The following is a 116,444-nucleotide window of genomic DNA, read 5'->3' on the forward strand; positions in this document are numbered from 1 at the left end:
AATCAATGCTATTTCTAACTGTGAAAAAAAATGATAAAATAATAATTTTTTAAAAACCGTACACTCTTGTGCCGAGTGTAGGAAAAATATTTCCTCATTTATAACCTTTGATGTAAAAGTGTGGAGAAAATTCACTTACGTGTGGAGAAAACTCACTTACCATGTGAACCAACCCTATGGGTTTGGTTTTCTTAATTATTCTTGCATGGAACATATGGCTATTGAATGAGCTGAGAGGCACGTTGGAGTCGAAACTAGGCATGGCCACCGGTTTGGTTCAAACCGAAACTGAACAGTACTAGAGACGAACCAAAATCGGATCGAAACCGGCAGTTCAAAATTTTAAACTGGAACCGGCACTTCAAGGACCAGTTAAGATTCATGTAAATGTTAAAACATAAATCGGAATCGGCGGTTTCGGTCCAGTTCGAACCAGAAATTTTCTATTTTTATTTTAAAAATGATAATTACTTAGCCTATTTTATACATCTCTAAAAGTCCCAATAATATTATACTACATGATATAACTTTACTTAAGAATTTTTTTTTTTTAAATACTCTTTACTTTAAAAGTTAAAAATTTAAAAAGTAAAATGGTAAAAAAAGAGAGAAATATTTAGTCTAAACTTTTTTTTTTTAAACTTTTTTTTACCCCTTTAAATTGTTTGCTAAGTTTAAAATTACATTCTTTTGAAGCATTTTTCAAAATTTTCTTATAATTTATTTAATTAATAACATTTAAACAAAATAAAGTGATAATTTATTTGATTATTTTGTAAAATTAATTAATTTTATTCCTATACGAGTATAAACATTCTAAAATTTATTTAAAATAAAATTTACCAATATTTTTTAAACTCATATTAATATGTACGAAAGAAAAATGTAACATTAAAACTATTTTTTAAAAAAAATATATATCATCGGAAACCGTGAACGGAACCGTCGATTCATTGAAATCGCGCAGGAATCGGCCGGAACCAAAACCGGACCGGAACCTGCAGTTCAAGAGCCGGTTCAGGTTCAACATTTTAAAAAATTTGAACCATCGGTTCTGTGAACTAGATTTGAAACATTTTATCTGTAAATTTTACGATTATTTTCTTAAATATCCGCAAAATTCATAAATGAATGATTGAAATAAAATATTAAGAGTTTAAAATAATAAAATATATAATTATTTATAACATAACATAACAACGTAATACCATAACAAAATTTTATATATTATTTATAATAGTATGATTCTTTAGCTAGAATTGTTTTAACTTTCAGAGTCAAAATCAAATAGTAAATACATATATAACCTAGCAAATATAGAACTAAGTTTTTATGAATATTTTGTATTTTGACATCTTAATTGATTATAAATTTTTTAAAATTTTATTATTCTTCTGTTTTTTTTCCTTTGAAAATTTATATGTGAGCAAATTAAAAAATAATAAGTAATTAAAATTATATATAATTATTATGTATTTTAATTATTTAAGTATCTTTATCCAAAGAGCAATAACTTTCAAACCAATTATTTTGCAACCACAAACTGTTTTAGCGAGAACAAGTTTGGCACTAAAATAGTGCTCTCAATTTCATTGTCGCAAAAAGCTGTCTAAGCGAGATAGAATAAACAGCGATGATTATAGCCTGTCGCTAAAGTTATTTGGCAATAAGAGAAGGAGCTTTAGCGACAAAGAGTAATCCCAAACTGTTTATTGTCTCTTGGTTCTTTTTGTTTTTTTCTTAATGGCAGAAGTTGATTATTTCAGAAGAAAAAGATACATGGCGAATATCCATCCTTATATACCGCATCAATACTTAATTCCATTTAAGAAATTAACATTTTTAAGAAGAAACAGGAGTGATCTGTTTCTGTAAATTTTTAATTTGACACCTAAAATTTTAAATTTCTTTTTTTTTTTTTCAACTTAACATTGAATTATGGCTCCACTATGGATATGGGTAATGTCTATTTCTAGAATCATAGTTATAGATATTGACAATCTCTTCTGTGCATATATATATATATATATATATTGGGGAAAGGATCTGTGCATATTTGTTACTTGCTGTGGGAACCAACATGAAGCCAAGCTGTTTGCATAAAAAAAATGATCAGTTTTATTCTTTGAATATTAGCCAAATATATTTCCTTACAATCAAAAAATATTTGAAGAAGACTTCATGTATTAAAATGCAAAGGATATCTAAACTTTTAATGCATCCCTGTTGAAAAAATTTTCCCATTTGGATTAATGTTGGTACGAATTTGGGTTGATGTTATTAATTTGCAGTTTAGGCTCCTTTGCTTTCGGAAAATAATTTGTTTGAAAAATATTTTTCAGATTTTTTGGAATGCTCTGCAAAATTAGTCAATGAAAAAAATATTTTTTTTAGAAGAAATCAAATTAGAAATTTTATTAAGAGAAAACTTTATATAGATATGGGATACAGATCAATATCTTTCTATATTTTTGTATATAAATTCTAATGCTAAACCACTTACAAAGAATAAAAAAATATAATCTTCAGTTGAAGTATTTGATCAAGTTGATAGAGTATAATATTTGTGCCATAGGCGATCGCTTACTCCACTTGATGGTTGTTCATAACCACTGTTCGACTCCATGGTCTTTCTATAAGTCCGATCTGATTACCTTCAAATTTCTTTCATATTAGAGAGGAGATCTACACTTTTTTCTGTTTAAATATCCAAATAGCAAAAGACGCTAGACAAAATTACCATAACGGTGACAACAATTACTCAGAACTAGATCCAATAATAAAATTTCAAGATATAAGCAATAATAAATCACAATATTTAGGAGACAATAACTCATATCTTTATATAAATATGAGGATTATTTATAAAAAATACAAAAAGGAAAAAGGGTGACCATCGGTGAGCTCCCGTAAAAAATATTTTCTAGTTAAAGGAAAACTAAGTCATGTTTTAGGAAAATGATTTTCACTTCCAAGAAAAAAAATATTTTCCTTATTAATACACTTACCATTTTTTTTAGAAACACTTGGTATAACTTTTAAAAACACAATTTTTTAAATTTATTAATTACAGTTAGTCACCGTCAACGATCATTGACCACCACTAACTGTTAGCCATAGTCAACACCACCATAAGTCATCAGCAAGTATCACAAATTATCACTTTTTATGTATTTTTCTCATATTTAATAATAAATTTTTGAAATACAAAATTTCTATAATTATAAATTAAAATTTTTAATATCTTTTAACTAATTTTTAATATTGCAATTAAATAATGCAAAATAAATTATTTTAAAAATATTTTATTTGAAAAATGTAATTTGGGAAACAAATGGAAGGTAAATATTTATAAATGCATTACTTCTAATAGCTTTATATTGCATGACATGTTCGGGTGCCATACCCATTTTGGCCTTTGTTTTAGATTCACTTTCATGTATCATATTAAATTCATCGAGCAAATCATCTATTACCGTTAATAAAAGATGATTCAATTAAGAAAAAAATTATTATTTATGATTTTGTTTTTATTTATTGAGAGAGCCTAATGGGTCGAGACCTCTCACTTCTCTTATAAGTGAGAATATCAATCAAACACACTTGATTGATGTCATTTATAGGAAAAGACTTACCTACACATGGTCACCTATACACTAAATCAATCATAAATAATATTTTAGCTCAAATAATATCATTTCTGACCGTATAGTAAAAAAAAAATGATCAAATAGTAATTTTTAAAAAAAATCTTTTTTTGATTTACTTGATATATGAGATTACTCGAATGCCGGGTGTAAGAAAAAAATTTCCTCATTTATAACCTTTGATTTAAACGTGCGGAGAAAATTCACTTAGCATGTGAACCAACCCTTAGGGTTTGGTTTTCTTAATTATTCTTTCATGGAACATGTGGCATTTGCTTATTTTTTTAATTATATGGGAAGGGATAGCGATGACACAGTGCCTTGCTCGCGTCTATATAAGGCCTTTTCGAGGAAGAACAACACACCAACCAAAACATTGGCTTGTTTTAGGTTATAGGATCAGTCTTCTCACTTAACTTCTAAGACATAGTCTTAATTTTCTCTCCAAAATCTTCAGCAAATCGAATGGCTTTAGCAGGGCCACCCCAAAAGATGTGGGCAATTCGAATTTCAGTGGTGGTTTTTGGGCTGTTAGCTATGGGACAACAGTCCACGCCACAGAGTTTGAGAAATCCTGTGTATGAAATGACCCATAAATTCAATAAACATAACCAGTGGGCGTTGTTTCTCTCACTAGTGATGCTGAGAATGCACTCATTGACTCTGGATTCTTCACTGTTACCTCCACTCAGAAAATTGCTGGTAACCCATCCTCTCTTCGTTACCACCTTCTTTTTAACTGTTTAGTATAACTATTGTATTCATAGACCATTGCCGTTTCTTGGATTCTTAATTGCAGGAAAATTATTTATATTGGGAATGTTAACGGTACTGATGTTGTACATGCAAGGGCCGGCGAACTAATGGTAGGATTTTTCCTTCTTAATTTTATTTGTATAAGGTTGTTTATAAACTTGTTCCTTTTAACCTTCTATCTTCACGAATTAGGTTAATGTGGGCTCAACGGTGCAAGTCATGGTGGATATATTTAATGTCAGGGGGATTGTTAATTATGGAGATGCTGCTTCCATAGATGGAAGTGTGTTCATTCGTGATGTTTCCGTGCCTAACCAAGTTGCTTACACTGCAGCTTGGAATTATTATTAGTTGCGTTTTCTATTCTCTTTAAACAAGTTAAAAATTTTTTAGTTTTCGTCGTACTTAACATTTTCTTTTAATGGTTTTATATAGAATTCATCAACTGACCAAGTTGAGGAGTTCCTTAGAGATATGTTTGCTGGAAATATGACAGTTGAAGATTTCAATGTTCCCAAGGAGGGAAAAAACTCACTAGGATGTATTTTTTACTGGAAATCGACATGGTTCACCGGCCGTCAACAAAAAAATACAGGTTTTTGGCTTCCAGCAGACGAAGAATGGCTAACAATTGCATCTCAGATCGAGGGACTGGAGTTAGAACAATGTGTAATAGGCCCTAACCAACCAAAAGTTAAGTTCGGCTTAAAGGCTGGTAGTGGTGGTTTGTCAATCGTAAATAAAGCATATGGTGACTTCCTTTACGACACTTTCAATATTTCAGCGTTCGACACTTCTGATTCTGCTATTGCAATGGTTAGTGAAATGTTTAACCCTCCTTTTTGCTACCTCTAACTAATTTTAATGTATTACAAAAAAAAAAAAAAAAAAAAAAAAAACATCTTAATAATATTATATGTGTCGATTGTGGATGCAGACATGTTTCTCGAATGAAATTCCATTTATTGTGTTCCGAGGAGCTTCATACATTGTAGAAAATAATCCAAGACCGCCGTGTTTTCTGTTGGGAAATAGCAATGCTGTAGAAGCCACGGCTGCTTTCCTTGGATTGCTTAGTGCTAAGGAGGACAGTGTGGCCAAAGTGTAGTTAAGTTAAGCGTCTCAGTTTAAATAAGATTAGCTGAATGTAATCCTACTTTTGGCTAATTATCAACACTCAAATTATCTACGTAGCTTTGTTGTCTTGTTGATGAAAAAAAAATTGTACTTGCATATCAATGATATCAAAAAATGTCTGAATTTAAATTATTTTGATTGCAATAGTTTTTATTAATTTGGTGACTCAAAAAGAGGGTCACTCCTGTCGCATAATGTTCATGTTATTTCGGCTGATTAGACTTTTTAAGAAAAAAAAAAAAAGATAAACAACATAATAGTTCACTTTTTAGTGTTAAACTACAAAATATTTCTAACATCTCGAACTCTTATTTAAAAGATTTAAGTCATTTCTACTCAAACCAATCTCATTAATTAATAATAATTCACTTAATTATAAAGTGTAATGCTTGTCTTTTAATAATTTCATTAAATTAATAAAATTACCAAAACCTTTACAATTCTATACTTTTTTTTAAGTGGCGAGTAAAATTCAGTTAAACCGACTGAACCGGATATTTCATTGAATGTAATTTTGCTTTTTAAATTTAGAACAACACGTGCGAATTGGGTTATACATAAGGTTCTGAAATAATTGAACATGTAACCCCACAGAAAAGGGAAGCGATGAGTTGTGTGCATGTGGGATTTTTGCACTTCTCTCATAAAGTGTCAAAACCTAATTGCCTTACACACATGCTAAGGGAAAGTTTGTCCTTGAACTATTATATATGGATGGTCCACAGGTATATATATATATATATATATATATATATATATATATATATATATATATATATATATATATATAAATCAAGAATGAAATGATCATATTTTTAAAAAATATTTCAGTTCTTATTTTGATTAAGTAGTAATTAATAACTTCGGTTAATTTTTATTTCGATTAAAGTCGGTTAATTATAAATTTCAGTTAAGTTTGGTCGGTTAATTAAGTTTTTATTTTCTTTAACTTTGGTTCGATTAGAAATTAAAATTATTTTGGCCAAAACGGTTCGGTTAAAAAATTAATTCGGTTAATTTCGGTTAAGTAAAAAAAATTTGAATAATTTATTTCGGTTAAAAATTTTATTTAAATTGATCGAACTGGCCAAATGATCATCCCTAAATTACATTTTCTTTGGCTTACCTCTTAATTTTTTAGTTCAAATAAATTTATAAATCTAAATGATCTTTAATAGCTTAATATAATGAATAGTTTTTAATTCAGATATTTCTTTTGTATTAATAATAGTGTGATGCTAGTGGTAGAGTGGTGGTGGTGGTGCTGTGATTAGTGGTGGTAGTGTTTTAATTACGTTATATTACATATTTACAAACAAACATAAAAATGGAATGATGATTATGTTTCATAAATTTTATCAATTATATTACCAAACATAGTAATGGAATTTTAATTACATTCTATTCCATTACATTTTTTATTGCATTACATATTTGATTACATTACATTCTATTACATCCAACAGGTGAAACACATCTCATCTCCATATCACATGTCCCATGTGTGTGCCCATCTCACTCTTTTTTTTTTTTCCTAAAGATTATTATGAATCAATTTTTGCATCTCAATATTAAATAAAATCGAATTTTACCCGTAAAAAGTGATCTAAGTAATAAAGTATGTTTGAGTTCGGCTTTTTAATCTTTAATAGGTGTAAAAGAAAAAAATCATATTTTTAATAATTAAAACAAATTATTTGCATATAAATTAAGTAATTCAATAGAATAATCTTTTATGCTCTAAAAATCTTAACAATGGTAATTTTGGGATCTTGCTTGAAAATTGCTATATATAGCCACCCTATCTCATCTCAACATAAACAATTAAACATTAGCCCTACACAAAAGTTAAAGCAATTGCCATTCCGGCCACCACCACGAGCTAAACCCTAGCTAGTCTCTCTCACTGCTCTTTATCTCTTAAAATGTGGAGCTCGTTGAATGCTTCTTTGAAAGAAGTACTGTTTGACGCCATAGTAGGCCTAAAGGGATCGAACAAAAGCACAAGTTTCATACATGTAGATGATCTGAGCAAGAACCCATCAAGAAAGAAAGTAAAGAAAGGTGATCTCTTGGCAAGTAATTATAAAGAGCCACTGCTTTGCAAAGAAGAAGATAATGTTTATAAGAAGAAGAATCTGGAGAAGAGAAGCTATGGAGGAGAAGAATTATTGGAAAACGGCGTGATTAGAGTGAAAGTGAAGATGACAAAACAAGAAGCAGCTCGTCTAATGTCAAAGTGTAAAGATGGTGGAATTCTTTCGTTCAGAGATGTAGCTCATGAACTGTTAGAAATTCCTGTAAATCTTTTAAATTATTTAAATAGATTAAATTTTTTACCTTTCAAAAACATATTAAATTTCCTTATATCACATAAAAATTAAATGACTAATTGAGGGATTTATGCTATCTTTTACCTAAAAATTTGCAAATCTTTTTGCATTTATTTTATTCATAACATATTTTTATTTTCAAATATTTGATAGTATTTATTTTGTTTCCTTCTATAGAATCGTGTTCAATTGAAATTGCAATTAATAGGTTGATCATGTTTTGATTTTATACATCCACGTGTAGCAAAATAATTCCACATCAAAGCACATATGTGTCTTAGTGTCTTTGTGCTACCTATGATTTGATTTTATTGTTTGTGTATATTGCTCCTTCCGTTTAAAATTATATTCTCAATTTTCTTGTTGGTGTCCCAGAATAATAGTAGTTTCATTTGTATTTTTAGAAATATATATATTTTTATTTTCTCACAAAATCTTTATATAATTATGGGTGTGAATAATTTATATTAGTTAAATTTGCTAGACAGTGAAATAAAAGTTTGAAGATAGTTAATTCTGAAATAATGATATATTAACCACTCATCTTTTTTTGAAAGTCTCAAGAATCATTAATATACAATTTTTAGTATATTATGGAAAAACTAAGAAAAAAAGAAATTTAAACCATTTAATTTACTAGTTTTAAAATTAGGTTAAAAGAACCGAGACTATAATTTTGAGATGGATGGAATATTATATTTATCATATCTTGCAGCAAATAAATTCATTGGTATTAATAGAATAAAGATAGCCAAGAAAGACCTTAACAAATTTAGGAAACTAATTTAAGTTAACAGGATTATCCTAAATAAGTTAAAAGAAAACTGAGCCAAAACATCAATCAACACATCATTCATTCTTGAAAAAAGAATAAAGAACTAAGACTCATTAAGTAAGAAAATATTTTTTGGTCTTAACTAGTATACCAGCCCACTGTACTAGAATTAAATCTTGCACGCACCGGGTCGACTCACTAACAAGTAAAGTCGGCTAGCAAATATTTACTCCATCATGAGGATCGAGCCCTCGACCTTACTTAAATGATAAGAGTGTCGAACTATTTATCTCAATGCTCATTAGTCAAACAAGAAAATATTTTGTCGCGTGCACTCTTTTTTTGACGAATGAATCTTAGAACTAATTCCTAAATCGTTTGACATGAACAAAACTGATATAGGAGCAGGATAACAAAAGCTTATCAAGTTTGTTGAATTTTTTTCCACCAATGCCAAGACTTTTGTCCTTATGTAAGACCTAACCTTAAGCAATTTTTGAATATGATTCAATTAACAAGGCTTGACTTTAAAGAAGATGAAGCAAAAATGTGAAGAGCTTCATACAAGGCCAAAAACTCAGCTTCATTCGAGTCCAAAACCCCATCAATAAAAAAAAAAAAAAAAAAAAAAAAAAAACAATTCACAACACCCAATGAGTTTCTAAAAACTCATCTAATGTCCGTTGGATCAAGCTTACCAATTAGAACAAGTAACTGAATGAATTAGAACTCAATACATCATCAAACTAATTAAAATGTTAAATGTCATATAAAAGTTGATGAACAGAGCCTAAGGCCATACTTCTACTAAGTAGGGTCTTTTTCTACTCATTTCCCTCATCTCAGCCTCCTATCTCCTTTCTAATATATTAACCGCTAATTGTTACATCTGGATATACAAATTGACGGGCTTAGATCCATCGTCCAAATTTATTAATCTCCTATTAGATCGAATCAGTAACGAAGTTTGAGTAATTACAAGTGATTAAGATTAGTCTAAAGCATTTCTTTGCTGGTTACTACATGGTAGCTCCATATGCATGCGAGTTTAGGAAATTAAAAATTTCATTTTCCAAGAAATGATAGAGATAATATTAAACGTTATTTATTTATTTTAGATCACTGATCAGAGAGTATATTACTACATTTTCAACAACAATTAACAGCAACATGGCTAATCTTATTTAGATAATTAGCCAAAAGTAGAAGTACATTTAGCTAATCTTATTTAAACTGAGATGCTTAACCTAATTACTACTCATTGGTCACATAATAGTCGGGATCAAGCAATCCGAGGAAAGCAGCTGTGGCTTTTATAGCATTGATATTTCCCAACGGAGCCCACTCCGGCTTTGGATCATTAGCTCTTACTTCGTTAGAAACTCCGCGGAACACAATGTACGGAATGTTATTTGAGAAACATGTCTGCATCCACAAATATATAATTAGATTATTAATACTGATAGAGTTTTAATTAATTACTAGTTTATGAACGAAGCATAGACACGTACCAAAGCAATAGCAGAATCAAAAGTGTCGATTGTTGAAATGTTAAAAGTTTTGTGAAGGAAATCACCATATGCTTCGTTTACAATGAACATATCACCAGTGCCAGCTTTTAATCCGAAGTGAACTAATGGTTTGTCAGGTACGAACACAGTTTCATTCACATGGGTTTCTAACTTCAAACCCTGGATCTGAGATGCAATCCTTAGCCAATTTGGGTCTACGGAAAGCCAAAAACGTGTGTTCGATGTTTGTTGACCAGTGAACCATGACGATGCCCAATAAAAGATGCGTCCTAGTAAATTATCTCCCTTTTGGGGAACATTAAAATCTCCAAAACTCAAATTCCCATAAACCATATCACTAAGGGGAGGCTCAACTTCATCTGTCGAAGAATTCTATATAAAAACCATTGAAAATAATTATTAATTGTACTACAAAAACGAAGTTGATAACTTATTCACTGAGATTAAAAAAAAAAATACTCCAGCTCCAATAATTAATTACCCTCCAGCTCCAAGCTGCTGTGTAAGCAACTTTATCAGGCACTGAAACATCACCAATGAGCACAGATTCATTTATCGATGCTGCACCTCCGAAATGGACAATTCCTCTAACATTAAATTTATCCACAAGAATTTGCACAGTCGTGCCCACGTTCACCTAATTCATATATTGTAATAATAATGGAGAATGTTAAATACACAAATTTATGAAAAGATTTTTACTATGTATATATACAAGGAAAATCCTACCATTAGTTCCCCGGCCCTTGCATATACAACGTCTGTTCCGTTAATTTTCCCAATGCGAAATATTTTTCCTGTACAAATACAAGAAGCGGTAAGCGGTAATGGCACTATTTCATGGCTATCCCATTCCATGTAATTGAAAAATAATAATAAAATCAACAGCCACATGTTTCATGAAAAAATAATGGAGAAAACCAAAGATCAAGGATTGGTTCACATGGCACGTAACGGAAGTGGAGTTTCAAACATGGACTTGGTGCCTCGATTATAAATTATGATTTTTCTTGTTTTCTCTTTTATAAATTCTTTGTTTTCAATATTGATTTTTCTAAATTGTATCTTAAGATGAACTTTACTTACCAAGTAAAGTATTTTAAATTTAAAATAGCTAGTGTTAGAAAAATTTTATTTGATGCAATTCTAGTTCTAAAATGGAAATAAGTGTGCAAATTAAAAAAATAGAAAAAAAGTAGTTATGTGAAAACACTACAAAAAAAACGCCATTTTGCGACCGACAAATCGGTCACAAAATGGCAAAAATCGGTCGCTATTTATACTTTGCGACCGATTTGCGACCGACAAACGTCGGTCGCAAAATCACTGGTCGCAAATGTTAATTGCGACCGATGAGAAAATCGGTCGCAAATTAGAGACCGATAAGTCGGTCGCAAAATTGAAAAAGCGGTCGCAAATTTTGGTCGTGGTTTAATTGGAAATTCAGTCGCAACTTTGGTCGCAGAATATCGGTCGCAATTTTTTAAAATCGGTCGCAAATCGGTCGCAAATTATAAATTCAAAAAATTTTTTTTTGGTATCAAATCGGTCGCAAAAATGAAAAAGGGAATAAAAAAAATTAAATATTATTTTGAAACCAAAATTTTTCTACACCTGTGAAAGTTGACATAAATGCATATATACACACACGCAATTCAAGAACAGTATAAAAATGTAATTTGTATTGTTCTGAACAAATTAAAAAATGAAAATACAAATGAAAAAAAATAAAAGGTCGGAAATCAAATCTATATATGCTGCTGCTCATCTGCAGGATCCGATGTCGGACCGCTGGGAGGAGTACCTGCTGGATGTGATGTAGCGCCAGGAGGGGTGAGCAAGGTATCGCCTGCAGCATCGGGATCAGGAGCCGATAGTGGCTGCTGCTGAGACGTCGAAACATGTCGGTCTGTAGCAGGCGCAGGATCAGAGGAAGAAGTACCAGCACGGTCCTCACCGGACAGCCGCAGCACATGCGCTCTAAGCTTTGCAATCTGTCTCTGCTGATCAGCAAGCTGAGCCCGTATATCATCATCATAGTGCGAGCCAGTGTGCTCCGGCTGCGGTGCTGCGCTGGCTGTAGAAGCGTGAGCTGCTGAGCCAGTGTAAAACTGTGATGCCTGAGACCCGATGCCGTATACCTTCCTCTTCTTCTCGCCCCCTACAGCCTCGAGATAAAGCGCTACCTCGTCAATTCTTGACTCAGCTTCGGATTCATCGGTCTGAGAAGTAACAATACGCTCCCGAGCTGTAGTATAGTTCTCCTGAAAATAAAAAATTAATTAATCAATGCAATTGCAAGCTTTATTATATTGAACTTTGTACATCTTCGCAATGATTAGAGGGTAAATGTAAATATTATTCATTGTTACTTACATTGACGCTCAGCGCACGTCTGTCGACAAAGGTATTACGATCGTGGTCCTTCGTGTGAGTGTATGTAAACACCTCCATCGGTGTGGGCTCACGACCTAATTCTTTAGCCTGTAATAAATTTTTATTCATGATATATTAATATATATAATGTACTTTCATTAAACATCAGTGTATTGTAAATGGACTAGGTCACTTACTAATAATCGAGCTGTCTCTATAGCAGATATAGATCCGCCTGTGTGTCGCGAAGGTCCTGCTCCATCACCGCCAGTCTCACTGCGCCTGTTTTGTGCAAATATCTCCCGCTTTCTCTTGAATGCAGGATCCTCCCAAGCCTTTTGCCAGCTCTCCCATATCTCCTGAGACACGCACTGCTGCTTCTTACCGCTTTTTCTCATCCTATACGTGAAGTCAGCGTATCGATCGGCGCATATCTTCTCCCAGGCTACTTTCAACATAGCTGTAATGGCCTCGTCCCATATGAAATGTTTCTGCAAAAAAATGAAATATAGCGTTTAAACACTAAGGATTTATCTTGAATTGTAAACATTGAATGATGATATAACTTAAACCAAAGAGTACCTGGAACTCCTCCCAATAAAAGTCTCTCGCCTCTTGTGGTACGGCATCCCATGTGTATCCTTCTTTATGCAGCTGTAGCTTGATTATCTTCAAAATTTGCCTCGCTGCTCGAGAAGATGGATATATGCTGAAAAAAAAAAAAACAGAAGTGAAATATAATTACACGAAAGCATCACAGAGATGAACAAGTACAAAATATAATTACAAAATATGCCTACAGAAAATCTGAATAAGTACTTACTGTCCCGCTACCAAACTGAGGGTGATACGTGGATCTGATGAAGCTGCAAAATAAATGACAAATGTTATACATTTCTAGATAATTAATATATAATTAAAATGACAGTTATGACATTTATGATTACCTTGCACAGTGGGTGACTGTGCAGCTGCTGAAGTCTGTAATGGTCCAGAAACGGGGGTAGAAGAGGAAGGAGCAGAAGAGGAAGGAGCAGAAGGCTGTGATGGCGGCAGTACTGGACGCTGAGCAGAGGATGAAGCCCCAAACGTACCTGAAGAAGGATGTGATGGCGGCAGTACCGGTCGCTGAGCAGATGACGAAGCCCCAGACGTACCTGACGAAGGACGAGGGATCGACCCTACTCGTCCACGGGCACTGCGTCCAGGTACACGACCTCCACGCGAACCACTGCCGGACGCGTCAGAATCAAACGCTCTGCCTCTAGCCATCTGTACTGCAGATATCAGAACCTAGATAAAATGAATTTATACAATTATATGAATTGTAGAACATGTGGTAAATACGAGTAAACAAAGTGAATACCATTGATTCACAACAATTATCACAACAAAGTTGCATGTTAGGATAAAAAACTGCAGCACTCATTACAATTATCACAACCCTGATTCAAATTCAATTTCAATTAACCTAAAACGCAAAATTCAATTCTAGTGAGGGTTTCTTTTTAATTTTAACTTAGGCAGTAGTGGAGCAAGTACATGTTGATAATTACTATAACTAAACAACGCGTATTTATAAAAGCCCATAATTCTTTGGGCCCTTTAAACCATCGCCTTATTAAATTAGGCCCCAATGAGCCCACCTCTATCTTTTCTTGTTAACTAGCCGTTTAACTTTTTCTTTTTTTATTTAACTTATAATGTTAAAATTATTTTATAAAATATTTTAATTGAAATATAATGAAAGCATTTTCAAACAAGTTGTCGTTATCCATTAGAAACGGTGGAAATTATTAAAAAATAAATTAACAAAACACCACTTTTGTCGATGCAACTGTAACAACAATGACAAGTAAGTTTATTATTGAGAATGACAAATAAATTATATATATATTTGTTGTGTTCAACGTATTTTTATCTTATATTTGATGTAAGATGGTTAGACTTGCGAAATAATTTCTGAAAGTGACATAATTATTAAATAAGAGTTGGTGCCACATTATTTCATAATTTAAGAATTATTAAAAATTAATAATAAAAAATATTTATCATATTGATGTAAATATGCTAATAGAATCCCCCAAAAATCAATACTTTCCTCATCCAGGTAACCAATTACGTTTGGGAATCTTTTATTGTTTGTTTATTACTATAATTTTATATTTCTATAATTAATTAATTTTATTTAAATATTTTAAAGAATTCTTTTTTAATGTTATTTGGAATCTTTGTACGTATGATTTTTTACCAACTCCATCCCTCTATTATTGATGGTTTATTCTAATTTCATAGATAAATTATTCATGTATAATTATTGATATAATTATATATATATTTTTAATAAATTTAAATGAATGCCGATTTAAATTTGTATTTTTTAATTTAAATAATTTACTTATATGTTTTCATTAAATAACAAAAGATGATATTATATGATCATTACTTAAATATGATCATTTTTCTGCCAAATAAATTGAAATATTTATTATTGTAATTAAATTATTTTAATTCAACTGACATAATTATTTATTTTTTTTCATTTTGAAATTCTCATATATTCAATTCAAATCCTTATTAATTTTTTTTATAATTACAGGACATATATAAAGATTTAATGATAATGCAATTAATCTTAATGAAATGAAATTATATTTTATTTTATTAGTTAATCTTATTATTATAAATCCATTATTTGATTAATGTTATTAATTATAATAAACAGTCACAGTAACAATAATAATAAATCGAAATAATAATATTAACAATAATAATAAATTGAAAAATAATAACAGTAACAACATTAACAATATTAACAATATTAATAATATTAACAATAATAACAGTAACAATAATAATAAATTGAAAAAAAAACACAAAAATCGAAAAAAAAAAATTTCGAAAAAAATAATAACAGTAACAACATTAACAATATTAACAATATTAATAATATTAACAGTAATAACAGTAACAATAATAATAAATTGAAAAAAACACAAAAATCGCAAAAAAAAAAAAAATTGGAAAAAAATAAAATGGTCACCGGCTTACCTCAAATGCTGTCCAAACGGTGGCGAACGCCGTAGAGGAGTGACTGGAGCGTCGGTGGCGGCGTCACAGTGGCTGGAGCGTTCTCAGGAGGGCTGGAGGCGCGCTGCGGACGGAGGAGAAGAGAGGAGAGGAGAAGGAGAAGAGAGAAAGAAGAAAAAAGGAAAAGAAGAGGGCGCGTTTAAAGCCCTAATATTTGCGACCGACGAATCGGTCGCAAATGTCATTTAAATCGGTTGCAAATTTTAATTGTCCGACGTCGTTTTAATATGCGCCAAAATTGCGACCGATCTGCGACTGAAATATGCGGTCGCAAAAAATCGGTCGCAATTTTATCTCATTTCGGTCTCAGATTGTGTCCCTTTTTTTGACGCGCCCATTTTTGCGACAGAAACAAAGTTGGTCGCAAAGCGGTCGCAAAATCGGTCGCAAATGCGCAGTAATTCAGTCGCAAACTGAAAGGCAATCCCGCGCGAGTTTTCCGCGCTAAAATCTGCGACTGTTTACCAATCAGTCGCAAATTGGTATCCATATTGCGACCGACTTTTGTCGGTTGCAAAAATCGGTCGCAATTTGAAGTTTTTTTTGTAGTGAAATCAGTTAAATATAAAAAAAAAGGAGGAAAAAGTATAAATTAGGTTTGAAAATGAGTTTTGATTATAAAAGCCAACAGTTAGGTATACATATATACATGTTAAAGCTATATCAAAATAAATTATGGAATAATTTGAGTAAAAAAATCATTTTCTCTTGAATTCCAAAAAAAGTTGGTCTTTTGTCTCATTTTAATTTATAAACATAAGTTGCTAATAATTTTTTATTTTATTTTACCTCCCATCACCCGTTTAACGGTTAGATGAGAGACTAACCCGAAAAGAAATAGCAATTACATTTTAAATGCCATATCTAAGATGCCGAATTCACAACTCGATTATGCGATCACCAAAGTGAGATATAACACAATTCAACTATTAAACCAAGCTATGTCGGATAAGTTGTTAATAAATTTAATAAAAAGAAAAGAAGAGGCTGGAATAAAGTTAGTATCTATCCTAGCATACAAAAAAAATTGTTTTTTTTATAAAAATATTAATATTTTTAGTCACGTGCTAAATTGAATTTTTTTTTTTTAATTATATCGAAAGAATTACAGAGATAGGCATTACCTATACCATGTGCTCAACCACGACAGTGAGGAAAGGGGTAACTAAAAAACAAATGAGACGAAACAACGCACTCTAAAATTAACAATTATTTCTAAGGGCTTTCTTTTTGTCGCTAAAGATCTAACCTTGTCGCCAAATCATTTTGTGACAGGAGAATAAATAGTTACAATAAAATCAAACATAAACTCTTCATAACCAAGATTAAAAATTAACTTTTTATTGAGAAAACAAAATAAAATAGTATCAGTTAATAATTAATTAGTTTTAACCAATGTAGCTAAATATTTTCCATCACAGTCGATATTGACACGTGATACCATAGCATCCAAGTTTGGTCTTGCTATTTTAATTATTAATTTCATACAATAGCTAGATTGTAGGATTCGGTAAACCTTTTAATTATCATTTCATGAAGTGATAAAAGTCTTAATTAACCATTGATTCAATCAACGTTTTAAAGTTTTTTTTTATGAGCAAGTAGCTTATATTATATTTTGACGTAATTAAACTCATAAAAATAATTAATAATAAAACTTATTTATTTTGCCTTTCAAAAAAAATTACAGTATTTTTAAAATTAGTAATTTTTATCATTTTGTTCATAATTATTTAAAAATAATGATTGTCTAATTAGATATGATTTTAAAAATTAATTAATACTCTTATTTATATAATACATTAAAATATAATATAATATATTTACCATCAAATTTTAAATATATATATAAAATATACTTTTAATGGTTATTTTATATTTTAACAGTAATCACCGCAAAAATTTTATTAAACATAAATATTCATCGGTTAGCCCATATTGGTCACTAGCTATCTACTATTAACATTCACTACAATTATCCGTTAATATAAACATCTAAATCAAACGAGCTAAAAAAAAGTTCAACTTTTAAAGAGACGAGCCAGAGACAAAGTTGAACTCAGAAAACAATAAATTTTTATTTTTTAATTATTTAATAGTGGTTTAATCAATTTAATTTTATAATTAAAATATTCAATAGAAAAATTTTATAAATTAAGATATTAATTGATAAAGAAATTAGTGGCCATTTCAATTTTGTTATTTTAAAAAATAACAATAATAATAATAATAATGCCTTTTTCATATTTTTTGCACATAGAAAAGTTAATATAATATTTTTCTAGATGAAACTAATATTAATTTGTTTCCAAGAAAAATGACTTCATAATTTATATTTTTAAAAGAAAAAAAAATCTTCTATTTGATTTTGATAAATTTCACTAGTCTCTAATATTCATGTAAATTTGAAAAAAAATAACGTACCTTCTCATCAAATATTTTTAAATTATAAATATACAAAAATTAACAGAGCATACCAATTAAGAAACAAGGACTATCTTATAACATATGATGGGAGATGATTTTAATTGCAAGATTATTTATATACTTTAAGTTTCGAGCAAATATCTTAAATTTTGAATACTTTATTTGACTGAGTATCACAAATTCTTTATAAATTTGTAACTCTTGGTATAATTATCTGTATTAAATTTCTTAGCATATTCAGTATACATACATATGCTTGGTATATTTATTAGTGTATCAACATTAATTACTGATATGATCTCCGGATAATTAGATTTCATTTTAAAAGAATGTAAATTAATTAAAAAATATCCTATAATTATAAATAAAGAAATAGTACTATTTTTTATGTGGCGGAAGGCCGCGGGAAATGATTTTGCTTTTTTTTTTTTTTTTTTTTGAGAAGATAATGATTGTGCAATTGCGAGATATAGAGTTCCAATTTGCATGAAACTGATCGGATAGGTTAAATTTCTGACAAGTTAGACAAAAACGACACCGCAAGGACAATAATTGTGTAACCCACTGACTAGCCTGACATGTGGATAAGAGTTGTTAAATTCTAACACCACATCAGAATACGTTGGTCCCACCTCCGCACTAATGTATTAAAAGCCAACCACGAAAAAAGACAAAATTTAGTGCATGTGGCCAATAAAGCTATTACAACGTTAGAAAGGCAGCCATAAGAGATTTTTCTGTGGAGCTTCAAACAGGTAATGACTTCTCTCTTGGACCAATGGTTGTTCTTTGTGCATTTATTGCGACTAGTCCATCGCGTGAAAATTCAAAAATATGTCCATTTCAAGACACGTGTATGCATGCGGCAACACGAGGTGCCCCCCAACCCTAATGTTATTGGATTCAGTTTAGTTTGGGTTTGATTTTTTTTTTTTTCGTTGGTTCAAATTTTATTTATTTTTAAAAGACAATTTATCTTTTTTCGTTGGTTCAAATTGAATTGAAGGAGATAAACGACGATGTTGGTACTATAAACGTGCCAGATTGGACATGTGAACATGTAACGTGGACAATAAGGTTGTCAATTGCCCATGTCAACATAATACGATGCACCGACTTCTGGCCAAATATATAATTTAAGAATTCTTTTAAAAGAAAATTATAAAGCTTCCTGAATTTTGTAAATAATTTTGTGATTTCTGAACTTTACTTTTTAATTTTATGGTCTTTTGAATTTAATTTTTTTACTTATTACCATGATATTAATACTTTTCAATCTACAAGTTTAATATTGTTATAAAAAATAAAAATTAAAGAAATTATAGGGTTAAAAAAGTTAAATTTAAAAATTATAAGATAAAAATTGGACAATTTGCATGAGAGGAGTCATATATAATAATCGGACAATTTAACTTTTTTTTCCACTTTATTTATATATTCACTATATAACCATAAATTATTTTGAGAATTGATAATAAGGTATTTAGTTAGTTACAATTTTTTTTTTCTATAGATTTCAAGTTGTTTAATCACTATAAAATTTTCAGCAAATAGCGAAAAAAATAAATTATCAATCATTTAGCGACATTTAACAGAAAAAAAAATGTTAATATTAAAAGAGTTCATGTAATTAGTGACAGAGTAGCGATGGATTAACAATAAAATGTATTTTATTGCTATTTAGTCACTATTTAATAACAAACTTTGAAAAAAATTTTAAAATTTTGCATATGGCATAAACAGACCGTAAATAGCTGAATTTATTAACAATTTTTCAATAGCAAAATTATAATGTTAAATGCTAAAATTTCATGTGACAAAAATGAGCAGCAATAACCAAATTTAGTGGTTGAAATATTTGTCACTATTTCTGAAGAGTGAAGAGTGCATTTTAACTCATCCTTGTGTTGATTATTGTTGCTTTAGGTTGATTTAAATTTTTTAATACTTACATTATCTAATCCCTAACATCATTTGAAAGATAAGTAATAATATCATTCGACATAATCAATAATTAGGTAATCAGGTTAATTACGATTAATATTTTCTTTTGTATAGATTAATATTCTTTTCGTTTAATAGAAAAAATTTATTTAGAAAGATTATAGAAGAAAAATTTACATTGAAAATTTATTTTATTAATTATGTCTTTAAAATTTATTGGTACGGGCTCAGTCGTAATTAAAAAACTATTCTGTTTCAAAATAACGTTCAAAATAATTAATATAGAATTAAAATTTGGGACAATTTTCAAGAACGGACACTAAATTTCCGTGGTCCCATGCACGCCTTTAGAGGCATCTTAATTTTTTAAACTCAGAACTTGTTTTTCTTTTTGGTATATATGCTAAAGAAATAAAAAAAAATTGAACCATCCAACCATTTCAGACTTTTAAATTTAGCGTTGTTTGGATTTGCACAAGAGTCACGGTGCCGGAGATATATATATATATATATATATATATATATATAGAGAGGTTATATTGAATTTGTATTTTAATCATTTTTAATTAATTATATTTGCATTAGTTTCTGTTCAAACTTAAATAATTTTGTAAATTAATTATAGAAAGCTATAATTAATTTTTGTTTACACATGTACAATGTATTTACAGTTTGAGCTGGAAATAATATTCAAATAAAATTTGCATTCCTAACCGTGATGATTGTAGATTTCAAACCTCCTATATAAATTTTTCCTAAATGTGCAATTATATTCTGCTGACCTTACTGCCTATTAATGAAAATAACTAATGGTTTCACATTTTTTTTTTATTTATATCACATTTTGAGTTAAATTTAATCATGTTCGCACCGTGTCAGATTTATAGGGGAAAACGTTACCAACTGGGATTTCTCTATTTATAATGTTTGGACATTCAACCTCTTATTTAAGGGATCTTAGTTCTTTTCACTTAGATTAATTCTCGTTGGTCTAATATTTTTACATTAATATCCAAATTTATATAGTTTTTAAATATAATTTTATTGAATAAAAAATTAGAAATAAGAAGAAATTAAATACCTAATATAATTATTTCTTTATAATGTAAGAGATACCTAATATAAGATAGTTTTAACATGGCCTGATACTTTCAAATTTTAAATTTGGCCTCGACACAAACACATAATTAAATAAGGTGTTTTGGCCTTTGAAAGAGCCAAGAGGCATGCTGGAGTCGAAGCATTTCCCCACATGTTTAGTTCCTAAATTGGCACGTAAGTCTCACAAAGCAAACTTAACGAAGATAATAATAGTAATATAATTAAACTAATAATAGTAGCATTGCATTCTTCCCAGGACATGTTTGAACAAGATTTGAGACATTTTATCTGTAAATTTTATGATTATTTTCTTAAATATTCGTGAAATTCATAAATGAATTATTGAAATAAAATATTAAGACTTTAAAATAATAAAATATATAATTATTTATAACATAACATAACAACGTAATACGATAACAAAATTTTATATATTATTTATAATAATATGGTGCTTTAGCTAGAATCGTTTTAACTTTCAGAGTCATAATCAAATAGTAAATACATATATAACCTAGCAAATATAAAACTAAGTTTTTATGAATATTTTGTATTTTGACATCTTAATTGATTATAAATTTTTTAAAAATTTTATTATTCTTCTGTTTTTTTCCTTCCAAATTTTATATGTAAGCAAATTAAAAAATAATAAGTAATTAAAATTATATATAATTATTATGTATTTTAATTATTTAAGTATCTTTTTCCAAAGAGCAATAACTTTCAAACCAATTATTTTGCAACCACAACTGTTTTAGCGAGAACAAGTTTGGCGCTAAAATAGTGCCCTCAATTTCATTGTCGCAGAAAGTTGTCTAAGCGAGATAGAATAAACAGCGATGATTATAGCCTGTCTCTAAAGTTATTTGGCAATAAAAGAAAGAGCTTTAGCGACAAAGAGTAATCCTTGCTGAATATCCAAACTGTTTATTGTCTCTTGGTTTTTTTTTTTTTTTCCTTAATGGAAGAAGTTGATTTCAAAAGAAAAAAAATACATGGTGAATATCCATCCTTATATACCGCATCAATACTTAATTCCATTTAAAAAATTAACATTTTTAAGAAGAAATAGGAGTGACTTAGTTTTGTAAATTTTTAAATTTTTTTTTTCAACTTAACATTGAATTATGGCTCCACTACTGGATATAGGTAATGTGTATTTCTAGAATCATAGTTATAGATATTGACAATCTCTTCTGTGCATAGATTTTTTTGTTTTTTTTTTTTTTTTTTTTGGAAAGGATCTATGCAGATACTGTTACTTGTTGTGGAACCAACATTAAGCCAAGCTGTTTTTCCTCTTTTTTTTTTTTAAAAAAAATCAAATTGCATAAAAAAATGATCAGTTTTATTCTTTGAATATTAGCCAAATATATTTCCTTGCAATCAAAAAATATTTGAAGAAGACTTCATGTGTTAAAATGCAAAGGATATCTAAATTTTTAATACATCCCAATTGAAAAAATTTTCCCATTTGGATTAATGTTGGTACGAATTTGGGGTGACGTTATTAATTTGCAGTTTAGGCTCCTTTGCTTTCGGAAAATAATTTGTTTGAAAAATATTTTTCAGATTTTTTGGAATGCTCATGAAAATTAGTCAATGAAAAATATATTTTTTTTTCAGAAGAAATCAAATTAGAAATTTTATTAAGAGGAAACTTTATATAGATATGAGAAACAGATTAACATATTTCTATATTTTTGTATATAAAGTCTAATGCTAAATCACTTACAAAGAATAAAAAAACACAATCTTGAGTTGAAGTATCTAATCGAGTTGACAAAGCATAATATTTGTGTCATAAGCGATCGCTTGCTCCATTTGATAGCTGTTCATAACCACTGTTCGACTTCATGGTCTTTCTATAAGTCCGATCTGATTATCTTCAAATTTGTTTCTTCTATTAAAGAGGAGATCTACACTTCTTTCTGTATAAATATCTAAATAACAAAAGACGCTAGATAAAATCACCATAATGGTGACAACAATAACTCAGAACTAGATCTGAGAATAAAATTTCAAGATATAAACGATAATAAGTCTTAATATTTTGGAGACAATAACTTAGATCTTTATATAGATCTGAGGATTATTTATAAAAAAAAAAAAAAAAAAAAGGAAAAGGGCTGACCATCAGTGAGCTCCTGTGAAAAATATTTTCCGGTTAAACTAAAACTAAGTCATGTTTAAGGAACATGATTTTCACTTCCAAGAAAAAAATATTTTCCTTATTAATACACTTACCATTTTTTTAGAAACACTTAGTATAACTTTTAAAAACACAATTTTTTTTTAATTTATTAATCACAGTTAGCCACCATCAACGATTACTAACCACCACTAACTGCTAGCCATAGTCAACACCACCGTAAGTCATCGGCAAACACCACCATAAGTCATCGACAAGTATCACAAATTATCACTTTTTATGTATTTTTCTCATATTTAATAATAAGTTTTTGAAATACAAAATTTCTATAATTATAAATTAAAAATTTTAATATCTTTTAACTAACTTTTAATATTACAATCAAATAATGCAAAATAAATTATTTTAAAAATATTTTATTTAAAAATATAATTTGGTAAACAAGTGGAAGCTAAATGTTTATATATGCATTACTTCTAATAGCTTTATTGCATGACATGTTCGGGTTCCATACCCATTTTGGCCTTTGTTTTAGGTTCACTTTCATATATCATATTAAATTCATCAACTATTACCGTTAATAAAAGATGATTCAATTAAGAAAATAAATTATCATTTATGATTTTGTTTTCATTTATTGGGAGAGCCTAATGGGTCGAGACTTCTCACTTCTCTTATAAGTGAGAATATCAATCAGAACATACTTTATTGATGTCATTTACAGGGAAAGACTTACCTACACATGGTCACATATACACCAAACTAATTATAATTAATATTTTAGTTCAACCAATATTATTTCTGACCGTACACTGAAAAAAATGATAAAATAAAAATGTTTTTAAAATGTATTTTTTTAATTGGCTTGATATATGAGACTACTCATGTACCATGTGTAGGAAAAAAATTCCCTCATTTATAACCTTTGATTTAAACGTGTGGAGAAAATTCACTTACCATGTGAACCAACCCTTAGGGTTTGGTTTTCTTAATTATTCTTTCATGGAACATGTGGCTATTGCTTATTTTTTTAATTATATGGGAAGGGATAACGATGACACAGTGCCTTGCTGGCGTCTATATAAGGCCTTTTTGAGGAAGAGCAACACACCAACCAAAACATTGGCTTGTTTTAGGTTATAGGATCAGCCTTCTAACTTAACTTGTAAGACATAGTCTTAATTTTCTCTACAAAATCTTCAGCAAATCGAATGGCTTTAGCAGGGCCACCCCCAAAGATGTGGGCAATTCGAATTTCAGTGGTGGTTTTTGGGCTGTTAGCTATGGCACAACAGTCCACGCCACTGAGTTTGAGAAATCCTGTGTATGAAATGACCCATAAATTCAATGGCCTTGAAACATATCCAGTGGGCGTTGTTTCTCTTACTAGTGATGCTGAGAATGCACTCATTGACTCTGGAGTCTTCACTGTTACCTCCAGTCAGAAAATTGCTGGTAACCCATCCTTTCTTTTTAACTGTTTAGTATTACAACTGTATGTATAGACCATTACCGTTTCTTGGATTCTTAATTGCAGGAAAATTATTTTATATTGGGAAAATTAACGGTACTGATGTTGTATATGCAAGGGCCGGCGAACTAATGGTAAGATTTTTCCTTCTTAATTTTATTTGTATATGGTTTTTATAAATTTGTTCCTTTAACCTTTTATCTTCACGAATTAGGTTAATGTGGGCTCAACGGTGCAAGTCATGGTGGATATATTTAATGTCAGGGGGATTGTTAATTAAGGAGATGCTGCTTCCATAAATGGAAGTGTGTTCATTGGTGATGTTTCCGTGCCTAACCAAGTTGCATATAATGTTACTTGCTGTAGAACCAACATGAAGCCAAGCTGTTTTTCCTTTTTTTTTTAATTAAAAAAAAATCAAATTGCATAAAAAAAATGATCAGTTTTATTCGTTAAATATTAGCCAAATATATTTACTTACAATCAAAAAATATTTGAAGAAGACTTCATGTATTAAAATGCAAAGGATATCTAAATTTTTAATGCATCCCTATTGAAAAAACTTTCCCATTTGGATTAATGTTGGTACGAATTTGGGGTGATGTTATTAGTTTGCAGTTTAGGCTCCTTTGCTTTCGGAAAATAATTTGTTTGAAAAATATTTTTCTTTTTTTTAAAGGAAATCAAATTAGAAATTTTATTAAGAGGAAACTTTATATAGATATGGGATACAGATCAATATGTTTCTATATTTTTGTATATAAAGTCTAATGCTAAACTACTTACAAAGAATAAAAAAACACAATCTTGAGTTGAAGTATCCGATCGAGTTGACAGAATATATAATTTGTGCCATAGGCGATCACTTGCTCCACTTGATGGCTGTTCATAACCACTATGCGACTCCATGGTTTTTCTATAAGTCCGATCTGATTACCTTCAAATTTCTTTTTTTTTTTATTAGAGAGGAGATCTACACTTTTTTCTATATAAATATCTAAATAACAAAAGACGCTGGACGAAATCACCATAATGGTGACAACAATAACTCAGAACTAGATCTGAAAATAAAATTTCAAGATATAAGCAATAATAAATCCCGATATTTAAGAGACAATAACTCAGATCTTTATACAGATCTGAAGATTATTTATAAAAAAATAAAAAAGGGAAAAAGCTAACCATCGGTGAGCTCTCGTGAAAAATATTTTCTGGTTAAAGAAAAACTAAGACATGTTTAAGGAAAATGATTTTCACTTCCAAGAAAAAAATATTTTCCTTATTACTACACTTACCATTTTTTTAAAGAAACACTTAGTATAACTTTTAAAAACACAATTTTTTTAATTTATTAATCACAATTTTTTTAATTTATTAACCTAGCAAATATACAACTAAGTTTTTATGAATATTTTGTATTTTGACATCTTAATCGATTATAAATTTTATTATTCTATTTTTCTTAAATGTTCGTCGTCTTGTTGATGAAAAAAAAAAATGTACTTGCATATCAGTGATATCAAATAAATGGGAGTGTATATTGCTCCTTCCATTTAAAATTATATTCTCAATTTTCTTTTTGGTGTCCCAGAATAATAGTAGTTTCATTTATATTTCTAGAATTTTTTTTTAATTTTCTCACAAAATCTTTATATAATTATGGGTGTGAATAATTAATATTAGTTAAATTTGCTATACAGTGGAAAAAAAAGTTTGAAGATAGTTAATTTTGAAATTGTGATATAAACCACTCATCTTATTTTGAAAGTCTCAAGAATCATTAATATAAAATTTTTAGTATATTATCGAAAAACTAAGAAAAAAATAAAATTAAACTATTTAATTTACTATTTTTTAAACTAGGTGAAAAGTACTGAAACTGTAATTTTGAGATGGATAGAATATTATATTTATCATATCTCGCAGCAAATAAATTCATTGGTATTAATAGAATAAAGATAGCCGAGAAAGACCTTAACAATTTAGGAAACTAATCTAAGTTAAGACGCTTATCCGACACACTCACACCTAATTCTAAATAAGTTGAAGAAAACTGAGCCAAAACATCAAACAACACATCATTCATTCTTGAAATAAGAATAAAGAACTAAGACTCATAACATTACACCCAAGTAAGAAAATATTTTTTGGTCTTAACTAGTATCCCAACCCACCGTACTAGAACTAAATCCTGCACGCACCGGGTCGACCCACTAAGAAGTAAAGCGGGCCAGCGAGTATTTACTTCATCATGAAAATCGTGCCCTCGACCTCACTTAAGGGATAAGAGTGTCGAACCATTCATCTCAACACTCATTAGTCAAACAAGAAAATATTTTGTCGCGTGCACTCCTTTTTTTGCTAATGAATCTTAGAACTAATTCCTAAATCGTTTGACATGAACAGAACTGATATAGGAGCAGGATAACAAAAGCTTATCAAGTTTGTTGAATTTTTTTCCACAAATGCCAAGACTTTAATTTGTCCTGATGTAAGACCCAACCTTAAGCAATTTTTGAATCTGATTCGATCAACAAGGGGCTTGGCTTTAAAGAAGATGAAGCAAAAATGTGAAGAGCTTCGTACAAGGCCAAAAAATCAGCTTCATTCGAGTCCAAAACCCCACCGATAAAAAAAAAAAAAATACAATTCGCAACACCCAATGAGTTTCTAAAAACTCATCTAATGTCCGTTGGACCTACCTTACCAATTAGAACAAATACTTGAATGAATTAGAACTCAATACATCATCGAACTAGTTAAAATGTTAAATGTTATATAAAAGTTGATGAACAGAGCCTGCGAACATACCTCTCCCAAGTAGTGTCTTTTTCTACTCATTTCCCTTATCTCGGCCTCCTCTCTCCTTTCTAATATATTAACCGCTAATTGTTACATCTGGATATACAAATTTGATACGGGCTTGTTGTAAGCTTAGATCCATCGTCTAAATTTATTAATCTCCTATTAGATCAGATCAGTAACGAAGTTTGAGTAATTACAAGTGATTAAGATGAGTCTAAGCATTTCTTTGCTGGTTACTACGTGGTAGCTCCATATGCATGCGAGTTTAGGAAATTAAATATTTCATTTTGCAAGAAATGATAGAGATAATATTAAACATCATTTATTTATTTTAGATCACTGATCAGAGAGTATATTACTACATTTTCATCAAGAATTAACAGCAACATGGCTAATCTTATTTAGATAATTAGCCAAAAGTAGGAGTACATTTAGCTAATCTTATTTAAACTGAGATGCTTAACCTAATTACTACTCATTGGTCACATAATAGTCGGGATCAAGCAATCCGAGGAAAGCAGCTGTGGCTTTTATAGCATTGATATTTCCCAACGGAGCCCACTCCGGCTTTGGATCATTAGCTCTTACTTCGTTAGAAACTCCGCGGAACACAATGTACGGAATGTTATTTGAGAAACATGTCTGCATCCACAAATATATAATTAGATTATTAATACTGATAGAGTTTTAATTAATTACTAGTTTATGAACGAAGCATAGACACGTACCAAAGCAATAGCAGAATCAAAAGTGTCGATTGTTGAAATGTTAAAAGTTTTGTGAAGGAAATCACCATATGCTTCGTTTACAATGAACATATCACCAGTGCCAGCTTTTAATCCGAAGTGAACTAATGGTTTGTCAGGTACGAACACAGTTTCATTCACATGGGTTTCTAACTTCAAACCCTGGATCTGAGATGCAATCCTTAGCCAATTTGGGTCTACGGAAAGCCAAAAACGTGTGTTCGATGTTTGTTGACCAGTGAACCATGACGATGCCCAATAAAAGATGCGTCCTAGTAAATTATCTCCCTTTTGGGGAACATTAAAATCTCCAAAACTCAAATTCCCATAAACCATATCACTAAGGGGAGGCTCAACTTCATCTGTCGAAGAATTCTATATAAAAACCATTGAAAATAATTATTAATTGTACTACAAAAACGAAGTTGATAACTTATTCACTGAGATTAAAAAAAAAAATACTCCAGCTCCAATAATTAATTACCCTCCAGCTCCAAGCTGCTGTGTAAGCAACTTTATCAGGCACTGAAACATCACCAATGAGCACAGATTCATTTATCGATGCTGCACCTCCGAAATGGACAATTCCTCTAACATTAAATTTATCCACAAGAATTTGCACAGTCGTGCCCACGTTCACCTAATTCATATATTGTAATAATAATGGAGAATGTTAAATACACAAATTTATGAAAAGATTTTTACTATGTATATATACAAGGAAAATCCTACCATTAGTTCCCCGGCCCTTGCATATACAACGTCTGTTCCGTTAATTTTCCCAATGCGAAATATTTTTCCTGTACAAATACAAGAAGCGGTAAGCGGTAATGGCACTATTTCATGGCTATCCCATTCCATGTAATTGAAAAATAATAATAAAATCAACAGCCACATGTTTCATGAAAAAATAATGGAGAAAACCAAAGATCAAGGATTGGTTCACATGGCACGTAACGGAAGTGGAGTTTCAAACATGGACTTGGTGCCTCGATTATAAATTATGATTTTTCTTGTTTTCTCTTTTATAAATTCTTTGTTTTCAATATTGATTTTTCTAAATTGTATCTTAAGATGAACTTTACTTACCAAGTAAAGTATTTTAAATTTAAAATAGCTAGTGTTAGAAAAATTTTATTTGATGCAATTCTAGTTCTAAAATGGAAATAAGTGTGCAAATTAAAAAAATAGAAAAAAGTAGTTATGTGAAAATCAGTTAAATATAAAAAAAAAGAGGAGGAAAAAGTATAAATTAGGTTTGAAAATGAGTTTTGATTATAAAAGCCAACAGTTAGGTATACATATATACATGTTAAAGCTATATCAAAATAAATTATGGAATAATTTGAGTAAAAAAATCATTTTCTCTTGAATTCCAAAAAAAGTTGGTCTTTTGTCTCATTTTAATTTATAAACATAAGTTGCTAATAATTTTTTATTTTATTTTACCTCCCATCACCCGTTTAACGGTTAGATGAGAGACTAACCCGAAAAGAAATAGCAATTACATTTTAAATGTCATATCTAAGATGCCGAATTCACAACTCGATTATGCGATCACCAAAGTGAGATATAACACAATTCAACTATTAAACCAAGCTATGTCGAATAAGTTGTTAATAAATTTAATAAAAAGAAAAGAAGAGGCTGGAATAAAGTTAGTATCTATCCTAGCATACAAAAAAAATTGTTTTTTTTATAAAAATATTAATATTTTTAGTCACGTGCTAAATTGAATTTTTTTTTTTTAATTATATCGAAAGAATTACAGAGATAGGCATTACCTATACCATGTGCTCAACCACGACAGTGAGGAAAGGGGTAACTAAAAAACAAATGAGACGAAACAACGCACTCTAAAATTAACAATTATTTCTAAGGGCTTTCTTTTTGTCGCTAAAGATCTAACCTTGTCGCCAAATCATTTTGTGACAGGAGAATAAATAGTTACAATAAAATCAAACATAAACTCTTCATAACCAAGATTAAAAATTAACTTTTTATTGAGAAAACAAAATAAAATAGTATCAGTTAATAATTAATTAGTTTTAACCAATGTAGCTAAATATTTTCCATCACAGTCGATATTGACACGTGATACCATAGCATCCAAGTTTGGTCTTGCTATTTTAATTATTAATTTCATACAATAGCTAGATTGTAGGATTCGGTAAACCTTTTAATTATCATTTCATGAAGTGATAAAAGTCTTAATTAACCATTGATTCAATCAACGTTTTAAAGTTTTTTTTTATGAGCAAGTAGCTTATATTATATTTTGACGTAATTAAACTCATAAAAATAATTAATAATAAAACTTATTTATTTTGCCTTTCAAAAAAAATTACAGTATTTTTAAAATTAGTAATTTTTATCATTTTGTTCATAATTATTTAAAAATAATGATTGTCTAATTAGATATGATTTTAAAAATTAATTAATACTCTTATTTATATAATACATTAAAATATAATATAATATATTTACCATCAAATTTTAAATATATATATAAAATATACTTTTAATGGTTATTTTATATTTTAACAGTAATCACCGCAAAAATTTTATTAAACATAAATATTCATCGGTTAGCCCATATTGGTCACTAGCTATCTACTATTAACATTCACTACAATTATCCGTTAATATAAACATCTAAATCAAACGAGCTAAAAAAAAGTTCAACTTTTAAAGAGACGAGCCAGAGACAAAGTTGAACTCAGAAAACAATAAATTTTTATTTTTTAATTATTTAATAGTGGTTTAATCAATTTAATTTTATAATTAAAATATTCAATAGAAAAATTTTATAAATTAAGATATTAATTGATAAAGAAATTAGTGGCCATTTCAATTTTGTTATTTTAAAAAATAACAATAATAATAATAATAATGCCTTTTTCATATTTTTTGCACATAGAAAAGTTAATATAATATTTTTCTAGATGAAACTAATATTAATTTGTTTCCAAGAAAAATGACTTCATAATTTATATTTTTAAAAGAAAAAAAAATCTTCTATTTGATTTTGATAAATTTCACTAGTCTCTAATATTCATGTAAATTTGAAAAAAAATAACGTACCTTCTCATCAAATATTTTTAAATTATAAATATACAAAAATTAACAGAGCATACCAATTAAGAAACAAGGACTATCTTATAACATATGATGGGAGATGATTTTAATTGCAAGATTATTTATATACTTTAAGTTTCGAGCAAATATCTTAAATTTTGAATACTTTATTTGACTGAGTATCACAAATTCTTTATAAATTTGTAACTCTTGGTATAATTATCTGTATTAAATTTCTTAGCATATTCAGTATACATACATATGCTTGGTATATTTATTAGTGTATCAACATTAATTACTGATATGATCACTGGATAATTAGATTTCATTTTAAAAGAATGTAAATTAATTAAAAAACATCCTATAATTATAAATCAAACATAAACTCTTCATAACCAAGCAAAAAAAATCACTCTGCGCATAAACCCCTTTCTTAGCCAATACATCTGTAAAATTATTCTTGCTTCTTTTAACATGACAAAAAGCAATGTATACTAGAGATGAGATCAAACAATTCAACTTGTTAAATTTTTTCCACCAACGCCAAGGTCTATTATTTGTATTCAACATCCAACCAATCGCATTTTTTTATTAAGGCCAAATTGAAGCACAACTCTTTCTGGGATTAATTTGATTAAGATCTATGATTTCATCTATAGACTAAATCAATAAAAATAAAAAATTTTATTAAAACGAGACTATTTTCAACCATATATTAAAACAAGATAAAGTAATAATTTTTTGAAAAATTCATATTTTTATCTATTTAATCAATTGGTGGGACCATAGAACCATATTCTCAACTTTTATAGAGACAAGCCAGAGATAAAAACAAAAAAAAGTTAGGTTAGGTTTATGTTCACACATTGTTATTAACTTTATTGTCTTTATGTTCACATACTATATTACCTTATCTACATGCTTTCTTTTAATCGTATAGTTCTATCGCTGGATCAAATAATTGACTTGATATCATCGTGTTTATGAGTATATATATATATATTAATGTGCCTACTGAATATAAAAATATATGTTTATATGAGATATTATTATGCAAATAAATGAGCCACGTTTATAATCTATTCAAAGTTGAACTTAGAAAAAAATTCATTTAAGTTCGAGCTTCTAAAGAAGCAAAAATAAAAAATTTTTTAACTATAAATTATAAATAAATTTGACTCCAACTCGGATATAAATTATAAACAAGTTAATCTGAGTTTAATAAAGCTTGACTTCTAACCTTTAACTTTAATATGATATAGAGTTTATTAATTTGGTTTAACTATTCGTGCTACATTGCTGATATCTATTAGCGAATAATCTTTGTATTAATTTCAGGATAAGTCATATAGTATATCATATGTTTATAATTATGCCACGTTACTTCTTAATATGAATCATCTAACATGGATACCTGGGAATGATCTAATTGATTCTCTTATTGTCATATCCTGACTTCAACCATTAAAAGAATTGTTCGCTTTGGATCCAAATTGATTCTCTTATTGTCACGCTTTAACTTCAACCGCCAGAATTGTCTGCTTTGGATCAAGTCAATCCCCAGGAGATCCATCCTATAATTTTTCTTAACTAAACACACTTAACCCTTAAGTTTTTCCAATTCTCCAGGCTATTTCACCAAAAGGCACCTCTGATGACTAGTTCCCCTATCTCGATATATGATTCGATTCATTTTCGTGTCTTGCATTTTACTACTCTAGTTAGTCTTGTTATCCTAGAAGCTTATCAATAGCTTTGCTCTACCTGCCCTTTCCAACCAATTTATCGGGTTGGGATGTCAACACTTCAATGATTGATTAATTATACTTCACTCTTTTTTTAATGCGACAAATAAATTATTAATACAATCACATTATTCATGAAAACTATACCAAAAAAAAAGCGTTGTTTAGGCAAATAATTTTTAAAACACCATTGTTTTTGTCACAAATTATCACGGATTTTAAAACTGATTAAATCAGACTCGGTGGTCATGTGCTTATTGTACATGCTTTAAGGATTCGATTCTAATCTCATTTGCAACCACTTGAATTTCACAAAATTTTCAATATTTTCTTTTTATTGATTGAGTTGATATGTTCAAATAAATAAAAATAAATATTTATAATGATAAATTATATTCCAAGTTCGTTTTTAAAATAAAGCAAATTAAAACATAATTGAGTAATAAATGCATATACGATCTGAAAATACATTCATTTTCAAATTTTAAATTCATAAATTCATAAATTCATCCATGAACTTTGTTGTTTTAATCTATTCGCACTTTTAACTTTTACTTTAATTTATTAAACACTTCAACTTATAAAATTACACTTATTAAATATTTCAACTTGCAAAATTAGATCAATTAAACACTTATTATATAGTTGAAAAATGTGAAAATTATTGTTCCAAAAGTTATGCTAACTACACATTAAATTAATATTTTATATATAAAAGCCAAAATTCTAAAAACTATTATTATTAGCATGGAAAGGTGTGCAATGTTACCAAATTTTGCAAGTTCAAATGTATAATAGGTCATTCACAAAGTTCAAAGTGCCATAAGACTAAAATTGCAAAGTTAAATAAAAATGAACAATTCAATTGATACTGTCCTTTCAGTTTAACAGACGGTTTCCTGTAATAAAAACCAATTTCTGACAACCTACGAAAGATCACAACCATTTGTTTTTTTTTTTTTTTATTTAAGTGAGTGAACAGCAGTGACAGCTTGCTCAGTTGTTAAATGGTGATGAACCATTAAAATAGAGACTGACTGGATTGAATGACTTCGATCAATTTTTGCAGTTCTTTTTTGAATTAATTTGGATTTAAGCCAAATTTTTAAAATGTTATATAGCTCAGAATAAATCAAAAAGTATTTGAACCATTGTTCAAAATAAACGCTAAAAGTTTTAAAATCAAACTGAATTGATTCGATTTGATTAATTTAATTAGTTCTAACTTAAAGTATGCTTAACCTTGCATGTGAACACACACACTCCTTAATTATTGGCTTACTGTATAAAATTTTCCCCTAAGTTTTAAGTGTTTATCTTCATGACATTTAAAACTTTACAGAAAATGACGTTCAGCACCCTAAAAATTTATGATTTTATAACATCACTCCCTCTCCGCATTAACAATAATAGATTTTTATTAGTTTGATACATGATTATTATAATTTTTCAAATAATAAACTTTTATTTTTTAATTATTCAATAATGGTTTAATCAATTTAATTTTTTAATTAAAATATTCAATAGAAAAATTTTATAAATTAAGATATTTAATTGATAAAGAAATTAGTGGCCATTTCAAAATTGTTATTTTAAAAAATAACAATAATAATAATAATAATGCCTTTTTCATATTTTTTGCACATAGAAAAGTTAATATAATATTTTTCTGGATGAAACTAATATTAATTTGTTTTCAAGAAAAATGACTTCATAATTTATATTTTTAAAAGAAAAAAAAAATCTTCTATTTGATTTTGATAAATTTCACTAGTCTCTAATATTCATGTAAATTTGAAAAAAAAAAAAAAAAACGTACCTTCTCATCAAATATTTTTAAATTATAAATATACAAAAATTAACAGAGCATACCAATTAAGAAACAAGGACTATCTTATAACATATGATGGGAGATGATTTTAATTGCAAGATTATATATATACTTTAAGTTTCGAGCAAATATCTTAAATTTTGAATACTTTATTTGACTGAATATCACAAATTCTTTATAAATTTGTAACTCTTGATATAATTATCTGTATTAAATTTCTTAGCATATTCGGTATACATACATATGCTTGATATATTTATTAGTGTATCAACATTAATTACTGATATGATTACCGGATAATTAGATTTCATTTTAAAAGAATGTAAATTAATTAAAAAATATCCTATAATTATAAATAAAGAAATAGTACTATTTTTTATGTGGCGGAAGGCCGCGGGAAATGATTTTGCTTTTTTTTTTTTTTTTTTTGAGAAGATAATGATTGTGCAATTGCGAGATATAGAGTTCCAATTTGCATGAAACTGATCGGATAGGTTAAATTTCTGACAAGTTAGACAAAAACGACACCGCAAGGACAATAATTGTGTAACCCACTGACTAGCCTGACATGTGGATAAGAGTTGTTAAATTCTAACACCACATCAGAATACGTTGGTCCCACCTCCGCACTAATGTATTAAAAGCCAACCACGAAAAAAGACAAAATTTAGTGCATGTGGCCAATAAAGCTATTACAACGTTAGAAAGGCAGCCATAAGAGATTTTTCTGTGGAGCTTCAAACAGGTAATGACTTCTCTCTTGGACCAATGGTTGTTCTTTGTGCATTTATTGCGACTAGTCCATCGCGTGAAAATTCAAAAATATGTCCATTTCAAGACACGTGTATGCATGCGGCAACACGAGGTGCCCCCCAACCCTAATGTTATTGGATTCAGTTTAGTTTGGGTTTGATTTTTTTTTTTTTCGTTGGTTCAAATTTTATTTATTTTTAAAAGACAATTTATCTTTTTTCGTTGGTTCAAATTGAATTGAAGGAGATAAACGACGATGTTGGTACTATAAACGTGCCAGATTGGACATGTGAACATGTAACGTGGACAATAAGGTTGTCAATTGCCCATGTCAACATAATACGATGCACCGACTTCTGGCCAAATATATAATTTAAGAATTCTTTTAAAAGAAAATTATAAAGCTTCCTGAATTTTGTAAATAATTTTGTGATTTCTGAACTTTACTTTTTAATTTTATGGTCTTTTGAATTTAATTTTTTTACTTATTACCATGATATTAATACTTTTCAATCTACAAGTTTAATATTGTTATAAAAAATAAAAATTAAAGAAATTATAGGGTTAAAAAAGTTAAATTTAAAAATTATAAGATAAAAATTGGACAATTTGCATGAGAGGAGTCATATATAATAATCGGACAATTTAACTTTTTTTTCCACTTTATTTATATATTCACTATATAACCATAAATTATTTTGAGAATTGATAATAAGGTATTTAGTTAGTTACAATTTTTTTTTTCTATAGATTTCAAGTTGTTTAATCACTATAAAATTTTCAGCAAATAGCGAAAAAAATAAATTATCAATCATTTAGCGACATTTAACAGAAAAAAAAATGTTAATATTAAAAGAGTTCATGTAATTAGTGACAGAGTAGCGATGGATTAACAATAAAATGTATTTTATTGCTATTTAGTCACTATTTAATAACAAACTTTGAAAAAAATTTTAAAATTTTGCATATGGCATAAACAGACCGTAAATAGCTGAATTTATTAACAATTTTTCAATAGCAAAATTATAATGTTAAATGCTAAAATTTCATGTGACAAAAATGAGCAGCAATAACCAAATTTAGTGGTTGAAATATTTGTCACTATTTCTGAAGAGTGAAGAGTGCATTTTAACTCATCCTTGTGTTGATTATTGTTGCTTTAGGTTGATTTAAATTTTTTAATACTTACATTATCTAATCCCTAACATCATTTGAAAGATAAGTAATAATATCATTCGACATAATCAATAATTAGGTAATCAGGTTAATTACGATTAATATTTTCTTTTGTATAGATTAATATTCTTTTCGTTTAATAGAAAAAATTTATTTAGAAAGATTATAGAAGAAAAATTTACATTGAAAATTTATTTTATTAATTATGTCTTTAAAATTTATTGGTACGGGCTCAGTCGTAATTAAAAAACTATTCTGTTTCAAAATAACGTTCAAAATAATTAATATAGAATTAAAATTTGGGACAATTTTCAAGAACGGACACTAAATTTCCGTGGTCCCATGCACGCCTTTAGAGGCATCTTAATTTTTTAAACTCAGAACTTGTTTTTCTTTTTGGTGTATATGCTAAAGAAATAAAAAAAAATTGAACCATCCAACCATTTCAGACTTTTAAATTTAGCGTTGTTTGGATTTGCACAAGAGTCACGGTGCCGGAGATATATATATATATATATATATATATATATAGAGAGGTTATATTGAATTTGTATTTTAATCATTTTTAATTAATTATATTTGCATTAGTTTCTGTTCAAACTTAAATAATTTTGTAAATTAATTATAGAAAGCTATAATTAATTTTTGTTTACACACGTACAATGTATTTACAGTTTGAGCTGGAAATAATATTCAAATAAAATTTGCATTCCTAACCGTGATGATTGTAGATTTCAAACCTCCTATATAAATTTTTCCTAAATGTGCAATTATATTCTGCTGACCTTACTGCCTATTAATGAAAATAACTAATGGTTTCACATTTTTTTTTTATTTATATCACATTTTGAGTTAAATTTAATCATGTTCGCACCGTGTCAGATTTATAGGGGAAAACGTTACCAACTGGGATTTCTCTATTTATAATGTTTGGACATTCAACCTCTTATTTAAGGGATCTTAGTTCTTTTCACTTAGATTAATTCTCGTTGGTCTAATATTTTTACATTAATATCCAAATTTATATAGTTTTTAAATATAATTTTATTGAATAAAAAATTAGAAATAAGAAGAAATTAAATACCTAATATAATTATTTCTTTATAATGTAAGAGATACCTAATATAAGATAGTTTTAACATGGCCTGATACTTTCAAATTTTAAATTTGGCCTCGACACAAACACATAATTAAATAAGGTGTTTTGGCCTTTGAAAGAGCCAAGAGGCATGCTGGAGTCGAAGCATTTCCCCACATGTTTAGTTCCTAAATTGGCACGTAAGTCTCACAAAGCAAACTTAACGAAGATAATAATAGTAATATAATTAAACTAATAATAGTAGCATTGCATTCTTCCCAGGACATGTTTGAACAAGATTTGAGACATTTTATCTGTAAATTTTATGATTATTTTCTTAAATATTCGTGAAATTCATAAATGAATTATTGAAATAAAATATTAAGACTTTAAAATAATAAAATATATAATTATTTATAACATAACATAACAACGTAATACGATAACAAAATTTTATATATTATTTATAATAATATGGTGCTTTAGCTAGAATCGTTTTAACTTTCAGAGTCATAATCAAATAGTAAATACATATATAACCTAGCAAATATAAAACTAAGTTTTTATGAATATTTTGTATTTTGACATCTTAATTGATTATAAATTTTTTAAAAATTTTATTATTCTTCTGTTTTTTTCCTTCCAAATTTTATATGTAAGCAAATTAAAAAATAATAAGTAATTAAAATTATATATAATTATTATGTATTTTAATTATTTAAGTATCTTTTTCCAAAGAGCAATAACTTTCAAACCAATTATTTTGCAACCACAACTGTTTTAGCGAGAACAAGTTTGGCGCTAAAATAGTGCCCTCAATTTCATTGTCGCAGAAAGTTGTCTAAGCGAGATAGAATAAACAGCGATGATTATAGCCTGTCTCTAAAGTTATTTGGCAATAAAAGAAAGAGCTTTAGCGACAAAGAGGAATCCCAAACTGTTTATTGTCTCTTGGTTCTTTTTGTTTTTTTCTTAACGGCGGAAGTTGATTATTTCAAAAGAAAAAGATACATGGTGAATATCTATCCTTATATACCGCATCAATAATTAATTCCATTTAAAAAATTAACATTTCTAAGAAGAAAGAGGAGTGACCTGTTTCTTTAAATTTTTAATTTGACACCTAAATTTTTAAATTTCTTTTTTTTTTTTCAACTTAACATTGAATTATGAGGTGATGTTTAAATTTTTAATGCATCACTATTGAAAAAATTTTCCCATTTGAATTAATGTTGGTACGAATTTGGGGTGATGTTATTAATTTGCAGTTTAGGCTCCTTTGCTTTCAGAAAATAATTTGTTTGAAAAAATATTTTTCAGATTTTTTTGAATGCTCGGGAAGATTAGTCAATGAAAAATATTTTTCTTTTTTTTTTTTAAAGAAATCAAATTAGAAATTTTATTAAGATGAAACTTTATATAGATATGGGTTACATATCAATATATTTCTACATTTTTGTATATAAAGTCTAATGCCAAACCACTTGCAAAGAATAAAAAAACGCAATCTTGAGTTGAAGTATCTGATCGAGTTGACAAAGCATAATATTTGTGCTATAGGCGATCGCTTGCTCCACTTGATGGCTATTCATATCCACCGTTTGACTCCATGGTCTTTCTATAAGTCCGATATGATGGCTTTCAAATTTCTTTTTCTATTAAAGATTAGATCTACACTTCTTTCTATATAAATATCCAAATAATAAAAGACATTAAACAAAATCACCATAATGGCATAATAATAACTCAGAAATAGATCTGAGGATTATTTATAAAACAATAAAAAAAGGAAAAGGGCTGACCATCGGTGAGCTCCCATGAATATTTTCTGGTTAAAGGAAAACTAAGTCATGTTTAAAGAAAATGATTTTCACTTCCAAGAGAAAAAATATTTTCCTTATTAATACACTTACCATTTTTTTTTAGAAACACTTATTATAACCTTTAAAAACACAATTTTTTAATTTATTAATCACAGTTTGCCACCATGAACGATCACTGACCACCTCTAACTGCTAGCCATAGTCAACACCACCGTAAGTCATCGGCAAAAACCATCACAAATTATCACTTTTTATGTATTTTTCTCATATTTAATTATAAGTTTTTGAAATACAGAATTTCTATAATTATAAATTAAAAATTTTAATATTTTTAATTAATTTTTAATATTGCAATCAAATAATGCAAAATAATTTATTTTAAAATTATTTTATTTGAAAAATATAATTTCGGAAACAAATGGAAGCTAAATGTTTATAAATGCATTACTTCTAATAGCTTTATATTGCATGACATGCCCATTTTGGCCTTTGTTTTAGGTTCACTTTCATATATCATATTAAATTCATAGGGGAAATCGATCATCTATTCATCTATTACCGTTAATAAAAGATGATTCAATTAAGAAAAAAATTATCATTTATAATTTTATTTTTATTTATTGAGAGAGTCTAACGGGTCGAGACCTCTCACTTCTCTTATAACTGAGAATATCAATCAAAACATACTTGATTAATATTATTTATAGGGAAAGATTTATCTACACATGGTCACCTATACACTAAACCAATTATAAATAATATTTTAGTTCAAACAATATTATTTCTGACCGTACACTAAAAAATTGATAAAGTAATAATTTTTTAAAAAAATCTTTTTTTGATTGACTTGATATATAAGACTACTCATATGCCGGGTGTAAGAAAAAAATTTCCTCATTTATAACCTTTGATTTAAACGTGTGGAGAAAATTCACTTACCATGTGAACCAACCCTTAGGGTTTGGTTTTCGTAATTATTCTTTCATGGAACATGTGGCTATTGCTTATTTTTTTTAATTATATGGGAAGGGATAACGATGACACAGTGCCTTGCTTGCGTCTATATAAGGCCTTTTCGAGGAAGAGCAACACACAACCAAAACATTGGCTTGTTTTAGGTTATAGGATCAGCCTTGTCACTTAACTTCTAAGACATTGTCTTAATTTTCTCTCCAAACTCTTCAGCAAATCGAATGGCTTTAGCAGGGCCACCCCATAAGATGTGGGCAATTTCGAATTTCAGTGGTGGTTTTTGGGCTGTTAGCTATGGCACAACAGTCCACGCCACTGAGTTTGAGAAATCCTGTGTATGAAATGACCCATAAATTCAATGGCCTTGAAACATATCCAGTGGGCGTTGTTTCTCTTACTACTGATGCTGAGAATGCACTCATTGACTCTGGAGTCTTCACTGTTTCCTCCACTCAGAAAATTGCTGGTAACCCATCCTTTCTTCGTTACCACCTTCTTTTTAACTGTTTAGTATTACTATTGTATGTATAGACCATTACCGTTTCTTGGATTCTTAATTGCAGGAAAATTATTTTATATTGGGAAAATTAACGGTACTGATGTTGTATATGCAAGGGCCGGCGAACTAATGGTAGGATTTTTCCTTCTTAATTTTATTTGTATAAGGTTGTCTATAAATTTGTTCCTTTTAACCTTTTATCTTCACGAATTAGGTTAATGTGGGCTCAACGGTGCAAGTCATGGTGGATATATTTAATGTCAGGGGGATTGTTAATTATGGAGATGCTGCTTCCATAAATGGAAGTGTGTTCATTGGTGATGTTTCCGTGCCTAACCAAGTTGCTTACACTGCAGCTTGGAGCTGGAGGGTAAGTAATTATTATAATTATTATTAGTTGCGTTTTCTATTCTCTTTAAACAAGTTAAAATTTTTTAGTTTTCGTGGTACTTAACATTTTCTTTTAATGGTTTTATATAGAATTCATCAACAGACCAAGTTGAGGAGTTCCTTAGAGATATGGTTGCTGGAAATATGACATTTGAAGATTTCAATGTTCCCAAGGAGGGAAAAAACTCACTAGGACGTATTTTTTACTGGAAATCGACATGGTTCACCGGTCGTCAAGAAAAAAATACAGGTTTTTGGCTTCCAGTAGACGAAGAATGGCTAAGAATTGCATCTCAGATCGAGGGACTGGAGTTAGAACAATGTGTAATAGGCCCTAACCAACCAAAAGTTAAGTTCGGCTTAAAGGCTGGTAGTGGTGATTTGTTCATCGTAAATAAAGCATATGGTGACTTCCTTTACAACACTTTCAATATTTCAACGCTCGACACTTCTGATTCTGCTATTGCAATGGTTAGTGAAATGTTTAAACCTCCTTTCTGCTACCTCTAATTAATTTTAATGTCTTAAAAAAAACATCTTAATCATATTATCTATGTGTTTATTGTGGATGCAGACATGTTTCTCGAATGAAATTCCATTTATTGTGTTCCGTGGAGTTTCGTACATTGTAAAAGAAAATAATCCAAGGCCGCCGTGTTTTCCGTTGGGAAATCGCAACGCTGTAAAAGCCACGGCTGCTTTCCTTGGATTGCTTAGTGCTAAGGAGGACAGTGTGGCCCAAGTGTAGTTACGTTAAGCGTCTCAGTTTAAATAAGATTAGCTGAATGTAATCATACTTCTGGCTAATTATCAGCACTCAAATTATCTATGTAGCTTTGTTGTCGTGGTCGTTTTCGTCGTCTTGTTGATGAAAAAAAAAATGTACTTGCATATCAGTGATATCAAATAAATGGGAGTGTATATTGCTACTTCCGTTTAAAATTATATTCTCAATTTTCTTTTTGTTGTCCCAGAATAATAGTAGTTTCATTTATATTTTTAGAAAATTTTTTTTATTTTCTCACAAAATCTTTATATAATTATGGGTGTGAATAATTAAATATTAGTTAAATTTGCTAGACAGTGAAAAAAAAGTTTGAAGATAGTTAATTTTGAAATTGTGATATCAACCACTCGTCTTATTTTGAAAGTCTCAAGAATCATTAATATACAATTTTTAGTATATTATGGAAAAACTAAGAAAAAAATAAAAGAAAACTGAGCCAAAACATCAAACAACACATCATTCATTCTTGAAATAAGAATAAAAAACTAAGACTCATAACATTAAACCCGAATAAGAAAATATTTTTTGGACTCAACAGCCACATGTTTCATGAAAAAATAATGAAATGAATTAGTTCAAACATGGATTTGGTGCCTGATTATAAATGATGATTTTTCTTGTTTTATCTTTTATAAATTCTTTGTTTTCAATATTGATTTTTCTAAATTGTATCTTTAGATGAACTTTACTTACCAAGTAACATATTTAAAATTTAAAATAGCTGGTGTTAGAAATATTTTATTTGATGCAATTCTAGTTCTAAAATGGAAATAAGTGTGCAAATTAAAAAAATAGAAAAAAGTAGTTATGTGAAAATTAGTTAAATATAAAAAAAAGGGAGGAAAAAGTATAAATTAGGTTTAAAAATGAGTTTTGATTCTAAAAGCCAACAGTTAGGTATACATATATACATGTTAAAGCTATACAAAATAAATTATGGAATAATTTGTGTAAAAAAATCATTTTCTCTTGAATTCCAAAAAAAGTTGGTCTTTTGTCTCATTTTAATTTATAAACATAAGTTGCTAATAATTTTTTTTTTTTTTTTTATTTTACCAAGAGTGTCCTCCCATCACCCGTTTAACGGTTAGATGAGAGACTAATCTGGAAAGAAAGAGCGATTACATTTTAAAAGCTGTTAATAAATTTGATAAAAAGAAAAGAAGAGGCTGGGATAAAGTTAGTATCTATCTTAGCATACAAAAAATATTAATTTTTTTTGTATAAAAATATTAATATTTTTAGTCACATGCTAAATTGAATATATTTTTAATTATATCGAAAGAATTACAAAGATAGGCATTACCTATACCAGTGCTCAACCAGAACAGTGAGGGAAAGGGGTAACTGAAAAACAAATGAGACGAGACAACGCACTCTAAAAATAACAATTATTTCTAAGGGCTTTCTTTTTTGTCGCTAAAGCTCTAACCTTGTCGCTAAATCGTTTGTGACTGGATAAAATCAACACTTTTCTTTTGCTGAATTTTTAAAATTTAGAAAACTTTCTTAGTAATTAAAATTTAAAAAAAAAATTAGTTTTTGATGTTTCCAAAACAGGTAACTGAATTAAACCTTAACAGTTTATATATATATATATATATATATATATATATATATATATATATATATATATAAATATAATTTTGTAATTATCCAACCAACGATTTCACTAGTATTTATATTATAAAAATATATTATAAATATATTTAAATAATTCATTTATGAATGCCTCAAAAAATATTTAAGAAAAAAGTCGTAAATTTACAGATAAACGGTCTCAAATCTTGTTCAAACTTGCATGGAAGGATGCAATGTATAATACACATGTTATTAGTTTAATTATATTAATAATTATTTTATTGATCTAGAATGAAGATTTGCTTTGTGAGAGTACGTATCAATTGAGAAAGTAAGAACGACAAGGATGTGGGGAAATGCTCCAACTCCAACGTACCTCTTAACTCTTTCAAAGGCCAAAATCCGACCTAATTTGATTAAGGCTAATTTTTTTTATAGGGAGTTTAATTATTTTTATTTTTTTAAGTGCACAAAAATTTTAACATTTTCAGGTATTTAAATCCGGGTCAATAAATTCATCCCAAACAACTCAATTTAACTCGAAAATATTCGATAAAAAAATCTGGAATTAAAACAATACTAAGTTCATATATGACAACTATTACTTCTCTTGAGATGAGTGAATAATTAGTTAAAATAAAATCAAACATAAACTCTTCATAACCAAGCAAAAAAAAAAAAAAAAAAAAAAACTTTGCGCATAAACCCTTTCTTAGCCAATACATCTTTAAAATTATTCTTGTTTCTTTTAACATGACAAAAAGCAATGTATATAAGAGATGAGATCAAACAATCCAACCTGTTAAATTTTTTTCACCAACGCCAAGGTCTATTATTTGTATTCAACATCCAATCAATCGCATTCTTTGATTAAGGCCAAATTAAAGCACAACTCTTTCTGGGATTAATTTATTTACACCATATCCATAATTTCATCTATAGACTAAATCAATAAAAATAAAAAATTTTATTAAAACGAGAGTATTTTCAACCATATATTAAAACAAGATAAAGTAGAAATAATTTTTTGAAAAATTCATATTTTTATCTATTTAATCAATTGGTGGGACCATAGAACCATATTTTCAACTTTTATAGAGACAAGCCAGAGATAAAAACAAAAAAAAGTTAGGTTAGGTTTATGTTAACACACATTGTAGTTGATCTGAGTTTGATATAAATTATAAACGAGTTGATCTGAGTTTAACAAAGCTTGAATTGTAACCTTTAACTTTAGTATGATATAGAGTTTATTAATTTGGTTTAACTATTCGTGCTACATTGCTGATATCTATTAGCGGCTAACCTTGGTATCAATTTCAGGATAAGTCATAGAGTATATCATATGTTTATAATTATGCCACTTTACTTCCTAATATGAATCATCTAACATGCATACCTCGCAGTGAACTAATTGATTCCCTTATTGTCATGTCCTGACTTCAACCACTAGAAGAATTGTTCACCTTGGATCCAAATTGATTCCTTTATTGTCACACCCTAACTTCAACCACTAGAATTATCTGTTTTGGATTAAGTCAATTCCCAGGAAATCCATCTTAAAATTTTTCTTAATTAAACACACTTTAACCCTGAAGTTCTTCCAACTCTCTAGGCTATTCCATTAAAAGGCGCATATGATGATTAGTTCCCTGTCTCGATATATGATTCAGTTCATTTTCGTGTCCTGCATTTCACTACCCTAGTTAGTCTTGTCATCCTAGAAGCTTGTTAAAATCTTTGCTCTATCCGCCCTTTTGAACCAATTTACCGGGTTGGGATGTCAATACTTCCATGATTGATTAATTATACTTCAATCTTTTTTTAATGTGACAAATAAATTATTAATACAATCACATTATTCATGAAAACTGTAAAAAAAAAAAAAAAAAAAAAAAACCGTTGTTTAGGCAAATAATTTTTGAAACACCATTATTTTTGTCACAAATTATGCACTGATTTTAAAACTGATTAAATCAGGCTCGGTGGTCATGTGCTTATTGTAAATGCTATAAGGATTAGATTCTAATCTCATTTGCAACCACTTGAATTTCACAAAATTTTCAATATTTTTTGCTTTATTGATTGAGTTGATATGTTCAAATAAATAAAAATAAATATTTATAATGATAAATTATATTCCAAGTTTGCCTTTAAAATAAAGCATATCAAAATATAGTTGAGTAGTAAATGCATGTACGATCTGAAAATACATTCAGGTTCAAATTTCCTCCTTCAATATTCAAAAAAAAAAAAAAAATTATTACATAAAATGGTACTCATAAACATAAACAATTACTAGTGGTAATTTAAGTTGATTAAGTGGAGGTTGTCCGAGATTAGGCATGCAAGATTAATTAAATTGGCATTAACAAGGTTGATAAAGTTGTCTATGGAAGAGAGAAGGCCAAAATGAATTTGTGGGAAGTTCATCAATGATCAAAGGATCTGTCAAAAAATACTAGTCAAACATTATTGGCTTCCTGTAATAAAAATCAATTTTCTGACAACATACGAAAGATCAAAACCATTTGTTTTTTTGTTTTTTGTTTTTATTTATTTAAGTGAATGAGTGAGTAGTGACAGTCTGCTCAATTGTTATGGTACAAACGGTCTATCCAGTTCAAAACTAAACCATTAAAATAAAGGCCGATTGGAATTGAATGACTTCGATCGATTTTTGTAGTTATTTTTTGAATTAATTTGGATTTAAATCAAAAAGTATTTGAACCATTGCTCAAAATAAACACTAAAAATTTTAAGATCAAACTGAATTGATTCAACTTGATTAATTTAATTAGTTCTAACTTAAAGTATGCTTAACCTTGCATGCGAACACATGCACTCCTTAATTATTGGCTTAGTGTATAAATTTACCCCTAAGCTTTAAGTGTTTATCTTTACAACATTTAAAACTTTACAAAAACTGATCGATGTATTGCACCCTAAAAAGTTATGATTTTATAACATCACTCCTCTCCACATTAGCAATGATAGAATTTTATTAATTTGATATGTGATTATTATAATTTTTGAAATAATAAATTTTTTATTTTTTAATTATTCAAAAATTATTTAATCAATTTAATTTTATAATTAAAATATTCAACATAAAAATTTTATAAATTAAGGTATTTAATTGATATAATTTTATAAATTAAAATACTTAATAAAAATACTTAATAAATAAACTAACGTTGATGGTGTAATAAAATTTTTTTACATAAATTAAAGAGTGAATTTATTTATATTTATCATCCTCTTTCCTTCCTTACATTTTCCATCCTCCCAAACATACCCTTAAACACGTGCAATAGGCACATGATCACTACGCCTTCTTTACAGTAAAATGCTGAAACAGTGCACCGTCTCGCACCTCCTTTAACGAGTGACTGTAATAATTTATTATATATATTGTTAATCGTTTTAATCAATTATTTCAAATAGATATGATCTCCTAAGTCATGACCATGCATGTGAAACCAATTGATTTTGGACAATTTGCATGAGAGGAGTCATATATAATAATCTGACAATTTAAGTTTTTTTCCACTTTATTTATATATTCACTATATAACCATAAATTATTTTGAGAATTGATAATAAGGTATTTAGTTAATTACAATTTTTTTTTTTACTTTATTTATTCTTCTTTTCATTTTTCCTTGATCTTTTATTTTCTTCATACATGTTCTTCATCCTTTTCCTTATTCTATTATTTATACTTTTTTTAATTAGTATAATTGTTAAAATGTAAATAATTAAATTAATTTAACTTTTGAAATGAAAATTGTTGAAATAATAGAAACAAAAATATTTTTAAAAGTTGATTTTATCAATGCTTATTTCATAGGTTCTGTCAACTTTTTTTAATTTATTAGAAACTTTTATGGACCTAAATAATACTGGTTTTGTCATTTTTTTTTTTAAGATAGGTTTTGTCAATTTTATATGATAGACAAAATAATTTTTTAAAGTTTCTTAACAAAATACCAATAGATTAGAGATGGATTAGTTACACAATATAAAAAAAAGAAACAAAATAGCCATAAAAAAAATGCAACAATAGAGTAGTATTTTTTTTTTTTTTTTGATAAGACAGAGGGCTTTAGATCCCGTTACAAATGCGTCTATTTTAATATTTTATTTATACAAAACAAACGTGGTGAAATAAAATTATTTTTTTATTTAAAAGAAAGGACAAGTAAATAAATAATAGTAATATTTATTGAAAAGCCTAAATAATATTCTGAATCTCGTTAACTTAAAAATAATTGGTTTCTATTTTGCTTAGGTAATTTCAATCATATCCTCCGTATCTAATCTCGGACAAGCTCCCACTTAATTAAATTAATTTTATGTTTATGGAATTTTAATATAAAAGTATATGAAAACTCGCGATTTCGATCATGTCTGCATAAATTAATTACAAGTTTCATAGTACATAAATTAATTACGAAGTGCATGTATTCAGATGGACCACTAATGACGGAGCAGGTTGTCATTACTCACTTAAATCCTATTTAATTGTCATTACTCACTTAAACTAAGAAAAGAATTGGTTTCCGTCTTGCATGGTTTGTCAGAATATTGATTGTTATTACAGCAAGTTATTAGACGACTCTGTTGACTAGTTTTTCTTAAACAGATTCTTCGATCATGTCTGCATCTGCATGCATTAGCATTTGAGACAAAATTATTTTTGGCTTTTTTGCATGCCTAATCTCTGACAAGCTCCACTAAATTAATAAATTAAGTTTATATTTATGCATTTTCTGATTTCAAATAATTGAAATTAATAATCGATCCAATGAAATTAGTTGAATCGATTAAGGTCCCTTCGTTCGTTATGATTATTATTTTTAACTTTTAAATTATGGACAAAATTTGTAGTGATAAACAACGTTTGATCGGTATGATTAATTAATTAGCAATATTCATATTTTTATGTGCCACGAACTCCAACTATCATTACAATTTTTTTGTTTTTATTTTTGTCTTGAGTAAAAAGATATTAATATTTTTATGTGTTTCGTATATCAACCATACTGGTTATTTTCTTCATATACATCTAACATAGTTGAGTACATAAGAACTAGAAATAGATCCCAGAATAGTCATACACGTTGACGGAGCTAGGAGAGTCAGGTTTTTTTTTTTTTTTTTTTTTTTTTTTTTTTTTTTTTTGTTAAATTACCTCACAAAATAATAAAATTTTTTTATTTTTATCCTTTAAAACAATAAAATTTTTCAATCTTGTCCCTTAATTCTTGAAATTTTTTTAAATATCTCTAACTTTAATTCCTATCATTGTAACTGGTCATATATGTATATATAAACAAAAATTTTTTTTTTCTCTTTCTCTTAAAATTTAAAAATTATTTTTTCTTCTTCCACAGTTGGCCACAGTAAGCTCTCATTGGTCACTCTTTTCCCTTTTTTTGTTTTTTCTTTTCTAAATAATCCTCAAATTTGTATTTTTTTGGTACATATATGAGTTATTGTTGCCCAAATATTCAGATTATTATTGCTCATATCTTGAAATTTGATTATGAGATTTAATTCTTTGTTATACTTATTACCATTATGATAATTACGTCTATAGTATTTTCATTATTTGGATAGTTATACAAAGAGAAATGCAGATCTCCTCTCTAAGAAGAGAAAAAAAAATTTGAAGGTGATCAAATCGGACTTGTAAAAAGATCATAGAGTCGAACAACAGCCATGAATAGCCATCAAGTGAAGCCCATGATCGTATATAACACATATATAATGTTCTATCAACTGAATCAGATACTTAAGATCAAGATTGTATTTTTTTTATCCTTTATATAAGTAGTTTATTATTAGACTTCCTATTAAAAAGTATCATAAAATATTGATCTATATCTCATTTCTCATATCTGTACTTTCGGTTCAAGTTAAATAATCTTACAAATTAATTAATAAAATTAATACACTATATAAAAATAATTAATTTTTTTTTAGTCATGTGTATATGTTGAGCTCGAAATAATATTTTGATAAAACCTGTAAATCCAATAGTTGTGACTCTGGACTTAACTTTATAATTTAGGCAAAGTACATCTAAAAATACAATTAAATTTGATTAATTTAACCGCCTATTAGTATAAATAACTAATTAAAATTTTCACATTAATATTCAAATCATCAATAATTTTATTTTATAGAAAATTTTTTTTTAAAAACTAATTATTGCAATTCAAGATGAAAAATATATAAATAATGGGAACAGACTTACATAAATCTGATATATGGATTCACCTGTACAAAAAAAAATCAATAATAATATTTTATTTAAATAATAGTATTTATAACCATATATGGAAATTTTTTTTTTAATTAATTTGGTGTATGAGACCTTCCATACAGCAGGTGGAGGCATGTCTTATCCTAAATCATGAGATAAACTAAGCAATATGACAGGCTGTATATCTTCAAGAACGTGAAACACGAAATGATTAGAAGAGTCAAATTATTGATAATCTTTAATATAATTTATTAAGTAAAAATTAAAAATAGTAAGAAAAGAAATATTTTAGTAATTTTTTATTATTTCGAGCCATAAGGGTGTGCATAGATTCAGTCAGAACAGAAATTATATAATTTTCAATCCAAATTAAAATATCGACATAAAAAATAAGTCTTATCACATTTTTTTAAATGGGATAAGAAGGAGATTCAGATAAAAAAAATTAAATGGATTAGGTTGGAAATCAATTAGGATTTTCCTTAATCTTATTAATTTCATTTCACATAAATAAAATAAAATTACTATATTCATTAATTACAACCAAACAAAATTCATGAATAGAAATTTAAGTAAAAAAAAAAAGCCAAATAATTCAATTATGGATCCACTATAAAGTCATAATTGAATGTAGAAAAATTACTAGTTGTTACTCTTCAGTTAATAAGAGCACCATGTATAATAAAATAAAATGATTTCAAAAATTAGTAAAATTATATATATATTTTGTGGATTTTAACTCATCATTGTGTTGATTATTGTTGCTTTAGGTTGATTTAAATTTTTTAATACTTACTTTGTCTAATCCCTAACATCATTTGAAAGATAAGTAATAATGTCATTCGACATAACCAATAATTGGGTAATCAGGTTAATTACGATTAATAATTTTTTTTATTGATTTTAATATTTTTTTGTTTAATAGAAAAATTTTATTTAGAAAGATTATAGAAGAAAAATTTACATTGAAAATTTATTTTATTAATTATGCCTTTAAAATTTATTGGTACGGACTCAGTCGTAGTTAAAAAACTGTTCTGTTCCAAAATAACGTTCAAAATAATTAATATAGAATTAAAATTTGGGACAATTTTCAAGAACGGACACCAAATTTCCGTGGTCCCATGCACACCTTTAGAGGCATCTTAATTTTTTTAAACTCAGAACTTGTTTTTCTTTTTGGTATATATGCTAAAGAAATAAAAAAAAAATTGAACCGTCCAACCATTTCAGACTTTTAAATTTAGCGTTGTTCGGATTTGCACAGGAGTCACGGTGCCGAAGATATATGAAATAAAAAAAAAAAATATATATATATATATATATATATATATATATATATATATATATATATATATATATATATATATAGGTTATGTTGAATTTGTATTTTAATCATTTTTAATTAGTTATATTTGCATTAGTTTCTGTTCAAACTTAAATAATTTTGTAAATTAATTGTACAAAGCTATAATTAATTTTTGTTTACAAATGTACAATGTATTTACAGTTTGAGCTGGAAATAATATTCAAATAAAATTTGCATTCCTAACTGTGATGATTGTGGATTTCAAACCTCCTACATAAATAATTTTTCCTAAACGTGCAATTATATTCTGCTGACCTTACTGCCTATTAATGAAAATAACAAATGGTTTCACATTTTTTTGATTTATATCACATTTTGATTTATAGGGGAAAACGTTATCAACTGAGATTTCTCTATTTACAATGTTTGGACATTCAACCTCTTATTTAAGGGATCTTAGTTCTTTTCACTTAGATCAATTCTCGTTGGTCTAATATTTTTACATTAATATCCAAATTTATATAGTTTTTAAATATAATTTTATTGAATAAAAAATTAGAAATAAAAAGAAAATAAATACCTAATATAATTATTTCTTTATAATGTAAGAGATACCTAATATAAGATAGTTTTAACATGGCCTGATACTTTCAAATTTTAAATTTGGCCTCGACACAAACACATAATTAAATAAGGTGTTTTGGCCTTTGAAAGAGCCAAGAGGCACGCTGGAGTCGAAGCATTTCCCCACATGTTTGGTTCCTAAATTGGCACGTAAGTCTCACAAAGCAAACTTAACGAAGATAATAATAGTAATATAATTAAACTAATAATAGTAGCATTGCATTCTTCCCAGGACATGTTTGAACAAGATTTGAGACATTTTATCTGTAAATTTTATGATTATTTTCTTAAATATTCGTGAAATTCATAAATGAATTATTGAAATAAAATATTAAGACTTTAAAATAATAAAATATATAATTATTTATAACATAACATAACAACGTAATACGATAACAAAATTTTATATATTATTTATAATAATATGGTGCTTTAGCTAGAATCGTTTTAACTTTCAGAGTCATAATCAAATAGTAAATACATATATAACCTAGCAAATATAAAACTAAGTTTTTATGAATATTTTGTATTTTGACATCTTAATTGATTATAAATTTTTTAAAAATTTTATTATTCTTCTGTTTTTTTCCTTCCAAATTTTATATGTAAGCAAATTAAAAAATAATAAGTAATTAAAATTATATATAATTATTATGTATTTTAATTATTTAAGTATCTTTATCCAAAGAGCAATAACTTTCAAACCAATTATTTTGCAACCACAACTGTTTTAGCGAGAACAAGTTTGGCGCTAAAATAGTGCCCTCAATTTCATTGTCGCAGAAAGTTGTCTAAGCGAGATAGAATAAACAGCGATGATTATAGCTTGTCTCTAAAGTTATTTGGCAATAAAAGAAAGAGCTTTAGCGACAAAGAGGAATCCCAAACTGTTTATTGTCTCTTGGTTCTTTTTGTTTTTTTCTTAATGGCAGAAGTTGATTATTTCAAAAGAAAAAGATACATGGCGAATATCCATCCTTATATACCGCATCAATACTTAATTTCATTTAAAAAATTAAAATTTTTAAGAAGAAACAGGAGTGACCTGTTTCTGTAAATTTTTAAATTTCTTTTTTTTTTTTCAACTTAACATTGAATTATGGCTCCACTACTGGATATAGGTAATGTGTATTTCTAGAATCATAGTTATAGATATTGACAATCTCTTCTGTGCATATATATATATATATATATATATATATATTTTTTTTTTGGGAAAGGATCTATGCATATAATGTTACTTGCTGTCTCATTTTCAACCATAGCTTTCCAAATTTTGAAAGCATAAAATACTTCTGACTTATATTTTAGAAAGTAAACCCATACCTTCCGAGAGTGATCATCAATAAAAGTCACAAAGTAGTGTTTCCCACCAATGGATGAGACAGTAGTTGGTCCCCACACATCGAAGTGAACAAGCTCAAGTTTCTCCTTCTTTGGGGTTCTTCTATTTGTCTGAAAGCTGACTCTTTTCTGCTTTCCAAATATGCAGTCTTCACACATGTCAATTTCAATTGATTGAAGACCTGGTAGTTTTCCCTGTGAATGTAGAACCTTCATTCCCTTCACACTCATATGGCCAAGCCTCTGATGCCATAGATTGGAAATTTCACTGTCTACTGCAACAGCAATGGAATAGCTTGCTCCTCCTGTGCTATAAAGAGTACCACTCTTATTGCCACGAGCAACCATCATTGCACCCTTTGTAATCTTCCAATTATCGCCGTGGAAGGTTATTGTGTAGCCGTCACTGGCCAACTGACCTACTGAGATTAAGTTCTTTCTCAGGTCAGGAATATGTCTGACATCCTTCAACTCCCATGTAGACCCATTCAACTTAATCTTTACTACTCCTTTACCAACAATATTACATGGTTGGTCATTACCAAGATATACTTTTCCAAAGTTTCTGGGGACATACCTTTCAAGGAGTTCCTTTTGTGAAGTTGCATGAAATGACGCACCGGAGTCTAAAACCTAAGATTCCTGCTTGCTCTCCAAAGAGCATATAAGTGCATCATCTTCTCCTGAGGTGGAAGCAACATTTGCCTCTAACTTCCCCTCCTGGTGCTTAGGTGCATTCTTGCACTGATTTTTGTAGTGACTAGTTTTTCCACAATTCCAACATTCAATGATCTTTGTGATATTGAAATTGCTGGGATTCCTGGATTTGGACCTCCTGTCCTTTGATTTGCCTCGGTAGTTCGATCTACCGCGTCCATTCCCTCTGGTTGAATGTCTTCCTCTCGAATCTGTATGCAAGACTGAAGAAGTTGAAGGTTCACCTGACTCTCTCCGTCGGATCTCTTCACTAAGAACTAGGTCACGAACATCATCAAATTTTAACTTCTTGCTTCCAGACGAGCTACTCACAGCTGTGACAGTAGCGTTCCAACTTTCTGGTAGGGAAGACAAAAGTATCAATGCTCGTACCTCTTCATCAAATTCAATTCCAACTGAACTCAATTGGGTTGTCACTGTATTGAGTTCATTGAGATGTTGGGCCACAAATGCGCTTTCCGTCATTCGTAGATTGAATAACTGTCTCATCAAGTGAACTTTGTTTGCGGCCGATGGCTTTTCGTACATATTGGAAAGAGCCGCCATAAGACCCGCCGTGGTCTTTTCTTTTGCTATGTTGAAGGCAACATTACGGGAGAGGGTTAAATGAATAACCCTGAGTGCTTGTCTGTCTAGAAGATTCCAATCTTCTTCCTTCATAGCCTCTGGCTTCGTTCCGGAGAGAGGTTGGAAAAGACCTTTCTGATACAGATAATCCTCTATCTGCATTTTCCAAAAGCCAAAATCTGCACCGTCGAATTTTTCAATTTTCGACTTTCCTTCATCTGCAGCCATTTTTCCCACTCAAGTCTGACTCCGCCTTGATTGTTAGTATATGTGAATAGTAGCTGTGAATAGTAACAATACACGTAAATAGTAACCGTATACGTAAATAGTACTATACGTGAATAGTATCAGTACACGTAAATAGTACTGTTTTACTATTCACCACTAAGTCGATACTACAATATCTTTTCGAGCGGACAGCACCGATGGACTCGTCGTAATTTTCTGATCGTCGTGGTATATTTGTTTTCAGAGTATTCCACGGATCCGGTACCGCTATCTGACCGGCTGGACCTGCCGAAACCTTCGGCTCTGATACCAGTTGTTGGGAAAAATTACGCAAAAATCCCTAATAAGTCAGAAAATAACACACAATTTGATAACGGAGTTCAACCAATCTTGCCTACGTCTCCGGACTGCCACAGATCTTTTATAGGAGAAAAATAAATACAGTGTTTACATACACTCACAACTCTCTATTCAAGAATACCCGAAAAATTAAGTTTAATTTTTCTTCTTGAATAATCACTCTATTTTTCACAATTGCTCTCTCACAATTGCTCTCACTCTCACGATTGCTCTCTCACAATTGCTCTCACTCTCTCTGTCTTGTTGGTGTGTTTGAATGAACTGCGTCTGCCTCCTTTTATAGGCAGTTCAGTGAATGAGTCGTGTATAACTCATTCACGTCTTCACACTTTGTCAAAAAGAAATTGCCAACTTCTGCCAACTTTGTTTTTCTTTTCATCACGTGTGTAGGTACACCTAACTTTGACACATACAAGGCCAAAAACTCAGCTTCATTCGAGTCCAAAACCCCACCGATAAAAAAAAAAAATAAAAAAAATACAATTTGCAACTCCCAATGAGTTTCTAAAAACTCATCTAATGTCCTTGAATGAATTAGAACTCAATACATCATTGAACTAGTTAAAATGTTAAATGTTATATAAAAGTTGATGAACAGAGCCTGAGGCCATACTTCTCCTAAGTAGTGTCTTTTTCTACTCATTTCTAATATATTAACCGCTAATTGTTACATCTGGATATACAAATTTGATACGGGCTTGTTGTAAGCTTAGATCCATCGTCTAAATTTATTAATCTCCTATTAGATCAGATCAGTAACGAAGTTTGAGTAATTACAAGTGATTAAGATGAGTCAAAGCATTTCTTTGCTGGTTACTACGTGGTAGCTCCATATGCATGCGAGTTTAGGAAATTAAATATTTCATTTTGCAAGAAATGATAGAGATAATATTAAACATCATTTATTTATTTTAGATCACTGATCAGAGAGTATATTACTACATTTTCATCAATAATTAACAGCAACATGGCTAATCTTATTTAGATAATTAGCCAAAAGTAGGAGTACATTTAGCTAATCTTATTTAAACTGAGATGCTTAACCTAATTACTACTCATTGGTCACATAATAGTCGGGATCAAGCAATCCGAGGAAAGCAGCTGTGGCTTTTATAGCATTGATATTTCCCAACGGAGCCCACTCCGGCTTTGGATCATTAGCTCTTACTTCGTTAGAAACTCCGCGGAACACAATGTACGGAATGTTATTTGAGAAACATGTCTGCATCCACAAATATATAATTAGATTATTAATACTGATAGAGTTTTAATTAATTACTAGTTTATGAACGAAGCATAGACACGTACCAAAGCAATAGCAGAATCAGAAGTGTCGATTGTTGAAATGTTAAAAGTTTTGTGAAGGAAATCACCATATGCTTCGTTTACAATGAACATATCACCAGTGCCAGCTTTTAATCCGAAGTGAACTAATGGTTTGTAAGGTACGAACACAGTTTCATTCACATGGGTTTCTAACTTCAAACCCTGGATCTGAGATGCAATCCTTAGCCAATTTGGGTCTACGGGAAGCCAAAAACGTGTGTTCGATGTTTGTTGACCAGTGAACCATGACGATGCCCAATAAAAGATGCGTCCTAGTAAATTATCTCCCTTTTGGGGAACATTAAAATCTCCAAAACTCAAATTCCCATAAACCATATCACTAAGGGGAGGCTCAACTTCATCTGTCGAAGAATTCTATATAAAAACCATTGAAAATAATTATTAATTGTACTACAAAAACGAAGTTGATAACTTATTCACTGAGATTAAAAAAAAAAATACTCCAGCTCCAATAATTAATTACCCTCCAGCTCCAAGCTGCTGTGTAAGCAACTTTATCAGGCACTGAAACATCACCAATGAGCACAGATTCATTTATCGATGCTGCACCTCCGAAATGGACAATTCCTCTAACATTAAATTTATCCACAAGAATTTGCACAGTCGTGCCCACGTTCACCTAATTCATATATTGTAATAATAATGGAGAATGTTAAATACACAAATTTATGAAAAGATTTTTACTATGTATATATACAAGGAAAATCCTACCATTAGTTCCCCGGCCCTTGCATATACAACGTCTGTTCCGTTAATTTTCCCAATGCGAAATATTTTTCCTGTACAAATACAAGAAGCGGTAAGCGGTAATGGCACTATTTCATGGCTATCCCATTCCATGTAATTGAAAAATAATAATAAAATCAACAGCCACATGTTTCATGAAAAAATAATGGAGAAAACCAAAGATCAAGGATTGGTTCACATGGCACGTAACGGAAGTGGAGTTTCAAACATGGACTTGGTGCCTCGATTATAAATTATGATTTTTCTTGTTTTCTCTTTTATAAATTCTTTGTTTTCAATATTGATTTTTCTAAATTGTATCTTAAGATGAACTTTACTTACCAAGTAAAGTATTTTAAATTTAAAATAGCTAGTGTTAGAAAAATTTTATTTGATGCAATTCTAGTTCTAAAATGGAAATAAGTGTGCAAATTAAAAAAATAGAAAAAAGTAGTTATGTGAAAATCAGTTAAATATAAAAAAAAAAGAGGAGGAAAAAGTATAAATTAGGTTTGAAAATGAGTTTTGATTATAAAAGCCAACAGTTAGGTATACATATATACATGTTAAAGCTATATCAAAATAAATTATGGAATAATTTGAGTAAAAAAATCATTTTCTCTTGAATTCCAAAAAAAGTTGGTCTTTTGTCTCATTTTAATTTATAAACATAAGTTGCTAATAATTTTTTATTTTATTTTACCTCCCATCACCCGTTTAACGGTTAGATGAGAGACTAACCCGAAAAGAAATAGCAATTACATTTTAAATGCCATATCTAAGATGCCGAATTCACAACTCGATTATGCGATCACCAAAGTGAGATATAACACAATTCAACTATTAAACCAAGCTATGTCGGATAAGTTGTTAATAAATTTAATAAAAAGAAAAGAAGAGGCTGGAATAAAGTTAGTATCTATCCTAGCATACAAAAAAAATTGTTTTTTTTATAAAAATATTAATATTTTTAGTCACGTGCTAAATTGAATTTTTTTTTTTTAATTATATCGAAAGAATTACAGAGATAGGCATTACCTATACCATGTGCTCAACCACGACAGTGAGGAAAGGGGTAACTAAAAAACAAATGAGACGAAACAACGCACTCTAAAATTAACAATTATTTCTAAGGGCTTTCTTTTTGTCGCTAAAGATCTAACCTTGTCGCCAAATCATTTTGTGACAGGAGAATAAATAGTTACAATAAAATCAAACATAAAGTCTTCATAACCAAGATTAAAAATTAACTTTTTATTGAGAAAACAAAATAAAATAGTATCAGTTAATAATTAATTAGTTTTAACCAATGTAGCTAAATATTTTCCATCACAGTCGATATTGACACGTGATACCATAGCATCCAAGTTTGGTCTTGCTATTTTAATTATTAATTTCATACAATAGCTAGATTGTAGGATTCGGTAAACCTTTTAATTATCATTTCATGAAGTGATAAAAGTCTTAATTAACCATTGATTCAATCAACGTTTTAAAGTTTTTTTTTATGAGCAAGTAGCTTATATTATATTTTGACGTAATTAAACTCATAAAAATAATTAATAATAAAACTTATTTATTTTGCCTTTCAAAAAAAATTACAGTATTTTTAAAATTAGTAATTTTTATCATTTTGTTCATAATTATTTAAAAATAATGATTGTCTAATTAGATATGATTTTAAAAATTAATTAATACTCTTATTTATATAATACATTAAAATATAATATAATATATTTACCATCAAATTTTAAATATATATATAAAATATACTTTTAATGGTTATTTTATATTTTAACAGTAATCACCGCAAAAATTTTATTAAACATAAATATTCATCGGTTAGCCCATATTGGTCACTAGCTATCTACTATTAACATTCACTACAATTATCCGTTAATATAAACATCTAAATCAAACGAGCTAAAAAAAAGTTCAACTTTTAAAGAGACGAGCCAGAGACAAAGTTGAACTCAGAAAACAATAAATTTTTATTTTTTAATTATTTAATAGTGGTTTAATCAATTTAATTTTATAATTAAAATATTCAATAGAAAAATTTTATAAATTAAGATATTAATTGATAAAGAAATTAGTGGCCATTTCAATTTTGTTATTTTAAAAAATAACAATAATAATAATAATAATGCCTTTTTCATATTTTTTGCACATAGAAAAGTTAATATAATATTTTTCTAGATGAAACTAATATTAATTTGTTTCCAAGAAAAATGACTTCATAATTTATATTTTTAAAAGAAAAAAAAATCTTCTATTTGATTTTGATAAATTTCACTAGTCTCTAATATTCATGTAAATTTGAAAAAAAATAACGTACCTTCTCATCAAATATTTTTAAATTATAAATATACAAAAATTAACAGAGCATACCAATTAAGAAACAAGGACTATCTTATAACATATGATGGGAGATGATTTTAATTGCAAGATTATTTATATACTTTAAGTTTCGAGCAAATATCTTAAATTTTGAATACTTTATTTGACTGAGTATCACAAATTCTTTATAAATTTGTAACTCTTGGTATAATTATCTGTATTAAATTTCTTAGCATATTCAGTATACATACATATGCTTGGTATATTTATTAGTGTATCAACATTAATTACTGATATGATCACTGGATAATTAGATTTCATTTTAAAAGAATGTAAATTAATTAAAAAACATCCTATAATTATAAATCAAACATAAACTCTTCATAACCAAGCAAAAAAAATCACTCTGCGCATAAACCCCTTTCTTAGCCAATACATCTGTAAAATTATTCTTGCTTCTTTTAACATGACAAAAAGCAATGTATACTAGAGATGAGATCAAACAATTCAACTTGTTAAATTTTTTCCACCAACGCCAAGGTCTATTATTTGTATTCAACATCCAACCAATCGCATTTTTTTATTAAGGCCAAATTGAAGCACAACTCTTTCTGGGATTAATTTGATTAAGATCTATGATTTCATCTATAGACTAAATCAATAAAAATAAAAAATTTTATTAAAACGAGACTATTTTCAACCATATATTAAAACAAGATAAAGTAATAATTTTTTGAAAAATTCATATTTTTATCTATTTAATCAATTGGTGGGACCATAGAACCATATTCTCAACTTTTATAGAGACAAGCCAGAGATAAAAACAAAAAAAAGTTAGGTTAGGTTTATGTTCACACATTGTTATTAACTTTATTGTCTTTATGTTCACATACTATATTACCTTATCTACATGCTTTCTTTTAATCGTATAGTTCTATCGCTGGATCAAATAATTGACTTGATATCATCGTGTTTATGAGTATATATATATATATTAATGTGCCTACTGAATATAAAAATATATGTTTATATGAGATATTATTATGCAAATAAATGAGCCACGTTTATAATCTATTCAAAGTTGAACTTAGAAAAAAATTCATTTAAGTTCGAGCTTCTAAAGAAGCAAAAACAAAAAATTTTTTAACTATAAATTATAAATAAATTTGACTCCAACTCGGATATAAATTATAAACAAGTTAATCTGAGTTTAATAAAGCTTGACTTCTAACCTTTAACTTTAATATGATATAGAGTTTATTAATTTGGTTTAACTATTCGTGCTACATTGCTGATATCTATTAGCGAATAATCTTTGTATTAATTTCAGGATAAGTCATATAGTATATCATATGTTTATAATTATGCCACGTTACTTCTTAATATGAATCATCTAACATGGATACCTGGGAATGATCTAATTGATTCTCTTATTGTCATATCCTGACTTCAACCATTACAAGAATTGTTCGCTTTGGATTCAAATTGATTCTCTTATTGTCACGCTTTAACTTCAACCGCCAGAATTGTCTGCTTTGGATCAAGTCAATCCCCAGGAGATCCATCCTATAATTTTTTTTAACTAAACACACTTAACCCCTAAGTTTTTCCAATTCTCCAGGCTATTCCACCAAAAGGCGCCTCTGATGATTAGTTCCCCTATCTCGATATATGATTCGATTCATTTTCGTGTCTTGCATTTTACTACTCTAGTTAGTCTTGTTATCCTAGAAGCTTATCAATAGCTTTGCTCTACCTGCCCTTTCCAACCAATTTATCGGGTTGGGATGTCAACACTTCAATGATTGATTAATTATACTTCACTCTTTTTTTAATGCGACAAATAAATTATTAATACAATCACATTATTCATGAAAACTATACCAAAAAAAAAGCGTTGTTTAGGCAAATAATTTTTAAAACACCATTGTTTTTGTCACAAATTATCACGGATTTTAAAACTGATTAAATCAGACTCGGTGGTCATGTGCTTATTGTACATGCTTTAAGGATTCGATTCTAATCTCATTTGCAACCACTTGAATTTCACAAAATTTTCAATATTTTCTTTTTATTGATTGAGTTGATATGTTCAAATAAATAAAAATAAATATTTATAATGATAAATTATATTCCAAGTTCGTTTTTAAAATAAAGCAAATTAAAACATAATTGAGTAATAAATGCATATACGATCTGAAAATACATTCATTTTCAAATTTTAAATTCATAAATTCATAAATTCATCCATGAACTTTGTTGTTTTAATCTATTCGCACTTTTAACTTTTACTTTAATTTATTAAACACTTCAACTTATAAAATTACACTTATTAAACATTTCAACTTGCAAAATTAGATCAATTAAACGCTTATTACATAGTTGAAAAATGTGAAAATTATTGTTCCAAAAGTTATGCTAACTACACATTAAATTAATATTTATATATAAAAGCCAAAATTCTAAAAACTATTATTATTAGCATGGAAAGGTGTGGATATATAAAAGCCAAAATTCTAAAAAAATTTTAAAATATCTAAAATTTTTGCACAAATATCCCAATTTTGTGGATATAAATTAATATCTTCAATATTATTAGTAACAAAAAAGCATAATAATTCTTTATAAGAAAAAGACTCGTTTAGTAATTCATATGTTGAATTCCAACGAGTTAGGACATCCCTTGGAAAACGTTTTGGTCTTTTATTATTTTCCTTACAAAATTTAGCCCAACTTTTCATCACTTGGGGATGTCCCCATAAATATGAATTAGCTTTTTTAATTGGAGAACTAAAAGATTCAAGAATTTTTAAACCATCTTGTACACATAAATTTAAAACATGGCATGCACATCTTATATGAAAAAATTTTCCACCAATATTTGATTCACAAATATTTTTAAGTTCAATAATTGATTTAGTATTAGCAGAAGCATTATCAAATGAAATTGAAAAAAATTTTTTTGTCAACTTATATTCATCTAAAATTGAAACAATTATTCTATAAATATTATTTGCAGTATGTTTATCATCAAAAACACGAAATGCAATAATTCTTTTTTGAATTTTCCAATCATCATCAATCCAATGACATGTAATGCCCATATAAGAATGCATTTGCCAATGATCACTCTAAATATCACAACAAATTGAAACATGAATTTTCATTTGAGAAAATAAAAGCTCTAACTCTTTTTTTCCTTTATTATATAAACAAATAATAGTTCGTTTTACATTATTTCTTGGTACTCTTTTAGCAGAAGGATTTAAAACTTTTTGACAATAATTATTAAAACCTACTTTTTCACCAAAACTAAAAGATAAATGTTCCATAGAAATCATTTTTGCTAATTCTTCTTTTTGTATTTTTTCAGAATATTGAAATAAAGAAAGGTTAGAAGATGCGTACCCGGAAATTTGTGTTTGAGACCGATCAACTCCTATTTTTGTTGGATGTTTTGTCTCCCAATGCTTCCAAAATGATCCATAGCCGCCCGCTTGTTTAAATTTATAAGATTTTCTACAATAATTGCAAATTACATCGTACATTTTCTCACCTTTGAATTTTTTCGTGAAATGAATGGCGAATATGTCGGAACTTTGTCTTGCTCTTCCAACAATTTGTGCTCGTTGCTCTTGCTCTTGCTCTTCCTCTTTTTGTAATTGCTCATTATTAAATTCAGATTCTTGAGTTGGAATTTCCAAATTTTCATTTGGATATCCCTCAAAATTAAATTGGTTGGGAGTGAAATCAAAGATGTCGTTTGTAGGGATAGATGAATATTGTGTTTCTCCAATCTTTTCCTTGCCCTTACCCGAATTTGAGTTTCCTCCACTTGCCATTATATGATAATAAGATATAATTTGGAAAATTGAATAAAAAAAATTAGAGAGAATAATAACTTAATAAGAGAGATTGTAGAGTAGAGAAGAATAATATAGAGTAGAGTGTAGTAGAGTGTAGTATATTGTAGAGAGAGTAGAGATTTTTTTATGATGAATTTGTAAATGAAATGAGGTATTTATAATAAATCCAAAAAATTATTTTTCCAAAATACCCTTGAAACTAGCCGTTATATAGCCGTTTATGGCTGTTGGGAGGGGTAATTAAGAGATTTCACAACAAAATTAAAAAAAAAAAAAAACAAAAAACTGACAGTTTTAACGGCTAGAACCGCGGGTTCTAACCGGTCGGAGAACCTGCGGTTCCATCCGGTTCCGACCGGTTTGTTGGAACCGCCGGTTGCGGTTCCATCAAAACTGGAACCGAAATCGAACCGAAAATCTCCGGTTCGGATTCCGGTTCGGACCGGTTACGGTTCCCACCGGTTCCGGTTACGGTTCGGGACCGGTTTGAACCGACGGTTCCGGTTCCCGAAACCGTAATATGGCCACCCTTATATATGAGATATTATTATGCAAATAAATGAGCCACGTTTATAATCTATTCAAAGTTGAACTTAGAAAAAAATTCATTTAAGTTCGAGCTTCTAAAGAAGCAAAAATAAAAAATTTTTTTAACTATAAATTATAAATAAATTTGACTCCAACTCAGATATAAATTATAAACGAGTTAATCTGAGTTTAATAAAGCTTGACTTCTAGCCTTCAACTTTAATATGATATAGAGTTTATTAATTTGGTTTAACTATTCGTGCTACATTGCTGATATCTATTAGTGGATAATCTTGGTATTAATTTCAGGATAAGTCATATAGTATATCATATGTTTATAATTATGTCACGTTACTTCTTAATATGAATCATCTAACATGGATACTTGGGAATGATCTAATTGATTCTCTTATTGTCATATCCTGATTTCAATCATTAGAAGAATTGTTCGCTTTGGATCCAAATTGATTCTTTTATTGTCACGCTCTAACTTTAACCGTCAGAATTATCTGGTTTGGATCGAGTCAACCGTACAGGACAATCACTCTGTCCTCTATAGTAATAATTTGAGCCTAACATGTGGATAAGACTTGCCCGTTAAATTATAACACCACATCGATCAGAATACGTTGGTCCCACCTCTGCACTTGTACACTTGTATGCTTGCGAGCTAATCCATGACTTCCCGTTTTTGGTTCGAAGTCCTCCCCAAGCCGAATGTTATTAGCTTCAGTTTAATTTTGGTTTTTACTTTATTTTTTGTTGGTTCAAATTTTATTTATTTTTGAAAAATAATTTATCTTTTTTGAAAATATATTTCAAACAACTTACTGCTTTTGGCCGCAAATATTTTTATTCAACAACGTGAGTCGTTTTGAGAATATCCAAAATCATTACTAAGATTTTTTTTTTTCAATTTCATTCTTGTTTATGTTAAATGTAATATTTATTTTTTATTATTTTTTAAAGGCTACACTTTAATTTAAGAGAATTAAATTATTTTCTTAATCATCGTCATATTATGACGTTAAATAATTTGTAGACGGAGGGAATATTTGGTTGCAATATAAATTCATAGAAATGATAATCTTGAAATTCAAAAAATTATTGTTGAGAAAAAATGTATGATATGATAAACTGTGATAATGACAAAAATCGGTGGTTGTCGAATATTAAGCGCTAAAGGCGGTTGCCGATAACTAATGATGATTAAAATTAATCAACAATGGTCACTATTGATCAATGTCAAAAAAAAAAACAATGGTCACTATTGATCATCAATATATTACTAAATCTATGTTGATAAGATTATAGTAATTGTGTCAATTTTTTATAAAATATTTTTTTTAAATGAAAATTTATTTTCTTTTAAAATAACTTAATTTTCAATTTGATACAAAATATTTTTTATTGATTGATTTTTTTATTATTTTAAATATTAAAATTAGAAAATAAAAATAAGTAAAGCTAGGAACATGCACTTTTTATTTTATTTTTTTTCTTTAGTTGAAAAGAGAGAAAAAAAAATAATAGAGTAAAGAAAATATTAAAATTTATATCACATTAAATAATAAATTTATCTTTCCAGAATTGGACTTAGCAGTGTGAATTTAATATTACTTCATGCTTATTGTTAAAAATAATAATTAATTATGTGCAAATTTTTAAAGATTATGTGATAGTGTTGCCAAATATTAATAATTAATACTTTTATGAACTGATAAAAAGAAATTAATACTTTATGATGCTGTGAAATGTTTGTGATAGCCGCTAATACTAACTTTTAGTGTCGGAATTTTTACGCATCCTGGATATCGTCGCTGTTTCATATCAGCAATAAATTTTCATCTTTGAATAACATTTAGACCTTAATGTTAGAAGTAGTAATTTGTTATGCTGAAAAACTGGTATTACTAGTTAAAAATTATTAATAAAATCAAATATTTTTCAATTATTAATTAAAAGATCAAGGAGAAATGAAATTAATAATTAATTGTTGACAATTTTTATAAAAAATAAATATATTTGGCGTATGAGACTATTTCATAATATATAAATGGGCCGAGTCATAATAACCTAACATAATATATATAGAAAATACATACGTATATTTGGTGTATGAGATACATTAAATTAATTTTTGACAATTTTTATTATTTTATTTTTTTTAGTAAAAAGACTAAAACCATTATTTATATACCAAATAATTTTATCGAATTCGTTTAGTCTATAGATAAACCAAACACCAATTATACAAAAGTTACTTTCAGTTAAAGCATCTATTTTTTAAAAAAATTATTAATATTATTATTATTATTATTATTATTATGGTGAGGAAGGATCCGATGACACAATAAGGGTCGTAAGTATTCCTTTGAGAAGATTTTTTAGCCAAAACTAAGTGGGAAAAAATCAGTTTTGAATATAATAATATTCGGTTCAAAAATTTATTCAAGCTTTATCAATTATATATATATATATATATATATATATATATATATATATATATATATATATATATATATAAAAGAGATTTACTGATCTTTATTAAGCTTTATTGACTTGAAAAAAGTAATTTCGAGTTAAATTAAACTCAAGTCTCAAGTTAGCATCCATGAGTTAAGTTCAAGTAGTTTATTAAATTTTTCAAATTCATCAAATTTCGAGCTGAGCAAAAGTTTACCGATGGAGCTTCAAACCTATAAGGCACGGTAATCGTTGCCTTAATGTCTTTTTTATTATTATTATTATTCACCATGCCAATTATATAAATTAATTAATTTTGGACATGATATTTGCAATATTCCAATATTCAATCTTAATCTTACTGGCAAGAAATCTTTCTAGCGACAAGGTCCTAAGAGATTAGGAAGGTTTTTAATTTTGAGATATGCCAAACTGAAACATCCAAAGCCATAAATCAAAATAAATAAATAACATTATCTCATCCAACATATATACCTTTTTTTTTTTAATTTTCTATAGGATAATATGTTCTATTTTTCCTTTAAAACTACACAAAAAGACAAGAGCAGGAACCTTTGGCAAATCATCTACACAGGCAGGTTAGCAACAACAGCATCAACAACTCCTCTTTCAAGGTCCTATACCATATTTTTATGTTCCAAAATATTGAGTCTCGAAAATGTCTTTTTATTTACTTAATATTTAATTTAATTTAATATTTGTTTTAGGTAAGTTTTTAGAAAATTCCATTAAGTCACGATCATGCACGTAGCCATTTTCTAGATCCAAAAATTCAGCCCAAGAACGAGTTCAAAGGATCAAGAACGTTGAATCCCAAGAACCAAAGACAAAAGAGAGGGGGAAAAAAATTAGACGCAAACATATTCGAGGAAAGAAAAAAAAAAAAGATTCACATATAATACAGAAAATGATGTGTTTTATATTTTTTGAAGTCTTTATTGGAACTTGGAAAGTTTTACAGGAAATGATCTGACGAAAAGAAAAAAGAATTAGTTTTCATTATACAGAAAGTAATTTCTTACAATCTGGGATTTGAAGGTTTTTATAGAAAGCGATTTCCTTTTGTAACTACAAATTAAGTTTATCCAAGATAAGGATTCAAATCTTGATTCTATGATCTGGTCTGATTAATCTTTCTCGGAGAAGTTCAAAGAATGGAAGAAAATAGTAGGTAAAGGTGAGATTCAAGCTTTATATATATATATATATATATATGCATGTACATATAAGAAATCAAGATTCCGGGAATTAAGAAAAAGCGATATGAGTGGGAAAGATCCGGTCAAGCTTGACGACGAGCAATTGGCTGAGCTACGAGAAATATTCCGGTCATTTGATCGGAATAAAGACGGTAGCTTGACGCAACTGGAGCTGGGATCCTTACTCCGATCACTTGGTCTAAAACCAAGCGAAGATCAGTTAGAGGCGTTGATACAAAAGGCAGACAAGAACAGCAATGGTTTAATTGAGTTTTCAGAATTTGTAGCTCTTGTGGAGCCTGACCTCATTCCGTCTAAGTGTCCATACACAGAAGATCAGTTGAAGAAGATATTCAGGATGTTTGACAGAGATGGAAATGGGTATATAACTCCGGCCGAGTTGGCTCATTCCATGGCTAAGTTAGGGCATGCTTTGACAGCAGAAGAGTTGACAGGGATGATCAAGGAGGCAGATACTGATGGTGATGGGTGTATCAATTTTCAAGAATTTGCTCAAGCTATTACCTCTGCTGCTTTTGACAATTCTTGGAGCTGAAGGTATTGAAATCAATTTTATTTTCTTTTTTTTTTTCATTGTTAATTTCCAAAAGACATTGGTAAATCATCTATTTTTATCCTTTTTTAGAACAAAAAAAAAAAAAAATTAATGTCAAGCTATTGATTGTATTTATTTTCTTTCCTTTAGGCACCAAGCAGGATGAATTGAGTGCTTTAAAAAAGATATTGCAGGATCTATAGAATACATGTTTTTCTGTTCTTGTTTAAACTGTAGTGTGTCAGTTTTGCATTTACAAATCATCTGTTGCCTTGAATTACTAGAAATTTTACTGTGGAAAGGACAATTGAGGGGAAAATGGATTGGATTGGTGCTTGTTATGTAAGAAATCAAGCGTTCAAACCCGTCTTCCCTCTTCTTTGAATATTTTCCTTAGGTCCTATAAAGAATATCTCTAACTGCAGTTTTTACTCATAAAATCCTATTACTAAGATGGACAACTGAATCAATAAAAACACTTTTGCTCCAAAAATCCAGATTCAAGATTTCACATCCAATGGTAGCTGCGCATTAATTTAACCAAACAGGCACAGCCATTAAAGCAAAGCAAATAAATACACCGAAATCAGCTGAAATCTATATTTATAACCAAAAAAAAAAAAACCACTAATTAAAAGCTGATTTGAAAGAGGTATTAAATACAAATGTTAAATAGCGTTTAGACATGATTGGAAAAGCAAAAGCATACGACAAATCAATTTTTGACTTTATGGTTGTAAAGCAAACATAACAAGTTCGACAATTTTCCCGAATTAACAACTTCCAAAATAACAAGGAACAAGTAATGTTCACATGATCAGATCCAAATTCCCTATGAAGATATCTACAGAGCCTTTGGCTAATCAAAGGACCATTATCATCATCGCAAGCCCCTGGACATATGTTGACTTATATTTGGAGAGTCAGACTCGTGAATTGGGATATATCCTACTGCTCTTTGACTCTGTTCTTCCTCGGCCAAAACCTTCTCTCTTGTTTTCTGCCCCACATCACCTGCTGCCTTGGCAACCTTACTAAATGCCCCAGTAACCCATGAAGCACCAGTTAATACGTAATGGTTCTTCAAGAGAGCAGATCCGGCATTGCTGACTGTTTGCTCAGCAGCTGTAAAGGCTGACTTCGTCGTCTCAGAAACCCGAAACTTCTCATCTACTTCCCTCACTTTGTCATTGACAAGGGCTGTGCCGGCACTAATTTTCTCAGTGAAACCAATTTTTTGATCCAAAGAAGCAACTTTAGAAGTGGCAGTTGATGTGAATTGGTGCTTCTCATCAAACGCCTTTGCCTTGTTTACAGCATCTTTCCCCAGAATGAAGCCCTTGGCAAGCATGCTGCTTACAATATCCTCAGCCTTTTGGATAGCAGATTCAGCACCCGATGCAGTTCTGTTCTCTGTCACCTGCGCAGATCAGACCATTTATATCCCAGAAATTATTTAGCAAGTAAATTGAAAAGTACCGCCTTGATGTCATAATTCATTCTTATCGGCTGGATCAATAGTATTTACAGTAGTTGGGACTGAAACAGCAGCTGGAAGCCTGTAATCTGGATCCAGATCTATGGTAACTGACTGATCCACTATTGTTGCACCCTGAAAAGTACCAAGCAGATAAATCAGAAAAGATAACAAGTTCAGGCAGAATATTGTAAACATAAAAGGAGCTAATCACACTCATAAGCAAATTCACAAGAAAATCTACTGTCTATTAGGATAAACAAATTAAAACAAAGAGAGAGTGAGAGATAAGAAAATCAGAAAGAAAACAATAATGGAAAAGATATACATTAGGTTCCTCAAATTAGACGTTAAGTTTTGAGGACGCCCATGAATTGCAAGATTGCAATAGCATCAGGGAAGCCAACATTTCTTGCAGGAATAAAGGAACAAATTAGGAATGGACAAGCTAATCAACCAAGAGGAAAATCATCAAAAGGTGTCTGACATAACATGAAAATGAAAAATCAACTAGAAGGAGTGCAAGATGTGGAGCACAAGTTTATCATGATTGACCAGTTGCTTATCAATAAGAGAAACCAGTGGCTTTAAGACCATGATACAAAAGGCATGCATGCTTATCATTAAGTACAATTCAACAGGATCTAACCATTTTTACTCCAATTAGTTGACAGTGATCAATCTTCATGTCAACTTTTCAGCAAAACAAGTTCTCCAAAACATATACACAAGCAAAATGGAAAGTGAAAGACAACAGAACATCAGGCCAAATTTTGTCTCAATGGAGTATCTTAGAAGGAAAATTTTTGGCCACAAATACCAGGTATTTCAACAAGAAAGTGCTACCGAAGTGCACAACCAATAGATAGTATGAGTCAAGTATCAATTCACAAATTAGAAGTAAGACAGTTTCAGGATAAGGCATATATTACAACAAGAGCTCCATAACTGCTTTGTTCAATTTGCATTTACCCTGTTTCTCAGTCTCAGAAAACTGTCTAAAAAGAACGACTTGGTGCTACTTTCAGAAATTTTGACTACAATAATCTTAGATCTGCTTCCAGAAGCATGTGACCAATAATATACCATCTCAAGAAACATTAAACTATACTAGCCTCAGAAATCAATGAAAGTTCAGCAATTTGGATGAAAATCACAAATCAAGCCATAAATTTCATTAAAGCACCTCAAGAGAACAGTGAAAGCATAACATTATTTGTATTACATTTCATAATCTCACAAGTCACTTTATTATAACCATATATTCATTGTGCAATAGAAACAGTTAATTTGATCTATGTTGAGAATGAACGACAAACAACTATAAAGGTATCAAGATGTAAATTCACCGAAAGAAGAACCGCAGTTTCGGCCCCCTGTGGATCTTTGAAGGTGACATATGCTATTTGAGACCGCTCAGTGTCACTGAAAAAGAAATTACAACATATTTATTAGTACCCAACGACAAGCAACTAATCGCATTTCTTATTGCAACTGTACCTAAAACTACCCTAAAATTCCAAAATTTTCAATTCAACAGCTAAGCAGCCAACAAATATACAAAGTTAAAGTGAAACAGCTTTGAAAAACTAACCCATGCAGTTCAACATAATCAATTTCACCGGAAAAGGAAAAGAACTCCTTTACATCTTGCTCTATTGCACTTAAAGAAAGATTGCTGACTTTCACTGTTCTTATCTGCAATGACAAGGAGGAAGAGAAACAAAACATAAACCCACCAAACTGGCTAAACATATAGCATAAAAAAGAGGAGGGATGGGTGGGGTGGTTGGAAGGTAAATGCAAATACATATTTTTAGAATAACTAAAATTTGGATATTACCATTAGAATCAATATGCACAAAAAGTTTGTAACAGTATAAATGTAAAAGTAAATCCTGATCAAATTTCATAAAACAAATTCATCAATGAGAAAAAGGATAATAAACATCCAGAATGATATCTGGAGCAAATAGATCAGATGCAAAACAATAAACTCACTATCCCATTTGTTTGTTTTTAGCCATATTAATAAAAAATCCCTGAAGGATCACCGCAGCAGAAACATATGCTGTCTGACACTCTAATTACATAACCCAATATCAAGTTGAAGTTTCTAATGAATTACTTCCCTTCATTTAAATGTTTTATCAAACCATCAAACATTTAAAAAAAAAAAAATGCTATTTGTAGTCAACATTGGGTTTGATACTATTGAGATGTACCTCAGAGAATCCTATTTGGATCTCGTAAAAAAACCAGAAAAAGGGAAGAAAAAGATGAAGCATTAATAAACCCAGAACCCATTAAATGTTTATTCCTATACTTACCATTTTCAAACCTTGGATTTATTAATAGATAAGGAATTTATAGACCAACTCAAGAGTATATATGGTTAAGATGGGGAAAAAGGAAGCTTGACTCTAACAAAAGAAAATTGACAGAGGAAAGAAATTATGTTCAGTACTAACCTCCATTGAAGCGTGATTTCAGACACCAGCGATCAAACAAACCTCCAAAAGATTGAACTCTTTTATTTTGGTAAGACAAAATATGGTCCTTTCAATTTGGCGAGAAAAGGTTGAAAAGGGTTTTATCAGTGATTTTTCATTTTTTACCCAACAAAATTAGTTATTTTCGAGATTAAGGAATGTGGAGAACATTTATTCTGTTATATGGCCTTGGGTAACTTCCAGAGTTTCACGCCCCTAAAGATTGTACACTCTGTAACTGATTTGAGAAAAGGATATTAGTGTCCAAAATGTACAATCGCAGATAGCTTGATGCTTGACAGCGTAGAAAACAGCGATCGTAGAGAATCGGAACAGAACGGTGACGTGTAAACAACGGTGACAGAACGTGGTCACGCGATTTTCATTTTCGAGGTTTTTACACTTTAGAGGTTTTTTTTATTTTGTTGTTTTTTTAATTAAAAGAAATTCAAGTAAATTTCAAAACTTGACCTCATTAGTTTGGATTCCGATTGAATCTAACAATTCCGAAAAATACGCTCTAATAAAAGATTCTTCTTCTTTTTTTCTTTAAAAAAAATATATTCATTAATTCAAGGTATAAAAATCCAATAATATATCAGAGATATAATCTCAAATGTTGAAACGAGTATAATAAATTGATACTCTGATAAATTTATGAATACCAATATTAGCTTATTTCTTAAACCACTTGACTTAAACATCAAGCCTACTTTCAAGTAAACGTTTACGATCCAAAACAAGCATACCAAACTCAGAATTATCGTCTCTAGAGGAATAAAGGGCATGAACTAAAACTTGACAGTTTGAAAAAATAAAACCAGCAACAGGGAGATTAGCACAAGCAATAAACAATGGCGAAGAGCAATTGATTCGACAATGCGAGGGTCAACATTTCCTTCTTGCAAGCCTGATACAGCTTGAATAAAAGCTCTTTCAATATCTTCTATTACTGTACCAAAGCCGATTAAGTCTTGAGCATGGAAGGTTGCACCATCAACAAAAGCTTGCCAACAAGGACTACAATCATCCAAGCCGTTAAGAGATGTTGAATAAGGGCCATGAAAAGCATACAGTGAGTGGGTTCCTCTTAGTGTAAGTAACATGGACTTCCATTCATGCATGAAGGAGGATGCAATACCATGAATTTGAGCTGCGAAATGAACTTTTTGCTCCACAGAAAGTCATTCCTGGAACACCACAACTTCCAAACATGAATAGCAGATAAATTTGCAGCTTCTTTCCCTCTCGTTTCTAAATCTGCACAAAAAAATAGAGAAAGACAAATCTGCAGCAGTGGTCCCAAAACCACTAATTCTCCACAATTCCACAGCCCTAGAACAATGGACCAAAATGTGATCAACTCCCTCATCCATATCACAAAATAAACAACCATTATTCAAGGCCAAACCCCGCAATCTAAGAACCTCTTTTGTAGGAATCACACCCCGGATAACCCTCCACATAAAATCTTTAACTTTAGGAGGGATATCCAGATTCCAAACTTTGCTCCGCACATCCCCATTTAATCTAGGTGGTTCTCTACCTAAGACCCTTCTAGCCACATAATAACCTGATTTAATTGTGTACTTACCTCCTTTATCAAAATGCCACATCAAAGAGTCTCTTCTATTATGTACACTAAAGGGAATGGTTAGAATGGCTCGAACATCCCGAACACTAAATAAATTCATAATCTTTTCAATATCCCATCTCTAGCCTCGCCAATTAAAATATCACAAACCCTCATTGAATTATGAATAAAACTCATTCCATCCTCCACCATAAAAGAATCAATTTTTGGAATCCATGGATGACTAGCAATCAAAATATTCTCACCATTACCAACCCTCCACCTAACACCTTGTCTTAACATATTAACTGAAGCCAAAACACTCTTCCGAAAAAAGCTAGGATTATTATCTAGAGAAGCATTTAAGAAATCCGCTCGTAGGAAGTATTTAGCTTTAAAAATCCCATAGAAAAGAGTGTTTGTTCAATTGCAAGCCCCCATCCTTGTTTACCAAGCATGGCGATATTAAAACTGCGCAAGTCCCTAAATCCCATACCACCCTCCCTTTTGTGACTACTCATATTATTCCAAGACATCCAGTTAATACCCTTATTACTTTCCTTCTTACCATTACACCAAAATCTATTCATCACAATTTGAAGTTCATTACATAAAGAAAGTTGAAGCAAAAAGACGCTCATACAATAAGCAAGGATAGCTTGAGCAACAGATTTTAGAAGCACCTCTCTACCCGCCCTATAAAGAAACCTATTACCCCATCCATTAAGCTTTTTCCACATCCTATCTTTAATAAAACTAAAATCTAAAGCTTATTACGGCCTACAAGAGAAGGCAAACCCAAATAAGTCCCACCACCCAAAGGATTAGAAACACCTAAAATAGAAGAAATATTATCCTTAAGGTCGCTACCCACGTTAGGACTAAACAGTATACTCGATTTTTGAAAATTGACAGACTGCCCAGACCCTTTTATACTCCCCAAGAATATCCTTCACCCTAGTAGCTTCCCTAACATTAGCCTCAAAGAAGAATAACGAATCATCAGAAAATAACAAGTGGGAAACTCTAGGACACTCTATACCCACTCTATACCTGTGAAGCCATCTACGATTTTCCGCCTCAGAAAAAAGCAGAGAGAGACCCTCAGCACAAATAAGGTATAAATATGGGAAAATAGGGTTACCCTGTCTTAAACCCCTACCCAAAATAATAGGACTCACCTGGCTACTATTAACATTTACCATATAACGAACATTAGAAAAACACATAGACATCCAGTGAATCCATTTATCCGAGAACCCAAGATATTTAAGCATATCTCGCAAATACTTCCCAATTGACTCTATCACATGCCTTGCTGATATCTATTTTAAGGCCACAACTTCTAGTCCCACTCCTAGATTTTCTCTTAATGCTATGAATGGTCTCAAATGCCATAAAAATATTGTCTGTAATCTACCTTACCGGAACAAAAGCAGATTGATTTTCAGAGATAATATGAGGCAATATTTCCTCAAGCCTATTGGCTAAAACCTTAGAAAAGATTTTGTACAAGACATTACACAAGGCAATAGGACGAAAATCTTTAACAAATTATGGGTTATCAATTTTAGGAATTAGGACAATGGTAGTATCAGTCAGAGTAAGTGGAAAAATACCTTAAGAGAGCCAAGTATTGCAACTAGCCACCACCTCATTGCCCACAATGTGCCAAAATTTCTGATAAAAGGCTGGATTAAGTCCATTTGGGCCTGGAGCTTTGTCGGGATGCATAGAAAAAATAGCCTCTTTAAATTCTTCACTACTAAACGAAACCAATAGAAAATCGTTGTCTGCTTGTGTAACCTTTCTAGGAACAAGATGAAGCAGACGGGCACGTTCAGAAACACTATCCGCCGAGAACAGAGATCGAAAATAATCAACAATAATTTTCTGGATAACCAAAGGATTCAAAAAATTTTCTCCATCCTCATACCGCAATTGTTCAATTTTGTTAACACGTCTCCCGCTTTTTGTTTGAGAGTGAAAATATTTGGTGTTTTTATCACCAAATTTCATCCAAAAAAGTTTTGCCTATTGACGCTTCCGGACATCCTCTTCTACAAGAATTTTACACCGCTTCTCTTTCAACCTCAACGAATCTGCGCCATCAAATAAATCTCGATCAGACTCCAGATGTTTTTGAATATTACGCTTCTTACGCCAAAAATCTCTGTTTCGATGATAACCCCACTGTTTCAAGTCTTCAATCACAGTGTCTCTTTTGCAAATAATATTGACTGTACCTGTTTTAGACCAAGAATTCTGAACAACTGACTTAACTTCTAATTCGGGATTGGATGGTACGCGCGGTCCCATCAACTTCCTCATCAAGTAGCCAAGCATTATCAAATTTGAAAAGGCGAATCAAATTAGAGTAGTCGATAGGATTCATATCAATCAATAAAGGATTATGGTCTGAAACTGGAGCAAGAAGAGTCTTGCAAACTGCCTCCGGAAAAATCAACGCCCAATCGGAAGAGGACATAGATCTATCTAACTTCTCTCTGATGATGTTGCCATCTCTAGTTTTTCCCTCCCAAGTAAAAGGGTAGCCGACAGTTAACAACTCACATAAACCTGTGTCGTTTATGGACTCCCTAAAACCGTTCAGAAGATAATTAGAGCGAGGGGGCCCACCAGACTTCTCATAGTCTGCAGCTATGTCATTATAATCACCCACACTCAGTCAAGGAGATGTGCTACGAGCTGCAAGAGATCTTAAGAGATTCCAGGAAGCTCTTCGTCTATTATTTTCCGGAAAACCGTAGAAACCAGTCAGTCTCCAACTAGAACTTTGAGTTCGGATGCAACAGTCTATAAAGTTTTAAGAGAAGTTCATAATAGAAAGATTCAAATTATTCTTCCAATACAAAGATTCTTCTGGTTAGGGTATGTTTAGCATCATCATATAAATTTATTTTCAAAAATATCAAAAACTAATTATAGTTTTTATTCTTCGTTTCTTAATTTATTTTTTTGTCCTTTATTTATTTATTTATTTATTTATTTATACAGATCATGCATTACTTTTTTAGTTAAATACCACATAATAATTTATACAATAAATGAAGCTAGCTATTATATAAATAGATTATCAGTTTTTTTATAAATAGATTATAATATTTGTAAATGGAGAGAACTCAGATTTAAGATTTTTTACATTTTTTATGTCTTTAGGCCAATTAAACTACACCTGATTGGCAAATCAATTAGCAGGTATATATTATAGTTTTAGTCTCACTTAATTATTACTTAAGAAATTAGTTTTCAGCTGGTTATTTGTATTCTTTGACTTTTAAACGTTATAAGTAATAAATGAAATTTAATATATATATATATATATATATATATATATATATATATATAATTTGTATTAATTTTTTTATAAATTATAAGTATTATGAATAGTTTATATTATTAAACTCTAATCGCATTCATAGAATTAAAAAATATATATTTTATAAAATATTAAAATATAAATTTAATAATTAAATAATTTGACAATCGAATATTCATGAAAATAAAATTCATTATCAACCAATTTAAAATTTCTTATAATAATTTAAATCTAATTAACTTATTTTTTTACATATAATATAATCAAACGGAATTAAATTACCTCTATTTTCTCAATCAAAAAATTAAAATCGTCAAAGATATTATATTATTACCATATTTAATATATCCCTCATATGCTATATAATATAATTTCTTATTTTATTAAATACAATTTAAATTTAAATGGAAAATTAATATAGTCATTTAAAATTAAATTACCATTATTTTTCAATCAATAAAAATTAAAACTCTTAATAATATTTTTGTAAATCCATAAATTTAATAGAGGTGTTTTTGCCGATTCTTATATTCTCGCTCCACATCACTACTTATATATATATATATATATATATATATATATATTATCATACCAAATTGAACTAGTTGATTCGATCGGTCTTAACTGGAAACCAAATTGTGGTCTGATTTGGATTGCATAAGAAAATTAACAGTCTTAAAAATTGGCATGAACTAGTAAAAATTGGAAATAAAAATTGGCGAATCGAACCGGCTAAAAATCAGTTCGACTCAAATTCTGGGCCTTTCAAAACATGTGGGCCGTTTTTAATTTTGGGCCTTTTAAAAATTAAGCTCACTGATTTTGTTTTTTTTTTTTAGTTTTTGAATCTCTTTATTTCTAAACCTAAAGTCCTAATATGTTGATTAAAATAATTAAATTGCCTAATTTTAAATTTAGATGTGAAAAATAATATTATATTTATGGTTATTATTTATTTTTTAGTATTAAATTTAGTCATGTTTTTTTTATTTAAAATTATTTATTCTTTTTACAAAAAGCCGAATTTGAGACTGTTTTTTATTTGATATCAAAATTTTTTTTGTAAACCTATATTTTCCATTTTATTTAATAAATATATTTAAAAATATTATGTAAAAATCAAGTTGAACTCTCTATTTTCACTGTTTCATTCATCGATCCAGTTCTCAAGACACTATTTATGATACATATCATATTATCTCTAAACACTTCCCAAGGGTTGTTATTTGGACTAAAATTTTGAATTTATAGTTTATTGAACTCAAAGATTAAAATTGATATCAAGATATGATCGCACAATTCAATGATTAATAAGTAATATATAGTATAATTTACAGTAGTAATTTTAACATTTTCATCTAATAAGTTATATAATTTATTGGATCAACTTTAAAGAGGATTTTTTTCATTCAATAATATTTGATTTGGAAATTCAGATATAAAGCCTACTCGTTTAATTCAAACAAACAAATTTATTTCATTGTTGTTTGAACAAATAAGTTAAAGATCAAATAAAATGAAAAACATCTTGAATATATATATATATATATATATATATATATATATATATATATATATATATATATATATATATAAAGAATTCAATAAAATTGTGATGGTTTTATGGTTTGGAAGTGGAGGAAATTAGTAGCAACAGAACATTAAATTTTAGTTAAAGGAAATTTGTGGAGAGGCCATGATCCCATTGTGAGCTCTATCCTTCTTGATCCAAAATCAATTTAATGGTTAACAATGTGTTTCTTTTTTTTTTTTTAATCTAATTTGAAATCAAATAAATTTTCTAAGTTATAAAGATTTCTTGAGGAGAAATCAAACTCGAAATCAGTTTAACTACTCAAATATCAAAATGGAAAAAAAAACTTACTTAGATCTGGTGCGTGACTTCATCTATGAACCAAAAACGATCATGAAACCTATCACAATTTCTAATTTAAATTTTAAATTTATGTCCTTGGCCATCATGGTTTTTAGAATTCTAAACTTGAACTCAATTTTTTGAAAATTTTAGGGATTAAAATGCAATTTAACCCTACAAGTTAAGCATGATCCAGTTATGATCCGACCAGGTTATTTAGCTTACGGTCAAATGGAGACAGAAGGAAGTTTCGTCCAGAAGCAAAATACAATATACATATATTAATAAATTAGTAATATATAGCGAACACCGCCCAAATATTCCCGCTTAGCGGTCTAAAATTATCAAATCCAAACAGACCCTTGTGAATTGTCGGGCCCACCAAGAAGCTTCTTCCGCATTTGACTTGGACGGTACAACAACAACTACTACAGCCACAACTAACTTCAATCTCAATGCCATTTCGTCTCCTCCCTTCTTCCTCCTCGCGTGTCAAATATATCTGAAACAGAATAAAGCATAATTTATTCCATTTCTTTCTTTCACTTAACAGAGCTATCATCATGAGTTTTCGAGATCTTGAGGCTGGAAAGCTTTTCCAGCAGCAGAAGAAGCAACAAGAAAAGGACCCCTCTCAAGCTGTGGCCGCCGGAATTTTCCAAATCGACACCGCCGTTTACTCCCTCAACCGCCTCGTCAATTCCCTTGGAACTCCCAAAGACACCATTGAATTGCGGGAGAAACTGTTAAGTTTTCCGATACTCTGCTTTCTGCCTAATGGTTTTAGTGGAAGGTTTTGAATTGTTATGAATTCGATGTTTTGAGAAGTAGGACCTTTTTTTTTTTTTTTTTGTATTGGGTTCTTGTTAATGAGATCTATTTGTGGTAAATTTTGACAATAAGCTTATTGAATTGCTTCATATGTTGTGTGCTGTAAATGGTTATGCGTTTTTCTGCAATTTCTTGTGCTTTTTGATGTTGATGGCTTGGTTCTTATACCACTGGGTTCTCTCTATCGTCAGGCACAAGACAAGACAACGTATTAGTGAATTGGTGAAAGATACTTCTGCTAAACTTAGGCAAGCCAGTGAAGCCGATCATTATGGTGAAGTCAGTGTAAGTGCATGCTTTCTATTTTACGGCTGTTCTCTTATATGGTGTAGTGTTAAGAGGATTAACTTCAAGAGAGATTAAGTTAGCCCCCTAAAGATGAGAGACAGATGTAATCTAAACAGCCATTTGAAGTAATGGATTCCTTTGTATATTCTAATTCATTAACAACTGTGTCTATATAGTGGTTTGTTTCCGTCTTTTAATTTGGAATTCATTTGCATCAAAGACTTGTTTGATTATTTTTTCAGTGCTCAAAAAGGAGTATTTCTTCTGTTTGGTTTATCTCTAATATATACAGTTGTTCTTGACCATAGATTAGGAGGTGCTGCTTATGTTTTCTAGGTACTGAAACTTTGTCTGTGGATTGCAGCCTGCCAAAAAGATTAATGATGCTAAGCTTGCAAAACAGTTTAGGACTGCTCTTAATGAATTTCAAAAGGTTCAAAGGCTTGCGGCTGAGAGGGAAACAATGTATGCTCCTTTTGTTCCCAGAGAAGTTCTTCCATCCAGGTAACTCTTACCATACAACATACTGCGTATGTGCCTTTTTGTTGGAAGTTGTAGAAGATGTCAATGGTGCCATGGTGAAATCCCTAATGTTAGGAAGGTCATTATTGGTTATAGTGTTATACTTCTAGATGTGCTGGGGTCATTGGAGGGAGAATTTGGAAATAGTGCTAGCTTTTACATCTTTGCATAAAATGGTGGGTGTCAAGATTCAAATTGACATCATTGTGGTTGCGAATTAAAGACTATCGTTCTCGCACTAGCCAATGACCCCCAGCGAGATGTCTTGGATATGTTGAACCAAAAAGCCAAAATCTAGGATGTTTTAGGTCACTTCAAATTCTGAATGCAAATTGTTGATGTTTCCAAAGTATCTTGGTTCTCCATTTTGGTTCAAATTTGCCTTGCATAAGAGCTGTTGAAATTTTGGCCTGTATTTATGTTTGGAAAGAGGTGAAGTGACATATGATAGCCTAATCAGTATGCCTATTTCTATCGTTACATGCACACATTAGTTAAGCATAATCATTTTGGAGCTATTTATATCTTTTTCAAGTAGGTATTTAGCTATCAAAATGACGTAATAATTGATACATGTTGAGAAATTTTGCATCGCATTGTAACTACTAAAATAAAGGGATTCTGTCTGTTTGACATTTTACTACTATTTACTTTTTAAGGGCTAAAGGCACTAGCCTAAAGCTAACGAGTCAATTAAGTTATTGCAATATGTTTGATTGGTTTAATTCTCTAACTTCTGTTTTTTGTGTGCTTCATTCTTTGATATGATAGAAATTTAGTTGCCTACTCAATCTCCGTCCTTATATGGCTGAACAGTTGGCAGTTAGCATGTAATGAGAAATTCCTTTATAATGTGAGAAAACCATAGACATTGCATCAGCGTTTTGAATGTCAGATTGAAAACTGTAGCGGCCCTAATATAAATCATTCTCATATATGTATGAATGTTTAGATGTAACAGTTTCAAGTTTTCATTTTCATTCTTCATCTAATATCATTGACAAATGTTGCGCAGCTATAATGCCCATGAGCCTGGTGTAAGTTCATCTGAGAGTCATGAACAGCAGTCTCTTCTCCTAGAATCTAGAAGGTAAGAAATGGTTTATTTGTACTCTATTTCTTGCCCACCCGTAAATTGCTTCTTCTCTTTGGTTGCTCCCAAGATTTTATCTGTGCTTGTTTTGTTGGCATGCAATGTAAGAAATTTGGTTAATTGGTTCATGTTCCTTCCAAAGCAATAAACCATTCAGTTCTAGCGCCTATTGCATATTTTAAATCTATGTTCATTACATTTATGCTCCCTTGACTTATCTTGTATTTTATGCAGACAGGAGGTTTTATTCTTGGATAATGAGATCGCATTTAATGAAGCTATAATTGAAGAAAGAGAACAGGGGATCAAAGAAATTCAGCAACAGATTAGTGAAGTAAATGAGATTTTCAAAGATCTAGCTGTTTTAGTACATGAGCAAGGAGTAATGATTGGTAAGCTCCATGTCTTGTTGTCTGCACAGCATTTTATTCTTTTTAAAACAAAATTTCCCCTATTGAGTTTCTTGAAATATACGTCTTCTTTATCATGCACAATCTTATGGATTGCAGATGATATTGGTTCTAACATTGAGAATTCTCATGCTGCAACTGCACAAGCTACTTCCCAGCTTGCGAAAGCTTCGAAGATTCAAAGATCTAACTCATCCATGGTAAAGTTTGATTCATTCAAAATTTGCTCTTCTTTGGTTTGCTTTTCCTGTATTCCTGACATTATGCTGGTTCTTGGGTCGTACATTAAATTTTATTTCGTAGGTGTTTGGCTTAAAGTTGTAATTAGAATTTAGAATGTACTTCTTCTGTGAATGATATTTAAGCTCTAGGGAGAAAATGATCACCAAAACGGTACAACTGATGTAAACATTATTTGGTGTGAGAATTTTATCATTTCCATTCTCTTACCTATGTATTTCTTCCTTTTTATGCATATATTGCTTCCACTGGAAGTGCGTGGTTGAGTTATACTGGATAGACTCACAGATGTGAAATTTTTAGCACATTCTAAATGAAAAAATGCTTGCATTTTACTTATTCTCTTCTCCATTTTTTTCGTGTTTTTTTTTTCCCCTGAAGAACCAGTTACATGAAATCTTTCTCTTGCAGTTCTGTTTGCTCCTTGTGATTTTTGGGATCATTCTGCTCATTGTCATTATAATTGTCGTCGCTTGAGCTGCATATTTTGTTTCAAAATCTGAACTTGATTCGAGACACGGCTGCTTTGTGATCTCCTTGGTGGTATAATTTGACAAGAGCTCCTGCCTGACTCAAGTTGGATGGATTTACCCTAGCAACATTGCGCAGAAGGCAGTACGCCATTCTGGACCAGATGCAGAGATAGGTCATCAATGTACAGGCAATGGACTCTGTTCCTGTTATGCTGTTGGCTACTATTACTGATCATTGTATAAATTTTATCTTCTAACATTGGTGTAAGGAAATGAGCCGGATTCCTTTTTCAGTAAATGATTGATTATTCTCAGTTGTGGCCTAAAGAATAATATTAGCTATAGTCTTCTTCCATATAATGCAGCAAGAAGTTACATCTCTATCTGCACTGTTGATAGTTATAGAAAATGGCAAAATTACTATGGGTTTTTATAGCTGTTTGTTCTTGCATTCACATATAGCAGAATCTAGTACTGAAACTCCCATTCCACAATCACCAGAACCAGAACTAACTAGTGAGTTGCACACTTTCGCACGAAAATAACACTAGGTAAAACAATGAAGAGAAACAGGCGACTATTACACACGCTTGAGTTGCCATAAGACATCTTACAAACACGTTCTTCAATAAATACTAATTCTAACATTTCCTTCCATTCATATGATCTGTATTAGAAGGAACCAAATTACTCTTTTGATACAGAGTTGAAGGCGTAAACACCATCATATATGCTGCAACAAAACTTATTACATCTGATATTGTTCTCCTTTCGAGAAATTCCAAATATCATAATTAGAGAAGTCTTGCTTTGTCTGCATATATGAATCTAGTGCAGAGTTAAAGGTCCAACTCTGTTCGTTAAATTCCAAGGACAAGTCCATATTTGGTAGTGGTTCCAAATCGAACTGAAAAAACAAATTCAGAAAAATAAAAGAAGCATTGATAGTGGATGATGGATGCAAGTCAAAATCATACTCTTAATTTGCTTACCTGTTCTGCAATTGCAGCATCTATTGCTTGATTTTCGGAAGTCATAATTTTACTTGTTTCACCATCAATAAAGGTTGGATAATCAGTCTTCTTACAGGAGTTCTGATTTTGAGGATTATAAGGTGCCCTATCCTGACAAAGTTCACCTTTATCGGAGGCTGTTATAGTACTATCAAGTTCGCCTGTGTCAGCAGTTTCATCATCATTTGTTGGTGTATGGAAATCCTCCTGAAAATAAAAAAAAAGCCTCGATAGTGGATGATGGATGCAAGTCAAAATCTTATTCTTAATTTGCTCACCTGTTCTATAATTGCAGCATCTGTTGCTTGATTTTCACAGGTCATAAGTTTACATGTTTTAGCATCATAAAAGGTTGAATAATCAGTCTTCTGATAAGAATTCTGATTTTGAGGATCACAAGGTGCCATATCCTGACAAAGTTCGCGTTCATCGGAGGCTGGTATAGTACTCTGAAGTTCACCATTCTCAGTTGCAGGTATAGTACCTTCATCATTATTTGTTGGTGCAGTAGTAGGATTATCATTTGGCTTTTTACATATTTTTTCCTTTCTAAATAATTTGCAGAGAACAAAATCCCTCTGTAGCAATATGAATTTATTTATTTAAGGAAAAAAGAGATGGAACAACTGAACTTGAGACTTCTAATTAAAGTGTGTTTGTATATATATACCTTGTTAGCAGCAGCACTATATTCATGCATTGTCCATTCAGCTCTGATCCCTTTAGGAGTACGGCCTTTGTAGAAAACAAAAATGCTTTTTATAACAATCTCTCCCTCATCGTTCTTGATTTCGCGTTTCTTACCGGTGACATTCCAGTATCCAGCCTTTGTTGTCCTCCTGGGTCGTCCACTGCGGCAACGATGAAAGAAATATGACTCCTCACCATTTGAGTTTGCCCCTAAATGCTCTTTATTCAGAGGAAAAAAAGCAGAAAACATTCAGGAAATCTGAAACACGAAAAAAGAATGAAAAATCCAAAGAAGAAGAAGAAAAACACATGATGGTATCCATAAACTTTCAGTTACATAAATTCAAAAGGAAAGAAAAAAGAAGAGAAAATGTATGAAGTTACTGGGTAGATCCCAGGGCTCATGCTTGTAGATGTCAATTTCAGGTATCCTGGAGACTTGGTGATCACAACCAAGCATCTTAAGCTTGAGATAATGATTCACCAATTCCTTTTCAGTGGGACGAAATCCGTCTCCAACATCTTGAACTGATTCTGAAGTAGGAGTAGCCATATATTTCTTGCTAGTTATTATATCTGTATCTGCAAGAAATGAATTAAAGTTCTGATAAGCAAAAATATAAACTAGAGTATATTAATTAATTAAAGAAATGTTCGTATAAATATATAATTCACCCAATAAAAAGCATAAATTTCATTCCTCTTCCTAAAACAGGAAGCGATTAGCAACTGGAGAGACTAGAAAAGCTCTATAAGACTGTAACTAAGAAACTTTGATGGTGATGTGTGTGTTGGTATGCAGAGTGTCTGCTCTATTTATAGAAGAGCTAATGAGAGTGAGCCAGTGGAAGGGACATTTACAGGTTGTTTATTTTCTCTACTTGCTATACAAGTTATTTGCTCTACTTGCCATACAAGTTATTTGGGCCCACCAACATCTATTCCTAGTCGAGAATGTCCCAGAATACTCGACGAATCTTTTGTTTTTAACGATTGTTCTATTTCCCATTGTGAAAAGTTCGTCCAAAATCTTTTAAAACAAAAACCTTAAATACAATGAAATACTACCTATTTGAAAATAGAAATTAAGTATTCATATTTAATAAATTTAATTTTAAGATATTATAAGAGTTGGTATATTTTGTTTCTATTTTAAAATTAAACCAAGCCATAGAAGTATTAGGTTCCAATAATACTTTACTGGGGAAAAAGATTTATAAAGTAGACGAATATGATATGTGATAGAAGATAGAAAGAAAGATAATTTAGAGGAATAGAATTTCTTATCATTCATTCTTCTGTAATGTTAAATTTATACTGTATACATGTATTAGTTTAGGAAAGTCAAAAATATTCTGCTCTATTGATTTTAGGCTTAATTTTCTCCTAAATTATTGGTATTTGACTTTCCATATTGTATCACTCCCCCTCAAGTTGATCAGCGGGATTTCCAATGTTCAACTTGCCCAATACTTCATGAAAAGATTGAGTTGTAACTCCCTTCGTTAAAATGTCGGCTAACTGGTGTTCAGACCTCACAAATGGAAGCTCGATGATACCTCTTTCAAGTTTCTCCTTGATGAAGTGTCTATCAACTTCTACATGCTTTGTCCTGTCATGTTGGATAGGATTTCCAGAAATGCTGATGGCTGCCTTGTTATCACACTTTAGTTTGGCTGGGCCTTGAGGTGGAAAACCCAATTCATCAAGAATTTTTTTTAGCCATAATACCTCTTTTACTCCTCTGGCAATTCCTCTGAACTCAGCTTCAGCACTTGAAAGAGCAACCACCTTTTGTTTCTTGCTACGCCAAGTTACCAGATTTCCACCAACCAGAGTGAAGTAACCAGAAGTGGATTTTCTATCATTTGGATTTCCTGCCCAATCAGCATTAGTGTAAGCTTCTATTTCCAAGTGTTCATTGTCTCTGAACAAGATTCCATGTCCAGGAGTTCCCTTGAGATACCTCACAATCCTTGTCACAGCTTCCATGTGCTCCTTCTGTGGAGAGTGCATAAACTGGCTAACCACCCCGACTGCATATGCTATATCTGGTCTAGTATGAGATAAGTAAATTAATTTCCCAACTAGCCGCTGATACAGTTCTTTGTCGGCAGGCTCTCCTCCTTCCTTCAACACAAGGCCATGATTAACTTGTATAGGAGTGTCAATTGGTTTGCAGTCAATCATCTTTGTTTCAGCAAGAAGATCTAAGACATATTTCCTTTGAGAAATGAAAATCCCCATCTTTGATCTTAGGACTTCAATTCCAAGGAAATATTTAAGACCTCCCAAATCTTTCATTTCAAATTCAGCAAACAGATTATCTCGAAGCTTTGTTATTTCTTCCTTGTCACTACCTGTGATGATCATATCATCCACATAGATGATCAGGCATGTGATTAGTTCTCCTCTTTTCTTTAAAAACAAGGTGTGATCAGAATTACTCTGCCGATAGCCATATCTTTTCATTGCTTCAGTGAACCTTCCAAACCATGCCTGTGGAGATTGTTTTAATCCATATAGTGCCTTTTGAAGTCGGCAAACTTCGTTTCCTTTAAAGTTTTTAGAAAAGCCTGGGGGAATTTCCATATATACCTCTTCCTTCAAATCCCCATGTAGGAATGCATTTTTCACATCAAACTGGTGCATAGGCCATCTTTTGTTTGTAGTAATGGAAAAAAGAACCCGAATTGTGTCTATCTTTGCAACTGGAGAAAAGGTTTCTGAGTAATCTATGCCATAGGTTTGAGTGTAGCCTTTTGCAACCAGTCTGGCCTTGTATCTTTCAATTGTCCCATCAGCCTTATGCTTAATAGTGAACACCCATCTGCACCCTACAGGTCTCTTCCCATTTGGTAGTTCACATGTTACCCATGTTCCATTTTTTTCCAGAGCCTTCATTTCTTCTTTCATTGCTTCCCACCATTCCTTTTTTTGCTTTGCCTCCTCTACTGATCTCGGAATTACCTCATGAATGGAAAGCGAGAAAGTTTTTACAGCTTCACTGGTCCTACCCCTCACTAGATGTTCCAAGGGGTATCTAAAACCTCTAGTAACTCTTTCAGGAGAGTACCTTCTTGGTGGAATCCCACGAGAACTTCTTGGAGGCAGATGGTATCTTTCTTCTTGGATCTCCTGTTCAGAGTTAGTATCAATCAAATCATTATTACTGAAGGAGTGTGATTCCTTACTTACCTCTAGTTGGACATCTTCAGAAGGAGAGACATTGGGTAAAGATGGCACTTCTTATGGTACTGAGTGTGTGTCACCTTCTGATTCTTGTCTGATAGATTCATTTGCAAGCTTATTTGATTCTGGAATAGCACTGTCTAAGATAGCACTATTGTTCAACCATGCTAGTGGATCACTATTGTTCTCCTCCTGACCACTAGAATGGGCAATATAGTAATATTCAGTCTCGACAAAGTTACAGTCCATAGTCACATAGGTCTTGCGTGTACTAGGACTATAACACCTGTACCCCTTCTGATGAAGTGCATATCCCATAAAAACACACTTGATTGCACAAGGGTCTAGTTTAGTTCTATCCCCTTTTGGAATGTGAACAAAAACAGAGCACCCAAAAATCCGTGGAGGCAAAGATAAAGCTTGGGGAACGTCTACTTGACTACCAAGGACTTGTAAGGGTGTTTTATGATCCAAAATCTTTGTGGGTAACCGGTTCAGAAGGTAGGCGGAAGTAGCAAGGGCTTCTGGCCAAAAAAATTTCGGAACACGGGACTCAATAAGCATTGCTCGTGTCATATCCAGAAGGGTTCTATTTCGACGTTCAGCAACACCATTTTGTTGTGGTGTATAGGGACATGTAGTTTGGTGGATTAGACCATTTTCAAGGAAGAAGTTTTTCATGGCTCCGTTGACATATTCAGTGCCATTGTCAGAATGGAGAATTTTAATTTTTCGGTGGAATTGAGTTTGAATCATGTGGAAGAATGCAACAAATTTTTCAAACACCTCAGATTTATGCTTTAAAAAATACACCCACGTCATGCGAGAAAAATCATCCACAAATAACACAAAATATTGAAAACCAGTAGAGCATGGAGCAGGACCCCAAACATCAGAGTGAATCAAACTAAATGCTTTATCAAGTCTAGTATTGTTTAAAGGAAATGAAACACGGTGACTTTTCGCAAGTATGCAAGTCTCACAATTCAAACAAGAGTTCCTATTTTTAAACAAAGTAGGAAATAAGAATCGTAAATAACTTGCCGACGGATGTCCCAATCTTCTATGCCATAGCCAAATTTGTCTATCCTCAGTTCCATGAGCAAGTAATACAGCCCCCTTTTTTACCACGTCATCGACATAATACAGTCCGTCAAACTCAGTACCACGCCCAATGATCTCCTTCGTATGAATGTCCTGCAAAAAACAAAATTGAGGATACATGAGAACCACACAATTCAGTTCTTTAGTAATATGACTGACTGATAAAGGTTTATGCGAGAGTGAGGGGACATAAAGACAATGCTCCAATTCCATTTTAGGATTGAATTTAATTTTTCCAGCATTTTCCACTTTTGACAACATGCCATTTGCACTTTGTATGAAGTTTTTTTCTGGAATTTCTGAGGTAATAAGATCTGAAGCATCGTGAGTGACGGTATGTGAGGCACCCGAGTCAAGAATCCATTTATTTTCTTTTTTCGGACTGGGCTGAATCTGAGCAGAATTTAATTGGGCTGGCTCCACTTGTTCTTCCTTTTTGGTCCGGTTTATTGGCTTTGGTAGTGGGCCGAACAGCATAGACCCTTCTTCTCTTTTGAAATATGGCCTAGTGGGTAGTTTATTTCCCACATCCCCATCTCTTTCATTACTTGAGAGAATTTTAGGGTTCTTACCGAAGCTTCCAGCGCCGCCGCTTGCCATAGCAGTGATCCCCGCTTGGCTTGTTCCTCCGCCACAATTCTCGCTGCTTTCAGTTTTGCCGGTAGCCTCTTGGTTGCCCGAAGCTGTATTTGCTTTACCTGTACCTTTCTTTTTAATTCGGTTCCCATTCTCCCACCAGTCAGGGTAACCAATTAGTTCAAAACAACCCTCCTTGGTATGCTTTTTCATACCACAATGAGAACATTGAAGTTTTAAGCGATCTTCCTGTGATGAGCTTCTACGATCTGAGAAATCTGATTGATTCTTTTGCTGTCCAGACATTCTGCTTCGATTCACTGGTTTTGCGATCAGGCTCGAACTTATGCCACCCGATGATGTATCATCGTCGCCGGAGGTAGCAGGTTTCAGTACTTGGATTCTTGCGGCCTCTCGACGAACCGAGGCATATGCAGCCTCTACTAAGGGTTTAGGCTCCTGTTTCAAAAGATCCTTCCTGACCGATTCGAACCTCTCATCGATTGCCGTCAAAAACTGGTATAATCGTTGCTCATTGACATATTTATTGAATTCTGCTATATCTTCTGGACATCTCATGGGGTTTGGCTGTCTACGATCAATTGTCTGCCAATACCCCTGTAGTGTGCTCCACAGCCCTTCAAGAGTCCCATTGCCTTGTCTGATGATACTTGCCTTCTTGTGTAAATCATATGTTTGTAACGAATCTACACCACTGCCGTATGTTGTGGCTAAACCTTCCCACAAGTTTTTGGCAGTAGGGTAGTTTATCACACTGTTTACCAGACTGGAATCAATATTTTGAATGATCCAGGTAAACACAATTTGGTCCTCTTGATCCCATAATTGAAAGGTAGGATCTGTGTTTGGAGGAGGATTAGAGGACAGGTATTTTGTTTTTCCCTTTCCTCCTATTGCTGCTCGCATCAACCGAGCCCAGATAGCATAATTATCTCCTGTTAATTTTGTGGCTATTGTCAAATCTGTTTGAAGAGTTTGCTTTAACAGATTCGCAAATTGGAGGGCTATATCGTCTGGTAACATTGATTTAGTATTACCAGTCGTGTTGGAATTGTTTTCAGAATCACTTTCTGACATTATTTGGTTTGGCTTTGAAGGATCAATTCAAGGAGGGATTTTGGTAGATGATGATTGCTGGTTCTCTCCTTCTGGATTGAAGAACCAGCTCTGATACCATGATAGAAGATAGAAAGAAAGATAATTTAGAGGAATAGAATTTCTTATCATTCATTCTTTTGTAATGTTAAATTTATACTGTATACATGTATTAGTTTAGGAAAGTCAAAAATATTCTGCTCTATTGATTTTAGGCTTAATTTTCTCCTAAATTATTGGTATTTGACTTTCCATATTGTATCAATATGGAAATAAAGAAAAATGAAATTTAGGAGCAAATGAACAGAGAAGTGAAACTTTTTGGGCTGGAAATGAAGTAATATTCTAATAAAAGTAATGCTGGGATTATTAGACACTGACGACATAAGCAGTGAGTTGCAGCCTGAAGCCTGAATTGCTAGCAACGGCCGGTCAGCCATACCGCGGTGAATTCATTTTCGGGCCTTGTACACACCGTCCTGTCATATTATGGGAGCTGACCATGCCCGAAGTCATTATCTTAACCGTAAGGAGGGGGATGTCAAAGGCAGAGCTACTGACAGGAGTGAAGTTGTAACAAGGTAATTGTGCAACAGTACCTTTTCTAACTTTACTTTTTCTTCATTTTTTTTTTCCACTTTGTTCTAGTTTGACTCTGACTGAATTTTTTTTTATTTATCATTATCATTATTACACTATTTGATAAATATCAAATATTTTTGTTTGAAAAATGTTAGTAACTTTTTTATATTCAAATTCAATCCAGTAAATTTACAGCTTATCCACGACAGGTAACTCAGGTGCTAGTATGCTTGCCTTAAAGTGGATGATATCAAGGGTGTAAGGATATTTGTAAGAATAATAAAAAAAAAAATAAAAAAAAAAAAATTCAATTTACAGTGTGGCATTAAAAGCCCAGTAGGCACACAACAAGCTCATACAAGAAACTATATGTATATAAATATTAGGACCTGAAACCATTGCAATTACATAAAGTACAACAAAAAAACAACATGAAACTAGAACTAAAACATACTCGAGCAATTCATGCTAATTTTTTTAAAATAAAGCTAAAAGCAAGAATTTTATTCTGTTTATGTTATAAAGTAAAGGCACTTGAAGAAATGCAGTACATAAAAAAGTCCCCAGACATGGTTATTATCCTGAAGATATTAAATTAAATGCCATAAAGGCAACTTTCCTACTCAGAGACTTGATGTCTTTGTTACATTTAAAAGGCTGTTATAAGTTGAATAAGAATGCGAACCCCTAAGTTTGATCTGCACGTTTCCAACAATACGAGCAGGCAACGCTCGTGTTTAGTATTGAAAGGAATTCTCATTCTCATTCCACATTTGTGACAAAATATTGCATAATATCATTCATTTAGGACCTTCACACATATCCAATCACAGACTACAATACCATGTTACACTTGATAAAGGTAAAAAGTAGAGTTGTTGAACTTTAAAATGGCAAAAAAAAAAAAAAAAAAAAGCCTTGCCATCTTCTCTCTAAGCAAAAAGCTTTTATGTCTGCTCGGCAGCGCAAAACGGCAACTCTGCAAGAATTAGAAAAAATGCGACATTTCTGAAAACAACAGTATATTTCTCTAAATCAAGTTTGTAATTTGGAAGCATATACAATTTCCAGCAGACTCTTATAGTTTTAAGAGGGGGTGAAGATGCATCAAAGAATCGCCATATTACAGTATTATCTAAAATAACACACTTTCCTCGTTCATATTTTTAATGCATAGTGAAAAATGAGATGAAAACGCAAATGCGAAATAAATTCTTTTTATATTATGAAGTAATTTTGTATGAAAACAATACATATACAAAGTGAATAGCAGAGGGCAAAATGGTATAAAACACATCCTATGACATCAATAGCTATGCAGAAATAGTCTGATCCAATGCAGGGAATCTAGAAGTAGGCAAAACTTAGTTATACAACCAGCTTGTTATATGGAGAGAAGGGGCAGACTCCAGCTTATCATTGTAAATGGTGGTTTAAAAATTTACCTTTGATAGCAAGAGAAGTATATACAATTGGTGAAAATTCACCCCCTTGTGCCTGCTGATGCAAGAAGCTCCATTTGTTCTGGAAGATGATTCATGTTTAGAATATTGTCCCATCCATCCTCTTCCCATGGTTGTAATTCTTGTTCCCAGTTCATGCGGCTCTGTGGTGAGTTTGAATTACTTTCATCTGTGTCTCCTGTGACTGGGCTCGCTGTAAGGAACTGTTCCCAGAACACATCATTAATGCCAGGAAGCTTAGGGATCCCATCCACCAAAATCTCTGTATCTTGATTGGGAAAAATGGCGTCAGTTGGCACTTCTACAGGCATTTCCATGTCCAAAACAGATGACAGTGGACTGATTTTCTCTTTACTCTCAATCTCAGAACCCACAAAATTTGTATTAGGAATTCCAATGGCGCTTTCTGGAACAATTGCTTCTCTCCGATTGAAATTAGGCAGAACCGTATCTTGCACCGAGTTATTCACTCTCATCTCAGAAAGATGGTCCATATTTAGGTCACTTACAGCACATGATGAGGATTCGACCTCAGATATGGCATCAGATGTATGACTGACAGAAAACCCTGAATCAATAGGAAAACTTGATGGCCCAGAAGCTGGTGGAACCTCCGGAAGCATCAATTCTGAGATTCGACTTGAAGTGTTGCTGCTGTCTAATGCATTGGAAGAAGGAAGGTTGCCAATCAGGAAAGGACCAGAGTTGTTTATTGATGGTTCCAGCCTAGACGATGAATTCATCTTCAGGATCTGGTGCACCATTGCTTTTGCTGCTTCATTCATTGAAGAGTGGAATTTCACAATCGGTCCATTTGGAGGACTATTGCCAACCTTGCTTGCCAAATTTTCTTCTACTTGTCCAGGAAGTCTCCTCTTTTTAGTGCCTCCAGTAATGGGCCTCTTGCTTTCATTGTTCTGATGCACAAGCTGATTCAAGAACCCTGGACTTTGCATGGCCTTTGCAAGAAATGACATCATTTGTTGCTGTCTCTGCTCCATTACCTGCACGCGTTGCCCCACAGTCTGCAACTGGTTGTCTGTAGCTTGCTGCTGCTGCCTCAATCTAACGAGTTCCTGCATAAGAACATTCTTGTCCCGCTTGAGTCTTTCAACCTCTTCCTCTAGTCCAAATTTCCCAACTTCAATGACTGCTGGAACTTTAGAGCTCTGAACTAGAGGTGGTTGATTACTGTGTATCTGAAGAGGCTTTTTCCTAGATGTACTCTTCAAGAGATGTTTTTGCCCTCTCAAGAACCCCTCATTAGCAAATTCACAGCGATCTGGGTCAACCTTCCTGAAACCCTGTTCAACCAAGGATGATTTAGCCATTATAATCGCACAATCAGGATTAATGACCATTATGGAGGTCGTTTCTTCCAAGCGTATAGGAAGCTAGAAATGCACCAACCATTCAAGTCCGAACATCTAACAGTGTTGCATTTTGATTTGCCAACGACAACATAACTTTACTAATCTCCACTTAGCTACTGTAGGTGATCAACTAAACCGTATTGAAAATCAATTGCTTCATTTCAAACCTACTTTAGCCCAAGAAGCTACTACTTCCAAAGTAGGAAGTCAAGAAAAAACAGTTTTATTTAAGCCTCCAGTTCAACCAGAAGAATTTAAATTAAGCAACCAACAAGATGAATTAGTTGAAGAAATTTCGAAAAGACTTATGAAATTAAATATTGATAATAAACAAAAGAATATAGTTCCATTAACGATTCCCACAGAATCCGATAAAGAAGAATCGGATAAAGAAGAAAAACAACCAGATCAAGATATTATACATCTGGAACAACTATTTAAAGAAGCGAATACAATTAATAAAATTTATTATCCACGAGCAAGAGGACATGTAGATATGAAACCCTATTATACTCGTCCTTCTCCCATCAATATGCAGTATGAAGAACCTGCGTTTAATTATGTCCAATATGATGGGAATTCTATAGTTGAATGGAATATTGATGGTTTATCTGATTATCAGATCAAGAATGTTTTACAATACATGACTATGTACGCTACAGCGTGTCGTACTAGAGGAAATAATGATAGAAGTATAATGCAAGCTATAGTTGCGGGATTTGCTGGCCAACTTAAAGGTTGGTGGGATTTCTCGCTAACTCAAGAAGGAAAGAATCAAATCATTAATGCTGTGAAAAGAGAAGAATATGTTGATGCCAATCAACAAAGACAAATTAGAGAAACCCCAGAAGCAGTAAATACTCTGTTATATACCATAGGATTACACTTTATAGGCTCCACTACAATGCATTTAGATAGATCTCATGAGCAGCTCATGAATTTACGCTGCCCAGATTTATCTCATTTTAAATGGTATAAAGATGTCTTTCTAACTGCTGTCTTAGCTCGAGAAGATAGTCAATATGACTTTTGGAAAGAAAAGTTTATTTCGGGATTACCTTCGCTTTTTGCCGAAAGAGTTCGCAATAAACTTAAAGAAAGAAATAATGGTATTATACCATATCATACTTATACGTATGGGGAATTAGCATCTGAAATAGTCACTGAAGGGTTAGCGCTATGTAATGAAATAAAAATACATAGACAGATGAAGAAAGAAAAGGTAACCAGAAAAAGAATATTAGGTGATTTTTGTGAACAATTTGGGTATGAACCCTTATGGAAATCCTCTAAGAAAACAGAAAAAACTAGGCGTCCTTTTAGGCCCAAAAGAAAAGAAAAATATTATGAAAAGAATAGGGAATTTCGCAAGAAACCTCACAAGAAACAAAAAACAAGCCCTAAAAGTAAACGAAAAGATAAATCTCAGATAGCTTGTTATCGCTGTGGACGTATAGGACATTATGCAAATAAGTGCCGTATGAAACAACAAATTCAAGCTCTTACTATAGATAAAGAGCTCAAGAATTCTTTAGCAAAATTATTTCTTAATGAAACAGATTCAGAAAAGGAAAATGAAATCAACGCTTTAGATTACACAGATGAATCCGAACAAGAAGAGCTGTCGGAAACAAAGTCTGATTGTGATGGTCAATGTGACTATTACAAATCTCTCTGTGCTATGAATGGTTTATATGTCCTCACTAAGAAAGATAATTTAATCCTTGATCTTATTGATCAACTTCCGGAAAATAAAAAAAGAATACACTTAGAAACATATTTGAATATATCAGAAGATAGAGCTTCTACTTCTCAAGAGACTTCACTTCTAAAGAATTTAGAAGAAACAAAACCTGTTTATAATATTCAAGAAATATTTGAACGAATCAAAAATACAAAAGCAGATAGAAAACCTACTCTTAAAGAATTAAGAGGAGAAATGAATCAAATGAAACATGAAATCCAACAGTTAAAAGATAGAGTGGCATTTTTGGAAGTTATCAATAAAGAAGAATATGAAGAGTCTCAAACGCCACCCACAATTAATCAGTTGCAATATGTGAATCTAGTAAATAAAGATATCACACAAAAGTGGCATACAAAAGTCACAATTGTTGTGCATAAAGAATATATATTTGAAACTATTGCCCTAATCGATTCAGGTGCTGACTTGAATTGTATTAATGAAGGCCTTGTTCCATCAAGATATTTTGAAAAAACTATGGAAGAACTTAATACTGCGGATGGCAGCAAAATGGCAGTCCGCTATAAACTTCAAAATACTGCTATCTGCAATAACGGTATATGCTTTCAATTACCCTTTATTATGGTAAAAGGATTATCTCATCCTGTTATCCTTGGTAATCCTTTTTTACATATGTTATATCCGATCAAGAAAATATCGGAGCATGGAATTACTACTGAACTTGAAGGGCAAGAAGTTACTTTTAAATTTCTTACTCAACCCAAGGTTAAAGAAATTGATATTATTAAAACAAAAGTCGAATCAAAGCAAAAATTCTTACTATCACTAGCTCAAGAAATTAAAGCTAAAGATATACAAGAAAAAATAGAAACCAAATATCACGAACAAATTAATGAAATTCAAAAGAAAATAGAAACCACCATTTGTTCCGAACATCCAAATGCTTTCTGGGCCCATAAAAAACATATTGTTACATTACCCTACGAGCCGGAGTTTAATGAAAAGGATATACCAACAAAGGCCCGGCCCATTGCTATGGGGCCTCGCCATCTCGAAATTTGCAAAAAAGAAATTGCTAGCCTGTTAGAAAAGGGTCTAATTCGCCCTAGTAAGAGCCCATGGAGCTGTGCAGCCTTTTATGTGGAAAATAATGCAGAATTGGAACGTGGAGTTCCAAGACTCGTTATTAATTATAAACCACTTAATAAGGCTCTAAGATGGATTCGTTATCCATTGCCTAATAAACGAGATTTATTAAATCGGCTCTATAAGGCTCAAATCTTTTCAAAATTTGATATGAAGTCAGGCTATTGGCAAATCCAAATAGCTGAGCAAGACCGATATAAAACGGCATTTACGGTCCCATTTGGGCAATACGAATGGAATGTAATGCCCTTCGGTCTCAAGAATGCTCCCTCTGAATTTCAGAAAATAATGAATGATATTTTCACCCCTTATACTACTTTTTCAATAGTCTATATTGATGATGTTTTAATCTTTTCCGAAAACCTAGAAAAACATTTTAAGCATCTCAATATTTTCATCAATATAGCTCAACACAATGGATTAGTAGTATCTGTCAAGAAAATCAAGCTATTTCAAACGAATATTCGTTTTTTAGGCCATAATATTACCAATCAAACTATTATTCCTATTAATCGTGCTCTTGAGTTTGCAGATAAATTTCCTGATGAAATTAAAGAAAAAACTCAACTCCAGCGATTTCTTGGATGTCTGAATTATGTCAGTGATTTTTATCCTTTATTGGCTCAAGATGCCAAGCCATTATTTGAACGGCTTAAGAAAGTGCCACCTGTATGGACAGCGGAGCATACATTAGCTGTCAAAAGAATAAAAGCAAAAGTAAAGACCATTCCTTGTCTGGCCATCCCTCATCCAGATGCTTTTAAGATAGTGGAAACTGACGCATCCAATATTGGATACGGAGGAATCTTAAAACAGCGTTTAAATGAAAAGGAAAGCTTAGTGCGCTTTACTAGTGGCATTTGGACTGGCCCAAGAATTAATTACTCGACAGTTAAAAAAGAAATCTTATCTATAGTACTTTGTGTGCAAAAATTTGAATCAGATCTTTTAAATCAAAAATTCCTGATTCGAGTTGATTGCAAAAGTGCTAAAGACATTTTATTCAAAGACGTAAAGAATATAGCGTCTAAACAAATATTTGCACGTTGGCAAGCAATTTTATCTGTCTTTGATTTTGATATTGAATTCATTAAAGGAGAAAATAATTCTTTACCTGATTTCCTAACCAGAGAATTTCTTACAGGAACAAGAACAGTCGCCGAACATGAGTTCAAAACGAAGACTTGCTGAAACATCCAGCCAGGCTCAAGATCCTGAAAAGCCTAGGCCCGATGCTTATGAAGCTAGCATCCTCAATTCGAATGAAGAAGGTCTTCCATTAATTCCAATAAGTCATAATTTCTTAATTCCAATGGCTAAAGAACATCGTCTCATGATTCCACATGAAGCTGCAAAATTATATACAAAAAATCATTTCACTAATCTTTATTTGCCTAAAGACTATCTCTATTATCAGGCAATTTTAGACATACAATTGCAGCTGTATTCAGTCCTAATCTTGTGGCTGGTTTTAAAGCTACTTGAACCATGCCAATATGCAAAAAGTTATATTTTTCTTGATGTTTTGTGATTAATTCTTGACAAAACAAAGGAAAAGATTGAGAGCCTTCATGAATTGGAACTGCTTGTTCCACAGTCTTAACCACATAATCCGATTTAAAAAGAAAATTTGTATTTGATTTATATATCATATTAGAAGACACAGTGGGTAATTTCCAATTACTTAGACTAGCATCTAAATTTTCAGCTAATATTATTTCTTTATTTTTATTTTTCTTTAAAGTTCTATCCATAGAGCTAGAACTAGCACTTCGAGATAAGCCACTAAAAAATTTATCCATCTCTCAGATCACTGTCAACGATTTACACTTGGCCTAACACGCCTTTCACACGGCTACAACGGCACTTACAGTTACGCGACTTGGGGTTTCACTTTGATCTGGATAAACTTTTAGTACCTAGGCTCTGATACCAGAACGGCCCTGGTGGATCTCTCTTTTTTTTTTTTTTTTTTTATGAAAGCAGGAAGCTATCTAACAGTTGAATAATATGATTAAACAAAGCTAAGGTTCTTTCTGCTTCTAAACAGTTACACCATTCATTATGAGTTTCCAAATGTTCTTCAAACAAATTAGTTCCAGTTTCTACTAGTTCTTGACGCAAGAAATTAATTTGATTATGATTAGTTAAATCTAGCAAAGCTAATTTATCAACAAGCGAAGGAATAAAAGACATAGAAATATAAAATACTTACAGAGGAAGAAAGAAACTTGTCTTTAATATTATTGCAAGTCAAACAGAGATCACCCAACTGATAATCAATATCCACAATCTGATCGTGGAGTCGATTAATGGCGTCGTAAATAAAATCTAAATTACACTCTAGTTTTTTAGCTGGAGAGCACACTATATTACACTCACACAAAGTAGGAATAGTTGCCAGGTTTATACACCCTTTTACAAGAGAGAGAAGGCTAATGCTCAATTCTAAATTTGCTCGATGCATTCGTTACTACACACAAGAGCTATTTATATACAAAGAAAAGGAATATTCTGACGTCATGGCGTGCGTCAGAAAGGAGACAGGATATACTAAGGCGCACTAACATTTCGTGAGTGCGAAGAGGACAGCTTGATGTTGATAAGATTCTTTTGCCAGGTGTCTTCTTTATGAAAAGTCATATGGGTCCTGGCTGTCAATAAACATTGCATCAATCTTTTCATCACTGGCAGATGAGTTAGAGGAATCAGTAGAGTCTTTAGCTATTTCTTTGTCTTTTAGGCGATCATGCCTAGCTTTTGAGGATTCAGCTTTCTCTTTTCCTTTTGACACAGGTTCATCTTCATCTAAAATTTTGAATAATTGTTTCCTGATTTCTTCTTTAGGAACGTTGGTTAAAACTTCTTTAAATAATTGAGATAAATTTAGCGGAGAAGTTACTTCTGTGGAAGATTTCATTGGACTTAGTTTTTTGGCAAAATCTATTATTCCTTTTGCTGCATAAACTGATGGTGGATTAAAGAAATTACATTTGTCCCACCAGCGTAAGAGGATCCGTCGAACAAGCCAAGGAATTTCAACTTTAGTTTCTTCAAGTTTTAATTGTTTCTTTATGGCTATTTGATAATCCCATTTAATGATCCAAGGAATTTTATAGGCGATGGTGAACGTGAGTCTTGGATTATGAAGTGAACGGTTTGTGTCACAAAATTGTTCATAAATAGTTCGTACTTTGTCTGGCATAGCTATGGGAAAAAGACCCCAATGGTAAAACCATTCTTGAAACCATAGAGGTAAATCCCAGTCTTCTTTAGCGAGATTAAAAACGATAAACCAACTGAATTTGCGTTGTCGGTTATCGTAGCATAAAGCTCCTGACCAAGCTTCCATATAATCAAAATAATTAAAATACCTTGGTCGGCCATGATGCAGTTCTTTCGTCTGAAATGGATCAGTGCCCCAATCTTCGGAAGCAAAAACTCTTTTGATTACGAATTTGCTAGTTCAAATAATGGCTTGGCATCTTGAGCCAATAAAGGATAAAAATCACTGACATAATTCAGACATCCAAGAAATCGCTGGAGTTGAGTTTTTTCTTTAATTTCATCAGGAAATTTATCTGCAAACTCAAGAGCACGATTAATAGGAATAATAGTTTGATTGGTAATATTATGGCCTAAAAAACGAATATTCGTTTGAAATAGCTTGATTTTCTTGACAGATACTACTAATCCATTGTGTTGAGCTATATTGATGAAAATATTGAGATGCTTAAAATGTTTTTCTAGGTTTTCGGAAAAGATTAAAACATCATCAATATAGACTATTGAAAAATTAGTATAAGGGGTGAAAATATCATTCATTATTTTCTGAAATTCAGAGGGAGCATTCTTGAGACCGAAGGGCATTACATTCCATTCGTATTGCCCAAATGGGACCGTAAATGCCGTTTTATATCGGTCTTGCTCAGCTATTTGGATTTGCCAATAGCCTGACTTCATATCAAATTTTGAAAAGATTTGAGCCTTATAGAGCCGATTTAATAAATCTCGTTTATTAGGCAATGGATAACGAATCCATCTTAGAGCCTTATTAAGTGGTTTATAATTAATAACGAGTCTTGGAACTCCACGTTCCAATTCTGCATTATTTTCCACATAAAAGGCTGCACAGCTCCATGGGCTCTTACTAGGGCGAATTAGACCCTTTTCTAACAGGCTAGCAATTTCTTTTTTGCAAATTTCGAGATGGCGAGGCCCCATAGCAATGGGCCGGGCCTTTGTTGGTATATCCTTTTCATTAAACTCCGGCTCGTAGGGTAATGTAACAATATGTTTTTTACGGGCCCAGAAAGCATTTGGATGTTCGGAACAAATGGTGGTTTCTATTTTCTTTTGAATTTCATTAATTTGTTCGTGATATTTGGTTTCTATTTTTTCTTGTATATCTTTAGCTTTAATTTCTTGAGCTAGTGATAGTAAGAATTTTTGCTTTGATTCGACTTTTGTTTTAATAATATCAATTTCTTTAACCTTGGGTTGAGTAAGAAATTTAAAAGTAACTTCTTGCCCTTCAAGTTCAGTAGTAATTCCATGCTCCGATATTTTCTTGATCGGATATAACATATGTAAAAAAGGATTACCAAGGATAACAGGATGAGATAATCCTTTTACCATAATAAAGGGTAATTGAAAGCATATACCGTTATTGCAGATAGCAGTATTTTGAAGTTTATAGCGGACTGCCATTTTGCTGCCATCCGCAGTATTAAGTTCTTCCATAGTTTTTTCAAAATATCTTGATGGAACAAGGCCTTCATTAATACAATTCAAGTCAGCACCTGAATCGATTAGGGCAATAGTTTCAAATATATATTCTTTATGCACAACAATTGTGACTTTTGTATGCCACTTTTGTGTGATAACTTTATTTACTAGATTCACATATTGCAACTGATTAATTGTGGGTGGCGTTTGAGACTCTTCATATTCTTCTTTATTGATAACTTCCAAAAATGCCACTCTATCTTTTAACTGTTGGATTTCATGTTTCATTTGATTCATTTCTCCTCTTAATTCTTTAAGAGTAGGTTTTCTATCTGCTTTTGTATTTTTGATTCGTTCAAATATTTCTTGAATATTATAAACAGGTTTTGTTTCTTCTAAATTCTTTAGAAGTGAAGTCTCTTGAGAAGTAGAAGCTCTATCTTCTGATATATTCAAATATGTTTCTAAGTGTATTCTTTTTTGATTTTCCGGAAGTTGATCAATAAGATCAAGGATTAAATTATCTTTCTTAGTGAGGACATATAAACCATTCATAGCACAGAGAGATTTGTAATAGTCACATTGACCATCACAATCAGACTTTGTTTCCGACAGCTCTTCTTGTTCGGATTCATCTGTGTAATCTAAAGCGTTGATTTCATTTTCCTTTTCTGAATCTGTTTCATTAAGAAATAATTTTGCTAAAGAATTCTTGAGCTCTTTATCTATAGTAAGAGCTTGAATTTGTTGTTTCATACGGCACTTATTTGCATAATGTCCTATACGTCCACAGCGATAACAAGCTATCTGAGATTTATCTTTTCGTTTACTTTTAGGGCTTGTTTTTTGTTTCTTGTGAGGTTTCTTGCGAAATTCCCTATTCTTTTCATAATATTTTTCTTTTCTTTTGGGCCTAAAAGGACGCCTAGTTTTTTCTGTTTTCTTAGAGGATTTCCATAAGGGTTCATACCCAAATTGTTCACAAAAATCACCTAATATTCTTTTTCTGGTTACCTTTTCTTTCTTCATCTGTCTATGTATTTTTATTTCATTACATAGCGCTAACCCTTCAGTGACTATTTCAGATGCTAATTCCCCATACGTATAAGTATGATATGGTATAATACCATTATTTCTTTCTTTAAGTTTATTGCGAACTCTTTCGGCAAAAAGCGAAGGTAATCCCGAAATAAACTTTTCTTTCCAAAAGTCATATTGACTATCTTCTCGAGCTAAGACAGCAGTTAGAAAGACATCTTTATACCATTTAAAATGAGATAAATCTGGGCAGCGTAAATTCATGAGCTGCTCATGAGATCTATCTAAATGCATTGTAGTGGAGCCTATAAAGTGTAATCCTATGGTATATAACAGAGTATTTACTGCTTCTGGGGTTTCTCTAATTTGTCTTTGTTGATTGGCATCAACATATTCTTCTCTTTTCACAGCATTAATGATTTGATTCTTTCCTTCTTGAGTTAGCGAGAAATCCCACCAACCTTTAAGTTGGCCAGCAAATCCCGCAACTATAGCTTGCATTATACTTCTATCATTATTTCCTCTAGTACGACACGCTGTAGCGTACATAGTCATGTATTGTAAAACATTCTTGATCTGATAATCAGATAAACCATCAATATTCCATTCAACTATAGAATTCCCATCATATTGGACATAATTAAACGCAGGTTCTTCATACTGCATATTGATGGGAGAAGGACGAGTATAATAGGGTTTCATATCTACATGTCCTCTTGCTCGTGGATAAGAAATTTTATTAATTGTATTCGCTTCTTTAAATAGTTGTTCCAGATGTATAATATCTTGATCTGGTTGTTTTTCTTCTTTATCCGATTCTTCTTTATCGGATTCTGTGGGAATCGTTAATGGAACTATATTCTTTTGTTTATTATCAATATTTAATTTCATAAGTCTTTTCGAAATTTCTTCAACTAATTCATCTTGTTGGTTGCTTAATTTAAATTCTTCTGGTTGAACTGGAGGCTTAAATAAAACTGTTTTTTCTTGACTTCCTACTTTGGAAGTAGTAGCTTCTTGGGCTAAAGTAGGTTTGAAATGAAGCAATTGATTTTCAATACGGTTTAGTTGATCACCTACAGTAGCTAAGTGGAGATTAGTAAAGTTATGTTGTCGTTGGGTTGATGTGGTGCCTTCCCCCCCGCGAGAAAAAGGAGCACAGTCAATAGACGCGTGCTCATGCACAAAGGTAACAGGTTCAAGCGGTGGATGGATACGTTTCAAGGGGCCCTGAGGAGTATGGAAAGTACTATAGGCAGACGTTAGACCGGCGAGAAAGGTTTGATTTGTAAAATCAGGAAAGGGTTGATTCTTTAGGGAAAAAACATGTTGGAAAAAAGACTCAAAAGTTTGAGAGCCCTGGCGTTTTTTATAGCAAAAATACTTCTTTAGCCAAAAGGCTTGTTCACTTTCAGTAAAATTCATCGCAAACCATTTTTCAAAAGCAGATAAGTCGTGATCTAGCACCATTATTTTAAATGGCTGAGATCTTATACTTTCTTTATCATAACCCATGTCAGATGGAGTTGGGCTTTTGATTTCATACGTGGGCTGGGCTATATTTTCTTCAGTACGATGTAGCCCACTAATTGAACTAGACCGAAGAAGTGTCGTAATAGAATCACTCGAAGGTCTAGGTGGTAAAGGGTCCATAATAGATGGGCTGGCCGATCCAGCAAAGGATCTCCTGGGTTCTAATCGAACAGTTCTATTTCTTGAGAACCGTAGGGCAACAGATCCTTCTGGTAATTCAATTACTGAATCTAATTCATGAGATTCAGGTTTAACAGGCTGATTAGCATCTTCTAGTAACCAATTTTCAGGTAATTTAACTTGATCCCATTGGATGGATTTGGGTACTACTAAATTTCCTTTAGCTAAATTTGTAACAAACAAAGTTGTTACTCCTTTAGGTATTAGTAATTTAGTAGTTTCTTCTCTAAGATTTGGTAGAACAGTATTCATTGCTTTATAATGGATTCTATAAATGAGAATAATATTTTCAGATCCTGGTAACATGTCATAACCAGAACTTTGAATGTCTAATGAAAGGGCTTTCATTAAGTGTGGATCACTTAGAGACAAAGTAAAATTCGGATAGCAAGAGAAGTAAATAGGACCATCACATAGAGATGATTCTACTACTCCTAACAATGAATCATGGAATTTATTATGTCTCTTATCCCTTAGACATACAATTGCAGCTGTATTCAGTCCTAATCTTGTGGCTGGTTTTAAAGCTACTTGAACCATGCCAATATGCAAAAAGTTATATTTTTCTTGATGTTTTGTGATTAATTCTTGACAAAACAAAGGAAAAGATTGAGAGCCTTCATGAATTGGAACTGCTTGTTCCACAGTCTTAACCACATAATCCGATTTAAAAAGAAAATTTGTATTTGATTTATATATCATATTAGAAGACACAGTGGGTAATTTCCAATTACTTAGACTAGCATCTAAATTTTCAGCTAATATTATTTCTTTATTTTTATTTTTCTTTAAAGTTCTATCCATAGAGCTAGAACTAGCACTTCGAGATAAGCCACTAAAAAATTTATCCATCTCTCAGATCACTGTCAACGATTTACACTTGGCCTAACACGCCTTTCACACGGCTACAACGGCACTTACAGTTACGCGACTTGGGGTTTCACTTTGATCTGGATAAACTTTTAGTACCTAGGCTCTGATACCAGAACGGCCCTGGTGGATCTCTCTTTTTTTTTTTTTTTTTTTATGAAAGCAGGAAGCTATCTAACAGTTGAATAATATGATTAAACAAAGCTAAGGTTCTTTCTGCTTCTAAACAGTTACACCATTCATTATGAGTTTCCAAATGTTCTTCAAACAAATTAGTTCCAGTTTCTACTAGTTCTTGACGCAAGAAATTAATTTGATTATGATTAGTTAAATCTAGCAAAGCTAATTTATCAACAAGCGAAGGAATAAAAGACATAGAAATATAAAATACTTACAGAGGAAGAAAGAAACTTGTCTTTAATATTATTGCAAGTCAAACAGAGATCACCCAACTGATAATCAATATCCACAATCTGATCGTGGAGTCGATTAATGGCGTCGTAAATAAAATCTAAATTACACTCTAGTTTTTTAGCTGGAGAGCACACTATATTACACTCACACAAAGTAGGAATAGTTGCCAGGTTTATACACCCTTTTACAAGAGAGAGAAGGCTAATGCTCAATTCTAAATTTGCTCGATGCATTCGTTACTACACACAAGAGCTATTTACATACAAAGAAAAGGAATATTCTGACGTCATGGCGTGCGTCAGAAAGGAGACAGGATATACTAAGGCGCACTAACATTTCGTGAGTGCGAAGAGGACAGCTTGATGTTGATAAGATTCTTTTGCCAGGTGTCTTCTTTATGAAAAGTCATATGGGTCCTGGCTGTCAATAAACATTGCATCAATCTTTTCATCACTGGCGGATGAGTTAGAGGAATCAGTAGAGTCTTTAGCTATTTCTTTGTCTTTTAGGCGATCATGCCTAGCTTTTGAGGATTCAGCTTTCTCTTTTCCTTTTGACACAGGTTCATCTTCATCTAAAATTTTGAATAATTGTTTCCTGATTTCTTCTTTAGGAACGTTGGTTAAAACTTCTTTAAATAATTGAGATAAATTTAGCGGAGAAGTTACTTCTGTGGAAGATTTCATTGGACTTGGTTTTTTGGCAAAATCTATTATTCCTTTTGCTGCATAAACTGATGGTGGATTAAAGAAATTACATTTGTCCCACCAGCGTAAGAGGATCCGTCGAACAAGCCAAGGAATTTCAACTTTAGTTTCTTCAAGTTTTAATTGTTTCTTTATGGCTATTTGATAATCCCATTTAATGATCCAAGGAATTTTATAGGCGATGGTGAACGTGAGTCTTGGATTATGAAGTGAACGGTTTGTGTCACAAAATTGTTCATAAATAGTTCGTACTTTGTCTGGCATAGCTATGGGAAAAAGACCCCAATGGTAAAACCATTCTTGAAACCATAGAGGTAAATCCCAGTCTTCTTTAGCGAGATTAAAAACGATAAACCAACTGAATTTGCGTTGTCGGTTATCGTAGCATAAAGCTCCTGACCAAGCTTCCATATAATCAAAATAATTAAAATACCTTGGTCGGCCATGATGCAGTTCTTTCGTCTGAAATGGATCAGTGCCCCAATCTTCGGAAGCAAAAACTCTTTTGATTACGAATTTGCTATACGCCCATTCTCCTTCGCCTCGAACTGTGGGCGTAAAGATAACTGATCCTGTTGCTTCTAAAATTGCCTGATAATAGAGATAGTCTTTAGGCAAATAAAGATTAGTGAAATGATTTTTTGTATATAATTTTGCAGCTTCATGTGGAATCATGAGACGATGTTCTTTAGCCATTGGAATTAAGAAATTATGACTTATTGGAATTAATGGAAGACCTTCTTCATTCGAATTGAGGATGCTAGCTTCATAAGCATCGGGCCTAGGCTTTTCAGGATCTTGAGCCTGGCTGGATGTTTCAGCAAGTCTTCGTTTTGAACTCATGTTCGGCGACTGTTCTTGTTCCTGTAAGAAATTCTCTGGTTAGGAAATCAGGTAAAGAATTATTTTCTCCTTTAATGAATTCAATATCAAAATCAAAGACAGATAAAATTGCTTGCCAACGTGCAAATATTTGTTTAGACGCTATATTCTTTACGTCTTTGAATAAAATGTCTTTAGCACTTTTGCAATCAACTCGAATCAGGAATTTTTGATTTAAAAGATCTGATTCAAATTTTTGCACACAAAGTACTATAGATAAGATTTCTTTTTTAACTGTCGAGTAATTAATTCTTGGGCCAGTCCAAATGCCACTAGTAAAGCGCACTAAGCTTTCCTTTTCATTTAAACGCTGTTTTAAGATTCCTCCGTATCCAATATTGGATGCGTCAGTTTCCACTATCTTAAAAGCATCTGGATGAGGGATGGCCAGACAAGGAATGGTCTTTACTTTTGCTTTTATTCTTTTGACAGCTAATGTATGCTCCGCTGTCCATACAGGTGGCACTTTCTTAAGCCGTTCAAATAATGGCTTGGCATCTTGAGCCAATAAAGGATAAAAATCACTGACATAATTCAGACATCCAAGAAATCGCTGGAGTTGAGTTTTTTCTTTAATTTCATCAGGAAATTTATCTGCAAACTCAAGAGCACGATTAATAGGAATAATAGTTTGATTGGTAATATTATGGCCTAAAAAACGAATATTCGTTTGAAATAGCTTGATTTTCTTGACAGATACTACTAATCCATTGTGTTGAGCTATATTGATGAAAATATTGAGATGCTTAAAATGTTTTTCTAGGTTTTCGGAAAAGATTAAAACATCATCAATATAGACTATTGAAAAAGTAGTATAAGGGGTGAAAATATCATTCATTATTTTCTGAAATTCAGAGGGAGCATTCTTGAGACCGAAGGGCATTACATTCCATTCGTATTGCCCAAATGGGACCGTAAATGCCGTTTTATATCGGTCTTGCTCAGCTATTTGGATTTGCCAATAGCCTGACTTCATATCAAATTTTGAAAAGATTTGAGCCTTATAGAGCCGATTTAATAAATCTCGTTTATTAGGCAATGGATAACGAATCCATCTTAGAGCCTTATTAAGTGGTTTATAATTAATAACGAGTCTTGGAACTCCACGTTCCAATTCTGCATTATTTTCCACATAAAAGGCTGCACAGCTCCATGGGCTCTTACTAGGGCGAATTAGACCCTTTTCTAACAGGCTAGCAATTTCTTTTTTGCAAATTTCGAGATGGCGAGGCCCCATAGCAATGGGCCGGGCCTTTGTTGGTATATCCTTTTCATTAAACTCCGGCTCGTAGGGTAATGTAACAATATGTTTTTTACGGGCCCAGAAAGCATTTGGATGTTCGGAACAAATGGTGGTTTCTATTTTCTTTTGAATTTCATTAATTTGTTCGTGATATTTGGTTTCTATTTTTTCTTGTATATCTTTAGCTTTAATTTCTTGAGCTAGTGATAGTAAGAATTTTTGCTTTGATTCGACTTTTGTTTTAATAATATCAATTTCTTTAACCTTGGGTTGAGTAAGAAATTTAAAAGTAACTTCTTGCCCTTCAAGTTCAGTAGTAATTCCATGCTCCGATATTTTCTTGATCGGATATAACATATGTAAAAAAGGATTACCAAGGATAACAGGATGAGATAATCCTTTTACCATAATAAAGGGTAATTGAAAGCATATACCGTTATTGCAGATAGCAGTATTTTGAAGTTTATAGCGGACTGCCATTTTGCTGCCATCCGCAGTATTAAGTTCTTCCATAGTTTTTTCAAAATATCTTGATGGAACAAGGCCTTCATTAATACAATTCAAGTCAGCACCTGAATCGATTAGGGCAATAGTTTCAAATATATATTCTTTATGCACAACAATTGTGACTTTTGTATGCCACTTTTGTGTGATAACTTTATTTACTAGATTCACATATTGCAACTGATTAATTGTGGGTGGCGTTTGAGACTCTTCATATTCTTCTTTATTGATAACTTCCAAAAATGCCACTCTATCTTTTAACTGTTGGATTTCATGTTTCATTTGATTCATTTCTCCTCTTAATTCTTTAAGAGTAGGTTTTCTATCTGCTTTTGTATTTTTGATTCGTTCAAATATTTCTTGAATATTATAAACAGGTTTTGTTTCTTCTAAATTCTTTAGAAGTGAAGTCTCTTGAGAAGTAGAAGCTCTATCTTCTGATATATTCAAATATGTTTCTAAGTGTATTCTTTTTTGATTTTCCGGAAGTTGATCAATAAGATCAAGGATTAAATTATCTTTCTTAGTGAGGACATATAAACCATTCATAGCACAGAGAGATTTGTAATAGTCACATTGACCATCACAATCAGACTTTGTTTCCGACAGCTCTTCTTGTTCGGATTCATCTGTGTAATCTAAAGCGTTGATTTCATTTTCCTTTTCTGAATCTGTTTCATTAAGAAATAATTTTGCTAAAGAATTCTTGAGCTCTTTATCTATAGTAAGAGCTTGAATTTGTTGTTTCATACGGCACTTATTTGCATAATGTCCTATACGTCCACAGCGATAACAAGCTATCTGAGATTTATCTTTTCGTTTACTTTTAGGGCTTGTTTTTTGTTTCTTGTGAGGTTTCTTGCGAAATTCCCTATTCTTTTCATAATATTTTTCTTTTCTTTTGGGCCTAAAAGGACGCCTAGTTTTTTCTGTTTTCTTAGAGGATTTCCATAAGGGTTCATACCCAAATTGTTCACAAAAATCACCTAATATTCTTTTTCTGGTTACCTTTTCTTTCTTCATCTGTCTATGTATTTTTATTTCATTACATAGCGCTAACCCTTCAGTGACTATTTCAGATGCTAATTCCCCATACGTATAAGTATGATATGGTATAATACCATTATTTCTTTCTTTAAGTTTATTGCGAACTCTTTCGGCAAAAAGCGAAGGTAATCCCGAAATAAACTTTTCTTTCCAAAAGTCATATTGACTATCTTCTCGAGCTAAGACAGCAGTTAGAAAGACATCTTTATACCATTTAAAATGAGATAAATCTGGGCAGCGTAAATTCATGAGCTGCTCATGAGATCTATCTAAATGCATTGTAGTGGAGCCTATAAAGTGTAATCCTATGGTATATAACAGAGTATTTACTGCTTCTGGGGTTTCTCTAATTTGTCTTTGTTGATTGGCATCAACATATTCTTCTCTTTTCACAGCATTAATGATTTGATTCTTTCCTTCTTGAGTTAGCGAGAAATCCCACCAACCTTTAAGTTGGCCAGCAAATCCCGCAACTATAGCTTGCATTATACTTCTATCATTATTTCCTCTAGTACGACACGCTGTAGCGTACATAGTCATGTATTGTAAAACATTCTTGATCTGATAATCAGATAAACCATCAATATTCCATTCAACTATAGAATTCCCATCATATTGGACATAATTAAACGCAGGTTCTTCATACTGCATATTGATGGGAGAAGGACGAGTATAATAGGGTTTCATATCTACATGTCCTCTTGCTCGTGGATAAGAAATTTTATTAATTGTATTCGCTTCTTTAAATAGTTGTTCCAGATGTATAATATCTTGATCTGGTTGTTTTTCTTCTTTATCCGATTCTTCTTTATCGGATTCTGTGGGAATCGTTAATGGAACTATATTCTTTTGTTTATTATCAATATTTAATTTCATAAGTCTTTTCGAAATTTCTTCAACTAATTCATCTTGTTGGTTGCTTAATTTAAATTCTTCTGGTTGAACTGGAGGCTTAAATAAAACTGTTTTTTCTTGACTTCCTACTTTGGAAGTAGTAGCTTCTTGGGCTAAAGTAGGTTTGAAATGAAGCAATTGATTTTCAATACGGTTTAGTTGATCACCTACAGTAGCTAAGTGGAGATTAGTAAAGTTATGTTGTCGTTGGGTTGATGTGGTGCCTTCCCCCCCGCGAGAAAAAGGAGCACAGTCAATAGACGCGTGCTCATGCACAAAGGTAACAGGTTCAAGCGGTGGATGGATACGTTTCAAGGGGCCCTGAGGAGTATGGAAAGTACTATAGGCAGACGTTAGACCGGCGAGAAAGGTTTGATTTGTAAAATCAGGAAAGGGTTGATTCTTTAGGGAAAAAACATGTTGGAAAAAAGACTCAAAAGTTTGAGAGCCCTGGCGTTTTTTATAGCAAAAATACTTCTTTAGCCAAAAGGCTTGTTCACTTTCAGTAAAATTCATCGCAAACCATTTTTCAAAAGCAGATAAGTCGTGATCTAGCACCATTATTTTAAATGGCTGAGATCTTATACTTTCTTTATCATAACCCATGTCAGATGGAGTTGGGCTTTTGATTTCATACGTGGGCTGGGCTATATTTTCTTCAGTACGATGTAGCCCACTAATTGAACTAGACCGAAGAAGTGTCGTAATAGAATCACTCGAAGGTCTAGGTGGTAAAGGGTCCATAATAGATGGGCTGGCCGATCCAGCAAAGGATCTCCTGGGTTCTAATCGAACAGTTCTATTTCTTGAGAACCGTAGGGCAACAGATCCTTCTGGTAATTCAATTACTGAATCTAATTCATGAGATTCAGGTTTAACAGGCTGATTAGCATCTTCTAGTAACCAATTTTCAGGTAATTTAACTTGATCCCATTGGATGGATTTGGGTACTACTAAATTTCCTTTAGCTAAATTTGTAACAAACAAAGTTGTTACTCCTTTAGGTATTAGTAATTTAGTAGTTTCTTCTCTAAGATTTGGTAGAACAGTATTCATTGCTTTATAATGGATTCTATAAATGAGAATAATATTTTCAGATCCTGGTAACATGTCATAACCAGAACTTTGAATGTCTAATGAAAGGGCTTTCATTAAGTGTGGATCACTTAGAGACAAAGTAAAATTCGGATAGCAAGAGAAGTAAATAGGACCATCACATAGAGATGATTCTACTACTCCTAACAATGAATCATGGAATTTATTATGTCTCTTATCCCTTAGACATACAATTGCAGCTGTATTCAGTCCTAATCTTGTGGCTGGTTTTAAAGCTACTTGAACCATGCCAATATGCAAAAAGTTATATTTTTCTTGATGTTTTGTGATTAATTCTTGACAAAACAAAGGAAAAGATTGAGAGCCTTCATGAATTGGAACTGCTTGTTCCACAGTCTTAACCACATAATCCGATTTAAAAAGAAAATTTGTATTTGATTTATATATCATATTAGAAGACACAGTGGGTAATTTCCAATTACTTAGACTAGCATCTAAATTTTCAGCTAATATTATTTCTTTATTTTTATTTTTCTTTAAAGTTCTATCCATAGAGCTAGAACTAGCACTTCGAGATAAGCCACTAAAAAATTTATCCATCTCTCAGATCACTGTCAACGATTTACACTTGGCCTAACACGCCTTTCACACGGCTACAACGGCACTTACAGTTACGCGACTTGGGGTTTCACTTTGATCTGGATAAACTTTTAGTACCTAGGCTCTGCCCTGGTGGATCTCTCTTTTTTTTTTTTTTTTTTTTTTTTGTTTTAAGAATGAATTTCTACAAATTTAAGCATATGATCAAAATTTTAAAAATTCCAGTCTATAAATAGAGTATAATCAATCCACTGGAAGGCATGGAATAAAACTCAACTTCATACACACATTTTGTTATCCACTAATAACTTCAATAAGTCCTCCATTCTGCCTGTGATTTTATGCTATGTTTCCCTGGATTTTGACAAATAAATATTTGACAACAAATATTGCCTTTTCATTTGTCATTTCTGGGCTTTATTAATGATTGAAAACAGCATGTTATGCTTATAACATTCTAAAGCAAGCTTTAATGCTATTGCTAAACAAAGTTCAGTTATGAAAATGAGAAGATAGAAAATGATATTATATATATCCATACAGATAGAAAATGATATGAAAATGAGAAATCCCAAATATCATAATTAGAGAAGTCTTGCTTTGTCTGCATATATGAATCTAGTGCAGAGTTAAAGGTGCAACTCTGTTCGTTAAATTCCAAGGACAAGTCCATATATGAATTCGTTAAATTCCAAGGACAAGTCCATATATGAATCTAGTGCAGAGTTAAAGGTGCAACTCTGTTCGTTAAATTCCAAGGACAAGTCCAGATATGAATCTAGTGCAGAGTTAAATGTGCAACTCTGTTCGTTAAATTCCAAGGACAAGTCCATATTTGGTAGTGGTTCCAAATCGAACTGAAAAAACAAATTCAGAAAAATAAAAGAAGCTTGATAGTGGATGATGGATGCAAGTCAAAATCGTATTCTTATTTTGCTTACCTGTTCTGCAATTGCAGCATCTATTGCTTGATTTTCACAAATCATAATTTTCCTTGTTTCACCATGATAAAAGGTTGGATAATCAGTCTTCTTACAGGAGTTCTGATTTTCAAGATCATAAGGTGCCATATCCTGACAAAGTTCACCTTTATCTGGGGCTGGTATAGTACTATCAAGCTCGCCTGTGTCAGCAGTTTCATCATCATTTGTTGGTGTATGGAAATCCACCTGAAAATAAAAAAAAAAGCCTCGATAGTGGATGATGGATGCAAGTCAAAATCTTATTCTTAATTTGCTCACCTGTTCTATAATTTCAGCATCTGTTGCTTGATTTTCACAGGTCATAAGTTTACATGTTTTAGCACCATAAAAGGTTGAATAATCAGTCTTCTGATAAGAATTCTGATTTTGAAGATCATAAGGTGCCATATCCTGACAAAGTTCGCCTTCATCGGAGGCTGGTATAGTACTCTCAAGTTCACCATTGTCAGTTGCACGTATAGTACCTTCATCATTATTTGTTGGTGCAGTAATATCAATTGCCCTTTTATATATTTTTGCTTTTCTAAATAATTTGCAGAGAACGAAATCCCTCTGTACCAATATGAATTTATTTATTTAAGGAAAAAAGAGATAGAACAACTGAACTTGAGACTTCCAATTAAAGTGTGTTTGTATATATATATATATATATACCTGATTAGCAGCAGCACTATATACATGCATTGTCCATTCAGCTCTGATCCCTTTAGGAGTACGGCCTTTGTAGAAAACAAAAATGCTTTTTATAACAATCTCTTCCTCAGCGTTCTTGATTTCGCGTTTCTTACCGGTGCCTTTCCAGTATCCAGCCTTTGTTGTCCTCCTAGGTCGTCCACTGCGGCAACTATGAAAGAAATACGACTCCTTACCATTTGAGTTCACCCCTAAATGGTCTTCATTCAGAGGAAAAAAAGCAGAAAACAATTCAGGAAATCTGAAACACAAGAAAAAAGAACGAAAAATCCAAAGAAGAAGAAGAAAAACACATGATAGAATCCATAAACTTTCAGTTACATAAATTCAAAAGGAAAGAAAAAAGAAGAGAAAATGTATGAAGTTACTGGGTAGATCCCAGGGCTCATGCTTGTAGATGTCAATTTCAGGTATCCTGGAGACTCGGTGATCACAACCAAGCATCTTAAGCTTGAGATAATGATTCACCAATTCCTTTTCAGTGGGACGAAATCCGTCTCCAACATCTTGAACTGATTCTGAAGTAGGAGAAGCCATATATTTCTTGCTAGTTATTATATCTGTATCTGCAAGAAATGAATTAGAGTTCTGATAAGCAAAAATATAAACTAGAGTATATTAATTAATTAAAGAAATGTTCGTATAAATATATAACTCACCCAATAAAAAGCATAAATTTCATTCCTCTTCCTAAAACAGGAAGCGATTAGCAACTGGAGAGACTAGAAAAGCTCTATAAGACTGTAACTAAGAAACTTTGATGGTGATGTGTGTGTTGGTACGCAGAGTGTCTGATCTACTTATAGAAGAGCTGATGAGAGTGAGCCAGTGGAAGAGTCAATTCCAGGTCGTTTATTTTCTCTACTTGCAATACAAGTTATATGGGCCCATCAACATCTATTCCTAGTCGAGAATGTTCCAGAATACTCGATGAATCTTTTGTTTTTTCTCTGCTTGCTATACCAGTTATTTGGGCCCATCAACATCTATTCCTAGTCGAGAATGTTCCGGAATACTCGATGAATCGTTTGTTTTTAACGATTTATGGTTTGTTCAATTTCCCATTGTGAAAAGTTCATCCAAAATCTTTTAAAACATAAACCTTAAATATAATGGTTATGGAATTCTACCAATTTGAAAATAGAAATTAAGTATTCATATTTAATAAATTTAATTTTAAGATAATTATATTATAAGAGTTGGTATTAAACCAAGCCATAGAACTATTAGGTTTCATTAATACTTTACTGGGGAAAAAGATTTATAAAGTAGAAAAAAATGATATGGAAATAAAGAAAAATGAAATTTAGGGGTAAACGAAAAGAGAAGTGAAACTTTTTGGGCAGAAAATGAAGTAATATTCTAATAAAAGTAATGCTGGTATTATTAGACACTGACGACATAAGCAGTGAGTTGCAGCCTGAAGCCGGAATTGCCAGCAACGCCGGTCAGCCACACCGCGGTGAATTCATTTTCGGGCCTTGTACACACCGTCCTGTCACGTTATGGAAGCTGACCACGCCCGAAGTCATTACCTTGACTGAAGTGAAGTTGTAACAAGCGGCGCGGCAAATTGTGCAACAGTACCTTTTCTAACTTCACTTTTTCTTCTTTTTTTTTTTCCCACTTTTTTCTAGTTTGACTCTGACTGAATTTTTTTTTTATTTATCATTATCATTATTACACTATTTGATAAATATCAAATATTTTTGTTTGAAAAATGTTAGTAACTTTATTATATTCAAATTCAATCCAGTAAATTTACAGTTTATCCACGACAGGTAACTCAGGTGCTAGTATGCTTGCCTTAAAGTGGATGATATCAAGGGTGTAAGGATATTTGTAAGAATAATAAAAAAAAAAAAAAAAAAATTCAATTTACAGTGTGGCATTAAAAGCCCAGTAGGCACAACAAGCTCATACAAGAAACTATATGTATATAAATATTAGGACCTGAAACCATTGCAATTACATAAAGTACAACAAAAAAACAACATGAAACTAGAACTAAAACATACTC

The 116,444-nt window shown here is 31.2% G+C and overlaps 12 protein-coding genes and 1 long non-coding RNA gene across 15 annotated transcripts; 5 read left to right on the forward strand and 8 right to left on the reverse strand.

Moving 5' to 3' along the window:
• The first annotated feature begins 4,028 nt into the window (after nt 1-4,028).
• On the forward strand, nt 4,029-5,671 carry LOC149498561 (bark storage protein B-like). The gene is made up of 5 exons (XM_089717351.1): nt 4,029-4,349; nt 4,415-4,513; nt 4,596-4,721; nt 4,839-5,219; nt 5,341-5,671. The coding sequence occupies exons 1-5, from the start codon at nt 4,113-4,115 to the stop codon at nt 5,509-5,511; spliced, it is 1,014 nt and encodes a 337-aa protein (XP_089573477.1). The 5' UTR covers nt 4,029-4,112; the 3' UTR covers nt 5,512-5,671.
• A 4,136-nt stretch (nt 5,672-9,807) lies between these two features.
• Nucleotides 9,808-11,149, reverse strand: LOC119369877 (bark storage protein A-like). The gene is made up of 4 exons (XM_089717869.1): nt 10,910-11,149; nt 10,662-10,817; nt 10,160-10,552; nt 9,808-10,073 (listed from the first exon to the last, which is right to left on the reverse strand). Exons 1-4 carry the CDS (start codon nt 11,072-11,074, stop codon nt 9,903-9,905), a joined length of 885 nt encoding a protein of 294 aa, XP_089573995.1. The 5' UTR covers nt 11,075-11,149; the 3' UTR covers nt 9,808-9,902.
• Nucleotides 11,150-24,371: 13,222 nt separating this feature from the next.
• Nucleotides 24,372-26,312, forward strand: LOC105635444 (bark storage protein B). Its single transcript, XM_089718548.1, has 3 exons — nt 24,372-24,725; nt 24,808-24,875; nt 24,956-26,312. Exons 1-3 carry the CDS (start codon nt 24,482-24,484, stop codon nt 25,019-25,021), a joined length of 378 nt encoding a protein of 125 aa, XP_089574674.1. The 5' UTR covers nt 24,372-24,481; the 3' UTR covers nt 25,022-26,312.
• A 1,610-nt stretch (nt 26,313-27,922) lies between these two features.
• On the reverse strand, nt 27,923-29,264 carry LOC105635450 (bark storage protein A). Its single transcript, XM_089718547.1, has 4 exons — nt 29,025-29,264; nt 28,777-28,932; nt 28,275-28,667; nt 27,923-28,188 (listed from the first exon to the last, which is right to left on the reverse strand). Exons 1-4 carry the CDS (start codon nt 29,187-29,189, stop codon nt 28,018-28,020), a joined length of 885 nt encoding a protein of 294 aa, XP_089574673.1. The 5' UTR covers nt 29,190-29,264; the 3' UTR covers nt 27,923-28,017.
• Nucleotides 29,265-40,868: 11,604 nt separating this feature from the next.
• Nucleotides 40,869-42,591, forward strand: LOC149498562 (bark storage protein A-like). Its single transcript, XM_089718380.1, has 5 exons — nt 40,869-41,214; nt 41,312-41,379; nt 41,462-41,617; nt 41,728-42,108; nt 42,212-42,591. Exons 1-5 carry the CDS (start codon nt 41,043-41,045, stop codon nt 42,383-42,385), a joined length of 951 nt encoding a protein of 316 aa, XP_089574506.1. The 5' UTR covers nt 40,869-41,042; the 3' UTR covers nt 42,386-42,591.
• A 13,780-nt stretch (nt 42,592-56,371) lies between these two features.
• Nucleotides 56,372-57,707, reverse strand: LOC149498563 (bark storage protein A-like). Its single transcript, XM_089718381.1, has 4 exons — nt 57,487-57,707; nt 57,239-57,394; nt 56,737-57,129; nt 56,372-56,650 (listed from the first exon to the last, which is right to left on the reverse strand). The coding sequence occupies exons 1-4, from the start codon at nt 57,649-57,651 to the stop codon at nt 56,480-56,482; spliced, it is 885 nt and encodes a 294-aa protein (XP_089574507.1). The 5' UTR covers nt 57,652-57,707; the 3' UTR covers nt 56,372-56,479.
• Nucleotides 57,708-67,417: 9,710 nt separating this feature from the next.
• Nucleotides 67,418-68,708, forward strand: LOC105632449 (putative calcium-binding protein CML18). The gene is made up of 2 exons (XM_012214831.4): nt 67,418-68,479; nt 68,628-68,708. The coding sequence occupies exon 1, from the start codon at nt 67,986-67,988 to the stop codon at nt 68,475-68,477; it is 492 nt and encodes a 163-aa protein (XP_012070221.1). The 5' UTR covers nt 67,418-67,985; the 3' UTR covers nt 68,478-68,479; nt 68,628-68,708.
• A 408-nt stretch (nt 68,709-69,116) lies between these two features.
• On the reverse strand, nt 69,117-72,584 carry BPA1 (binding partner of acd11 1). The gene is made up of 5 exons (XM_012214832.4): nt 72,426-72,584; nt 71,549-71,652; nt 71,304-71,379; nt 70,006-70,089; nt 69,117-69,897 (listed from the first exon to the last, which is right to left on the reverse strand). Exons 1-5 carry the CDS (start codon nt 72,429-72,431, stop codon nt 69,358-69,360), a joined length of 810 nt encoding a protein of 269 aa, XP_012070222.1. The 5' UTR covers nt 72,432-72,584; the 3' UTR covers nt 69,117-69,357.
• A 7,072-nt stretch (nt 72,585-79,656) lies between these two features.
• On the forward strand, nt 79,657-83,406 carry LOC105632451 (syntaxin-21). Of its 2 annotated transcripts, XM_012214833.4 has the most exons (7): nt 79,659-79,980; nt 80,258-80,351; nt 80,719-80,858; nt 81,892-81,966; nt 82,204-82,361; nt 82,479-82,579; nt 83,031-83,406. In XM_012214833.4, exons 1-7 carry the CDS (start codon nt 79,799-79,801, stop codon nt 83,094-83,096), a joined length of 816 nt encoding a protein of 271 aa, XP_012070223.1. In that variant the 5' UTR covers nt 79,659-79,798; the 3' UTR covers nt 83,097-83,406. The 2 variants fall into 2 exon arrangements, with proteins under 2 accessions (XP_089574290.1, XP_012070223.1); XM_089718164.1 differs by having other exon boundaries at nt 79,657-79,980; nt 82,204-82,579.
• Nucleotides 83,407-83,644: 238 nt separating this feature from the next.
• Nucleotides 83,645-85,602, reverse strand: LOC105632452 (uncharacterized). Its single transcript, XM_089718163.1, has 6 exons — nt 85,471-85,602; nt 85,180-85,377; nt 84,776-85,014; nt 84,384-84,683; nt 84,085-84,312; nt 83,645-83,999 (listed from the first exon to the last, which is right to left on the reverse strand). Exons 2-6 carry the CDS (start codon nt 85,346-85,348, stop codon nt 83,841-83,843), a joined length of 1,095 nt encoding a protein of 364 aa, XP_089574289.1. The 5' UTR covers nt 85,349-85,377; nt 85,471-85,602; the 3' UTR covers nt 83,645-83,840.
• A 2,956-nt stretch (nt 85,603-88,558) lies between these two features.
• On the reverse strand, nt 88,559-91,148 carry LOC149498564 (uncharacterized). The gene is made up of 2 exons (XM_089717458.1): nt 89,664-91,148; nt 88,559-89,184 (listed from the first exon to the last, which is right to left on the reverse strand). The coding sequence occupies exons 1-2, from the start codon at nt 90,763-90,765 to the stop codon at nt 89,147-89,149; spliced, it is 1,140 nt and encodes a 379-aa protein (XP_089573584.1). The 5' UTR covers nt 90,766-91,148; the 3' UTR covers nt 88,559-89,146.
• Nucleotides 91,149-92,137: 989 nt separating this feature from the next.
• On the reverse strand, nt 92,138-115,235 carry LOC105632683 (heat stress transcription factor A-1b). 2 transcript variants are annotated; one of them, XM_089717456.1, is made up of 7 exons: nt 115,084-115,235; nt 114,793-114,990; nt 114,386-114,624; nt 113,990-114,283; nt 113,690-113,917; nt 92,811-94,132; nt 92,138-92,344 (listed from the first exon to the last, which is right to left on the reverse strand). In XM_089717456.1, exons 2-6 carry the CDS (start codon nt 114,959-114,961, stop codon nt 92,849-92,851), a joined length of 2,214 nt encoding a protein of 737 aa, XP_089573582.1. In that variant the 5' UTR covers nt 114,962-114,990; nt 115,084-115,235; the 3' UTR covers nt 92,138-92,344; nt 92,811-92,848. The 2 variants fall into 2 exon arrangements, with proteins under 2 accessions (XP_089573582.1, XP_089573583.1); XM_089717457.1 differs by lacking the exon at nt 115,084-115,235 and having other exon boundaries at nt 114,386-114,665; nt 114,793-114,908.
• LOC149498565 (uncharacterized) lies at nt 97,484-99,410 on the reverse strand. Its single transcript, XR_016319429.1, has 3 exons — nt 99,268-99,410; nt 98,167-98,401; nt 97,484-97,719 (listed from the first exon to the last, which is right to left on the reverse strand). It is a non-coding gene; the product is annotated as an uncharacterized LOC149498565 (long non-coding RNA).
• Nucleotides 115,236-116,444: the final 1,209 nt, after the last annotated feature.

Source organism: Jatropha curcas, chromosome 2 (genome assembly GCF_041381405.1).
Source record: "Jatropha curcas cultivar XTBG-Jc1 chromosome 2, XTBG_Jcur_1.0, whole genome shotgun sequence".
In the NCBI taxonomy this organism is placed as follows: domain Eukaryota; kingdom Viridiplantae; phylum Streptophyta; class Magnoliopsida; order Malpighiales; family Euphorbiaceae; genus Jatropha; species Jatropha curcas.

Coding starts and splice junctions, on each gene's coding strand:
- LOC105635444 (XM_089718548.1), top strand. CDS start 24,482: ATGGCTTTAGCAGGGCCACCCCCAAAGATGTGGGCAATTCGAATTTCA. Junction 24,726..24,807: donor CTCCAGTCAGAAAATTGCTG/GTAACCCATCCT, acceptor TCTTAATTGCAG/GAAAATTATTTTATATTGGG. Junction 24,876..24,955: donor CAAGGGCCGGCGAACTAATG/GTAAGATTTTTC, acceptor TTCACGAATTAG/GTTAATGTGGGCTCAACGGT.
- LOC105632451 (XM_089718164.1), top strand. CDS start 79,799: ATGAGTTTTCGAGATCTTGAGGCTGGAAAGCTTTTCCAGCAGCAGAAG. Junction 80,352..80,718: donor ATCATTATGGTGAAGTCAGT/GTAAGTGCATGC, acceptor TGTGGATTGCAG/CCTGCCAAAAAGATTAATGA. Junction 80,859..81,891: donor AGAGAAGTTCTTCCATCCAG/GTAACTCTTACC, acceptor AATGTTGCGCAG/CTATAATGCCCATGAGCCTG.
- LOC149498561 (XM_089717351.1), top strand. CDS start 4,113: ATGGCTTTAGCAGGGCCACCCCAAAAGATGTGGGCAATTCGAATTTCA. Junction 4,350..4,414: donor CTCCACTCAGAAAATTGCTG/GTAACCCATCCT, acceptor TTGTATTCATAG/ACCATTGCCGTTTCTTGGAT. Junction 5,220..5,340: donor CTGATTCTGCTATTGCAATG/GTTAGTGAAATG, acceptor TTGTGGATGCAG/ACATGTTTCTCGAATGAAAT.
- LOC149498563 (XM_089718381.1), bottom strand. CDS start 57,651: ATGTGGCTGTTGATTTTATTATTATTTTTCAATTACATGGAATGGGAT. Junction 57,395..57,486: donor CAAGGGCCGGGGAACTAATG/GTAGGATTTTCC, acceptor TATATGAATTAG/GTGAACGTGGGCACGACTGT. Junction 56,651..56,736: donor CTGATTCTGCTATTGCTTTG/GTACGTGTCTAT, acceptor TTGTGGATGCAG/ACATGTTTCTCAAATAACAT.
- LOC119369877 (XM_089717869.1), bottom strand. CDS start 11,074: ATGTGGCTGTTGATTTTATTATTATTTTTCAATTACATGGAATGGGAT. Junction 10,553..10,661: donor CAGCAGCTTGGAGCTGGAGG/GTAATTAATTAT, acceptor GTTTTTATATAG/AATTCTTCGACAGATGAAGT. Junction 10,074..10,159: donor TTGATTCTGCTATTGCTTTG/GTACGTGTCTAT, acceptor TTGTGGATGCAG/ACATGTTTCTCAAATAACAT.
- LOC149498562 (XM_089718380.1), top strand. CDS start 41,043: ATGGCACAACAGTCCACGCCACTGAGTTTGAGAAATCCTGTGTATGAA. Junction 41,215..41,311: donor CTCCACTCAGAAAATTGCTG/GTAACCCATCCT, acceptor TCTTAATTGCAG/GAAAATTATTTTATATTGGG. Junction 42,109..42,211: donor CTGATTCTGCTATTGCAATG/GTTAGTGAAATG, acceptor TTGTGGATGCAG/ACATGTTTCTCGAATGAAAT.
- LOC105632449 (XM_012214831.4), top strand. CDS start 67,986: ATGAGTGGGAAAGATCCGGTCAAGCTTGACGACGAGCAATTGGCTGAG.
- LOC105632452 (XM_089718163.1), bottom strand. CDS start 85,348: ATGGCTACTCCTACTTCAGAATCAGTTCAAGATGTTGGAGACGGATTT. Junction 84,684..84,775: donor ATAGTGCTGCTGCTAACAAG/GTATATATATAC, acceptor ATATTGCTACAG/AGGGATTTTGTTCTCTGCAA. Junction 84,313..84,383: donor ATGCTGCAATTATAGAACAG/GTGAGCAAATTA, acceptor TTTTATTTTCAG/GAGGATTTCCATACACCAAC.
- LOC105635450 (XM_089718547.1), bottom strand. CDS start 29,189: ATGTGGCTGTTGATTTTATTATTATTTTTCAATTACATGGAATGGGAT. Junction 28,933..29,024: donor CAAGGGCCGGGGAACTAATG/GTAGGATTTTCC, acceptor TATATGAATTAG/GTGAACGTGGGCACGACTGT. Junction 28,189..28,274: donor TTGATTCTGCTATTGCTTTG/GTACGTGTCTAT, acceptor TTGTGGATGCAG/ACATGTTTCTCAAATAACAT.
- LOC149498564 (XM_089717458.1), bottom strand. CDS start 90,765: ATGTCAGAAAGTGATTCTGAAAACAATTCCAACACGACTGGTAATACT. Junction 89,185..89,663: donor CGGCGGCGCTGGAAGCTTCG/GTAAGAACCCTA, acceptor TGTTTTTTGCAG/GACATTCATACGAAGGAGAT.
- BPA1 (XM_012214832.4), bottom strand. Junction 71,380..71,548: donor GATTATGTTGAACTGCATGG/GTTAGTTTTTCA, acceptor TTTCTTTTTCAG/TGACACTGAGCGGTCTCAAA. Junction 70,090..71,303: donor AAACTGCGGTTCTTCTTTCG/GTGAATTTACAT, acceptor GGTACTTTTCAG/GGTGCAACAATAGTGGATCA.
- LOC105632683 (XM_089717456.1), bottom strand. CDS start 114,961: ATGGCTTCTCCTACTTCAGAATCAGTTCAAGATGTTGGAGACGGATTT. Junction 114,625..114,792: donor TGAGCCCTGGGATCTACCCA/GTAACTTCATAC, acceptor CTCTGAATGAAG/ACCATTTAGGGGTGAACTCA. Junction 113,918..113,989: donor ATGCTGAAATTATAGAACAG/GTGAGCAAATTA, acceptor TTTTATTTTCAG/GTGGATTTCCATACACCAAC.